We start from the raw sequence: 144,179 nt of genomic DNA on the forward strand, positions 1-144,179 counted from the left end.
TGATTATCCATCTTCCTCTTGAATACATTACAGAGGTTTTCAATGGGGTTCAGGTCTGGAGATTGGGCTGGCCATGACAGGGTTTTGATGTGGTGGTCCTTCATCCACACATTAATTGACCTAGCTGTGTGGCATGGTGCATTGTCCTGCTGGAAAAACCAGTCCTCAGAGTTGGGGAACATTGCCTGAGCAGAAGGAACCAACTCTTTTTCCAGAATAACCTTGTATGCGGCTTGATTCATACGTCCTTCGCAAAGATGTTTGTTGAATTTTCTTTACCTAATTTTCAGCTTTGCCCAACACCTGGTCGTCTATTGGTTAGACAGAGACCTGGAGAGGTGTACAAGCAACAGTGTCTTACACACGCTTTGAAATTCAGTACAGGATCGGTGATGATCTGGGGATGCTTCAGCAAGGCTGGAATTGGGCAGATAAAATTTTGTGAAGGACGTATGAATCAAGCCACATACAAAATTATCCTGGAAAAACAGTTGCTTCCTTCTGCTCAGGCAATCATGGGTATTGCACAAAATATTGATTTCTGAATTCTTCCTGAGGTAAAAAATTAGTATTAGTACTATTGTTTCTAAATGATTATGAACTTGTTTTCTTTACATTATTTGAGGTCTGAAAGCAATGTGCATTTTTTTGTTATTTTGACCAATTCTCATCTTCAGAAAATAAATACAAAATTTATTTCTTGGAAATTCGGAGACACGTTGTCAGTAGTTTATAGAATAAAAGAACAATTTACATTTTACTCAAAAAATATACCTATAAAGAGAAAAATCAGAAAAACTGACAATTTTGCAGTAGTCTCTTATTTTTTGCCAGAGCTGTATATTGTAAATTTAAATGAGTGCTTTTCCAAACATATATAGTAATAATAAATGTACAAAGTTGGAGGGAATCTAAATTCTTCTTGGTTTCTCAGAATATTGCTACTATTTATGGCAAACTGTAGTTTTGATATCAGGCAGCTGACACAATATGGTGAAATTGAGTTTGTCTTTTTTAAAAGGAGAGGAATATTTTTATTTCAGTCTCCTTATGATACAAATTATATTGTATAGAAAATAAACAATTTGAAAGAAGGCCAGTATTTCTTTACATCATTCTTGATGCTATAGATGTGCTAGAGTCAGACACTCCTGATTCATTAGGAAACGCATGCATCCTAATTAATCTGGTGCATCTGAAAATTTCCATGGTCCTCCATGTATGCCTTACTCTAGTCAGGGACTGGAATAAGATTTGTGGAGTAAAAAATGCTGCACTAGTCATGACTTTAGTGAGTGGGGGTTGCCATTCCTCAGTAGTGCCCCAGCTCGAAAATGGCAAAAATAGCGTGAGACCAACAAGTGACAAAGTTTTAGCGCAGCCTCAAGTGTCACCAAAATTTTGAAACTTTTCAAAGCTTTTTACACCAGAATTCTGGAGTAAAAGCTTCACTGAATCAGGGTCTTTGAGTTAAGCAGGGAGCTTAGTATGACTCTGGTCCAGCAGGCAAGGACAGTAGTCTTTGGCTTCCTACAACCTTTGAGTTTCTCAGCTACATTTTTGCTTAGTAGGTTCCTGCATCATCATTTGTGCTACAATTTATTGATGTTACAAGGCCTACTAATCAGAAGAGATGCTAAGAGCACTGGAGGTAGTAAGATGGTTGCAGTGCTCTGGATCAGTGGCCACAGATGACCAGTGTGATCCTGGATATTTTTTACTTCTGACCAGTCTTACCTTTATACCATGAAAGATCTTTGAATAAATTACACAGATCTACAAAAAAATATTTTTTGTAATCGCAGATGACTTTGTACTTTCCTGAATCATCTTTTTGTCCTGATTTCAGAATGTATATAGTTTTTCTGTAGCACGTATAGTTTCCATGGAGCAGCATCATTATTATAAGGTACAGGAAATATACTGGCGACATTAAGAAAACAGTAATCTACATCAGAAAAAAATGGTTCGCCTTACAAAACAGTTTTTATTGAACCAAAATCATTTCACATGCAAAATAGAAACCAAAATATGAGCAGAAATTAAATGTGCTGAAATTAGACTGTCGTTGATACGATTTTTCAGGGTTGTTCCTATATAACATCCAACAGTAACCTGCCATCATTCCAAAAACCCTGGTAGCTGGGTTCCATTACTTTAATGTCCTGGTGACACCGCTCACCTTGTTCAACGCTTACATCCCCAAGATTTTGAGGGAAGAAATCTAAATGTGAATCCAAAATTGCATTTTCATAGATATGCGACATTCAAGACACTGGTAAGCATTTAGCAGTGCCTCAACACCTTCAACATATTCTGGAGATTTATTTTTTCTTAAGACGTTTTCACAGATCCACTTCAAGCTTTTCCAAGATCTCGATTCCTTATTATTTAGAGTTCCTTCAAACACATCATCTCTCATAAGCTCTCTGATCTGAAGACCAACAAATACTCCTTCCTTCAGTTTTGCTGGTGAAAGCCTGTGAAATGTACTGGAACTCTTGTGAATTTGTCTTTGGCTGTCACAAAGTTTTTAATCAATCTCAACTTTATATGTAGTGGAGGAAGAAAGATTTTTGTTGGAGCAACTAAAGGATTTTGCTGAACATTGTCTCTGGAGAACATAATACTCTACTGTATTTCTACTGTTCCAGAAGCAAAAGAAGCAACAATATTTTGTGAAACCTTGCATTCCCATTAGCAGACCAATCACTTTCAAATCTCCACAGATATTCCATTGATCATGCTTATATTGTATAACATTCAAAACAACTGACAGATTTTCATAACTGTCCTTTAGATGACATGAGTGAGCAATAGGGATTGATGGTTTCATATTACCATTGTGAAGCAATACTGCTTTCAAACATCTCTGGGATGAGTCAACAAAAAATGTGTCAATCTGCAACAAAATACTCTTGATTCAGTTCTTCAAAAAGGAAATTCACATTGTTACATTGGTCCATCAATTGTGAACAATTGTGTTAAAGTGTTACTTCTGTTTCGGTAATGACACACTTTGACATCATCATGAAGAAGATTCTTCTGTCAGATCTGAGCCCCCACCTCCGTGCTACCATGTCGGAGCAATGTCCTCCTTACTGACACATTTTTGCCATCAACTCTATGCTGTCACGTCTGAGCCATCACCTCCATGCTGTCACATTTGAGCCACCACCTCCATGCTGTCACGTCTGAGCGCCCACCTCTGTGCTGCCAAGGCCGAGTTACCATTTCCGTGCTGCCACATCCAGAAATGCCAAGCACCGGACATTAAGAAACTCCATCTGTTGATAAGAGCTGATCAACACTGGTTCCTGGCAGTTGTGCATTTATTCCCCCTGTTGCTGCACCAGACAGTCCCTGTATGGGGGTTTGCTACTGGTTGCTCCTTCAAGGGAGTCTGGTGTACAGCCCAGTGGATCCACTCCCGGACCCTCACTTTCCCTTGGTGACCATAACACTTTCACCTTCCTTTTCAGCTTTACCTTTAAATTTTCGATAGGATTGAGATCAGGGCTTTGCGATGGCCACTCTAAAACATTGACTTTGTTATCCTTAAGCCACTTTGTAACCAGTTTGGCAGTAGGCTTTTGGTCATTATCCATTTGCATGACCTATTTCCACCAAAGCTTTATGTTCCTGGCTGAAGTCTTGAGATGTTGCTTCGATATTGCCACATAATCTTCTTTCCTCATGATGCCATCTATTTTGTGAAGTGCACCCGTCCTTACTGCAGCAAAACAACCACACAACATGATGCTGCCACCCCCGTGTTTCACAGTGGGGATGGTGTTCTTAGGCTTAAAGGTTTCTCCCTTTTTTCTCCAAATGTAACGATGATCATCATGGCCAAACAGTTAAATTATTGTTTTGTTGGACCACAGAACATGTCTCTAAAAATTAAGATCTTTGTTCCTGTGTGCATTTGCAAACATTTATCTGGATTTTTATGTTTCTTTTGGATTAATGACTTCTACCTGGAAGAGTGGCCTTTCAGCCCATGCTGATGCAGTAGTCATTTCACTGTGGATAATGACACAATCTTACCAGCTTTCACCAGCATCTTCACAAGGTCTTTTGCTTTTGCTCTTGGGTTGATATGCACGTTTGACAAAAGCACATTCATCTCTGTTATACAGAACCCATCTCCTTCCTGAGTGGTATGATGGCTGAACATTCCCATCTTGTTGTACTTGTGTATAATTGTTTATACAGATGAACGAGGCACCTTCAGGTATCTGAAAATTGCACTCAAGGATGAACCAGACTTGTGCAAGTCCACAATTCTCTTCCTGAGGTCTTGACTGATTTCTTTTGACTTTACCATGACACTACACAAATAAGCAGTGTGTTTCAGGAGTGCATTAAAATACATCCACAAGGGGGTTTCTAATTAACTCAGATGTTGCCAATTAATCAGAAGCTTCCAAAGACATATCATCATATGGGCTGTCCCATATTGTTTAAAGGCATAAAACTCTAAAGGGGGCTTTACACGCTAGCGATATCAGTACCGATATCGCTAGCGTGTGTACCCACCCCCATCGTTTGTGCAACATGGGCTTATCGCTGCCCGTCGTGCACAAAATCGCGCACCCCCGTCACACGGTTTACCTGCCCTGCAACGTCACTCTGGACGGCGATCCGCCTCCTTTCTAAGGGGGCTGGTCGTGCGGCATTACAGCGACGTCACACGGCAGGTGTCCAATAAAAGCGGAGGGGCGGAGATGAGCGGGACGTAACATGCCGTCCACCTCCTTCCTTCCGCATAGCCAGTGGAGGCAGGTAAGGAGATGTTCCTCGCTCCTGCGGTGTCACACACAGCGATGTGTGCTGCCGCAGGAATGAGGAACAACATCGCTAATGAGAGGTAAACAATTTTTTGTTTTAGGACGACCTCTCCACGGTTAAACGATTTTGGCCGCTTTTGCGATCGTTTTAGATCGCACATAAGTGTCACACGCTGCGATATCGTTAATGACGTCGGATGTGCGTCACTAACGACGTGACCCCGACGATAAAACATTAACGATATTGTAGCGTGTAAAGCCCCCTTTAGTGTATGTAAACTTTAGTCTTTGTAAAATGTAGTAAAAATTCCTTAATACAGTATATCTCTTCTTTTTTCCGTAACCGAATTAGTAATAGGGGTGTCTTTTAGACCCCTATCCATTACGAATACCAGAACGTGAAGCCAGCTGGCAATTCACAGATGGCATCAATCCCATTTAATATCCCATTTGCCACCACACCAGCGCAACTAGATAAGCCAAGGTGAAGTGCCACTTCTGGGGCAGCTGCAGGCTACTATTTTTAGGCTGGGGAAGACTGAATAACCATGGGCCTCCCCAGTCGTAGAATACCTGACCCTAGTTTTTCACTTTACCTTATCTGGTGATCGTGTGGCGCCCCAGGACCTGGTCGCCACAACAGCATTGCCCCTCCAAAGGGTTAATGCTGAGCCTGGAGGTAATTGGGGGAATCATTTGCCAGTAAGTTTAACATCCAACGTAGTTTCTCCCTCAGGCCAGCAGGGGGAGCTCTGAACCTGGAGTTCCAAAGAGTATTCCTTAAGTCTGACCTGAGGGAGGAGTTACAGTTCAGTCTGTAGAGAGAAAGCAGAGAAAGCAGACGCAGAGTGTGCTGTCTTGTGGAACTGGGGCCGGGAGCTGGAATAGCTTGGCCCAGTGAAGCAAGATTTGCAGAGAGGACCAGAAGAGACTCAGACATCGGAGTCTGTGGTTGCCAGGGTATAAAATCCTTCCCTGGTGGCCAAATCCGGAGGGCAGGAGAGCTGCAAGCCCCCTGGCCCATCAGCAATCTGAAGGTACAGCCGCATTCCAAGGGCCCGGTGTGGACTCCAGCAGAGAAACACCTGAGAGGGCCTGCGCAGCCTACCACACAGAAAAAGGGACGAACCACCGGTCCCAGCAGCAAAAGGGCCATTGCTAAATTCAGAGTGCAGGGTCCTGTAGAAGAAAAGAAAGATCAGGGAGTAGGCCTCATACTCAACTGGCCAAAGAGATCACCCCCAGGCACTTCCAGGCCGGCCGGATCATGTTTACCACCTGTGACGGTCTCCCTGGACTAAACTGTTGCCAAGTAAAAGAGGAGAAGGTAAAGAGACTACTGTTTGTGCCTGTTTCTTTCACTGCCTGTCGGCCCTGCACCGTATTATTCACACAACATCACACCATAGACTCTCACGAGCACCAACTGTTGCCCCGGGGTACCGCTCCACCTATGGGGAGCAGGACCATCCAAGCTGCCATACCATCAGCCCCGGAGGCCCCATACAGCAGCGGCGGCTTAATAGCCGCAAACCACAGGTGGCGTCACGACAACCATAAACTTTATTCACCAGCCATATTTAACTGACACCCACCAGGGCCACGGAGTCGGGCCCCGCCACCACTGACGACCCCCGGACTAGGCCGGGTGTCCCATAGCCCTGGGGTGGGCGAGTCAATCGAATTTGGGAGGGACTCCAAGTTTTTGTTTTTAAATTATTTATTTCATTTTAAATAAATAATTTAAAGCAACAGTGTGAAGTATCCTCTATTTTGGATTACCAGCCAAGGTAAAGCTGCAAGTTGTGGCCTGCAGGCTGCAGCTGTCTGCTCTACCTTAGCTCATTACCAAAAATAAGGGGGACCCCATGTAGTTTTGTTTTATTTAAGATTGAGTTTGAGGCTAAAAGCAAAGCTAAACACTCTTTTGTGCCACATGAAAGATACTAAAGGATGCAAGCTTAAAATATGCAGGGGTCGGGACATTATACATGTGTTACATAACTATCTATCTATCTATCTATCTATCTATGTAAAATTGGTTCCATTTACTATAATGATATGATATTTGTTAAAAAAGTTATCTGTTTGTACAGTTAATTAAAGGATCCGTTGTTTTACATCCGTCGGATCCATTACAAATGGATCATTAGAGAACACGGGAATGTGTAGCCCAATGTTATGGGGTACTCAGTCCCGGGCGGTGTACAACTGGGAAATGTCACTTGGTGTCCGTTGCCCAGTTCCGTGCCCTTGGTGCTTTTTAAAACGGGAATATTTACAGGGGAAAATTAAAAATTAAATGAAAGTTTATATGTGACGCCACCTGTGGTGTGCAGCCAGCTAAGGGGGCTGCCGCTGCAGGGTTCTTCTCACCGGGGGTGGATGTTGATTGCAACCAAGATGGAGTCACTCTCCACAGGTGGAGTTGGTGCCCCGGGAAGATGGCCGGCTAGCTGGAAGTAGGCCGTGGGCGCCGGAGCGCGGGATAGTGTCATCGGTAAATAATGGAAACGAGGCAAGAGCTCCGGTTCAGGTGTTTACTCACTGTTTAGGAGATTGCCTGAGAGTGTCCTGGTTCCCTACTGATAAGCCTCTGGTTATCCGTTGCAAGTTCCAGGCGGTTACCAGTGTCAGTGTAAATGTCCTGTTTCTCCTCGCTAGTGTGGCGCCCCTGAGGCTTCCATCGCCACAGAGGTATTGCACCTCAATCAGATGTGTGGTATCCCATTCTGGGTAAGAAAGGGGTCATCTACCAGTTCACAGACAAAACCTGCACACACCAATTGTTAGGTCACACACCGGGTCAGGGTTTAAGGCAGGTACTCCATTAATGCTGAGAAGCAGCAATCAGTATACCTGGTTATGGAGCCTTAAGTCCTATTCGCTGTCCTGGAAGGGTGGAGCCTAGCAAAGGGAGTGTGGGAGGAGTCAGCGAGGTAATTGGAGAACCGGTTAGAACCAGCCAGGACTGGTCAGAGTGAGTTTTTCAGTCAGAGTGAGTGACAGTTGGAGAGTTGACAGGAGTCCAGTCAGAAGGAGGGAGAGACTATAGTTCAAGGTGAAGACCCTGGGGTCCTGCTAGACCCAGGTCACACCGAGGGAAGGGGTCCAGAGTGTCACGAATGTGCAAGAGGCCTCTGTGGGCTTGTTCCACCAAGAATTTCGGGGTGAAGAAATCTGGCCACAATAACGGGGACGGTCCCCAGGAAAAAGGAGGAGAGATACTTCTTCTAGCAATCCAATGGCCTGGGTGATTGCTGTAGGCACCCGAGGCCACAACTTGCCACCCATCCTCTGCAAGGGAGGCTTCAAAAGGACCACGGTCAGCCACCCTTTAGTCAGGGCATTGTGGTGGAGATGCAGGACAGTCCATTGGAGGTCAGCGCTAGAGAGATGGCCAGGAGAGACACATTGAGGGGTGCACCGGTACTGACCCTTGACCTGTTCAGGATCAGCGGAGGCCCGCAACAGTGAATCCTGACACACCACGGGGAAACCGGTCAGCTGCAGTTTTTGTAACAGACTGTGAGTAAACATCTTGACCGCAAAGCCTCGTCTCGTCTGCATCTTCCTGCGCCCTATCCACTTCCATCATAGACTTTCCCAACGGTTGCCCCAGGGTCCCACTCCACCTGTGGAGAGCAAAAATACCTCAGCTGCAATAACACCATCCCCGGAGGTCCCGTTTAGCAGCTGCAGGCTCATAGTTGCAAAAACCACAGGTGGCGTCACGAACTTCATCTTATTCAAAAGTACAACTCCCATCATCATCCTCCCTTTATTATTGAGACACTGCCAGGGTCACGGAGCCGAGCACCGCCACCGCTGACATCCCTGGACTAGTCCGGCACGGTTCCGAGTGCCCCCGACCTTGGGACGGGCGAGTCACTATCAAGCGACTGGCAGAAGGAACCTGGGCTGAGCCCCTGCTCACAAGCCCCAGGTTCTGCAGCAGAAAGGTGAGCTTTGTCTCGTCCCTCCAGCACTGGTGTTTTCCTGCACCCAATATGGTCTCAGGGGACGTCCCTCTAGAAAGCTCTCTATGTGCAATGGCTCCCTATACCCCATGTTTCACCCGCCCCCCAGTGGCTGTCCTGGTGACCGGGAAGTCCCATGCTACTAGATGGCTGACTCTCCCTGCCTACCCAAGTCATTCCCCCCTGTGGGGAAGGCACCAAACTGCATGTGAAATGTGTGTCTGGTGTGGTCACCGGCAATCCACCTGTCATTTACCCCAGATAGATACTGCTCCTTAACTTAGTTGCAGTACCCTGTAGTGACCAGAGCTTTAGGGGTGCTACATTCCCCGACAGCAAACAGCAGCACTCTCGGGCTGCAAATACAAAAACTCAGTGCATACCGGAGAATTTTTCATATGCTTAATAACTGTGAAAACTCTTCCCTTTCAGGAGGCAATATCAGCACTTTAACATTTCAACACTGGTATTCAAGTCCGATTGCAACCCGCAAAACAAAATCATTTTTGCAGCATGCATGACTTTAATTTTTCTTGCCAACTGGAAGTGCTAAAGGCGATGCAGCCAGGTCTGTCGCCAATGGGTCAGGAGGCGGTGCAGCTTGGTCCTTCTCTACCAGAAAAGGTGATGCGGCTGGGTCTGATCTGGCTGAGGAAGTCTGTGCCACTTGGTCCTTCTCCTCTGGAAAAGGTGTTGGGATTGGTTCAGGTCTCACTGGATCTGTCAGTGATGCAGCCTGGTCAAGGGTGGACTCCAGCATCCTGGTTGTCGCAGCCTGGACAAGCAGTGCCCGGGTCTCATGGGTCCGCATGGTGGACACCAACCCAATCATTTCTGTTCGACACTCCTCGATTTGCTGAAGTTGCTGCACTTGCATGGTCCAGCACAGCCGCTGGACCTCCACTTCCTGCTTCTCCGCCGTCCGGTGGGTGACCAGGTGCACTTGCACTTTATCTATGTGTCATGACTACCTCCTCTTATACCCCATGTGGCACCCGCCCCCCAGTGGTTGTGTCGCGGGCGGGGAGGAGGGTGCCGGCACCTCGCTCACCCCTCTGCTCGGGTCCGGCTGCTGCTGCTCAGTGGTGGCTCGAGCGGTGGGCCGGATCCCGAGGGTTCTCGAGCGGCGCTCCTCACCCGTGAGTGAAAGGGGATTGGGTTTTGGGATATAGTCTATTGTCCGTGACGCCACCCACGGTTGTGGTGATTTGTAGCACCACCGCTGCTCAATATGGGGATCCCGGGAGTGGTGATGCGGAGCAGCCAGTTGTTGTGTTGCCCCTCCGTGGGTAGGGGTTGGTGATCCCGGGGCCCAGTGATGGTGTGGAAGGTGCAGGGCCTGGTGGGTGCAGGGACGCGGGGGCAGCGCTGTGCCTTGCGGCACTGTGGTACTCACTCAGCCTGATACGTTGACACAGTTTTACGGTAAACCACACGGCTGGAAAGACGTTTCCCACGGACGGCTGCACTTGCTCTCCCAGCAGGTAACGGTGATGTCCCTCTGACCTGCACCTAGTGTTTCTGTGTTGGTAGCGATGGGTTCCCACCGGTAACCCGCTCCCCGGCTTGGATATGGGCCGGAGGAGCCCTGCTTTGCCCGCAGACGCTGGCCCCGAGGAACTGGTGCCCTGGCGGTGGCGGTGCTCCTCCTTAATGGTTGGACTTTTGCCTTCAGTCAGGACTTGGTTGTTGGGGGATCGACGTCCCCTTCACTGACGGATTTGGCAAATTATGGCGACTCCTAGCCTTGCCGGCGTCTGAGAGGCCCCTGCCCTGGTGCTGACTGTCCTTCGTATACTGCTCCAGACCGCCGGGCCACTACCTGTCCGTGGTCCTTCCAGCAACCTCCGAGCAGTCCCCCTCCAGACAATCACCGCTGTTGCTGACCTTGCTGACACTGTCCTGCTCTTAGCCGGACCAACTTCAGGTCTTTCTACGCTCACTTCTACTCCTTTCTTCTTTGCTCCACTACCACTTCCTTCTACTTTGAACTTCCACTTCTATCCGCCTGGTTCCTCCCGCCTCCAGAGCTGTGAACTCCTCGGTGGGCGGAGCCAACCGCCTGGCCCACCCCCTGGTGTGAACACCAGCCCCTGGAGGAAGGCAACAAGGATTTTAGTAGCTTTGGTGTTCCTAACTGGGATTTAGGGTGTGGTGGTGTGATGACCTGTGACCCCTGGCTTGCCCAGGGCGTCACATTCCCCCTTAGCAAAATGCAGACCATCCGCGGGCTGCCCGTCCAACACTGGTTTTATTTTCTGTAAAAGGTAAACGGTAACATATAAAGCATAACATCATCCCACAACGGGAGGCACATTTCTTAAACGTTACTAAACGGTTTTATGGGTACGGTTTCCGCTCTCTCCCACCCAAGCAACCTGGCCCTGATGCTGCCCCTAAAGCCCAGGCAGCACCCCTTTACCCAAGTCCAGCATAAGTCACCCGAGCGGGATCTGTCCTTCCCCTCCAGAGGGTAGCGACCGGTTCCTTTGGTGGCTGGGCCCCAGCCTGCTCTGCTGAGGGCCCTCCCTCCAACCTGCCTCTCTGGAGGCGGCAACTGCGGAAAACGGTACGGTAAAACAACTTATTTACAAGCCACTTAATGTTTGTGGTTGCCCTGCAAGTTAACGGGCTTGTCCATGGATAGTTCCCATGCAAACTTTTTAAACGGTCCCCACGGGGACAACGGTGCCGGCTCCGGCCGGTTCAATCACTGTTAATCAGGTGAAGTACACGGTAATCATCATTTTTCATCATTCTCAAAACTTTGTAAACTTTTTCCAAACATTCAACAACACTCTGGTGGTCCCAACGGGGACTGTGCAGCGGCACTCCGCTGCCTTTTGCGGCTCAACAGTCCATTCTCACTCGTGGGGCTCTAGTGCCACCTTCACATGGTGCACCGCTCTGGACCCCAATGGTAGCTCGCTGCAGGCGATCTTCTTCCATATACATGCGGGCATGCACATCCGCTCAATACCCCTCTCGGGCATCGATCTCCCTGCGCAACTGCTGTTGCCGCCGCTCCCAGCCGGGAGCATGTTCTGTTTGCTCCGGTTCAGTGTGTGCAGGGGACGGACCCAGCCAGAGTCCCTCCGTGTCGGCTACGACCGGCACCTTCAGTAATAAGGGACCCCGCTGTGACATGGCCTGCTCTGCCTCCTGGCAGCTGCATCCCCGCCTTGCCTCTGGTGCATCTTTGCTGACGGCCTCAGCCTCCGGCTTGTTCCATTGAAGCGGATCAGGGTGGTTACGATCTTCTGCTGCAGGTCTGTCCGCCGGGGCGGATTGGCAGGGTACCGCTACCGGTGGTGGTGGTAGCGGGCCTAGTGGCGGGGCAGCAGCAGCCAACACGGGTAGCGGGGGAGGTAGCAGGGCGAGCGGATATGGACCGGGTCCCTCAGCCGCGATGACCGACCCACTAGGGGCACAGGGGCGTGGGTCACTTACCCTCCCTTCCAAGACTCCCTCCGTCTCGAGTCTCCATATGGCCGCCACCACTTCCGCCATGTCGGCCTCCCACTCCTCCATGAGGAGCTGCATGCGGACCTGCAGACGGCTGCTTAGCTGGACGGTCCGGACTTCCACCCACACTGCGGGGCCAGGCGCGGGGACCACGGTGTTGTCGGTCGGACTCAGCATCTTTAGCAGCGGCCCCTTCCAGGAACCAGTCAATGCCCGCAGGGTCCTGGCGTCCCTGCTTCTATAGCTGCGTTCACATGCAGCCAGCCGCCATCGCGTCCCCCTTAGCTTCTTTCCGTCCCCTCCTTTATTGGGGCGGAGTTTTGGCCTTCGTGCCTCTGCTACTCGAGAAGACGCTCGAGCGGGAACTTTTCGCGCCAAAGATGGTGGCTTCTGGAAATTTTCAGCCGGATACCTCCGGCGGTTACAAGGCGCACCTCTACCCAATGGCAGAGCGGTAAGATCCTGTTCGTGACGCCAAGTTGTCGCGGGTGGGGAGGAGGGTGCCGGCACCTCGCTCACCCCTCTGCTCGGGTCCGGCTGCTGCTGCTCAGTGGTGGCTCGAGCGATGGGCCGGATCCCGGGGGTTCTCGAGCGGCGCTCCTCGCCCGTGAGTGAAAGGGGATTGGGTTTTGGGATATAGTCTATTGTCCGTGACGCCACCCACGGTTGTGGTGATTTGTAGCACCACCGCTGATCAATATGGGGATCCCGGGAGTGGTGATGCGGAGCATCCAGTTGTTGTGTTGCCCCTCCGTGGGTAGGGGTTGGTGATACCGGGGCCCAGTGATGGTGTGGAAGGTGCAGGGCCTGGTGGGCGCAGGGACGCGGGGGCAGCGCTGTGCCTTGCGGCACTGTGGTACTCACTCAGCCTGATACGTTGACACAGTTTTACGGTAAACCACACGGCTGGAAAGACAGTTCCCACGGACGGCTGCACTTGCTCTCCCAGCAGGTAACGGTGATGTCCCTCTGACCTGCACCCAGTGTTTCTGTGTTGGTAGCGATGGGTTCCCACCGGTAACCCGCTCCCCGGCTTGGATATGGGCCGGAGGAGCCCTGCTTTGCCCGCAGATGCTGACCCCGAGGAACTGGTGCCCTGGCGGTGGCGGTGTTCCTCCTTAATGGTTGGACTTTTGCCTTCAGTCGGGACTTGGTTGTTGGGGGATCGACGTCCCCTTCACTGACGGATTTGGCAAATTATGGCGACTCCTAGCCTTGCCGGGGTCCGAGAGGCCCCTGCCCTGGTGCTGACTGTCCTTCGTATACTGCTCCAGACCGCCGGGCCACTACCCGTCCGCGGTCCTTCCAGCAACCTCCGAGCAGTCCCCCTCCAGACAATCACCGCTGTTGCTGACCTTGCTGACACTGTCCTGCACTTAGCCGGACCAACTTCAGGTCTTTCTACGCTCACTTCTACTCCTTTCTTCTTTGCTCCACTACCACTTCCTTCTACTTTGAACTTCCACTTCTATCCGCCTGGTTCCTCCCACCTCCAGAGCTGTGAACTCCTCAGTGGGCGGAGCCAACCGCCTGGCCCACCCCCTGGTGTGAACACCAGCCCCTGGAGGAAGGAAACAAGGATTTTAGTAGCTTTGGTGTTCCTAACTGGGATTTAGGGTGTGGTGGTGTGATGACCTGTGACCCCTGGCTTTCCCAGGGCGTCACAGTTGTCCTGGTGACTGGGAAGTCCCATGCTACTGGATGGCTGACTCTCCCTGCCCACCCCAGTCCACTATCACCTGTGGGGAAGGCACCTAACTGCATGTGAAATGTGTGTGTCTGGTGTGAGCACCGGCAATCCACCTGTCAATTACCCCAGATAGATCCTGCTCCTTAACTCATTTACAGTACCCTGTAGCGACTAGAGCCTCAGGGGCGCTACATGAACACAGCCTAACTTTGCATAAGCATTGAGTTTTTAAAATTATTTTATATTTTGTATTCCTATAAATGGTAGATTCATTTATTTATATATATATATATATATATATATATATATATATATATATATATATATATATATATATATATATATATATATATATCAAGAAATACTGTTATCTAGCAGTTGATCATCTCAGTCTATAATGTGCAGATCCCGTCTTAAATTTTAGTTCTGTGCACTGAATCCTTTGTGAAGCCTATCCAATTATTAGAAATGCCGAATCAGTTTAATTAATAACAAAATATAAAGATACAGTAGAATCCGGGCAGAGGGATGTCCTTGTACCTTTATTACTGAAATAGGATCTATTAAACAGAAGGCAACACCAGACTTATATAACTACATCTTGCTGCGCACAGGACTAAAAATTACACTGTAAGCGCTTTTAGGCGAGCATTGATTGCACCTGACTTCTGTTATTATGTATAGGGCACCTTACACACATAAAGGCAAAAAACAAAAGCAATGCTAAAAATGTTCATAATAGCAATGTGCCTTTTAAAAAAAAATGTGTTTTTAATGGATTGAACTTATGCATGACTCCTGCTGAGGCAGCTTTTGTTGGTGGCGCTAAGTCCTCTGTTCAATGTGCTGTACTCTAAATATATATTTGCAATGTCAGAACAGATTGGAGTTTTATTTCATTTAATGAAACTCAGAGCTTCATTGAGTTAGGAATCTGAATTCTGCTGATATATTTTCCAATGGAATTATAAAGTCTCAAGTATCGTGTGTTTAAATGAGATTAACACTTAGGCGTAAAGAGAGAAATATATGTTAACTTAAATATGTTCTAACCAGATATTAATGTATCAGGGGCCAACATATCATTGGTGCAACCTGTGTGACCATATAGGAGCCCAAAGGGCACTTTAGACGCTGCGATATCGCTATCGATATCGCTAGCGAGCATACCCGCCTCCGTTGGTTGTGCATCACGGGCAAATCGCTGCCTGTGGTGCACAACATCGCTAACACCCGTCACACATTCTTGCTTGCCTAGTGACGTCACTGTGGCTGGGGAACCGCCTCCTTTCTAAGGGGGCGGTTCATTCGGCGTCACTAAGCGGCCGCCCAATAGAAGCGGAGGAGCGGAGATGAGCGGGACGAAGATCCCGCCCACCTCCTTCCTTCCTCATTGCAGGCAGTCGCAGGTACGAGGTTGTTCTTCGTTCCTACGGTGTCACACATACTGATGTGTGCTTCCGCAGGGACGACGAACAACCTGCGTCCTGCAACAGCAACGATATTTTGGAATGGAACGACGCTTCAATGATCAAAGATAAGGTAAGTAATTTTGATTGTTAACAGTCGTTCCGCATTTCACACGCAACAACGTTGCTAACGAGGCCAGATGTGCGTCACGAATTCCGTGACCCCAACGACATCTCGTTAGTGATGTCGTTGTGTGTAAAGCAGCCTTAAGAGGTAAGGGGGCTCATTTCTACCCCCAAAGCTCATGGAATTGTACATTTTGATGAATTATCAGAAACTTTTTTTGCGCAAGGACCCATTTCTCTCTGTGTCCGCCAGTGTAATTGATGCAGATATGTATGGCATACCCACTTAGGCTACATATTCCATTCTGTACTATCCTTCCAGAATTCTGCATATAAGAGCCCAGGCCACTCTTTTTAAAGGGGTGGTTCACCCCTTTTCATAACTGGCCACATCGATATTATATTGAAAAACCATGTTTCTCTCAAATACCTTGTATTGTCAATAGTGCCTGTGAGCGATGCTATTGCGGTCTGCACGCCCTGCTCGCATGACCCCCAGGCTCTGTGACCTCTGACGTCCGGTGATGTCACATCAGCTGAGGCAGTTCGAAGTCTTCCTGAGTCACTGGGCTGTGGGCGGTGTTTCACCGCTTATCACAGTCCAGCATCTCAGCCCATTATCTCCCTGCTCTCTCCTCCTTCACTGTACATCACACGCAGGAAAATGCCTGGCTATAATGTAACGAGAAGTGAAGATCCATCCACAGCCCAGTGACTCTCGGAGACTAGGCTGGCTGCGGTGAGGAAGTTAACCTTACATCACTAGACATCAGAGGTCATGGAGCCCAGGGGGTCCTGTGATCTGGATGAGTGGTCTGCAATAGCGCCGCTCACAGGCACTATTGGCAACACAAGGTATTTGAGAGAAATCTTGTTTGTCAGCATAATATCGATGTGGCCAGTAATGAAAAGGGGTGAACCACGTCTTTAATATAAAAAATCCATTTATAATACTCAGTTAGGGAGCGGTCCGGTCCGATGAGTGTCACTGGGTTCGGTTTGGTATCTCCTCCATCTTGTGGCCCTGTCCTCCTGCCCAGCCCCCATCGGCATAATTCATTTTGTGTCATTCACAGAGCAGGCTCAATTGTGCTCTTGCACATGCGCACTTTCATCTGCCCAGCTGAGGGCAGAACAAAGTACTGTAGTGCAGATGGCCGAGCAGTCTTTGACCTTTTCATGCCCCTGTGCATTGCAGTACTTTGCAGATCAAAGTGTGCATGCGCAGGACCACAATGGAGGCCTCTGTGTGACTGATCCAGGACACATCAAGCACAGGCATGGGCTGGGCAGGAGGACCGCAATTGCAAGAAGAGTGGAGGCGCTGGACCAAAAGCAGCAACACCCATCGGACCGGACCACCCCCTAGGTGAGTATTAAAAAGGTGTGGACTAATGTACAAGGTGGGCCATTTATATGGATACACCTAAATAAAATGGGAATAGTTGGAGATACCAACTTCCTGTTTGTGTCTCATTAGTATATGAGAGGGGGGAACTTTTCAAGGTGGGTGGTAACCATGGTGGCCATTTTGAAGTCGGCCATTTTGGATCCAACTTTATTTTTTCCAATGGGATGAGGGTCATGTAATACATCAAACTTACAGGAAGTTGATATCACCAACCATTCCCATTTTATTTAGGTGTATTCAAATAAATGGCCCACCTTGTACAGTATTCTAGAATGCTGTATATAAGGGCTCACTGGTGGTGGCCGCAGCTAATAAGGGAAAAACCTGGTGACAGGTTTCCTTTAAATATCTCAGCAAAAATATATAATCTTAACTTCTTCTTTTATGTATTGAATAAAGACTTCAGAAGACATTAAAAAAGTATTATTTTACTCCTATACAAGAATATGTTTTCTGGAATTCTAATGAAGAGCCCTGTAAGAAGCCCTTCAAGAGTTTTACAATTGCAGTGGAACTTAATAATTGTACGTATAATTTCCGACTTCTACTCTAGATCTCATTCTACTTTAACATACACAAAAATAGACGTCCTGCAAATGAAATCTCCGTATCTACATATTGCAATCTGTTCTTTTTCTTCTTTACTCTCCGGATGGTTGAAATCAACATAATCAAATCTGATTAGGTTATGGCTTCTTTAAATGCTGATTGCACTATGCTGTGTATGACAAGGACAGGCAGCGACGCAACGAAGGAGAGCACTGGAAAATATTGGAAAATATCGACTGCATGTCGAAATATCTTGTTGGAAAGGAACACAAGGACCACAGAAGGCGGATATGTAGACATTTGGAAAGATCCCTTAGGACTCCCACTACAAATGGCACACGAAAAACTGAGCTACAGAACAGATGGTTGATAGAAAAATGTAAAAACAATAAAAAAAATAATAATGAAAGATACAAAAATAACAGGAAAATTAAAGCAAATGTGTCAGGGGAATATTTACATAATAGCCATCATCGATGTTTGATAAAATAACGAAGAAGAAGCAGACGAAGAAGATCAAAACATAAAAATATGGAATTTTTTGGCTGTAATGCCATGTCGTCTTCTCTAGAGAGTATATGAACTATCAATAGACTTGATAGTAAGCGTGACAATATCAATAGAATATTTTGCTAGCCATGAATGTATGTCATTTACCCGGGATTCTAGAAGAGATCATCTTTGTTTTTGTTTATGTATGTATTTATGTATATGTTTGTTTGTTTTTGGTCACCGGATTCTTTTTTACTATTCTGCATTCTTTTCCTTCCGTTTATTCTTCAACACAATCTCCTAAACCTACCGGAAAATCTTCATCAAAACATATCTCATATTGGCATGTTTTGAACTATTTGTAATTTATTCACTTGACGTGACATTTTATCATGTGGAGGTAAACTGAAAAGATCCAAATATGTTGCTGATAAAAATACGATACAGAAATGTATGCAATGTAAGAAGCTTTTAGCGAAATGTCAGCTATGATCAAGTAGTGTTGCTGCCTTTATGTGAATAGGCTTTTGTTATTTATCTGCCTGCTTGTATAAGAAAAAAAATGGAAGGATTATTATACGCGGTGGTAACCCTATTTGATATTGAAGTCAAAAGGTAATCATTGCAACGCCAGCATAAAAGACCAAATGCAAATGTGTAATGGTGGTAACTTGCATCCTCAATGACTTGACTGTTTTCTTTAAAGAGGTTGTTCTTAATCATTATGGTTTCCCCTAGTAAAATATTAACACTTCTACTCACCTCCGGGGCTGGTGGATTCCGGTGGTGTCAGCACTAGTTCTCCCGGGGATCGCATGTGTGGCGCCCCTGGGCTTCAGGCGACACAAGGTATTACACCACTTTTATGGGGTAATATGTATCCCGTGTCAGGAGGGGGTTAACCTGTCGGTGCCTTGGCAAAACACACACATACAACAGTAAGGTTCTTACTCACAGGGAGTTGGACTAGGGCAGACGGGATAGTTAGCCATCACGAAGCATGGGACTTTCCCAGTCGCTAGGACAATCACCGGGGGCGGGCACCACATGGGGTAGAAGTAGGCGCAACCATCACACTTACAGCAAAACCTTCCCGGGCACAGCTTGGGATAACACCTAGCACTGACAACACGAGTTAGTGTTTCTCTCTCATCGTGGGCCTGTGGCTTGGAGTAGGAGGCTCGGACCGGGTTCCGGATAGCAACCGAGGGACACTCCACTGAAAGACTTTCACGGGCACCGGCATTGACCGCTGACTATCCGGGATCGGCTGGAGCCCATTGTCGCAGAGCCCGGTACTCTGTTGCAGCGCCTGAACTACTTGTGAGTAAAACACCTGGAACCACAGCCCTTGACTCTGCCTCTCCTTTACCGGCGCTGTCACCAAGTGGCCCGGTAATGAGTAGGTTAAAACACCTGCCCTGTGGGGTGCTACAAATGACTTTATTGTGTCACACAAACTATGAGGCCATTCAGTGGCCATTTTACTGTCTTGTCCCCTGCTTTGGACAAATTGGACTTATTATTATTATTATTATTATTATTATTATTATTATTTATAGCGCTATTTATTCCATGGTGCTTTACAAGTGAAAAGGAAATACATACAGTAAAAAACAAGTACAACAATCATGAACATTACAAAAACAAAGGGTACAGAAGGAGAAAGGACCCTGCCCGTGAGGGCTCACAGTCTACCGGGAATGGGTGAGGGTACAATAGGTGAGTACAGAGCTGGTTGCACAGTGGTGTACTGGTCTGAGGATTACTGCAGGTTGTAAGCTTGTCGGAAGAGGTGGGTCTTCAGGTTCCTTTTGAAGCTTTCCACAGTAGGCGAGAGTCTGATATGCTGCGGCAGAGTGTTCCAAAGTATGGGGAGGCATGGGAGAAATCTTGTATGCGATTGTGGAAAGAGGAGATAAGAGAGGAGTAGAGAAGATCTTGTGAGGATCTGAGGTTGCGTACAGGTAGGTACCGGCAGACTAGGCCACATATGTAAGGAGGAAACAGGTTGTGGATAACTTTGTATGTCATGGTTAGTGTTTTGAATTGGAGTCTTTGGGCAATGGGAATCCAGTGAAGGGATTAGCAGAGTGGCGAGGCCAGGGAAGGAAGTGAGCAAGCTCTTGGTCACAGGTGTGTCACAGGAGACAGACATATGTAGGAACTTGGCACTCAAGATCAATGTGAATGGTGTTTTTTTTATTGTGATGAACTTGTAGGACCAGCACAAGCACAGATGTTTCGGTCAAAGACCTTCATACTTGATTGCCCCATAGACAGTGGTGGACACAGCATCATACCCAGCTACGTTGTTTGCCAAGTTGCTATACTTTCTGAGGACCCTCTGCACGCACACTGATCCTACACTGGTCCTACAAGTTCTTCACAATAAAAACCCCTATTCACATTGATCTTGAGTGCCAGGTTTTTACTTCTACTTGCAATGGTTTTGGACCCTACTTGAGCACCACCCCAGAAGGGCCATATGTATCAACTCACAAAAACGTTCAAAATCGCTAATCGGTGACATGCCCCCCTATTCCCAATTATCGTTGCTGCTGCGTGTACGATGTAGTTCGTCGTTCCTGCGGCAGCACACATCGCTTTGTGTGACACCGCAGGAAGGAGGAACCTCACCTTACCTGCGGCCGTCGGCAATGCGGAAGGAAGGAGGTGGGCGGGATGTTACATCCCGCTCATCTCCACCTCTTCGCTTCTATTGGGCGCCCGCTTAGTGACGTCGCTGTGACATCGAATGAACCGCCCCCTTAGAAAGGAGGCGGTTCGCCAGTCACATCGATGTCGCTAGGTAGGTAAGTAGTGTGACGGGTCTAAGCGATGTTGTGCGCCACGGGCAGCGAATTGCCCGTGTCGCACAACCGATGGGGGCGGGTACGCACGCTAGCGATATCGGTAACGATATCACAGCGTGTAAAGTGGCCTTAACTCCGTCTGAATGCCAAGTATGTCCAAAGGAGGGGATAGTGAACTGGCTACTTATTTGTGACATAACATTCGTGTTCCTCTAGTATTCCTCCTGGAAACATTTGAAAACATCAAAGGCATTGTCCACTACTGGATAACCTCTTATTAATGCTGAATAAATATAAGAAAAAAATCTATACTTAAAGGAGTTTTCTCAATAACAAAGTTCACTTTGAAGAGCATTTTGATCATTAGATCTTTGAATAATAATAATAATAATAATAATAATAATAATGATAATAATGATAATAATAATAAAAATAATATCATGAGTTATGAGGGGATCACTAGGATTAGGGGAGCCTAAACTAGCCCTCACGCTAGGGGAATCTTGGCTGACCTTGATCCCAAAGATACACCTGAAGGTGACAATGTTTGGGCCGGCTTTCTTACCCTAGCTCCTGAATATCCCTGGTCTAGTGGCCCCCATCTCTCCACCCAGGAGATGGCTCGGACAGGAGTGATTAATCCCACACAAACAATCAAACAAGGGGAAATCCAAAACTCAAACTCACAGCAATCACTCTCAGAGGTATAGACAGTACAAGCTCAAGAGGAAACTAAAGGAAGGGAGGGAATAATCAGACAAAAGTATTTCTACAACACACCAAACAACACACAGAAGTTCACCAGCAACAGCATATCAAAGCACAAGAGATCACATAAGCTATCATCAGCATGGGAGACCAGGCTCCACCATCTTAACAAGGGCAGAGGCGACTGTGATAGGTCTCCCGCAACATGGGACTCAAGCAGTAATCCACAAGCTAGCAGAAATTAACTCCTGGAAGCCCAATTACTAACAAGAGCACAGCTGGTTGATTCCAGAGCCTGTCTGTGCAACTCAAAAAGCAGCATCATGTAGAGTGGCTGACTCTGTTGTGTGAACAGGATCAAAAGTAGTCCTGACACTCAGGCAAATTTACAGCCAAACACAATGTGACAAATAAGGTCCAAAATTGGATGTGTTTAGAAAGAATGTTCCTGTGCTGAGATAATCTTATATATGTGTCCCTGCTATGTACTGTGTAATGGCTGTGTCTGACCATACAGGGACATGGTCTGGTCATACCAGAGCTCCTGGGCCGGGAAGAACGTAAAAGAGAGTACATACATTACAGGACTTGATCACAGCTGATTCAACAGGAACCTCAAGACCAATCTCTTCCAACAAGCCTACAACCTACAATAACCCTCGGTCCAGTACACCACTGCGCAACCAGCTCTTTCCTTACCTATTGTACCATCACCCATTCCCTATAGACTGTGAGCCCTCGCGGGCAGGGTCCTCTCTCCTCCTATACCAGTCTGTTATGTACTGTTAATGATTGTTATATGTATACCCTCTTTCACTGTAAAGTGCCATGGAATAAATGGCGCTATAAAAATAAATAATAATAATAATAATAATAATTCTGTTTGTGAGGTAAAACATTTCCATATCTGTTTGAAATAAATGTTTTATCTCAAAGAAAGAATAATTTGTTATCCCATTCTGAGGTCCACCTGTGCCTGTTAACCCCTTATATCATGCTGTTAAACTCTTAAAACATGATTTTAGTTGCTCCAGTGAAGATCTTGATGTTCCCCTCAGCCACCAGTGGCCTTGTTCCATGATGATGGGGCACCATTGGGTTGCCATGACAGTGTCGGGTCAGATGATGACTTGTGTTGAAGTTATGACTCACTTTCTGTGAATGCCAGCAGAGCACCGGCATTCACATGAGATTGCATTTTTGGTGTTCAGAGGAATGCTGAAGCATCGATTGGACAGTACAGGCATAAAGTCTCCTAAGAGGAAGAGTAAAATCAATATCAAATGCAAAAAAAAGGGTTTCAACATATGAAAAAAAAAATAAAATCACCCCCCTTTGCCCCATTCAAAATAAACAATAATTTATGCATTTAACAATGCCCAATCTATAAACATCAATCTGATTGGTAAACGGTGTGGCGAGAAAAAAATAAAACCACCAGAATTACGTTTTTTTGGTTGCCACAACGGTGCAATAAAATGTAGTAACAGATGATCAAAACATCGCATCTACTCAAATATGGCAAGATTAAAAACACCAGCTCAAGATGCAAAAAAAAAGCAATCAGTGAGCCCCAGATCCCGAAAAATGAGAACGCAGTGGATGCGAAATTCCACTTTTTTTGCAGTTCCACTGCACCTGGAATTTTTTTTCCATTTTTCAGTAAAATATGGGGCAGAATGAATAGTTTCATTCAAAAGTACAACTCGTCCTGCAAAACAAAGGACATGATACGACTAAATTGATGGAAAACTAAAAAAGTTATGGCTCTTGAAAGAAAGGGAGGAAAAAATGAAAACGAAAAATGGAAAATTGCCCTTCAGTCATAGGGTTAAAAAAACATAAAAAAAGAGGGTATTTTATGACATTATTAAAAGAGCCGAGAAACATTGGGTGCGAGGATCTGAGCATGGCGCTCGAGCACTCGCCATACTCAATTGAGTAAAGATCTTCTAGAGCAGAGGTCCCCGACCTTTCTGTCCTTGAGAATAATAGTCAGCTCTGAGAGAGGGTCGTGTACCAAATTTGGCTCTGAGAGAGGGTCGTGAGCCACATTCAGCTGTGAGAGAAGGTCGCGAGCCATATCCAGCTGCCGCCCCTCACAGCAGTGACATCCAGAGACCGCATTGCCGTTATAATGACAGCCAAAGCTTTTCCACAGAAATCCAACCAAGGCAGTACACTAAAGGCCACTTTACATGCTGCAACATCACTAGCGATGTTGCTAGCAATCGCCCCCGTCGTGCGTGCGTCACGGGCAAATCGCTGCCCGTGGCAACCAATATCATAGGTACACGTCACACGCACATACCTTCCTAACAACGTCATTGAGGTTGGCAAACAAACTCTTTTTTAAGGGGGCGGTTCATGCGGCGTCACAGCGACGTTACACAGCAGGCAACCAATAGAAGCGGAGGGGCGGAGAGCAGCCGCATTAACGTCACTCCCACCTCATTGCCAAAGGACACAGGAACGCTGTTGTTTGTTGTTCCCGGGGTGTCACACGTAGCAATGTGCGCTGCCTCAGGAATGACGAACAACCTGCGTCCAGAATGAGCAACGATATTTGGGAAAGGAACGACGTGTCAACAATCAACGATTTTTGCCGTTTTTGGGATCGTTAGCGGTCACTCGTAGGTGTCACATGCAACGACGTCGCTAACAACGCCGGATGTGTGTCACGAATTCTGTGACCCCAGCGATATCTCGTTAGCGATGTCATTGCTTGTAACGGGGCCTTAAGACCAAAGGGATTCTACCTTACCATAATTTAGATCTTCTCTTCTATGTGTGGCTACTCACAAAAGTCACCATCTGGAGACCTGCTCTTCTTAGCTGTTTGCTAGACCTAGTGCTTATGCACTAAGTTGGAAGACAGCCGCAAGCCACAAACTACAGGTCCATGAGCCACATGTGGCTCCCGAGCCACAGGCTGGGGACCCCTGTTTTAGAGCATGACATCAGAAGGGGTGCCGGACAGATATACATATGGTTCCCCCCAATTATCGGGTGCTAAAACTCTCAAAATCAGTAGAAAACTAAAAAATGTTGAGCGCTGGCACCAGATTTATTCAAAATGTTTGCAATTTGGATGGTCATTGGAATTTAACTCATGTCTACCAAATGACAGCAGTTACCCGACCTCATGACTCAAATACTATTTAATGACTAATTTAAATACATGGCATAAAACCAGAAAGCAAAGAAAATAATCTCGAGAGATTGAAACAATTCTCTTCTCTTAAGAAACCCAAACTATTTAATCCCTAAATAATGAGTTCCCATGAGAAGGAATAAATGAAATATCCCTAACCAAGCACGAATACGTTGTATAATTTTTTTTTTAAATATTGATCTTAGTGTTCAGTGCTGATAAAATAGCAAATAATCATGTTAATTTAGGCAAGACGACACTAGGCTAGATGATTTTTCTCCATCCATGAATATTCTGTGATCACTGGTCACTGCATAAATTCTTCTTCTAGTCTAAAACTCTTGAAGCTAAAAATTTTCTTAAAGGGAACTTTTTTAATGTATTCTGAAGTCTTTATTTAATACATAAAAGAACTTAAGATTGTATTTCTTTGCTAATATATTTAAAGAGAACCTGTGACCAGGATTTTCCCTTATCAGCTGCGGCCACCACCAGTGAGCCCTTATGTAAAGCATCTTAGAATGCTGTATATAAGTGGGCAAGCTGCTATATATAATGTAAGAAATACCTTTATAATACTTTATAATACCCTAGGGGTGGTCCGGTCCAATGGGTGTCGCTCGTCCGGTGCCTCCTCTCTGCGGCGATCGTGGTTCTCCTTCTTCTGAGGCCCATGTGAGTTGGGCATCCTATGTCATCTACACAGGCCAACATTGCGGTACTGCGCAGGTGCACTTTAATCTGCTCGTCTGAGGTCAGATCAAAGAATGCACAAAGTCCGATCACGCATGCGCACTACTATATTTTTATCTGCCCTCAGCCGGACAGATCAAAGTGTACCTGCACAGAAGCGCAATGGAGGCCTATGTGTTATGTGTGGATGATGTAGGACACATTATGCACACGATCCTCAGAAGAAGAAGGACAAGATGGGGGAAGTACCAGACCGTGACCTGCGACATCCATTGGACCAAACCGCTCCCTAGGTGAGTACTGAAATGCACAGGCACGAGGAAAGGTCAAAAAGTGCCTGCACATGCGCACTTCAATATTTTGATTTTCCCTCAGCTGGGCAGATCAAAGTGCACCTGCGCAGAACCACAATGCCGACCTGTGTGGATGACGTAGGACGCATCATCTAGATGGGCCTCAGAAGAACTAAGATGGTGATTGGAAAAGATGGAGGAGTTGCCAGATCGAGACCAGTGAAACTAGCGACACCCATCGGACCAAACCGCCCCGCAGGTGATATTTTACTTTATGCAGAGCGACCTGGGCTCTAATATACAGTATTGTAGAATGCCGTATATAAGAGCTCAATGGTGGTGGCCACAGCTCAAAAGGAAAAACCTGGTGACAGCTTCCCTTCAAAAAGGAAATAGTAATGTAATAAAACTTGGCAATTGCATATTGTAATTAAACAAATCTTCTCCCCGGTGCCAGGCATATTCCAGATAAGACATGGTTATAATAGAGAACAAAATGCTGGGTAATTTATAATATCGATGTACGGCTTTTATTGTTGAGACATGTACAGGGCGGCCTGATGGGGGAGAGCTGTAAAGTGGGAGTAATGCTATACGCCATAGATCTCTGTGAGTCATGACCTGACCTTGCTCCGTCTCTCCTCTGTTTGCTTGTATGAATCTTAGATATTTTATTTATACTCAGATGATTCAGGCTCTGATTGAATAACTATGGCAATTCGATTGAAACAATTCGAGGGAGCGTGAATCCCGGTGGGATGTATTTATTATACACAGTAGATTACAGAAATGTTTTACACACAGTAATGTCATAACTAAAGCCAAATGTCTGCTTGCCAATAAACTTCTCACGTCAATGATTAAAGCCCTCCGTAAAATGAACACCGCACTTTATGGTTCCCGTTCTCCTCCAGAACTAGTGCATGCTATGATAATTCTCTCATCATTCTTTCCTATTTTCTATCCATTTTATGGCGGCTCCGGAGATTGAACAGGTACTAATAATGGCAAATAATATCTCCTCCAACATAAATAATCTAAATCTCCTAATGCCGTACAGCGTGGCCGTATAAATACTATTCCGTTGCGATGTTTCATCTCTATCTATGGCAATGCAAGGGCATTTTGTAATTTTCACTTTATTTCATGGTGATCATTTGTCTGCTTAATTTCCTGTTTATCTGTTGACTTGAAATTTCTTGTTATTTACTTTTGTTTTATGCTCCGAGAAAGCTGTAAATGATTCATGGTGTAGTCAGTGTTGCTTACAGCGCACCGGTGTTCAGATATCAGTGAGTGACATATTGCGTAGCCCACAGAGGAGGTTGAAATACTATTTCATCATGAATTCATGAGGGGTTAGGAAAGAGAACTTCTAGGGTATTGAATATTTAAGCAGTTCATGACTGTGACCTAGAGCATTCTTACATTGATAAAATAACTGAACTAGCCCTTGTTCCTTGCTCAACCGGCTTCACTAGAGATAAAAAGGTAACATTTAAACTTTAGGTACACCTGTATTTATAAATAGTTTGGTTTTGAACCTTGGCTTCCTACATCATATTCCCCCCCCTGAGTAGAGATGGCCCCAAACATTGAGGATCCATTTGTAGTTATGCAGATGTCTTGAGAAATAATTGGAATTTCCGCATATTTTTTAAACCAGGGGTCCCCAACTCAAGGCTCTTGGTTGTCCTCCAGCTTGGTGCTTTAGCACTAAGTTTGGCAAAAAGCTATGAGGAGCAGGTGTCTCGATGATGACTTGTCCTCATAGAAGAGCAGATCTAAATGATGGTAACAAAGTATCTTGGAGAATGCCTCAGTGTGATCTCTGTAGAGGCTCTGGGTCTAACTCCTGTGAGTAGAGTTGGAGCTTCATGTTGCTCGCGACCCTTTCTTAGAGCTGAATGTAGATCTTAAAGAGGTGGTGCGCTACTTATTTTTCCGCGTCAATATAATGTTGAGAAACAAAGGTTTCTCTCAAATACCTTGTGTTGCCAATAGTGCCTGTGAGTGGCACTATTGCAGTCCGTTCATCCCCATCGAGTGATCCCCGGGCTCCGTTACCTCTGATGTCCGGTATGTAACGTCAACTTCCAGTTGACCCGATATCACTGCAGCTGGCCCCAATCTTCCTGAGTAACTGATCTCTCCTTCACTGCAGTGTGCTGCCAGCAGGAGCGATACTGGGCTGTGACAAGTAGTGAAACGTTGCCCACAGCCCAGTCACTCATGGAAACTGGGGCCGGCCACGGTGATGACGGGTCAACTGGAAGGTGCAGTTATTTATTTCAAAGATTGTGCAACCAAATATTAAGATGAAAGTGCCAACAATTTTGTTCTGCCCATTTTTAGAGTTTTGACATTTTTTTTCCGTGTGTCAGCCCCCAACTGTCTGCTGTTCCCTGGCTGGTTTTGAAAAAAAAATGGGGGTACTATATATATCTGTATCTATTAGTGATGAGTGAGTATGCTTGTTACTACTCGGTACTCGCACGAGTATCACTGTACTCGGGCTACTCGGCGGGTACCGAGTAATTTCGCGATACTCGTGCTGTACTCGTGGTCTTCATCCCTGCATGTTGGCCCTCATGCAGGGATTGGCTGGCAGACCACTGCAATGCCACAGCCCTGTTAGTTGTGGAATTGCAGTGATTGGCCGGCCTGCACAGCGTGACCGAGCCTTTATACCGGCGGGCGCGCTGTGCTCTGCACACAGCCATCTCATATTCCCTGCTTTCCCCGCCCACAGGCGCCTATGATTGGTTGCAGTGAGACACGCCCCCACGCTGGGTGACAGGTGTCTCACTGCACCCAATCACAGCAGCCGGTGGGCGTGTCTATACTGTGCAGTAAAATAAATAAATAAATAATTAAAAAAACGGCGTGCGGTCCCCCCCAATTTTAATACCAGCCAGATAAAGCCATACAGCTGAAGGCTGGTATTCTCAGGATGGGGAGCCCCACGTTATGGGGAGCCCCCCAGCCTAACAATATCAGTCAGCAGCCGCCCAGAATTGCCGCATACCTTATATGCGACAGTTCTGGGACTGTACCCGGCTCTTCCCGATTTACCCTAGTGCGTTGGCAAATCGGGGTAATAAGGAGTTAATGGCAGCCCATAGCTGCCACTAAATCCTAGATTAATCATGTCAGGCGTCTCCCCGAGATACCTTTCATGATTAATCTGTAAATTACAGTTAAAAAACACACACACCCGAAAAATCCTTTATTAGAAATAAAAAACAATAACAAAGTCCCTCCTCACCAATTTATTAACCCCAACAAACCCTCCATGTCCGGCGTAATCCACGGACTTCCAGCGTCGCGTCCAGCTCTGCTGCATGCAGGTGACAGGAGCTGCAGAATACACCGCCGCTCCGGTCAGCTTCACACAACAACTGAGGTGAGTAGCGCGATCAGCTGCTGTCAGTCAGGTAACTCACGGCCACCGCTGGATCCAACGGTGGCCGCGATTAAACTCAGTGACAACTCAGCTGATCGCGATACTCACCTCAGTTGCTGCGTGGAGCTGACCGGAGCGGCGGTGAGTAGTGCGATCAGCTGAGCTGTCACTGAGGTTACCCGCGGCCACTGCTGCATCCACCGCTGGATCCAGGTAACCTCAGTGACAGCTCAGCTGATCGCGCAGCTGTCTTCAGTTGCTGTGTGAAGCTGACAGGAGCGGCGGTTTCTTCTGCAGCTCCTGTCACCTTCATGCAGCACAGCTGGATGCGACACTGGAGGACTGTGGAGTACGCTGGACATGGAGGGTTTGTCGGGGTTAATAAATTGGTGATGAGGGACTTTGTTATTGTTTTTTATTTCTAATAAAGGATTTTTCGGGTGTGTGTGTTTTTTAACTGTAATTTACAGATTAATCATGGAAGGAATCTCGGGGAGACGCCTGACATGATTAATCTAGGATTTAGTGGCAGCTATGGGCTGCCAATAACTCCTTATTACCCTGATTTGCCAACACGCTAGGGTAAATCGGGAAGAGCCGGGTACAGTCCCAGATCTGTCGCATATAATGTATGCGGCAATTCTGGGCGGCTGCTTACTGATATTGTTAGGCTGGGGGGCTCCCCATGACGTGGAGCTCCCCATCCTGAGAATACCAGCCTTCAGCCGTATGGCTTTATCTGGCTGGTATTAAAATTGGGGGGACCGCATGCCGTTTTTTTTAATTATTTAATTATTTATTTCACTGCACAGTATACACACATCCACCGGCTGCTGTGTTTGGGTGCAGTGAGACACCTGTCACTCAGCGTTTGGGCGTGTCTCACTGCAACCAATCATAGGCGCCGAAAAGCAGGAAAGCAGGGAATACGAGATTGTTTAATGAGCGGCCGGCTTTTTCAAAAGAGGAAAAGCCGCCGGAGTTTAGTGAACAGCAGTGCAGCGCCGCGGCAGTGATCAGGGAACGGTAAGTAAGGCTACTTTCACACATCCGGATTTTTGCTCTGCGGCACAATACGGCGTTCTGCAGAAAAACCGCAACTGGCTTTTGTAACGCCGGTTGCGTTTTTTTTTGCATAGACTTACATTAGTGCCGTATTGTGCCGCAGGGGCTTGCGTTCGGTCCGGTTTTTGCCGCATGCGGCAGATTTAGCTGATGCCGCGGCCGGATCGAACGTTCCCTGCAACGTTTTTTGCTCCGGCAAAAAACACCGCATCACGCCGCATCCGGCCGCTGCGGCGCATTTTTCAATGCATACCTATGGAGGCCGGATGCGGCGCGATGCGGAAAAAAACGCATCCAGTCGCCGCATGCGGTTTTTTCCACTGCGCATGCTCAGTAGCATGTCGCAACTGGAAAAAACCGGACGGGCCGCATGTAAAAACTTATGCAACGGATGCGGTGTTTTCGCCGCATCCGTTGCATAGTTTTCACAGCCGGATTGAGCCGCAGTGCTCAAACCGGATGTGTGAAAGTAGCCTAAGAGAGAGGGGGGAGAATGACCGACAGACTGTGAGAGGGGGACAGACAAGACAGAGAGAGACAGACAGAGCGAGACCGACCGACGGGAGATAGAATGAAAAAACAAATGACCGACATCGCTAGTAAAAAGCACAAAACGTGCGTTTTGTACATCGGAGTGCCACACAATGTTTTACGTAAAATCTTTCATGTATTAATCTCAAAAAGTAACATACACCAGCTCTATCTCACTATTGGGTATGTGCCCTTAACATTTCCGCCATGAAAATTCATTTTGGTGTCATTTTGGAAGGTTTTCTGGTGAGTCCGTAAAAATGGCGTAAAACTCGGACAAAATTGTTCACAGCTGTGACTTTTGAGTGATAAATGCTTCAAGGGGTCTTCCCCATGCTGTTGCCATGTCATTTGAGCACTCTTCTGAGACTTTTGTGGCATTTTTAGGGTTTCTACATGCTGCCGGGGGTCATTTCATAAAAATACTCGGGTCTCCCATAGGATAACATTGGGCTCGGTGCTCGGGCCGAGTACACGAGTATCTTGGGATGCTCGGCCCGAGCCTCGAGCACCCGAGCTTTTTAGTACTCGCTCATCACTAGTATCTATCTATCACTTTGCAAACTTAGCACATCTTTTACACATAAAAAAATTTGTTTCAGTTACATCCATTTTTAACAGTAGATGCCTCATGGATGCCATCTGTGTGATGTCCGTATTTGACGCATGCTGCCGAAAAAAACTGACTTGCCTCCAAGGGAATCACCCGGACATGTGTAAAAATGTACACTACATGAACCGAAGACTCGGAGGTATTAAGGCCAAACAGAAATTGGCCTCTTTTGTCTGTTTTTGCGACTAAAATAGGCAACTCCCCCCCTACAACACCCATATGTGTTCCCCCACCAATGAGCCCTTGGCCCACAAGTAATACAATGAGACTAATAGAATGAGACTAAAGGCCGCATTACACGCTGAGACATCGCTCAAGCGATCTCGTTGGGGTCACGGAATTTGTGACGCACATCCGGTCGCTTTAGCGATGCCGTTGCATGTGACACCTTTGAGCGATTTTGCATCGCTGCAAAAATGTGCAAAATCGCTCATCGGTGACATGGGGGGTCCATTCTCTAATATCGTTGCTGCAGCAGTAATGCAGTTGTTCCTCGTTCCTGTGGCAGCACACATCGCTATGTGTGACACCGCAGGAACGAGGAACCTCTCCTTACCTTCCTCCCGCCCGCAATGCGGAAGGAAGAAGGTGGGCGGGATGTTCGTCCCGCTCATCTCCGCCTCTCCGCTTCTATTGGGCGGCGGTTCAGTGACGCAGCTGTGACATTGCTGTGACGCTGAACGAACCACCCCCTTAGAAAGGAGGCGTTTCACCGGTCACAGCGACGTCGCAGGGCAGGTAAGTAGTGTGACGGGTCTGGGCAATGTTGTGCGCCATGGGCAGCGATTTGCCCATGTTGCACAACCGATGGGGGCGGGTACCCACGCTAGTGATATCGGTCCGATATCGCAGCGTGTGAAGCGGCCTTTAGTTCAAAAAATCCTTTACGTGCCCCCTCCACTTCAATGGATTAGCTAAGAAGCTCGGAGGACCACTTGCACAAAAATTGTTGTTTTAAAAAAAAAACCAACAGTTAAAGTAAACAAAAGTGATGTACTTTAGCAGTCAGGCTCAGCAAGAGGTGTATTTTTCAAAGTTATATTTATATATATATGGAATTATTCATTGTTTGGCAATCATTTACACAATACAGGGGACAAATAGAGATATCCATCCCTGACATCCTATATTTTAATGGCACACCTTAGGTCAGTCATGTAAACTTATGTAACTTAACTATAATTAGAGCCAATTGGTTTCACATCAGGTATTCAGCATTTAGTAGATACCCTAATGGAAACTAAATAGATCCAATTATAGATAAAAGGATACATATTTTGTTTTTTAAGTCTATCATGCCACAAATACAGTTTGCGACAAAACTGATGGTGGTTCTGGTGCCATATTCCTGTACTGATGGTGGTTCTGGTGATGTTTTCCTGTACTGATGGTGGGTTTTGTGTCATAATCCCGTACTAATGGTGGTTCTGATTATGTTATGTTATTATATTTATGCAGTGATGGTTGTTCTGGTGCTGTCTTCATGTAGTGTGTTAATGACTCTGGAGATGTATTCATCTCCAGAACATCATCAGTACAAGAATACAAACACAAAATCATCATCAGTACATAAAAAGAACAACATAGCCATAAACAGTACATACATACAGCACTAGAAACGTAATCAGTAAATAAATAGTTAAAAAAAACCAGGAATACAGCACCAAAATCACTACCAGTATAATAATATATCACAAGAGCCACCATCAGTAAATAAATACAACAGTACCATCATCAGTACATGAATACGTCACCAGAACCATGATCAATACTTGAAAAGATCACAAGAACCACTGTATGTATATAAATACAACAACAGTACTATTATCAGTACATGTTCATGTCACCAGAACCACCATCTGTACATGAATCTATGGCCAAATTTAGTACAGTAATCAATTGTAATATCAAATCAGACACATATACATTTGTATCTCATGAACCTATAACTCCCAGTATGTCTTTATTAGTGATAAGGAGACGCTGGGAGTTATCAGTAATTATCAGACCACAGACCATGCAGGAACCCCAGTACTGATGAGACATAGTCAGTATCAACAAGTAAACATTTACATCCAGGTACCTTATACCAGACAGCTTATCTGATTGAGTCATTCCTTGTTTTTCATCTCCATCTTGTCCAGATGGCATTTCACATGCACAGCATTTTTCCAGATTCCCTCTTCTTTAGTCTTCTGCAGTACATCCCCACACAGTGCTCTTAACAAATAAGAGTGTTATTAAAGTGCTCCAAGCATAACAATATCTGTCCATATTAAAACCTTAACAGGCCTTCTATGGCATATGGCCTCTACACACCACTTAATGATTAATATCCATCCCACTGTCTGATATTATCAGCTATAATAGCCACACCATCCTCCCTTATGAACCACAGAATATACCTTGACTGTCCCTCCTCCATTGTTTTCCATTACTCTTTTTACATCTACACACTGTCCACCTTCTATGCTTGGCTCTCTCCATACCGTGCCCCCCATTTCACACTGTCCCCTCTTCATATCCATTCTGTGCCCCCTTTTCACACTATGCCCTCAAACTGCCACCATGTTGTCCTCTCAATACTGTATCCCCCTCCTCTCACTATCCCCTTACACAGTATGATGGTCACGACAGCTGCCCATACAGTATGATATCCTCAACAGTCCCCAATATACACTATGATGGCCACTATAGCCCTATATTATGTCCACCACAGCAATCCAATATACAGTATGTATACCACTGTGGAGGCAGCTGGCATGGGGCAGACAGTGGTAGTCATTTGTGCAGGGGTCAACAGGCCGCAGCACAGCCGCTCGTTAACCCCATGCCTCCCCATCGCCAGAGCACACAGAGGAAGACTCTGCAACAGTCCAGGCGACACTGCATTCTTGTTCACAGTCAATAAAGCCGAGGCGTGAATTTTTCTTTTAAAAAAAACCTGTCTTTATTCTTCAACTCCTGCATTACTTCAGTCCGCATCACACTGGCACCGTTACATGTCCCATTAAGGTTCCTTCTACACTTCATTCTGGTATTAAATTTAACAGCTGTCCGTCCTTCTGGCACCTGGGTTCCATAAGACACCGCTAGGTCCCTCATCCCTCTTCTCAACGTCACTCTAGCACCGACCGGATCATAAAGTCTTTTGAGCAACTTCACCCCACCCACAGGGACTGCTTGTGCACATGAAGTACCACACATAATGGCGCTCCCCTGTCCGTGCTCAGGCCAGGAACCAGACATATCCTTTCGAGCCAGGAAGAATCAAACGCCAATCCCCTGACCAACTGGAGTTAGCCAATCCCTTTCAGGATCCCGCATGTCTGCAATAGTAGGGTCAGAATTTACATGGGGGCTTCTGTATACCACTGTTACTGGAAAACTCTCCTCCCATCTACTTCCTATCTCACCCTCTAATTCTGTATATCTTGCTGTCCTCCTCTTAACTCTTTCCCTGCTCATCCAGGTGCTAGGACAGCCATGCTACCACATTACCACCTGGTGGCCATGTACACAATACACATACATATTATTACATTAGACATAGGCCACCAGTGTGTCAGCTACTTCTGCAGGGATTGGGCATAACTCTGACGCCCCTACACCACATGCCTCCTATACAATATGATCACCACATCCCCAAGATGGACACCATAACCCCCTTTACAGTTTTATGTCTCCACAACTCCCAGTATATTGTCCTCCACAGTCCCCTATACATTATAATGTCCCCGACAGACCCCTATCGGGTATAATGTCTGCACAGCCAGGGTATAATGTCCACCACAGTCCCCTATACATTATGATGTCCCCTACAGAAGACCCCTATACAGTATGATGTACCCCACAGCTCCCAGTATAATGTTCCTCACAATTTGCCATGTAATATGATGTTCCCACAGCCAAACCCTCTTGTAATGTCCCCATAGCCTGCCCAAGTATATGTCCCCACAGACAATCCCATGTAAGTCCCCAGTGTCAGCCCTTCTTATGGCTAGCTCCTCTTATGTCCACACAACAATCCCCTCATATGCCCCACAGCCAGCCCCTCATATGTCTCACATCAAGCCCCTCATAGTATAGGTCTCCACAGCTAGCCCCTCATATCCTAAAACTAGCCCATCATATGCCCAACAGCCAGCTCCTCATGTCCCACAGCCAGCCCTCATATGTCTCACAGCCAGCCCCTCATATGTCTTACAGCCAGCCTCTCATGTCCCTACAGTCATCTTACCATATGTCTTCATAGCCAGCCCCTCTTATGTTCCATAGCTAGCCCCTCAAAATTCCAAACAGCCAGCCTCTCTTATGTCCTCGCAATCAGCCCCTCATATGTCCCAACAGCTAGCCCCTCATGTCTCACAGCCAACGCCTTATTTCTCACAGCCAGCCCCTCATGTCGCACAGCCAGTCCCTTTTATGTCTCACAGCCAGCCCCTCATGTCCCACAGCCAGCCCCTCAAGTCCCACAGCCAGCCCATCATATGCCCCACAGCCAGCCTCTATGTCTCACAGACAATGTCTCATATGTCTCACAGCCAGCCCCTTATGTCCCACAGCCAGCCCCTCATATGCCCCACAACAAGTCCCTCAAGTCCCACAGACACCCACTATTGTAATGTCCCCAATGATTGGTAAATTAATATAAGAAAAGAAAAAATGTATACTCACCTAATCCAAGCGCCCAATCCAGCACACTCTCCGTGACATCACACAATGACATCACTACATTGCGTCATCCGATGTCCACTGTGTGCACTGTGTTCAGCAGGGCTCAAGCTGCAAGTAGTCTATGATCTTCTGGAGTTCCTGGCGGGGCAGGGAGCTAATTGCAGCTCCTCTTTCCTGTGCCAGCAGCATTCACAGCAACTATTTGCTCAAATACAATTGATTGCCAGGAGGGAGTGACAGTCGTGGGGTGAAGAGAGAGAGAGCTGGTTGAGCTGGGTCACTGAACTGAATGCCTACAGCCATAGGAAGGTGCTGAGTGGCCGCAGGCATTCAGCAATGCTTATTTTTCCCCCTCAAAGTGTGCCCCCTAGGAGGTAGCGCTCCAGGCAGGTGCCTATGTCACGGGCGGAGGGGACGCGCTCGCCACGCTCGGGTCCGGGGCTTCTGCTGCTGCTCGGTGGCTCGAGCGGTGGGCCGGACCCGGGGACTCGAGCAGCACTCTTCGTCCACGAGTGAAAAGGGGGTGGTTGGTTTAGGGAGATAGTTTGTGACGCCACCCACGGGTCATGGTGATAAAGGGCACCACTGCTGCTGGTGACGGGGATCCCGGGAGCGATGGTAGGGAGCAGCTAGGATGTTGTCCCCTCCGTGGGTAGGGGTTGGTGATCCCGGGGCCCGGTGGTGTAACGGGGAGCCTGGCTGGCTGGGGTGCAGGGTTGCAGGGGCAGCACGGCGCGGTGCCGGATGGCACTGGTGTGCTCACTCAGGCAGTCAATGACAGAGTCTCTGGTAAACCAAACGGCTGGATGGGCGGGTCCCGCAGCCGGCTGCAGTGTTTGTGCTCTCCCCGGACGGCTGATGGTGGCTGTCTTTCCCTGTGTGATGCCCTGGACTAGCCAGGCAGTAACAGACATAACAACAAACACACCCCCTTCCCTAGACAGTTACAACAGTCAGACAAAAACCCTTGTTGCCTCCCTCCAGGGTCTGATGTCCACACCAGGTGGGGCGGAGCCAGGCGATTGGCCCCACCCACCGAGGAGTTCACAGGCCTGGAGGCGGGAAAAGTTTTGAGTTTTCAGTTGAGTGTGGAGTCGAGAGGTGAGAGCAGAAGGACTGCAAGTGTCTGGGTCGGAGCCCAGACACTGACAGCAAGGTTGGCAGACGGTGGTGGCCGTCTGCAGGAGGTAGCGGACCTCTGCAGAACCGTAGGACAGGGGTCGGGCGGTGGCCCGCCGGTACCGAACCGGGGAGTGGAGTGAAGCTAAGCACACAGGCAGGGCCATCGGACCCCAACCAGGCTTGGAGCCGCTGACAATAGTCAATCCGAGTGTGACAGGGACCCCAGGGGTTTCCCAACAACCAAGACAGAAGGCAACAGTCCACACCGAGAGGATATACAGCCACCCCCATAGGCTAGAGATCCAAGGGCCAGCGCCTGCGGGCAAAGCGGGCTCCTACGGCACCTATACGCTGGGGAGCAGACTGCCGGTGGGCAACCACAGGAGTCAGAACATTCTAACAGGTGCACGGAAAGACAGCCACCATCAGCCGTCCAGGAAGAGCACAACAACACTGCAGCCGGCTGCGGAACCCGTCCATCCGGCCATTTGGTTTACCAGAGACTCTGTCATTGATTGCCTGAGTGAGTACACCAGTGCCGTCCGGCACCCCGCCGCGCTGTCCCTGCAACCCTGCACCCCAGCCATCCAGCCTCCCCGTTACACCACCGGGCCCCGGGACCACCAACCCCTACCCACGGAGGGGACAACATCCTAGCTGCTTCCTACCATCTCTCCTGGGATCCCCGTCACCAGCAGTGGTGGTGCCCTCATCACCACGTCCCGTGGGTCGCGTCACGAACTCTCTCCCCAAACAAACCCTCCCTTTTCACTCACGGGTGAAGAGCGCTGCTCGAGTCCCTGGGTCCGGCCCACCGCTTGAGCAGCCGAGCAGCAGCAGCAGAAGCCCCGTACCCGAGCGTGGTGAGCGCGTCCCCTCCGACCGCGAAACCTGCACCTTGTTAGAATGTTCTGACTCCTGTGGTTGCCCACCGGTAGTCCGCTCCCCGGCGTATAGGTACCAAAGGAGCCCGTTTTGCCTGCAGGCGCTGGCCCTTGGATCTCTAGCCTATGGCGGTGGCTGTATATCCTCACGGTGTGGACTGTTGCCTTCTGTCGGGTCTTGGTTGTTGGGAAACCCCTGGGGTCCCTGTCACACTCGGATTGACTATTGTCAGCGGCTCCAAGCCTGGTTGGGGTCCGATGGCCCTGCCTGTGTGCTTAGCTTCACTCCACTCCCCGGTTCGGTACCGGCGGGCCAGCGCCCGACTTCGGTCCTACGGTTCTGCAGAGGTCCACTAACTCCTGCAGACGGCCACCACCGTCTGCCAACCTTGCTGTCAGTGTCTGGGCTCCGACCCAGACACTTGCAGTCCTTCTGCTCTCACCTCTCGACTCCACACTCAACTGAAAACTCAAAATTTTTCCCGCCTCCAGGCCTGTGAACTCCTCGGTGGGTGGGGCCAACCGCCTGGCTCCGCCCCACCTGATGTGGACATCAGACCCTGGAGGGAGGCAACAAGGGTTTTTGTCTGACTGGTGTTACTGTCCAGGGGAAAGGGTGTGTAAGGTGTTATGTCTGTGACTACTTGGCTAGTCCAGGGTGTCACACCTACCTTGCCTACCCCTTACCCTTACAGTACATACTACACTATAACATTCATTGACTGATAAAAGCTTGACTCACTATTTTAGTGTTTACAATTTTTCAGTTTAGAACTTCTCTTTACCTTTTAGTTCTTGGATTTATCCTGAAGTCTAACCAATAGCCATAAATAATACGTTGTCAAGGTATAAAAATTATATATTTTATGATCCTAAAATGCACTGTAAAATTATTTTAAAAAGTAGCCCTTGGTTATAGAGCATTTTCAATTTATGTCTTGTATGTTGGATATTACACTTCTGGGTCCACATGGAGCTAGCAACTTTATCTGCTGTTATATATTTACAGCTCATCAATAGTGTAAAATGCCTGCATAATGTTAGATCATGATGTTAGATATTCAAATAATATATATTGTAGATTGCACATTCTGTACATTTTAATTATTCTTCTCACAGCTGTCACGTAAAATATTAAGGCAAACTTCTACTTTGTTATAGTGATTAATTGTGGAAAAAATACTCTAATAAAATGCTGAAAATGCTCCTCTTTTAAAAAGCTATACTTAAGGCTATGTGCCCACGCTGCGTAAAATTTGCAGAATTTGCCGCAATTTTTTTGCGGAAATTCCGCGGATTTCTCAAAAATCCGCAGTACAGCAAGTCCCCAGCCATTTCTATGGCATTTTGGAACTGCTGTGTCCATGCTGTGGTTTTTTCCGCATAGGAAATAATGTGCATTTCCCTGCGGAAAAATCTGCAGCATGTCAATTAGTCCTGTGGATTTTTCCGCACGATCCTATACTTACCTGCCTTGATTGAAGACACTGGAGTCACTTCCTCCGATGCGGAGGAGTGCGGTGGAGCCCGGATTAGGCAGCAGGAGGTGGGCGGGGCCTGCACGAGCTCCGGTCATGTGACAGCCGGAGCTAGTTCAGGCCTGCCCACCTTCTCCTGCAGAGTGCAGACAGACATGAAAGAAAAGTGAAGTGCTGCGTGATGGAGGTTTGAACTCCCTGATCACTCCAGCACTTGTTCTGCATTGAGGATGCAGTGCCGAAGCCATGGTACTGTATCCTCAATGCAGAATACCGCAGCATATCCGCAGGACATTCCGCAATACAACAGCAGCCAGGGCCAGATTAAGGTTGGTGGGGGGCCCCGGGCAGAAAATCTGGTGGGGGCCCCATAACGTTAACATTTTTAGCCATAACAGTACAGCGCGAACTGTAGCATTTAGATATAAATCCAATGAGCATGGATCTTATCCTGTTCTGCCACATTCAGATTTACAGCACTACTATACAGATACAGTCCAGGATAACTCACAGCAGTCACCTAAACACAGAAAGTAGAGTTACTCATATATTTTTTATTGATCCCAATGTTAAGGCAGCCAGGACCGGATCCAGGTTTTTGTGGCCTCCGGGTGAAAGTCTCAGGGGACCCCATCGACACACAGACACGCACACTACACATACAGGCATACGTACATATACATATTTGAAGACAAATTCAGAAAAATACATATAAACAAACAAATATATGCACAGTCATATACACTGACATACATGCAGACACAGATGCATTAGAGCTCGTGCGCACGTTGCGTAATTCCATGCATTTACGCTGTGTATAGCACTGCAGTGTAAATGCATGCGTCTTGCGTCCCCAGCACAATCTATGAAGATTGTGCATGATACATGCGCACATTGCTTTTATGAACGTAGCGATTTGGGTGCTAAAATGTTAACCCAAATCTGTGCGTTCATAAAAGGAGCATGTCAATTATTCCGTGCGCTATGGATGTAGCTCCCACTCTGTCTACGGTGGGGGCAGCAGCCAGAGCGCATGAAATCGGCTTTTTTTGTACAGAAAAACTGCATCCATTATGCAGTGTTTCTGCAGCGATTTGATGCGCACATGTGCAGTCAAATCGCTGCAGAATATTCAGCAGTTACGTGCGCATGAGCCCTTACAGGTATTAATATGGGGAAGTCGCCAACAGCCTCACTCACCTCTCCCGCTTGTTTCTGTCCAGCTCCTTCAGGACATGTGGCTGTGTTTCACGATGGCTGTCACTAACAGACATGACTGCACACTGACACTACTGTATATACATCACAGGAGGGGCTGGGGGCTACAATATATACATTACAGGAAGGGCAGGGGGCATAGACATTACTGGAGTGGCAAACAGCTCTGGTGGTGTACTCATTACTGGGATGGGTGACATAGCGCTCTGGGGGACCCATATAGTTCTGGGGGGGGGCCACACAGACTGCTCTAATTCATATATACACACACACAGTACTGCTTCTTACACACACAGCTCTGACACACACACACACACACACAGCTCTGACACACACACACACACACAAATACAATCCACCCCCCATTACTCCATACACACACACATAATACAATGCACCCCCCATCACCCCCTACACATACACACACAATGAACCCCCCATCACCCCCTACGCACACACACACACACTCACAATATAATACACCCCCCATCACCCCCTACACACACACACACACAATGCACCCCCATCACCCCCTACACGCACACACACAAAATACAATGCACCCCCAATCACCACCCCCCCACACACACACACACACACAATGCAGCCCCCATCACCTCCTACACACACACACACACACACACACACACAATGCACCCACCTATCACCCCCTACACACACACACACACACTCACAATACAATGTACCCCCCCATCACCCCCTACACACACACACAATACATTGCACCCCCATCACCCCTACAAACACACACACAATTCACCCCCTACACACACACACACACACACACAGTGCACCCCCCATCACCCCCTACACACACACACACACACACAATGCACCCCCATCACTCCCTACACACACACACACAAAATACACCCCCCATTACCTCCTCCCCACACTCAATACAATGCACCCTCCATTAACCCTCCCCCCACACACAATACAATGCACCCCCATTACCCCTCCCCCTACACACAATACAATGCACCCTCCATTACCCCTCCCCCCACACACAATATAATGCACCCCCATTACCCCTCCCCCCACACACAATACAATGCACCCTCCATTACTCCTCCCCCCACACACAATATAATGCACCCCCCATTACCCCTCCCCCCACACACAATACAATGCAACCCTCATCACCCCATACACACACAAATTACACTGCGCCATCCCTACACACTCCTGCCTCCCCCCCTCCCTCGGAATACAGTACTCCTCCTCTTCCTGTCACAAAGTTGTGTTCCTTCACAAATGTTCCATGTTATATGTGTGATGCCCTGGACTGGCCAGGTAGTCACAGGTAGGCCCTTACACAAACACCTCCCCCCCCTTAATAGGGTGACAGCAGCCAACCTACAAAAACCCTTGTCACCTCTCTCAGTGTTCAATGGTCACACCAGGGGGCGGAGCCAGGCAGTTGGCCATGCCCACCTAGGAGTTCAGAGGGCCTGAGACAGGAAAGAGTAGTCAGTTTGGTGCGAGAGTTCAAGTTCAAGTGCAGCAGGCCTGAGGTGTCAGGTCTGCAGCATTAACACTGACCGGTGTCAGGGTTGTAGCCCTGGTACCGTGGCAAGGAGGCAGATGGTGGTGGCCTTCTGCAGCAGCTGGGATTACAGCCGGTGGAACCATAAGGGACCGGGACCAGGTAGTGGCCCGCCGGTACCGAACCGGGGAACCGATTGGAAACCGGAGCACCAGGAGGGGTACTCAGACCCAGTACGAGACCCAGAAACAACTGGACCGAGTCAAATCAACTGATTGAGGACTAGACTTTAGGCCCTTTTCCACCTAAGACCCGACTGAAGACAACAGCCCAACAATAGGGGTAGAAAGCTACTGTCCAGGCATCGAGACCGCACGGGCCAGCGTCTGCGGGCAAACGGGCTCTACCGGCACACACAAGGCTGAGGAGCGGACTACCATTGCTCAGGCATAGGAGTCATCATTTCTACCAAAAGTCAGGTGCCGGAGAAAGGCAGAAACCACCAACCTGAAAAGGGAAGAAGCGCAGCCGGCTGCGGGCACCGTCCACCATCTTGTTTGGTTTACCAGAGACTCCAGCATGTTTGTAATAGTGAGTACAACATTGCTTTCGGGCCGCGCACCGCGTCGCACTGCACCGACACGCTAGCACGCATCCATTCCCCCGCCTCAGCACCTCCCTCGGGCCCACGGGACCATCATTCCACCTACTCATGGAGGGGTCAACACCAAGCTGCGCAACACCGCCCCCGGGAGCCTATTCAATGGCAGCGGTGGTGTCCATCCATTCACCACAACCCGTGGGTGGCGTCACGAACTTAAATCCTCAAAAACAACCGCGGCCCCAGCCGTGGACCTCCCCATCGAAGTCCTTACACTTAGCGCCAGCTACTCCCTTTCAGAGCGACGTGATCCCCGGGGCCGTGAGGAGCTCGAGCCACCCACCGATGAGCATGGATCCGAGCGGCTCGGCAGCTGGCCGAGCCCCGGGGCGGTACACATTGGCTCTTCTGGCGTCACGAACAGGATTGAACCCATCCACTTACCTGTGGAAGTGCGCCTTGAAGTTATCGTCAGCGGAGTCCCGTTGAAAAATTTCAAAATCCACCATCTTGTCACTGTCCTGTGGCGCGAAGTTTCCCGTCCAAGCCATCTTCGCCAAGGAAAAGGGCGCGAAAGTGAATCCCCACCCCCTGAGAACAGATCGGTGCAGAAAGAAAGCACAGTGCTCCGAAAAGATCAAGGGGGAACGGGTGAATTGGCAGGTGCTCATGACTGCGGGGGACGGCAAGGATGTCGGCGTTCCGGGAGGCGAGCAAAGCGGTACCCGTCACCGGAGTGGCGGGACCCAGAAGCAGCAGAGGTGGAGTAGCCTTAGACGATGAAGACCGTGGCCCGGGTGAGCTCCCTGCAGGAACCGCTGCCTGTTTGGAGCAGGAGCTGGGTCGATTCTGCGTGAAGGTGAGGGCGCAAAGTTTGCCGCAGGTGCTTGACTGGAAGGTGGAGGTCCAAAGGATGGTTGCCGTGGTGTGGGCCCGTGAGCAGAGGACCGCCGCACGGCTGAGATAAAGCCACACAGACTCCCATGTCGTCCCTTTTCAGCTGGGAGCTAGAGCCCGCCAGTACCGTGACCAGTGAGCCCAGAGTAGTGCAGCTCATGGAGGAAGAGGTGCCGTGTACGCTGCCCCCGCCACCATTCCCGCTGGAAGTTTACAGTCCAGGGAAATACTGCACCTGGAAGGGGAGCCCAATAACTCATCCGACGATGGCGCAGTGCGGTCCCCTGCAATGGTGAGAACCGCCGCAAGTTAACCCCTTCAGTTCTGACATTTTAAAGTTACAAGTATTAAAAGACCTGCTTCTGCAAAAAACGCCTGCCTTTGTTGAACATTCCCATATTCCCGGGAGACGCCATCCAGCACACGGGTGGAAGGAGGAGGACCCTGCCCGACTTGTTGAACGCCACTGCGGTTGGAGTTCCAATGGGCGCCATCAGGGGTCGGAGCCCCTGGTGGAGGATGGCAGGGAGTTAAAGGAGTGAGGACAGTTCCTGTATCAGAGTCCGGTTCACCGTACCCGCACTGTAGACAGTGGAAGACGGGGTCTTTATGGACAGTGTCACCCGTGAGTGAAGTGGCATTGGGGACCCGTGCTGCCCTGTGGTGGAAAGGGGAAAGTGGCTGGAGGAGGCTGGAGGAGGCTGCGTCGGCAGCAAAGTCCCGTTTATAAATAATTCCTGGACTGACCTACCCCATTTCACAACCTCCGGAGAGGCAGACTGGAGGATGGGCCTGCGGGAAAGTGATGGCCAAGGCCCCATCACCAATGCAACCGGTGGCGATCCTCCGGGTCCGGCGGTCCCCTGGATGTGGGTCCCCTGAGAGACAACCGGGTGTGGAACCCTGTACCCGTCCCGTAAAACAACACCTGGGCCCGTTCCTGGACTGGGGAAAAGGGGTGCTGCCCATTTCTTAGGGGCAGCATCAAGGCTAGGTTTGTTTGGGTGGGCAAACAGAAGGACCCGGTCCCGTTCCCGTTATAAATAAAAATGTTTTGATGTTTGCAACGTTTAAGAATATGCCTCCCGTAAGGGAAGTTTTCAAAATATGCTTGAAATTGTACAAAGTTTATTATGCTTGTAAATATGTTTTATTCTTTTTCAGTTAAAAGCAACAAAATAAACTGGTGGTGGACGGGCAGCCCACGGACGGTCTGCATTAAACCATAGGGGAATATGATGCCCTGGACTAGCCAGGTAGTCACAGATAGGCCCTACACAAACACCTCCCCCCCTTAATAAGGTGACAGCAGCCAACCTACAAAAACCGTTGTCACCTCTCTCAGTGTTCAATGGTCACACTAGGGGGCGGAACCAGGCAGTTGGCCACGCCCACCTAGGAGTCCAGAGGGCCTGAGACAGGAAAGAGTAGTCAGTTTGGTTTGGTGCGAGAGTTCAAGTTCAAGTGCAGCAGGCCTGAGGTGTCAGGTCTGCAGCATAAACACTGACCGGTGTCAGGGTTGTAGCCCTGGTACCGTGGCAAGGAGGCAGACGGTGGTGGCCGCCTACAGGAGCTGGGATTACAGCTGGTGGAACCGTTTGGGATCGATTGGAAACCGAAGCACTAGGAGGGGTACTCAGACCCAGTACGAGGCCCAGAAACAACTGGACCGAGTCAAATCAATTGATTGAGGACTAGACTTTAGGCCCTTTCCCACCTAAGACCCGACTGAAGACAACAGCCCAACAATAGGGGTAGAAAGCCATCGCTCAGGCATCAAGACCCCACGGGCCAGTGTCTGCGGGCAAAGGGACTCTACCGGCACACACAAGGCTGGGGAGCGGACTACTGTTGCTCAGGCATAGGAGTCATCATTTCTACCAAAAGTCAGGTGCAGGAGAAAGGCGGAAACCACCAACCTGAAAAGGGGAGAAGCGCAGCCGGCTGCGGGCACCATCCACCATCTTGTTTGGTTTACCAGAGACTCTAGCATGTTTGTAATAGTGAGTACAACAGTGCCTTCAGGCTGCGCACTGCGCCGCACCGCACTGACACGCCAGCACGCATCCATTCCCCTGCCTCAGCACCTCCCTCGGGCCCCCGGGACCATCATTCCCCCTACCCACGGAGGGGTCAACACCAAGCTGTGCAACACCGTCACCGGGAGCCTAGTCAACGGCAGCGGTGCTGTCCATCCATTCACCACAACCCGTGGGTGGCGTCACAAACTTAAATCCTCAAAAACAACCACGGCCCCGGCTGTGGAACTCCCCATCGAAGTCCCTACATGTAGCGCCAGCTACTCCCTTTCAGAGCGACGTGACCCCCGGGTCCGTGAGGAGCTCGAGCCACCCACCGTCGAACACGGATCCGAGAGGCTCGGCGTCCGGCCGAGCCCCGGGGCGGTACATATGTCCTCAGCCCCTCCCCACTCATCCCCATTAATTAAACCTGTCTCTTCAGCTGCTTCATGGAGCACTTACCGCTTCCTGATGTCCACTGTGTGGCACCCGCAGCACTGTGATGATGTCAGCAAGGTGTTGATCTCATCACGTTGCTGCACGTCGGGGGCGGGTCCCAGTCCCGGCGCGCTGTTCAAATGTATTTACGTCTGAAAGAAGCAAATACATTTGAATAGGAAGGAGGAAGCTGTGGTCACGGGCACCAGGTGCTGCGCTCCTCTGCAGTGTGTACATGCCGGGCACACAGCAGAGCCGGGACAGCACAGCACGCTGCCTCCTGCTCCTGCTGCAGCTAGTGTGCCCAGCATGTACACACTGCTGAGGAGCGCGGCGGGGACAGCAGATACAGTGGCCACTTCACCGTGCCCCTGCTTCTAGGGCGGGGCAGTTGCCACCCCCGCCCCTCGCTGGGTACGCCCATGATGGCCGCAGCACATAGCAGGGAGCTCATTGGCACATCTCTGACCCCGGAAGTGCAAGTGCTTGGTCAATCAGCGTCCTGTGCCCGCAGGTTGTTTTTGCGTCTTAATGACCCAGATACAAATAAATGGCGATGTGCCACCCTCCCCCCCCCTGAAAACACAGCTGATCTATTAGACTGTCTTTACGGAGGAGGAGAGGATGTGAAGGAAAAAAAAATGCTGACTGGTGCCTAGTGGCAAGTATGGCCCTGGTGGTGGGGGCCCCCTTAGAAGATCTTTTGGTGGGGGCCCCGAGGCTGGAGCCCCTCCTGCCCCACCTATAATCCGGCGCTGACCGCAGCATTAAAACAGACAACGTTGTGCTGCGGTTTTCTGGGAGCTCCTGCGGATATATCCGCAGGACACTAACTCCGTGTGCACATAGCCTAAGTTTCTTGAGCAACCTACAGCTCTGCAGTCTCCTTGCAGTCTCCTCACTTCCTTGTTTCTGGCAGGGTGGACTCTCCTCCTTGAGTGACAGCTCTGGTGAGGGAACTATAAATCTCAGGACAAGTTCTGCTGTAAAACATTCAGCAATCAGTGGTTTGTTCTTGCGTGTTCACTGATATCGGTGTATTTACACATTGAGATTACAGGGCATTTGAAAAAGCACTTGGCTCTTTACAGGAGTGAGAATGGAGATCACAAAATCTGTGATAAATTCTGTTTAACCCCTTAGCGACTTATGACATACTATGTATGTGAAAATTACGTTTCCCTTCCTTTGATATGGGCCCGCATGCCAAGCACGCATCTTTCTCTTCCCATGTCGGCTGACAACAGCATGTAGCGAGCGCTGGCAGAGTGCCTGCTCTTCTGAGCCCTCATCGGCATGCCTGCTATATGATTATGGAATGTCGATGGTTCGTAATAGTAAATTAGGTAGAAGATGAAGGGGTTAAAATACAGCGCTGCTGTTGACAGATGCGATCAAACTGGATGGCTTGATCATGATTTATTCAACGCGTTTCAGAGTACACTATCTCGTTCTTCAGGAAAGTCACATATGTATACAATCTACCTCTGCTCTTGCCCCACCAGTAGGTGGCGCCGGCTGCTACATGATCCCGGCTCTCCAATATCAGGGACCCGCACTTCACTAGCAGCAGTAATTTTATCAAATACATTAACAGCATATTTGTTTCCTAAAACAGATTATCTTCACAGCACAGACAAATAGCATAAAACAGTAGGGAATGGGGGGAGCGCAACCACCTCCTGCGCTAGTAGCAAAGTTAAAAAAAACATCTGATAGAACAATCATCTGTCATCATATCATAAGTTGCAATGGGTAATAGGAAATCTGAAAGTGACCTTAACATATTTGTGTACAGGAAAGAGATTTTAATTGGCAGCCAAAAGACAGCCTAATCAAAAACACATTGCACTAATAAAGCTTTTAAGCTTCTTAAATTGTAAAAATGGAAAAAAAATTACGTTTCAGGGGCAAATACTTGCCTTGATGATTTTTTTTTATACACACGTAATCATGCCTATTTCACAATGGTTTGTACAAATCATATTCCTTCTTTTGTAATTATCAAAAGATTTGTTCTTTGCTCAATGAAAAAGTGATAGCTTTTTCACAAGTTGTCCATAAATAATCCTTTTATTTAGAGAGAAGAAACAGTTGTGCTGTTTTGAAAGTGAAGAAGCAATGGCTTCTCAACAACTAGTGAAAAAGGGATCTCTATTTATGGAGTAGAAATAGTTGTGCTGTTTTGAAAGTGAAGAAGCAATGGCATCTCAACAACTAGTGAAAAAAAGGATCTCTATTTATGGAGCAGAAATAGTTGTGCTGTTTTGAAAGTGATAAAGCAATGGCATCTCAACAACTAGTGAAAAAAAGGATCTCTATTTATGGAGCAGAAATAGTTGTGCTGTTTTGAAAGTGAAGAAGAAATGGCTTCTTAACAACTAGTGAAGAAAAGGATCTCTATTTATGGAGCAGAAATATTTGTGCTGTTTTGAAAGTGAAGAAGCAATGGCTTCTCAACAACTAGTGAAAAAAGGATCTCTATTTATGGAGTAGAAATAGTTGTGCTGTTTTGAAAGTGAAAAAGCAATGGCATCTCAACAACTAGTGAAAAAAAGGATCTCTATTTATGGAGCAGAAATATTTGTGCTGTTTTGAAAGTGAAGAAGCAATGGCATCTCAACAACTAGTGAAAAAAAGGATCTCTATTTATGGAGCAGAAATAGTTGTGCTGTTTTGAAAGTGAAGAAGCAATGGCTTCTCAACAACTAGTGAAAAAAGGATCTCTATTTATTGAACAGAAAGATTTGTGCTGTTCTGAAAGTGAAGAAACAATGGCTTCTCAAGAACTAGTGAAAAAAAGATCTCTATTTATGGAGCAGAAACATTTGTGCGGTTTTGAAAGTAATGAAGCAATGGCTTCTCAACAGTGGAAAAAAAAATGATCAACAAGCCCTGAAAATAATTTCACTATTTTTGGAGCAGTTTCATATTTGTGGACCATGAAGAGTTTATGATTGCTAGCAACAACACAATATAGATATGCAATACACTGGACAAGGGCAGGAGATGTACACTATATAGACATCAAGTGGCAGTGACTGTTGAAGTGGCAGCAACCAAAACTGAATAGAATGTGGCAGGAAAGGACTGTCTAGCAAAATAACTCCAGCTGTGTGAGTCCCAGGAGTAGAGTATAGCACTATAAAACTCATTTGGTAGGCAGGAGATGTGTGGCTGGCATAGCTATCTATTGCCAGACGCCAGCTGAAAGAAAATGTCTGTCAGTGTAGGACCAGCAAAAGGAACATTGTATAGATCAGGGGTTTCAAACTTAGCTTGGTATACGGGCCTCACATTAAAATAATAAATAAATAAATAAAAAGTGGGGTGCCGCATAGTTTGTAAAACAATGTGACATTTTTAGTGATACAATATTTTTTTCTATACACGTTTGGATAACTTTTTTTTTAACATTTTTAACTATTTTATTTTATTTCTTTAAATGGCAGTCACCATGTGGGTTATGGTATGATTTTATAGCTTGAATTGTTATGAATGTGGAGATAACAAACTCTTACTTTTTTTGCTTATTTTGGCTTATATACCATATTTTCCGGACTATAAGACGCACAATGGTTTTAGAGGAGGAAAATAGGAAAATAAAATTTTAAGCAAAAAATGTGATCATGACACACTGTTATGGGGCAAGGATCTGCTGCTGACACTGTTATGGGGGTAATGTCCCCAAATTCTCTACTAAGGTACCCCATCCTGGTAATGATCCTCCTGCCTTGTATATGATCCCCATCCTTGCATATATATCTTTCATCCTGGTATAGCCCCCTGCTAAATACCCCCATCCTGATAAATACCCCCATCTTGATAAACACCCCCATCTTGCTATATACTGTAGTTGCCAAGGATGATCACGCGGGCTGGCTGCTAATTATGCGCACATACCATACCCATCATCCCGCCCACCTGTCAGCGCCAGCTTTAGTGCTGAGAGATGATGGGCGGGAGGATGCATGCATATGAAATTAGTGGGCCCACGTGGTCACGGTAGGCGTTGCTATAGCCTGCGCATGCCGTCGATGACCCGCTCCATTGCAGCACCCTCATTCCCACAGCCATGCCCGACATTCAGACTATAAGACGCACCCCCCACTTTCCTCCAACATTTGGGGGGAAAAAAGTGAGTCTTATAGTCCTAAAAATACGGTATTAAAAAGCATTTTTAATAATAAAAAAACACATTTTTTATTTAGAATATTTTTTACCTTTTATATCCTTTTTGTCATTAATATCATTTTACAATTAGCACCATATACTAATTTTGGTCAACATCTTGTAGTAATGTGCTCCATCCTGGTCCCCATTCCCCCTGAGGAAGCCGCCGTTGTGCGTGGCGATACGTGTGGGGACTTTTTCCTTCCCTCCTCCTACATGGTTGTATAGCTGCATTCTTTGGGTCTGGTCCCAGGCGCTTATTACACTTTTTTCTACAAGGAAAGTATTTTATGCTTTTCCTTTCTATTGTGACACACAGTGTTTTATTTTTTTTTTTATTACACTAATCGATTTTCCCTTGTTACTTCCCCTGCATTTTCTATTACAGTGTTTAACTAGTACTTTTTGCCTGTTTTATGTGACCACCCTTGTATAGCTTTTACTTGTACCTTTAGAGGTTGGATTAGGGGTCATCATGTCTTTATTATTTGTAACCCTTGTATATAATTTTTACATTGGTTTGAGTTTGTTTTTTAAATGTTTTTAATTGTGTGTCTTAGTGTTTTTTTGCTGTCTTTAATCTTGCATTTAATATTTAAATGGATCCCTTTCCTTTGTGGAGGAGAGGGTTAATTTCTGTTTACCTTCCCGCAGCTCCCGACTTCTGGTCAGGTGTTTATGGTTTGGACCACTCCGAGGTCCTATATATACCCTATACTTCAAGCAGAGGGTGCCAGTTATTTTCAATCATTTGGAAGCTTGGCCATGAGGTGTAAAGAGCTGGAGAAACTCTCTCTCTGTTGTGCTTTTTGGCTGCAGCATTGGTGCAGGCTGCAGCAGTTCATGGTGTGCTTGTTACAGTATAGACGCTACCTAGTAGTTTATTTACTTCCCCTCTACTATGTTGTGCCCCCTTGTGCACTTTTAGTGGCTTCTTTATGTGAGGTTTCTGTGTGTACAAGGAGTTGTCTTTGTTACTGTCATGATGGATGTGCTTTTCTCCATCCCATATTTTTTGTATAAGATGCCATGTGATGTATTTTACCTTCTCACTGTATTTGCTGTAATACTATGTCAGGATGTGATGTAACTTTCCTTTGGTTGTACTTACTGAACACTTTGAAATGTCTTGGGATGTAAGTAACCATACCTTCCCCCCATCTCCTGTGTCTCTGGGCCCATAATGCAATTATCTCTTGTCCACACAGCCAGGGGAACGTCCCATTGTTTCGTAAGCAGTGGATAACGCCAACTACACAAACCTGTAGACATCTCGGAGCCAACCTTTTAGAATCTTCTACTGGGCCCAACCATTGCATAGACCCCTACCTTTGAGGGGCGGGCCCACGAGCTCAGACAATATACTCCTGTTTCTAAGTGCAGTTGGGAGCTGAGTTTTGAAGAGGAAAGGAGTGAGATCTGATTCTGCAAACAGATCTCGCCATCCAGTGGATTGTGTGGGATTTCTGGGACTCTGAAAAGGACTATTACGTTGTGATCTGGCACTTTGGATTATCGGGAGGTGCCCCCAAATCTGTTTTATTTGGACTTGTCGTGTGCTGTTCCTGTATTCCTGTTAGTAAACCTGTTGGATCATCCTCGGCCTGTTGTCTCTCCTTGCTCTGCTGTACACCTCGTCACAGTTACCCTTGTTAGTGTTTGTCAGTGAGCTTGTTGACTTCAGTTCATATCCCTTTCCACAGGACAGGAAGACAGGAGATAGGGCCAGGTTGGGGGCCTAAACCTCCCTACCTTCAAAGGTACCTCTGGGTGTGAGGGTGAGCGCAGGGCTCCAGCCTTAAGGCCAGTATAGGTTTCCCTGTGTTCCACAGTCACCCATGACAATATCCTTCAAAGCTTTAGGAAATTACATATGTAAAGTTTTATCAACTCCTTTATGGATAAGCCAATCCAAGACATCTAGTGCCCAGCCCTAAGATACCTAAGTATACAGTAACACAAAGTGCTAAACTAGGAAATGTCTGAATGCATCATATTTGTTGTCTTCGCAAAGATATATTTAGAAATTAATATGGTCTTTGCAAATAAATCAATTCTCTGGTGGACACGTCCTCGCAAAGGGTTTTCTATCTCATCTAAATCAAGTTATAAGTCTTGTATAAATATAGTTTAACTTTATTGTAAGCTTAAAATGAATTAAAGGCTTAAACAGTACTTAATATAATGTGGTTGAACTATGCTCCTCAAAGACTTCAAACATTCATGGTTTCAGCAGATAGCCGTAGAAAACCTATTTACATAGTTTAGTTCTAATTATCTTTAATTGCTAAAATCTGCGTGTGGTTTCTAGCCATGAATCGTCTGCTTTCGTGGCCTGTGAAAATTAAGGTACGGAAAAAAACAGTGAATGTGTATTTTTCGTGCATGGAATAGAATAATAGAAGAGTCAAGATTAATAAAGCTGAATCCACATTGAATAATAAATCTATTGGTTCAGTCTTTATAAAAAAACCAAGATTGTGTAGATATATGATAATACAATTTTCCTTATAGTAAATCCCATCAATACTGTAGGAAAATGTAACTATTACACTGATCTTGAAGAATCTTACCATTATGACGATCAGAGTTGAGAGTTACAGCCCAGAACCAGACAGCATGAAATGCCTTTTTGGAGAAACAAAGGAGATATCTTCAGGTTTTCAAAAATTATTATTAATGTGTAATGTAGAACAGGGATGGGCAAAGTCCGGCCAGCGAGCTACATCTAGTGGATCGAGACAGCCAAAAGGCTGAAAACAGTAGACCATGAGCTACACCATACCCTCCCCAACCGCTACTGTTGCCCGAGACCCGATATCACCGCTATTTGCACCCTGAGGATGCAGACAGCATTGAATAAATTGGTGGAGGATGGTGCTACTGGATCCATCTCCCACACTACAATTTCATGTGTATGGGATGGTTGCATGTATGTAGCAGGCTGTGTGGGGCTCATAAATGTATACAAGAGGTTATATGGGGGTTCTGAAATGTACAAAGAAGGCTATGTGGGGGCTCACAAGTATATATAGGAGGTTATGTGGTGGTTCAGAAATGTATACGGAAGGCTATGTGAGGGCTCATAAAGTATATATGAGGCTATGTGGGGGCTCATGCTGTATATATTAGGCTAAGTGGGACTCAAGCTGTATATGGAAAGCTATGTGGGGACTCAAAAAGTATCTAGCAGGCTACATGGGGCTTATAAAGTATATTTGCAGCCAACTGGTGCTCAGCATATATATAGGAAGCTACATGAGGACTCATAATGTATTTATGGCGTTTTAAGAAAATGTATATAGGAGGCTTTGTGCAGGCACACACTATATATATATATATATATATATATACGTATATATATATATATATATATATATATATACATATATATATATATATATATATATATACATATATATATATATATATATATATATATATATATACATATATATATATGTATATATAAAAGCCTAAGTGGGGCTCATAATATATATAGAAGGCTATGGTGGGGCTCATAATATACAGGAGGCTATGTGGGGCTCACAGTGTATATAGGTAGCTATTTGGGGCTCATTATGTATTTAGGAGGCTATATGAGGCTCATGCTGTATATATAAAGCTATGTGAGGCTGAAACTGTATACAGGGGGCTCATAATGTATGTAGGAGGCTATTTGGGGCTCATAATGTATATAAAAGATTATATGAGGGCTCATACTGTATATACTCTGATGTGCAAAAGTAAAATAATATTTTGAACTTTTGACTTTCAGGCTCCATTTCTCACCATCCACGACAGTTTTGAATGTGAGACTACCATAATTTTATAGACAATCATCTTGGCTATCTCTTAGATAAATTTGACTTGCAACTATTTAGCATATGATTAATTATGCAGATTCTTGGCATGTCATTGCATTGTTACCGTTTTACACCTGGTGGTGGAAAAATCTTTTTCTTCCTATATGCTACAAATTTCAACCTCTCACATTCCCTAATAGTTCAGTGTTTTATTAGGTTGATACCCAAGCAAAAGTCACAGGTTTCATGGAGAAACCTTTAAGACGATTTCTTAAGAAAAAGAGAAACAGCATCATCCAGCTCATCAATAGTCATCTCTCTGCCAAAAATATTGCCAAACTGCATCATGTGAGTGCCATGACAATTGAAAGAATACGAAATGAAGCCTGTCTATCCATTCAAAAGCCCAGGAAACATATAGAAGTCAACAAGTTGGCTCATTACAAGGTCTAATGTAGTGCCCTGTGCCTAGTCGCCCCAAATAATATCACACAATTACATGTGTATTGCAATCTGTATAACATGTATTGTAAGCCTTGATGAGAATATGGTTATTTTTGCTACTCCCAAAAAAACATACATTTGTATACACTCCCTTATTGGGGTTATTCTCTTGAGAGAAAACCAACTCTTGACTGATGAGCCATAAAGGAAAAAGGGGAAGAGCTTAGTTGTGAGGTAAATTTCAATTTGTGTCAGTTGGTCGCCGTGTGAGGTGAAGTGAACAGCGTATTGAGGAGAGGTCCTAAGGTGATTTTGGAAACCTCTGGAGGGGCCAGCTACAGTTGTCAGGGTATCAGTCTCTAGGTCATCGGTGCCTTCAAGGTCAGTTACAAAACTTAGATTGCAGCCTTTTAATAAGGGGCAGTGACATTTGCCTGGGAGCACAGTGGCACGTGTGAGTCAGGAAGCTTCTAGAAGAAATAGAGAGTTTTCCTTCAGGATGTTACGAAGTAAGGTGGCTACCCACGGACAGGGGACTACTCTTAACCTGTACGCTACGCTTCCCTGACTTGCCCTCAAGCCACGGGTATGCTTGGAGGTAGCGAGGCATGATCCTCCGATCTGTCCTTGGCTCCTACCTGGACCCTAGTCTAGAGACACCCTACCTGTTCAGCGGGACGCCTCCAGGAGACAACACCAAAAGCAAAATAGAAATAACAAAAACTACAACCGCTTCTGCAAACTACTCCTTGTTTGCAGAAGGCTAATGGAACTGCGATATGGTATGACCACGCACACAGGCTGTCTCTGAAACTGAGGAGAGAAAATAACCGGCACTGTGTGAAGGATGCTGGGACCTTTTAAAGGCCCAGCCTAATTAGTAACTTAGAGCACCTGAGGGAATGCCTCCAAGCAAACTTGCAAAGGAAGCATTAACCCCTCAGATGCTAAAAGGAAAAAAAAGGCCGTTTAAATGAGGACGAGTCTCACTGGAAAGACCAGCGTGGCACAGGATTCCAGTCACCTGCTACCATGATATTATTTCCCAGGTAGGGAAATAGTGGCAGGGAGAGTACACTACCACCACACAGCAGAGAAGCCAAACTCCCATTGAGGCAGAGAAAACCCACCATCATTGTGAAGGCTGTAAAGAGTGTACAGGACTGTATGCAGAGCTCTAGTAAAAGGTAAAAGCTGCCTGTCCTGTCTGATTTATTCCCTGCTGTGCCATCCCTACCTTAACACATCCCCCAGGAGCCAGCCATAGTTGGGGGGCGAGAAGACAACTCTCTGGCACTGCGCTTCACCCCCTAACTCCTAGGGCCCAACAGCAGTGCCCGGCTATACCACAGCTAAACATCCCAACTGGCTTCACAAACTCTTTATTTATTTTATTTTTCTTTCTCACCTTTTTTAAATATTATTTGTACTCCCCATTACAAAAAGCCAGTCGCCCGCGCCCGGTATGGCCACATCACCGCTCGGAGCCACCACCGCGACATCAGAGGCTTCTGGGGCGGCCACATATACCATGGAGGGATGCGGGAGACACAGCTTTATAAAGATATACTGTAGGAAAAGAAAGATTGATGAGTGACAAATTTGAAAAAAGTCAGTAAAAAGGTCAAGAATGGTTAAAGGCTGCAAATAGGGAAAGTGAAGGAGAAGAGAACAGTGGACATTATTTTAGGTAATTTTCATTTTTTGGGTATAAGTGTATTTACTTTCTTCAGTATTTTTACATTCTTTAGCTTATCGCTTTGACCTGTTTTCTTTGCTCAACTTCATCCTTTGGCAATTCTCATTCTTCACTGTCGCCTGCTATGTCTTATCTTGCTTTTTTCTGTCCAAACTCCTTTCTCTTTTTAATTCTTGTTGAATTCTCTATGAAAGTCACTCACCAAATAGTGACCCTTATCTTTAACTCAAATTCAATTCTTCTGGAATTCTAAGATGACACAATTAATTTTATTTATTTTTTGCTCATTTCTCTGCTATTTCATAAGCCGATCTTTACATAGTCTTGAATATGTATAGGAAATCTTCCAAGTTTAGAGTTCTCGAGTTGCCCATCTTTTGCTAATTAGAGGAACACAAAAAAAATAAACTAATAAATAAAGATCCAGAATTTCCTTCCTTTATCCCTTCTCGACTAGCCTATTATTCAGGATAAAACTTTACTTTCTTATTTTTTAATTATTGCATTCCAAGAAGCCATAGCATTTTTTGTTTTCTCATCAATATACAGTAACCTTATAGACACTGCCTGTTTACTAGGCATGTTCCATTTTTCTGTGGCAATATTTTATAGTTTTTATAACTGATTAATTAATTTTAATTATTTTTTTATCAGGTAAATGGGAAAATAAGAGTTTTTGTGCATTGTAAGTTTAATTCTGTTCACTAAGCAGGCAAACAATGTTTAAAGGGAACCGGTCATGTGGAAAAATGCTATTAACCTTCAGATATTGCGTTAATCTGCAGGTTAATAGCATTCTAATCCTGCCCGGTTGCCTGCACATTAAACCCCGCTGCCAGGAGGAAATTAACTTTAATCCTCCCAGCAGTGTTCTAGTTTCAGTCACTGGGGCGCCGCCAGCGTGGGTTCAGTCACCGCTCTGTGTATAATAATAATATTTATTCAATTATATAGGGCCATTAATTTCACAGCACTTTACATACATTGGCAACACTGTCCCCATTGGGGCTCACAATCTAAGGTCCCTATCAGTATGTTTTTGGAGTGTGGGACGAAACCTGAGGAAACCCACGCAAACACAGGGAGAACATACAAACTCCATGCAGATGTTGTCCTTTGTGGGATTTGAACCCAGGATCCCAGCACTGTAAGAGTGCAGTGCTAACCACTGAGCCACTGAGACACCTGCATAGAGAGTGAATGCTGTAGCCAACCCCCCTGCACTGACAGACAGCCACTCAGCATTAGAGGAAGCTGTTAGGCAGTGTGGAGGTAGCGGTTACAGCTGTCCCTCTCCATATACAGAGCAGTGACTGAACCCACACTGGTACCGCCCGCATGACTGAAAACAGAATGCTGCTGCGAGGATTAAAATTAATTTCCTCCCAGCAGCGGAGCTTAATGTGCAGGTGCCGGGCAGGTTCAGAACACTATTAACCTGCAGATTAACCCTATATCTGCAAGTTTATAGCATTTTTCCACTTGAGAGATTCCCTTTAAGTTTAGGCTCTGGGTCAGTGTGATCACACTGACACTAATGTATATAGACTTTTATACGTTTTACTATATTTGCCTAATAAATACACTTAAAACAAATTTTTGTTTTTGTTGTAATATTCCAAGAGACATATCTTTTTACATTTATGATTGGTGGAGCTATGTGACTTGCTTTTTGCTAAAAAAAACCCCTGTCATTTTAACTGTGACAAATTGAGAGTACATACAACATTTTTATAATTTTTTTCTATATTGTTTAAGCGGTTGTCCACTCCTAGGATAACCCCTTTTCAATTAAAATGTTTTTCCCAATAGAAGAAACGCACTTATGCTCACTTCCACTGCCGGTGCCATTCCCGTCGTATATAAGGAAAATGTTAGTTAGGAAGAGTTAGGATAAAAGAAAGGGGATCACATTAGTAGTGGAAAACATCTTTAAGGATCAAAGCATCTGATGGGTAAAGTAAAGAGAATGAAGCTAGCTCTGGTCTTATCAGATACAGCAAGAGATACAATATATTTTACTGCTAGATCCCACTGTGGATCACAATGGCATAACTCCTGTGCCCATGCTATCTCTAGGACACACATGTACCACCTGATTCAGTAAGTTCATCCACATCAGAAGGTACTTATATATTAATTTGCAGTAAATGTTTAAAGTAATAAAATAAAAAAATACTCAACTTACTCAATCCCCATATCCTATTCCAGCTCTCATTTTGGTACGACTGTTCTCTGCTTAAAGGGAACCTGTCAGGTCCAATATGCACGCAGAATTGCACCTGACAGGTTCCCTTTAATAGTCCTCTACACCAGATATATCAACTCTGCCAAGCACTAGCTGCAGTGGTGACATCAACCATTTACAGACAAGTATTTCCTCTTTTCACATTTATCTACACTGTGTGCAGAATTATTAGGCAAATGAGTATTTTGATCACATGATACCTTTTATACATGTTGTCCTACTCCAAGCTGTATAGGCTTGAGAGCCAAATACCAACTAAGTAAATCAGGTGATGTGCCTCTGTGTAATGAGGAGGCTGTGGTGTAATGACATCAACACCCCATATAAGGTGTGCTTAATTATTAGGCAACTTCCTTTTATTTGGCAAAATGGGTCAGAAGAGAGATTTGACGGACACTGAAAAGTCCCAAATTGTGAGATTTCTTGCAGAGGGATGCAGAAGTCTTGAAATTGCCAAACTTTTGAAGCGTGGTCACTGAACAATCACGCGTTCCATGGCAAATAGCCAACAGGGTGGCAAGAAGGGTGTTGAGCAAAAAAGGCGCGAAAATAACTGCCCATGAATTGAGTAAAATCAAGCGTGAAGCTGCCAAGATGCCATTTGCCACCAGTTTGGCCATATTTAAGAGCTGCAACGTTGCTGGAGTATCAAAAAGCACAAGGTGTGCCATACTCAGGTACATGGCCAAGGTAAAGAAGGCTGAAAAAAGACCACCTTTGAACAAGAAACATAAGATAAAACGTCAAGACTGGGCCAAGAAATATCTTAACACTGATTTTTCAAAGGTTTTATGGACTGATGAAATGAGAGTGACTCTTGATGGGCCAGATGGATGGGCCAGAGGCTGCATCAGTAAAAGGCAGAGAGCTCCTCTCCGACTCAGATGCCAGCAAGGTAGAGGTGGGGTACTGGTATGGGCTGGTATCATCAAAGATTAATTTGTGGGACCTTTTTGGGTTGAGGATGGAGTGAATCTCAACTCTCAGACCTACTGTGAGTTTCTGGAAGACAACTTCTTCAAGCAGTGGTACAGGAAGAAGTTGGTATCGTTCAAGAAAAACATGATTTTTATCCAGGACAATGCTACATCACATGCATTCAGCTACTCCACAGCGTGGCTGGCCAGTAAAGGTCTAAAAGATGAAAAATAATGACATGGGCCCTTTGTGCACCTGATCTGAACCCTATAGAGAACCTGTGGTCCCTCATAAAATGTAAGATCTACAGGGAAGGAAAACAGTACACCTCTCGGAACAGTGTCTGGAGGCTGTGGTGGCTGCTGCACAAAATGTTGATCATAAACAAATCAAGCAACTGACAGAATCTGTGGCTGGTAGGCTGTTGAGTGTCATCATTAAGAAAGGTGGCTCTATTGGTCACTAATTTTTTGGGGTTTTGTTTCTGCATGTCAGAAATGTTTATTTCTACATTTTGTGCAGTTATATTGGTTTACCTGGTGAAAATAAACAAGTGAGATGGGAATATATTTGGTTTTTATTAAGTTGACTAATAATTCTGCACAGTAATAGTTACCTGCACAAACAGATATCTTCCTACGATAGCTAAATCTAACACCCCCCCCCCCACCTCCAACTTCCAAGAATATTAAGCTATGATATTTATAAGTCTTTTGGGTTGATTGAGAACATAGTTGATGATCAATAATAAAAAAATCCACTAAAATACAACTTGCCTAATAATTCTGCACACGGTGTATTTATCAATATGCAAATAATCATGGTTTTTTTTTATCAAAATATTACTTATTTTCTATCCACAAGCTTCATTATTCAACATTTCTCTTCCCCTTCTTGCATCCATGCATTCAACATTTTCCCATTTATCAGATTTCCATTTTAATCAGTTAACTACCAATTAGAACATGAACACATGCTAAGGTATTCTTTCTTAAATCTTTTCCATTTGAAAAAAAAAAAATAATTCTGTTCTGCTTTTTGGTATATCAGTCTATTTTTCCAGTTAAACGCTTTGTCATCTGAAGATTTTGTCACACTGTGCTTTAAATGCTGACATTTTAAAGTATTGATTTGGGATGTTGGACGCTAATTGACATTGGTAGGGATCAATTTGATGTTGTCAAGATGCACTTGAGTCTATATGTGTTTCAGAAAACTCTTCAAGGCTGCCATTTCTTTCAGATTATGTTTCAAAGAACAGACTCCTGTCTATCACATTGAGCTGCTTACCTACTTTAGACTCATGATAGTTTTATATCCATACAATTAAACCTGTGGTTGTGTTCAATGCAGGTAAAAAAAAATATTGCGGAGACTAGTGTAGTATTCTAATGAGCAGATTATATTGAGATTTATATTTTAGAATAATTGTATGTTTGTTTATATTTTTAAGGTTACAAACACTTAAAACATTTCACTAAAAGAACACAAAATGAAAAAAAATCTTAGAAAAAAAGTCAACGGAATTTGCCATCACCTCATCATAACATTAATGTAGTGCGGGATGTAGAAGACCCCCATGATAAAGGCAGAGACAGAATGTGTAAAATATTGATTAACCCTTGTCTGGTACCATGGGGTCAATATGACCCCATGCAGGTTGGTACAACTAGTGATTTTTTTATGGTTCCAGACAAGGGTTAGGCTATGTGCGCTATGTGCGCACATAGCGTTTGTCCCTGCAGAAATTTCTGCAGCGATTTGAAGCGCACGTGAGTCTGTAATGAAAAAAAAAAGCCGATTCCATGCACTCTGAGTGCAGCCCCTCCCATAGACAGAGCGGGGACTGCATGCAGAGCGCAGGAAGGAAGTGACATGTCAGTTCTTAGAACGCGCGCTTCGGGCAGCAGCCGAAGCGCTGTGCTCTAGAACGCCACGTTCGCACGTCTCCTGCACAATCTTCATAGATTATGCTGGGGACGCAGGACGCATGCAGTTACGCTGCGGTGCAGATCGCGGCGTAACTGCATGCAAATACGCAACGTGCGCACATAGCCTAAAACTACCGCTTACACACTTACTACGGATGGAATGGTTAGTTGCCTAGTGTTGTAAATGCAAATAAATAAGGCTACACATATCGTATTTTCTGGATTATAAGACACACTTTTTTTCCCCAAAAATTGAGGGTGAAATGGGGGTGTATCGTCTTATAATCCTGGTATGGCTTACTGAAGCGGTGGTGGTGGTGCGGGGTTAGGCCGGCGTCACACGGGGCGATCTATCGTGCGATCGCACGAGCGATCACACCCACCCCGACGTTTGTGCGTCACGGGCAATTAGTTGTACCACTGCTTTTAACATTAAAAATATTTTTTTCCTATATATGTTCCATCTCTAAATTTGGGGTGCGTGTTATAAACTGAAAAATATGATATATCTGTAGTGCACAGCATCTGTCTACCACCCTAATAGTATTGCTACTCGATCAGCATCATATAAGTACATCCCATAGAATCCAGCATACAAACCTGCCTCAATTAACACTAAAGGGCCTAGGTGCATCCTACACGAAAATGAAGGAAAAAATGCTGACGTTATACATTCATTCGAATGTTAGCACACCTACAGGGGCGTACTTACATGCTAAGTGGGCTGACTAGCGAAGGGAACTAACGCCCTTGCGATTAGTTGATGGACTCATTAGCATATGATAAAAGATCTTTAGAAATACATTTTCTACAGATCTCTTTATCTATGCTACTAGATACAGGGACAGTTAGGCAGGGACTAGTAATGTGCATCCAGAACTGATTGTGGTTCTGGTTGGATATTGCACCTGACAGTTTCACTTTAAGCACCTGTTTTCAAAATGTGTGGCTGAAATCTCTAAACCTAATAATTTGGTAGTTGTCAACAAACTATTGATCATTTAGTGTAGCTTTCATTATTTTAAAAGCTAGATCTATGATTAGAACCAGACAAAATTGGTATATTTTCTCATAAATAGCTTAATGGTTTTCTTTAGACTTTGCTGGATCCATTAGGGATCTGTTTTAAACAGAGCAAAGCATACCTATACTAAATGTGATGCTCAACACTATGGGGCATAGTGTGATACTAGTCACTAGATGGCGCTAGATATTACTTGTGTGCAGTGTGAACGGAGAGGTAGTCAAACAAGACGGGATCAGGAAACATGAGGACACGACAAGACACAAGTTGCAGGCAGAGATGAGATAAAGATACAGGCAAAGGGTCAGAATTCCAGGAGAGTACATATAGGATACAGGGAGCAGGAGGAGGAGACGTGGTCAGGAGAAGGTGTGAGCTCAGAAGCCAGAAGGTAACGACAAGTCAGCGAGATGGGCATAGCAAAGTCAACTACAGCCCAGGGTCAAGAAGCCAAGATGAGATAACTATACAAACGGGAGCTAAGAGCACTTACTGCTGAACCAGGAAATATGACTGGCGACATTCCGGGTGAGCATGCTCCCTAATGAAGTAGAACAATCAACTGGAATGAGGAACATCTCAGAAGGCCCCTCCAGCACCAGCGTAAGATGCAGTGCTGAGAAACAACCCATCCACAGGAGCTCAAGACAAACAGCAGAGCATCTAAACCTGCAAAATGCTCTAGGCGACACTAGAGGCAAGTACCGACTCTGAAGGAGAGCATGGCTGAACATAACATAGCACAAGATGCTCCGCACACCAGAACCGTGACATCGGATCTAAACAGCGATAGACTAATTTCTTATGTAATAGAATGATTGATTGCATTTGTCAGAAGAAAATCACAACTCCTTTAATAGAATTTTCAATGCAGTCATTGGTTCCTTGTTACATTTATAACGATCAGAACAGATCTTTTTTTAGCATATTGCTTAATGACCGGATTTAGAAATCATATTATTTTACACAAGCTTATTTGCACTATGATACAGCTTCTTTTATGTATTTAGTATCAATGTTTTTAATCATTGACCTCACTTTACGGTATAGCTACAACACCCATCTTTGTAATTGCATGAAGGACATATCTGTTGGTTGCTCCTAAAGAAAGTCATTGTGCTTCCACTGGCATAATAAAAAGAAAAAAAAGTGTTTCAAGCATAGGAAAATGTTCTCAGCAGCGCACAGCAAGCTACTCATTAGGCGCTTTCTCCTTTTACTTGTCTTGAATTACCTGCGAGACATGGATCAGACAGACATGTGCTTAGAGAAGACTTCCTCTTTTCAAAGGTGTTTTTATCATTGATGGGACATTTCTAATGGTAGAGGATCTCACGTCTTCCCCTTTGTCTACTCCACCTGACAGCCTGCAAATATTTTTAACATGAAAGACTTATTCTGTGCAACCGGGGAGTTGAATCCCTATTGGGCAACTCCAAAGCATATGTAAAACATAAGGAAATTTCTCAGATTATTCTGAAAATAGATATAAACATAATGTTCTTTAAAGAGGTGGTTCACTACTTAGCATTAGTGGACAAATAAATGGACCAGGAGAGTTGAGGGCAAAGTGGATTGTCCACTGTGGGTTTGAGCAACCCAGCCGCCAGGGAATCTGATCAGATGACCAGTCTAGGATTACCTACCTTTATAATAAAAAAAACTACTTAGGGGTGGTTCACTTCTCAGCACTATTGGCCACATTGCTGTAAAACTCATAGGGAAGGCTTTTGTCAAATACTTTGTGTGGTATATTCTGCCTATGAGCGGTGCTATTGCGGTCCGTTTACCCCCATCAAGTGACCGCTGGGCTCCGTACCTCTGAGATCTGGTGATGTCACATCAACTTCCAGTTGACCTGACATCCTGAGTGACTGGGCGTTGAGCAGAGTTTTACCGCTCGTCACAGCCCAGCATCGCTCCTGCTGTAGGCACTCTGCAGCAAAGCAGACACTGCGTGAGATGCTGGGCTTTAAAGAGTGGTGAATCTGGGGCCTGCCTCAGTGATGTCGGGTTAACTGGAAGTTGATGTGACATCACCGGATTTTAGGGGTACGGAGCGGAACTGAACGGATCAACTGCTCCAGGGCCTAGAGGAAGGGCCTTCAAAAAAATAATTTCTAGAAAAAAACACTTGTAGCATAACAGATTTAGGCAGAGCTTATGGTAGACAATTGGTGCAACTAGGGCAAGGCTTTCCATTTGAGGGAAGAACTTGTTGGTGTTCAGCATTGGACAAAGTAGCAATGAAATGCCTTCTTGCAACCTGCGTTATGGCATTCATTTACAATCCAGTGTATTGTAGCAGAAGCATAACATGATCTTTGGATGTGTCACACCTGCTATGGTAAAGTCCTTCTGTAGTTCGCAGCATTGGCAGCTTGCAGTCATCGAAACAAATACCATGATTTCTGGTACTTTTTGGCATGGCCTTTTGTCTTTGCTTAGCCATAAATGCTGTAGCCAGATATTTGTTCTAATGAATTTCTCAGGTTTAAAAATGTTACGATGGACTATGGAGATAGCGGGAAACTGGGGCCCAGAAGCTGAACCTCAGACTAGGATGCATCATTGTGCTATCCCTATTTTCAGAGACACCCCAAATGGTAGGAATGTGTAATTTTCAAATGTGCCAACACTTTCAGCCTTTACTGTGTATCCTTTAGTAAGACAGAGGCATGAATTGCAGCAGTAATTTTGGGGTGAATGAGGATAGTGAGTAAAGTTGAGCGGAGCCAAAGCTTAAAGTTCATTGTTCGTACCAAACACAGACTTTACAAAAACAAATCCAAAGTATGAGTTTGGAGTATGCAAACCACTCAAGCGAGCATTGCTGTATTCGGGTACGCTCAATGCTCAGCCCAGTGTGAGCTACTTAGTGTTTAAATGGCTCGCACTGGGAGTAACAATAGCGTTATCGCATGTAGGGTGCACAAAAAAAATCTGCCCACCTCGAAAGTGTTGTATTTATGGCTGGCTGCATGTGGGCAGAGAGCCGAGCTGCCCAATCAGTGACTTCCATTTGGGTTCAGGTCAAGTCCGGATCCAGAGTAAACCTTTATCTAAAGTCCAGATGAACCTGCAGAACCTGAGCTACCATGGGTCCGCTCATCTCTAATAGTGAGAGGACATCAGTTATCAAAGCTAATAATAATAGAGATTGAGGGAGAAAGCCATAAAACACTAATTAAACTATACAAACTGTGTGTGATAGTGTCGCGGGCGGAGGAGGGGACGCCGCGCTCTCCCACTGCTCGGGTCCGGCTGGCACTGCGGCCTGCTGCTGCTGCTCGGTGGCTCGAGCGATGGGCCGGATCCCAGGGACTGTTTTGGGATAGTTTATTGTCCGTGACGCCACCCACGGTTGTGGTGATTAAGTGGACACCACCGCTGCTCTTTCTGGGGAGCCCGGGAGTGATGGTACGGAGCAGCCAGTTGTTGTGTTGCCCCTCCGTGGGTAGGGGTTGGTGATCCCGGGGCCCAGTGATGGGGTTGGGATGGTGGACAGGCGGGGATGGGGCCTGTGGAGGTGCAGGGGCGCAGGGACAGCGCTGTGCCGCACGGCACGGAGGTACTCACTCAGCCAGTAAACACGACACAGTTCTCGGTAAACAAACGGCTGGTTGGACGGGTCCCTCGGACGGCTCACAGTGCTGACTTCCCCTGCAGTTGACGGTGACGGTCTCTTCCCTGCACCTATGTGTTGTTGTTTGGTAGCGATGGGTTCCCACCGGTAACCCGCTCCCCAGCTTGGATATGAGCCGGAGGAGCTCCACTCTTGCCCGCAGGCGCTGGCCCTGGGAAACTGGTGCCTTGGCGGTGGCGGTGTCTCCCCTTAACGGTTGGACTGTTGCCTTCAACGGGACTTGGTTGTTGGGAGACAGTCGTCCCCTTTACTGACGGATTTGGCAAATTCGGCGACTCCAAGCCTTGCCGGCATCCGAAAGGCCCCTGCCCTGGTGCTGACTAATCTTCGTATACCGCTCCGGTACCGCCGGGTCACCACCCGTCCACGGTCCTTTCGGCAACCTCCAATCAGTCTCGCCTGCAGACGGTCACCGCCGTCTGCCAACCTTGCTGTCTCAGTCCGGGGCACACACCCGGACCAACTTAAGGCTTGCTTAACTGTTTCTTTTTACTTCTTTACTCCTCTTACAAGCTCCTTTCCTTTGCTCCACTACCACTTCACTTCCTTCTACTTCTTCCTCCTAAACTGCACTCCACTCTAGCCCTCAGCTAGACTTCAACTCCTGGTTCTCCCGCCTCCAGGGCTGTGAACTCCTTGGTGGGTGGAGCCAACTGCCTGGCCCACCCCCTGGTGTGAACACCAGCCCCTGGAGGAAGGCAACAAGGATTTTAGTTTTGATCTTGTGTGTACCTGCAGGGAATGTGGGGTGCGTGTGGTGTTGTGACCTGTGACCCCTGGCTTGCCCAGGGCGTCACATTAGCACAGCAGTTAGCAGATTACAATTCATTTACTCATAACCATGTATGTTGAGGTTTTTTGCCTTTACTAAGCATGTGTTTGTGTTAAAATGTTTGAAAGGGGTTGAGTACAGCCCTTAAGGTGGTGTCACACACAGCGATGACGACAACGACGTCGCTGCTACGTCACCATTTTCTGTGACGTTGCAGTGACGTCCCGTCGCTGTCGCTGTGTCTGACATCCAGCAGCGAGCTGGCCCCTGCTGTGAGGTCGTTGCTCGTTGCTGAATGTCCTGCTTCATTTTTTCGTCGTCGCTCTCCCGCTGTGAAGCACACATCACTGTGTGTGACAGCGAGAGAGTGACGAAATGAAGCGAGCAGGGAGCAGGAGCCGGCATCTGGCAGCTGCGGAAAGCTGTAACCACTGTAAACATCGGATAACCAAGGGAAGACCTTTCCCTGGTTACCCGATATTTACCTTCGTTACCAGCATCCGCCGCTCTTGCTGCTAGTGCCGGCTCCCGCTCTGTGCACATGTAGCTGCAGTACACATCGGGTAATTAACCCTATGTATACTGTAGCTAGGAGAGCAAGGAGCCAGCGCTAAGCAGTGTGCGCGGCTCCCTGCTCTCTGCACTGTGACATGTAGCTGCAGTACACATCGGGTTAATTAACCCGATGTGTACTGTAGCTAGGAGAGCAAGGAGCCAGCGCTAAGCAGTGTGCGCGGCTCCCTGCTCTCTGCACTGTGACATGTAGCTGCAGTACACATCGGGTTAATTAACCCGATGTGTACTGTAGCTAGGAGAGCAAGGAGCCAGCGCTAAGCAGTGTGCGCGGCTCCCTGCTCTCTGCACTGTGACATGTAGCTGCAGTACACATCGGGTTAATTAACCCGATGTGTACTGTAGCTAGGAGAGCAAGGAGCCAGCGCTAAGCAGTGTGCGCGGCTCCCTGCTCTCTGCACATGTAGCGACGTTATGATCGCTGCTGCGTCGCTGTGTTTGACAGCTAAGCAGCGATCATAACAGTGACTTACAAGGTTGCTGTTATGTCACAGAAAATGGTGACGTAACAGCGATGTCGTTGTCGCTGTCGCTATGTGTGAACCCAGCTTTAGAAACCATGTCTTTTCACAGCAAGTGGTTACTTGTGAATCGTGATAAATTGCCAATTTTGTGCCCGACTGTGATCCATTGGGAATACAGATCACTAAAAGATCCTTGTACAAGGTATGATGACATGTTAGATACCAAGCTGCAAGGCACTATGTGTAAGCCAACATGGTCATGTAAAACAATATCAGCCTGCAAAATAATAATTATTCATCTGTGTGGGAAATGGTTCAGGGCAAGTTTTTTGTTTCCGAATTGTGATTTGAATCCTAAAATGTTTGAATTTCCTGACATTTGACTCAATCCTGGTTCTCCATGGATCAATCTGCTCACCTCTAGTCATAAGTTCGTGAAATTCTCATATAGAGAATGTTAACCAGTTCTGATGAAGATCTTGTGGGCTCATTGACTGCAAATATAAACTGAATTGAAAGTAGAGTTGAGTTGAGTAGAATCACAGCCGTGTACAGTATGAAGAAGGCATGGATGCTAAAGAGGTTATCCACTACTTTTATATTGATGGCCTATTCTTAAGATAGGCCATCAATCTCTGATCGACAGGGATCCGACACCTGGCACAACCGCCGAACAGCTGTTCTTGGTGCCAGCAGCAGCAGGTGGCTGGAAATACTCATGTTACGTCACCACCGGAGTCCACTCCAGCGACCTCTGCTCCGATCGCCAGGCGACGCCGTGTTACTGCCATGGATGGTGCTGGTGATGGGAGAGAAGTCGATGCCAGCGGCACCGGTGGGCGCAGGCTCCGATCCTTCACTGGGCTGGGTTATGTTGGGATCTGCAGTACCACTGGCTGACTGTGGGTGGCGTGTGTCTTCCAGCTGAAGTTGCCAGCATTCAGCTACAGCCAATGGGAAGACACCACACCCTTCTTAGTTCCCCTCCTGTCTGCTGACCTCTGCCAGAGATAGTTCTGATTTCCTGTCTCCTGATCCGCCCTATTCTGTTTTGTGATTTCTGTGTGCTGACTTCTGCATGTTTTCTGACTACCCTCCTGCCTGCTGTTTTTGTACCTCGCTGCCCGATCCGGATTTGACCTCTGCTACGTTTTCTGATTACGTCCTTGCCTGCCGATACTGTCCCGGTTCTGCTATTCCTGGTTTGAACCTGCCTGACGACTACTCTCATCGGACTGTAGCCTTCCACAGGTAGTGATCTCCAGGGCCCTGTGTAATTCCAAATCCCTGTATAGGGGTTAAAGGGTTTCAGGGTTCTGGGTGTCCTGCTTGGTGAGTGGCTTCCCTCTAGCCTGTCCATTACATCCCATCTGAGTCTGTTGATCCAGGCAGGCGTTACAGCTCAGTTCCAGAGCATATTGGCCGCGACCGGGTACTGCACATTTGCCTCCTATTGTTTTGAGTAGGAGGCCGATGTGCAGTACCTGGCTATGTTCGCTATCAGAAGACAAGGCAGCTCCATAACTTAACATTTTAGGCTGCCTGCTGCCACTGTCGGCAACAAAAACAGCTGAACAGCAGGAGTTCTGGTTGTTAGACCCCGGCCGATCAGACATTAATGTCCCATCCTAAGAATAGACCATCAATGCAAAAGTAGTGGACAACCTCTTTAAGAAATCCAAATAAATAACTAAACTATAGATATCCATTATTAATGGGCCATTGTAAAATTTAACGGTTAGAAATTCTGGAAGAGACAGTAAGCGCAAATAGGGTCTTATCCTAAAACACTTTCAGCAAAGGTGAAGCAAAGGTAGATTAACCTGGTGTGGTTATGAGAGTCATAACCACTGTTATGGCGTAAATACGGCTGCAGCAGAACCCAATTCAATTCAAATTTGGAGAGAAAAGTGTTAATAGACCGCACTGTCATAGAAAAGAAGATCCATTTAGAAGGAATGATTTTATTTCTCTACGCCTTTCAAAGCCTTATGGCTTCTTCCTCAGGACAAATCATATACCTATAACATACATGATTTGTCCTGAGGAAGAAGCCATAAGGCTTTGAAACACGTAGACAAATAAAATCATTCCTTCTGCATGGATCTTCTTTTCACAGCGCGGTCTAATAACCCTTTTCTCTCCAAATTTGAATTGTAAACTTTAAAAACTCAAAAATATACAAAAATTTTTCTATTATTGAGATTTTTAATGGTCATTGGTCTTTCTACCTTTGTTATGTGAAATTTGCGAAAGGAAGAAATTTGTCATTCTAAATGTGATATTTTAGCCATAAAGAGGGAACAAAGCATAAAGGAGCGTGATAGCAATTGTTAATTAATAAGTCCAACAAACCCCGAGGAATGTTCGGTCTGTTAACAGAGCTGTAAGGCTTCCATTGACCCGCAGCAGTTGAAGCGTTCACAACTTCCCTCTCGTTTGCATCTGCCAGTTTGTGAATTCTAACTTTATGATAACTGATATTAAACTTGTTTTGGTTTTCTTTGCCAAAAATATATTCTTGAGGCAGGTTTGCTAGCTAAACAACATGTTCATTTTTACCAGACAGCAGGCTTTGCCGCATCTCTTGTCAATATTTCTGAAAGTTAGCAAATAAAATATTTTCTATATATTTGTGTTCCATTTAGGTTTCTTTCATCGTTTTATCTAAGTTTTAATAAAGAGAAAAAATGGACAAACTTGGCTCGAATTGTACTGTGAACTGAAAAGAACACAATGCAGAAAGTTTTCTTAATTTCGCTCCATATGGTGTGTGGTATAATTTACTTAGGTATATTTAACTATTGACGCTCCTTAGCAATAAGAAGTTGCTTCTATTAAAACTTTAGGAAGAGAATTTGATATGGATTTGAAGAAAAAAAAAATTTTTGTTTGTTTTCAAAATAACCATAAAAATAATGGTTTGGTTCAAACTAAAGTATCTAGATGAATTCACATTGAGATCCATGTTGTACAGCAGAGTCAGTTTCCATATCTGGATTTCAGTGGGTACGGCCCCCTTCACATATCCATATCTCCGGTACGTGTGGCGTCCATTTCCAAATGTAGTAGAGCTACAGACACACATAGACCCATTAATTTCAAAGGGTTTATTCACACATCCGTGTTTTTATGATGACTGTCACAGGGTGGTGCTAGACTTTACTAGTATGCAGTAAATGGAGAGGTAGGCATACAGGTCAAGATCATAAACCAGGAGGGCATGACAGTACATGGAGGCATATTGAGACGAGGTCGATATACAAGCCGAAGGTCAAGGTTCCAGGAGAGTACCTAGAAGATACAGGGGGCAGGCGAAGATGCAGTCAGGAGGAAGTCTGAGGTCATAAGCCAGGAAGTCACAGCAGAAACAGTGGAGGACAGACAGACCAAAATCTGAATACTGAGCACCATTAGAACCAACAGCATAACTGTAAACAGGAAGTACAACTGGCGGCGTCCTGAGCTAACACGCTCCCTAATGAAAAAGAGCAATCACCGTAAATGAGAAGCATCTGCGAGAGCACTTCAGAGGATAGCATGAAACCCAGTACTGTGAAACAATCAGCAGAGCTTTCATCCTGCAAAACACTATGCACCATAGGCAACATATACCGGCTCTGCAGGTGAGCATGGCAGAACAATGCAGAATGTTCTGCAAAAAAGAATCATGACAGTTTTGACACAGACCATGTGTCCGTGTGCTCCACACAGTAACAAGTCTGTTTTTTGCCAGCAGCACTGATGTCGCACAGACCACACACTAATATGAATTATCACTTATCTGTCTCCAGGGCTGCTGTTGCTCATTATGCCTCATGAATTTTCACTGCACTGACTGCGGTCCCGAAAGCAAGTGTGACGACAGCACTGCAGGCAGCGGCGCCGGTGATCGGTAAGTATACAAGCTCATGCTGTTCGAGTGCTATCCGGATGTCACATAGATAGCAAAAGGACAGCACACTGATAACACACACACTGACACATGGATGGCCCATGGAACTCCACAATGGACCATATAAAATGTTCGCTTTTTGCACTTAAGTGGAATAAACATAGCATATGGAAAATATTCTCTCTCTATCATTCGCTCATATTTCTTTCCAACAAATCAATTTTTTTACCAATATTTTGCAAAGGTTCTGAATTAAAATTCCAAATGATTTGCTTGTCTCTAATTATGACATTTATACTAAAACAAACAAATGTTTTCCAAATGTTTTCTGGATGCCTTTAGGAGAATAGCTTGGTGGCCTAATATTGAAATCTTTTCTGTCATCTATTTATTTATTATTTAATGGCCTTCAGCTTGATTTCGAGCCATGGTGACTTGATGGATGAGTGCCCTGTAGGAAGATCGATATTCTGCAGCCTAGATAGGACCATCAGGGTCTTCTCCAATGTTTTCGTGATTGTATCAAACCATCAGTTTGTTGGTCTTACTCTTTGTCTTGTTGCTTCTATTTTTCCAATCATGATGTACTTCTCCAGTGATTGCTCTCTTTGTATGATGTATTATGTATTATGATTCAGGGTCCGAGGAGGATCAAAAAACGCAGAATCTCAAATAGTAACAGAGTGGCTGTAACCTTAACGGATTGCAGACCTAATCCTGACACACAACTAGAAGTAGCCGTGGGATGAGCCTACGATGAACTAGTTGTCTCAACACAGCCGGTGAACTAAATATTCTCACAGATAGAAATATAAGAACGCTAATCTGCCCCAGAGCAGTCCCCAAAGATAGATAGAAAGCCCCCCACATGTAAAGGCTACGGTGATATATAAAAACACAATACAAAGCCAGAAAACACAGATTCAGCAAAGGTAAGGCCCAAAATATCTTTATAGAAAAGGATAGAAAGGAGCACTGTCTGCAACCGTAAAAAAAACCCCCAAATAAATACCAGCACTACTGATATGGAAAAATCCTGAGGTCACACAACCTTTCCCCCACTGAATCAGCACTCAAATGTTACTGGGATCCAAAAATACTAATACAGATGAGGGACTGACTGAATTAATACCAAGCATGATAAACACAATACCTTGCAGAATCATGGAGCTAAGTTTACAGACACTCCCAGCAGGGAATGATCCCATTCCAGCAAGAACTCCACACAGACAAGAAAGGAATCAAGCATTAGTGTTAAGCAGAAAAAAACAACTAGAAAGTGGAAAACAAACAGCAGAGGTCCAAATACCACATATCTGATAGAAGTTCTGGTAGTGAGCAGGGCTGGTTAGAGAATGTCCTTAACACAAATGAGACCATTGAGCACCGGCAAGTAACAAGAGAAAACTACTCGGTTATGCAGTCCCAGTCTGACCCTGATTGCCAGTCCTCTGCAGGTGTGTGGATCTCATTCCACAAATCAACTGCACCGCCAGCACTGACCACAAGAGGGAGCCCCAACTGGAAAATGTATTCACAACAATGATGTGTACAAAGTAGGTTGTAACTTGGCGATACTTTCTTTGTTCCAAAATTGATTTGTTTGCTCTTCTTGCTTTTTCCTATGCTAGGTTAAAATAACTTCCCATTATTTGGCAGTTCAAAAAAGTTCTCAATCTTAAATTTTAGATTCTGATAGTCAGACTTGGATTGGCCTGTAGGGGAGCAGATACATTTTCTGGTGAACCCCTGTGTGGTAATTTTGTCCACATCCCCCTTATGAGCAGCATTTGGCACAATATATTTCATTCTCTATGTACAGACGTATAATGCACAACATCTACTCATTCAACAAAATAACATAATAAGTTATGTTTATATAGAAGCAGAGATACATTTGTGAATACTGGGTAATATAATATTGGGCATATAGCTGAAAAGTGGACCCCAAAGTCAGTATTACTGGTGGACCTTTAGCACCCCTATCCAATGCTGCTGATAGTGGGAATATGATCTTCACATAGAATATCATCCTTATTGATCATATAGAATATTATTGTTCTTGGTAGCACATTTCATGTTTATACTCTATGCTGCTGATAGCCATGATTATGATGGTGGCATGAATGAGCCAAGCACCCGATAAATGTGCATTTTGGTTGTTCATCAGGTGGTTTCTACCATGTGTACACCTGCCGATAATCGCTCTAACAATTACTGGTTCCCAATTAAGGGTTTTTCTAAATGGGCCTTTATGCCGGATCCACCATTCACCATGGTTCTGCTCACCTTCCCTCCCTCCACCATAACTATTGTACAGATCTCAGAACATGAAGACAATATTATTTAATAGAGGTCATTGAACATCCTCATCTCTGAATACTGCTAGTAATAGCCCAGATAAGATGATTGCCCACAGTCTAGAACTAATTGTTAAAATATAATATTGGTAAAACTTTCAATAGAACCATAGCTACAACCTGATAGCCATTTCCAAGATTTCAAACATCTCAGACACGATTCATTATATCTCAACAGGATCAGGTAGATCTGAGATGTCACCATCACAGGCCAAATGAAAACAACATTTTCAAATCTTTTCAATTTGTTATGACCAAGTATAAGGGCTATTTACATAAATACGCACACTTATATGCCTGCTATCATTGAGGTTATGAATAGTTGTCTAAGAAATGTTTGGCCACACTGAATGCATTCGGGTATACAAATTATCACGATCCAGCTTCACTGATACTTGCAATTCCACTTTCAATCCTGCCTATCCAACACTTTTTCTGATGCGCCCCCTCATCTACCTCTAAGCAAATCCATCTCAACTGCTGAGTTATGACAGCCTGACACTAACTAACTCTTATTACAGCCCATATATTATGTAAATCTCTAAGACTGTGTTCACATGTTGTGGCCTTGGTGTATTTCTTAGCTACAACCATTGTGTTTTTACCTCAATCGTGGCAATATGTGAACATAGCCTAATGAAATGGTTGAGTTCAACCATATTGAACACTAGGTAGCTGGTTTAGTGAAACCAACCATCATTTATATTGACCTAGCAATGGACTGAAAAATGTTCACAACCATTCAAAACACTAGTGAGGTGTATAATGATCCTTGACCAAAAAAAATCCAGCTTGTGCTGAAATACTTATACGGCTGTAGTCACAATTGTTTGTGACTCGCGTGAAGATCGCATCACACTCAGTGTCAGACTGACTACCGGAGAAACCACCAGTAGTACCAGTCATGCAGTTACCTGCATTGCACTCCGGAGCTCTCACCTGCAGCCTCTCACTCAAGGTTTGCAGGACTGAATCGCGAGCGCCGACTGATTCCCTGGTGATTGTGACTCAGTTCATGACAGTTGCGGACAGGCCCGGCTGAACTCCGGAGCTCAGGTGAGCGCTCCGGAGTTCAATGCAGGTAGCCGCAGCCAGGCCTGGTATTATTGGTAGTTTCTCTGGTAGCTAGTCCGACACTGATCATACTGCTCTTCTAACAGGAGCATATTTTCACAGTGTTTAAGGTTGAAGGTAGACTTAAGTCCATCGAGTTCAACCTATTACCTAACATGCTGATCCAGAGGAAGGCAAAAAAAACCCCATGACAGTAAGTGCCACATTAGGGGAAAAAATGCCCTTCCCGAAATCACATACGGCAATCAGACTAAAGCATGTCAGCTTCATGTATTTCTAAGTAGCTACTGCTACTGTCCTGAGAGGGGGTGATCGGTCTGGCGATGCGACCCTTGCATGAGTAACATGCAAGTATGATTCCAGCCTTCATCTCACATTGAGCAAGGATATCTTGCCCTAATGAGGCTCGATGCGGTTCTATGCATGCACACACAAGGTCATGGCACATGTCGTAACATCAAAATTTTGTGACCTTTAAGGGGTTTGAGCAAAACCCTCCTGAGCTCCATCAGAGCTGATTATTGCAATGTGAGAAACATGGGTATTTCAGCATAAGTGGCGAGGACCAGAAGATGTGACGTAGATTGGGATAGGTGACGTTTAGGAGTGGAGGAGCCAGAGAGATGAATGGTAATGTAAGTATGAGGGGTTGCTGATAAGTTTTGGCCTTTGTGATCTTTTTTGTTTCTATGCTAATGAATGTTACATCACATGAAAGCCTTATGTGTCTAATATACAGTATGTTTTCAAAATTTTGTGTTTGTTGCTTATGGCAACAGTGTTCTATGCATGTGGGAAAACAAAATGGTGGAGTCTAATCCGATTTTCACAGCAAGTGAGAGCAGAGGAGTGATACAATTCTTTTTTCTGCAAGGAAAGTCCACGAAGGATATTCGTGGTGATATGTCAAAGACATTGGGGGGATCAATGTCCTTCATATTGCATAGTTAAAAACTTAGTTGCCAAATTTAAAATGACCCACTTCAGCACCAATGATGAGGAACGTCCTGAATGACCGAGGGTGGTTGTTGTTCTGTAGATCGTCGATGCTGTGCACAACCTCATACTGGAGAATCGACGAATTTCAGCTAAAGCAATAGTAGACATCATGGGAATTTCCCCGTGAACTTGTTTGTGCCATTATCCATGAACATTTGGACATGAGGAAGCGATCTGCAAAGTGGGTCACCAAATGTTTGACAACAGATCAGAGAAGCATGCAAGTGAAAACTTCCTGGTCCATTTGTCAGCATTTCCCAGACTGATAAGAACTTCCTGGATCAACTGTTCACTATGGATAAGACCTGTATTTATTTTTATGACCCTGAAAACAAGAAGCAGTCAAAAGAATGGAGGCACAGTGGTCATCCAAAAAATTTCAGGGTGCAAAAAGCAGCCACTAAGGTGATGGTGTCTGTGTTCTGGGATAAAGAGGGCGAGCTGCTAGTGGACTACCTTCAAAAGGGTTCCACCATCAATGCAAGGTATTACATTGAACTTTTGGACTAATTGAAGGCAGCTCTGAAGGCCAAAAGGCACGGCAAGCTGTCCAAAGGAGTCTTGTTTCTGCAAGACAATGCCTCTGCTCAAACTGCACAAGCGACCATGGCAAAACAGGCAGAGCTGGGCTTCCAGTTGGTTGACCACCAACCTTATTCACCAGATCTAGCTCCCTCCAACTATCATCTGTTTCCAAACCTGAAGAAATACCTCAAGGGTACCAAATTTCACACTGCTTCTGATGCCTCGGCTGCTAAGGATGCCTGGTTTGTGGCACAACCAACATCCTTCTTTTTGCTAGGCTTACAGAACTTGGAATACCGATGTAAGAAGTGTGGTGGGTGACATCAGTGGAGTGTATGTGGGATAAATGTAAAGTTTCATCATCTTATCTCGTTTCTTTCTGGGTAAAGCCAAGGACTTATCAGCAGCCCATCGTATAAGGATTTTTTAATGTTTCTTACATATTTTGGTTCTAATGCTCTGGGGTCTAGAGTGACCTCAGAGCATAATAAGGGACATTAAAATTCTCAAATACTAATTTGCAAACATCAAAATTTTGCCTCATTAGCTCATGTTTTATTTTCGTAATGGAATTTGTTACCTAATATTCTGGCTAGATCTAGAACATCATTATTTGGGAAAGAAAAGGCCACGGTAAAATGAAATATCATGGTAGTTATGTGCTTTTATGAAAAATTTGGGGTGATTATAGCTTTGGGGTTACTTAGCAAAAATTGTGTTTACCAGAAGGTTCTTCGCTTTGTGTAAACTATGGGTTTAATTCCTTTTGAGCTAATTTTCTGTCTCGTTCTATTTTGCAGCTTTTATCTGCTTTTGTAGCCATTCGGCTGCACATTTAATTGGTACAGTGTTCTGGGGTTATCCACAGTTTCCAGGGATTTTTTATACATATGAGTTTGCTTTTGTTTAGCTGAAACAAATTGCACTTGAACAATATACCGTCCTCGTGGGAAATATATGGTGTTCTAAATTCTTTGTTAATTTAAACACTTTTGAGTTGACTTTGCTTTTTGAATTGAAAGCTATTATGAATTAGCATCAGTTAATATGTTTTTTCCTTGCGATGTCTTCAACTAAGCTCTATTTATGTATAAAGGCCACACATCAATTCTGCCACAGAATATGCTGGGTTCTGAATATAACATGCTCATGAGTCATGGGAGTTCAGATTTGTAGACAAAAAGCTATGTATTACTTTCTTCTTGATAACCTTTAAATTAAGAATTGATTGTTATAAAGCAGATTTATGTTTTGGCATCCATCAGTCCAACAATCGGCTTACTGCAAAATCATATTTGTTCCAAGGCGGCACGCTGCTAAAAGATTGGCTTTTAGTCAGTGGCTAAGTATATCTACATAGTACTGACACATCTGTGTCTGAACATGCCCCAACCCCTGCCCTGATCACTAGGAGGCACCACTCGAACACCGATTACTGCTGGATGGATTCCCCTTTGTAATTCTCTTGGTTTAGCTTCAGTGAGATTCTACGTAATACTAATTACCTCTCTACTGGAATCCATTGGTAGTGTTCCCTTTTATATTAACCACAGCAGACGAGAACTAGCTGCCAGTTATTTAGTTAAGGCTACTTTACACACAACAATATCGCTAGTGATCTCGTTAGCAGGTTGTTTTGTAGCGGTCACACGTACACATCTCACAAACGACGCGACATCGTTCAGTGATATATTGTTTGACGAAGGCGGTCGTGTGGATGTTGTTCGTCGTTGGCAGGGTGTCAAACGAAGCAATATGTCTGCTACGTTCCAAACGACGAACAATATTCTGAAACTGAACGACATGTCAAGGATCAATGATTTTCACCCTATTTGCGATCGTTTGGAGTCGCACGTAGGTGTCACACGCAACGACAACGCTAACGATGACGTAAGTGCGTCACGAAAACCATGACCCCGACGACATATCATCAGATAAATTGTAGCGTGTAAAGTGGCCTTAACTCTTGGCTCTTTGACATGACTCTGATTTGAACTCGTATCTGTTTTGTTTTCCTGTGCATTGACTCCGGCTGGAAATCTGACTCCTGCTTGTCTCCTGATTTTGTCCTTGAAGTTACTTCTCAGGTTTGACCCAGCTTGGCAACCATTTCTGCCTCTGGTTTGCACTTATGGAGTGCAGACCTTCCAAGATAGCAATCCACTGGACCCCATTGTAAGTCCTCTCTAGGGATTATATGGTGTAGGGGTTCTCTGGAATCTACCAGACAGAGTGGCTTGTGCCATACTGTATCTGTCCAAAGTAGCTGTCACTGACTGTGTGATGGACTCATGGACACTGTGAGTTAGAGCTCAGCCTCCCTGTAGATTCAAGTGTATTCTGAGCTGTCAATATTGTGAGTAAAAGTCTAGTCACCCAATTAGGGTAGGGACATAATAAGATTCTTCCAAGTGTCTCGGAATGATTACCTGGCTATTACCTGGCTATTTAGCTGGGTGACTGTGGCCTGACTATTGCCAGTCATAGCTTTAGCTCAGTGGTGTTTGTACCTTGTATATACTGCTCTGATTTTCTGATGTTTTGCTGCCCAACCTTGGACTTTGCCTTTTACTATCCATTTTGCCTATCCCCTTTGTCTTGATCTGCTGCCTTCCTGTAATTATGACCTCAGACTGTGACCTTATGGCTGGAATCACATTTATGCGTATAAAATCGGTCCAAGTAGCAGGAAAAAAAGTCGACCGATTTTAGTTCACTTTATGATCAGTGTGCAATGTAACTGCACTGCGATCCTGGGATTTTTCTCCTGATTGCAGTGCGTGTGCAATGCGTGTTTGATGCGTATGGGATCCTTTTTTACTGTCATCTGCCATTCAGCTCTGCTACATGGCCGCTGACAGCAGACACAGACAGAGCCATGTAGCAGAGCTGAATGGCCGCTGACAGCAGACAGACAGAGCCGCACGATCAGAATGAAGTCGGATGAACTTCACCCCACTTCATTGTCATCCCGCGGCTCTGTCTGTGTGGCATGGCCCCTGATTTTCGGTCACCGGTGAAGGTCTCGCCAGTGAACGCAAATCCCCTGAGTGACCGCAGTGAGCCACGCGATCAGCGGTGCCATCACTGAGGTTACCCACAGCCACAGCTGAAATCCTCCCGCTGAGATCTGTGGCCGCAGGTAACCTGAGTAACGTCATCGCTGATAGCGCGATTCGCTTCAGTCACTGCGGGGAGCTCACAGAGAGCGGTCGTGGTCTGTGACTGCTCTCTGTCAGCTTCCGATGTAGCAGAGCTGACAGCGTCGAGGGACCTCTGTGGATTATGTCGGACATGGAAGGGTATTTGGGGACTTGAATAAAGTGGTGAAAGAGGGTTGTTTTTTTTTGTTATTTATTTCAAATAAAGGATTTTTGGTGTATGTCTTCATTTTCTTAAAATTACAGGTTAATCATGGAAGGTATCTTGGGGAGACGCCAGCCATGATTAATCTAGGACTTAGTGGCAGCTATGGGCTGCTGCCATTAACTCCTTATTACCTCGATTGCCACCGCACCAGGGCAATTCGGGATGTCCGGGTACAGTCCCGGGACTGTCGCATCTAATGGATGCGGTTATTCCGGGTGGCTGCTGGATGATATTGTTAGGGTGGTTGGCTCCCCATAACGTGGGGCACCCCATCCTGACAATATTAGCCTTCAGCCTTGTGACTTTACCCTGGCTGGTATTAAAATTGGGGGGAATCGCACGCCGTTTTTTTTAAATTATATATTTATTTATTTTACTCCATGATATAGACCCGCCCACTGGCAGCTGTGATTGGTTGCAGTGAGACAGCTGTCACTTATCGTTGGGGCGTGTCTGACTGCAACCAATCATAGGCGCCGGTGGGCGGGTAAAGCAGGGAATATGAGATTGAATAATGAGCGGCCAGCTTTTTCAAAAGAGGAGAAGCCACCAGAGCAGTGTGAACACCGTGCAGCGCCGCGCTGGTGATCGGGGATGAGTGAGTATGAAAGAGGGGGTGGGAGGGAGAGACCGACATGGACAGAGAGAGAGACCGACCGACAGACCGACCGACAGAGAGAGAATAGAGACCGAGAGCGTGAGACCGACTGACAGAGATAGAGATTGACCGACATTGTGAGGCCTCACTCATTTCCAGTGTTTTGTGAAACATGCGATAAATGTATTTAGAAAAACGGATGTCCCTAGGATGGTGTGTGTGCTGGTCCATGTGACATCCGTTCATTTACCCTCTCCCATAGAGTTGCATTGGAGAGAATCCCGCAAAAAACTCTCCAAAACGCAGTGTGCTGCGATTTTTTTTCTCAGATCGATTTGGACTGAGAAAAAAATAGCAGATGGGAGCTGCCTCATTGATTAACATGTGTCCGAGTGCAATGCAAGAATTTCTCACATTGCACTACTGCGAGAAAATCGCAAGTGAGAAGCCGGCCTATTACTCCTCTATCTTATCCCTCTCTTGGTATCTGGCCCCAGACCTCTTGACTCTCCTGCCTCACAGTTTCTCCATAAATAGTGACACAGTATCAAAGTAATCTTTCAGAGCCTGTGGCCTCAAATAGGAGTGACAAGTACCCAGTGAAATGTATAACTAAAGTATTAGGATATCAATCTAGACATTGACCGTATACTGATGTTGGCTAGTGTGAAGCAAAAATATTTTCAGGACTCTTGTCTACTGGCTATGTCAGCAGTAAAATCAGAAGAGGCACTGATGGTCCAGTGGCAACTATTGACCTGCAAATCTTTTTGCTCAATGTTAGCAGGAAATGTAGTGGTCATTTGAGGGTGATTAATGGATAATGATACAAGTAAAATATATCTTTGTACCGTGTTAGCCAGTAGAGATAAAAAAATTTGTTTAAAAGAACAGAGAGTCCTCAGTGGTTGATACCTTTTAATGGCTAACTGAAAAGATGGTAATAATAGCAAGCTTTCGAGACTACTCAGGTCTCTTCATCAGGCATGGTATAACACAAAATCTGAAGAGTCACGTATTTATACACAACAGGACTTAGAATAGTGCAGTAAAAAAAAAAAAAAAAAAAAAAAGAACAAGTTATATGAAACAGAACTTGTTTCATATAACTTGTTCTTTTTTTTTTTTTTTTTTTTTTTTTTACTGCACTATTCTAAGTCCTGTTGTGTATAAATACGTGACTCTTCAGATTTTGTGTTATACCATGCCTGATGAAGAGACCTGAGTAGTCTCGAAAGCTTGCAATTATTACCATCTTTTCAGTTAGCCATTAAAAGGTATCAACCACTGAGGACTCTCTGTTCTTTTAAACAAATTTTTTTAATGGATAATGTGAAGTTAGAGCTCATCCATCAAGACAGGGGGCAATCTATAAATCAGTAGAAAAGGACTTTACACTTCCCCACCCTTATAAACATTAAGTGGTTGATATTGTCAGTGGTTTTGACCAATTTTTATCTTATTGGTATGTGGTCCTTAACTCTGGAAGGACTGAGTATAAGGAGAAGGAAAGCTATTCCTAGAGTCTTTTTGCGGTGTACAGAGACTTTACTATATTGGTGTATTCAATATTTGTAAATTCCAAGTGGAAAATATCTACTGTAAATTAGCAGAAATCCACAGGATAGTCCACAGCAGCAACTCTGCACCAAATCTTGTGGATTTCACAGTGAAGCTTGCTGCTAATTTCAGTTTGAAAAACAGTAATGAGTAAAACAAAAATAAAGTTGTATTTTTCTCCCCATTGGGGGACACAGCCACCTAATAGAGAGCCTCTTCACAAGATCAGAAACTGGACCCTTTGCAGTACAATAGTTTATCATAATGGATAATTCTACCTACATTGGGGATGGTAGTGGGACGCATAACTTTTGGGCCCTTGAGTTGCAAAGATTGCACCAATCATATGTCCGCAATTAGTTTTCTTCCTTCATATATTCATAACTGATGAATGCCTGTCATGAGGTATGAAATAACAGAACAGAGGCTCCTAGGTGGGCCCTCAGACTTGACACCCTGCGCTGTTCCTTATCTCAGAGGTAAGGTTGATGGTTGGCAGGTGTGAACTCCCAGCATGACCCTGACTCCTATCTGAGTCCTGATCATACTCCTCCTCTCCCCCACCCTTGGGGCAGATCGGAAACACAGTAAGGAAAACTCTATATAAATGACACACAAAGGAGAACAAAAACTCCTACACACTGCAGTCAAACACAAAGGAGAGACTATACATGTACAGCGGAATAAAGAAAAAGGAAGGAAGCAAACACACAACAGGAATATCCACAACAATCAAAATTACAACTACAGATCACCACGAACTGGATCACCACAAAGATCTGAATTGCTGGAGGTAAGTTGAAGCTATAAACAATACTGTGTACCAAGGTCCAGGATCTTATATAGGTAGGAGACGGCAGTGATAGGTAATTAGCAACGTGAGCTCCTAGCAGATTTACCCAGGTATTAACTCCTGCAGGACTGAGAAACAGACCACATGAAATAGCCGACGCCCAGCTCTGGCTGAACAACTAAGAGACATGAGGTTGCTTGTCAGGTTCTGCTGTGTGAAAAGAGGCTAACGCCGCAGTGACACCTAATGAGTGTGGACAAGAATTTCATGTCAATGTGTGACACCACTGACCTAATCAGGGTGTCACAGGGAACTGCACTCCTTTCTCTTATGGTGCAGAACTCACCCTCCATGGTTCTGGGATCCTAACCTTTGGCATTGCTCCATAAGCATTCAAATCCTAACCACACCTTACACCACACCCTGTCAGGCACACCAGAGGGTGGTCTATCTGGAAAAGGGTCAACCACCTAGAGGTCAGGCAGACTGGTGGGAGGGACAAAGTCAGTTGAGTGGTAGCCCTCAGAGAGTGAGGAGCTGAGGGAGATGTAGCTCCCTGGGAGACTTTGGTTAGGTTGCAGATGGTGGTCTGGGACCGGAGGAGTCGGAGACCCGGTCACAGGGTATTGAAGAAGGGTGCCCAGACTTAGTTTTGGAGAACAGTTGGCACCGGACAATCTAGTAACCAAACTGGTACCGAGCACAGTGGGGTACTGGACCGTAGATCCGGGAGTAGTTTCACGCAACCTGATAATTGACCGGTGGAGGTTAGTCTCTTTATTAACTTTCTTCAAGACCTCACAGTTTGAAGGCACCAACACAACGAGGGGGATAGGGCTTTCCAGCTTATGCGGCCCATTGAATTCCTAAGTGTCAGCCATCGAGAGCACAGCTCCTTTATTGAATCATAGGGAGTGGGACTCCGAAAGCTTCAGGCCAAGGGGTCACTCAGAAACATCTAAACATAGTGCATGGAGGCAGGTCCAGAACCATCAGCAATACTAACAGGGACGGATTCCCGGACGAGCTCCCCTGAGTGGCAGCGGCACCCAGAGACTTGGTTTACTCCTGTGTCAGAGTCTACTTAATGGTTGCACTAACATCCACACGGCCTGTGTGAATACGCTGCCCTCCCCCGAATCTGCCCGCCTGGCCTGCACCACCCTCCCCTACATTTCCACCATCCAGAGTCCCGGGGCCTACCCTACCTGTGGAGGGAACGTCATCTGGCTGTCCCGCTCCATCATCTCTCCCGGGTACTTCCATTGGCAGCGGTGGTACTCCCCTGACCGCGAACCACGGGTGGCGTCATGAGCACTAACCCCCTGTAAATAGTTCCCTTTTTTAATTTTCGAGTGGCCATAAGACCACGGGTCCGGAGACCCTCGAGCCATAGCAACCCCAGATCCGAGCAGTCTGATAGCTGCAGGGGTGGTACAAATGCCCCAGGGAAGTTCAGTTCTGGTCTCTGTACAACTAGATCTCTTGTTATGAAGTCTTATGCAACATGAGCATAGATGTCATAATAGGAGGTCGGGATACACAAAGACGAGCATTGGACAAGTGAAGAGAACCATAAAAGTACCAGAGAAAAGGTATAAAGTTAATTTCTTACATTAAATATATGTAAAATGTAATTTCAGATGGTGCTGCAGAAAAAGCTGCAGTGATTCCAATGTGTTGAACACAATAGAGAAAAGGTCCATTTACACTGTACTTTCATCATGAAATAATAATTTCTAGAAATGCTCAATTCACGACAATCATGCAGTCTAAACAGGCTACCAATCTCATGACAAATGAGCATTAGTTTGTTGAGTGAAATTATTTTCTGGGCTTTGCATTGTATACGGCAGTGCATTATCTTTATCTAAACAGGACCTGCATTGCTGAGAATAATGGCAGTCTATTTGCACTGAACGAGGTATTACATACCATTCCCTGTATATCCGCAGTGGGTTGGCAGGCTATTAAATGACCACTGAACAGCAAATAATAATATGTTTCAACAAATATAAGACCTGCTGTAATGCCTGCCTGGATCAACAGACTCCAGGGGCTGACTGGCCCACCAGGAGGTCGGGAGAACCCCTGGTGGGCCCCTGCTATTGATGGCCACGCTCCCTAGGCCCCGCCCCCTACCCCCCCCTGGGCCCCTATGGATATGTGTGAGAGGACACCCCCCGGTCGGTAATTTCACTAATCATATCGGCATATTGCCAATATGATTAGTGACAATCCCATTTCCTCTGCAGCGGCAAGCAGGGAGAGCGATCTCCCTGCTCTGCCTGCTTTCACTGTCAGTGCCGTGCGGCTCTGACTCATCTGCAGCCAGCGACACTGCAGGAGGAGGCAGTCTCAGAGTGAGCGTCGCCCCAGGCCAGGCTGCAGGAGCAGCAGCGCGACGCGCGTGAGTATAGAAGGCGGGGGTGTGTGCGGGGGCCCAGGGGAGCAAGCCGGGGCCCCGGGGGTATGTGCGGGGGGCTCTTCTTCTTACCAGTCACCTGCCTGTATCTGCAGCCACCGGCGCATTCCTCATCAGTGTGTGCATGCCTGGCACACTAGCAGGAGCAGGAGGCAGCGCGCTGTGCTGTGCCGGCCCTGCTGTGTGCTGTGTGCCCGACATGCACACAGTGCAGAGGAGCGCGTCGATGCCGGTGACCGCAGCTTCTTCCTATTCAAATGTATTTGCGTCTTTCAGACGTAAATACATTTGAACAGCGCGCCGGGATTGGGCCCCGCCCCCGACGTGCAGCAACGGGATGAGATCAGCACATTGCCACACTGGATTCATCAGGAAGTGAGCGCTCCATGGAGGAGCCAAAGAGACAGGTGTAATTAATGGGGATGAGTGGGGAGGGGCTGAGGACACATAACGAGGAACATTTGTGAAGGAGACACAGCTTTGTGACAGGCAGAGGGGGAGTGCTGTATTCCAAGGGAGGGGGGGAGGCAGGAGTGTGTAGTGATGGGGTAGTGTAATTTGTGTCTGCAGGGGGTGATGTGGGGTGCAATGTATTATGTCTGGGGAGGGGGTAATGGAGGGTGCATAGTATTATATGTGGGGGAGGGGTAATGGAGGGTGCACTGTATTGTGTGTGTGTGTGGGGAGTGATGGGGGTACATTGTAGTGTGTGCGTGGGGAGATGGTAATGGGGGGTGCATGGTATTTGTGTGTGTGTGTGTGTGTGTGTATGTAGTGGGTGATGGGGGGATGTATTGTATTGTGTGTGTGTGTTTGGAGATGGTAATGCGGGGTGCATGGTATTTGTGTGTGTGCGTGTGTGTGTGTGTGTGTGTGTGTGTAGAGGGGCGCGGAGTCATTAATCGAGCTATAATTACATTTAATTCTCAAAATTTCCGTTTCATTCACCTTTTCCGTTCTAATATTTTACAACGGGGACGACCATGGCTTGCCCCTACCTAGTTTTGATCCTGGGTACGCCCATGCACAGGCCTGAGTGTGCCCCGGCACCCAGCCTTTCAATCGTAAACTTCAGTGATCGTACAAGTTCTGTACGATCACTGAAGTTTTCGCAGTTGCAGGACCTTTAGTGACATCACATGTGTCATGTGACTCACCAAAGGTCCTAGCGGTGCACTGCGGGAGTCCCCAGGCCTGCACCGACCGCCCCGGTATTCAGATGTATGCGCATCTTTCAGGTGCGTAATACATTTGTACAGTGCGGCCGATGACAGGAGGGAGAGCAGCTCTGCTCAGCCCTGCAACGTACCATCATCGCCAGGGCTGCAGAGGAGCGTGCCTCACTCCTGCACCAATATCATCATCACCGGGGCCGCAGCTGCAGGAATGAAGAGGAGGACGCGCAGGCACAGGTAAGCGCTCCAGAGGAGCCGAAGATGTACTTTTATATGAGGGGCTGCGGGTGGGGGAGGAGCAGTGTTATTTTACAAGTGGCATTAAGAAGCGGTGGGGGACTTTATGGAGCATATTATGGGTCAGTGGGGGACATAATAGGGCAGTGGGGGGCATAATAGGGCAGTGGGGGACATTATAGGGCAGTGGGGACATTATAGGGCAGTGGGGGACACTATAAGGCAGTGGGGGACATAATAGGGCAGTGGGGGACATAATAGGGCAGTGTGGGACATAATAGGGCAGTGGGGGACATAATAGGGCAGTGGGGGACATAATAGGGCAGTGGGGGACATAATAGGGCAGTGGGGACACTATAGAGCAGTGGGGAACATAATAGGCCAATAGGGGACATTATAGGGCAGTGGGGGACATTATAGGGCAGTGGGGGACATTATAGGGCAGTGGGGGACATCATAGGGCAGCAAGGGACATTATAAGGCAGTGGAGGACATAAGGCAGTGGGGGACATTATAGGGCAGTGGAAGGACATTAGGTAATGGGGGCCATTATGAAGCAAATTGGGGCATTATAGGTCAGTGGGGGACGTTATGAAAGAAATTGGAACATTATAGGGCAATGGGGGACATTATGAGGCATCAAAGATTTTGGAAGGCAGCATAGTATAATGAGGAGGGGGGATTTATACAGGGATGTAGTTGGGGGAGATATTATAGAAAGGGCAATTTTTGGGGGACATTTTGGAAAGGGGCACTTTGTGGGGCTATTTTGGAGAGCAGGATTGTGGGGTGATATTTTGTGCAGGAAGCAATTAACAACTAGAGATGAGCGAACCAGCCGTGGTTCGGCTCGAGTTCGGTTCGTCGAACGGAGGTCTCGTTCGAGTTCAGTTCGGCGAACGTTCGACGAACCGAACTCGAACCAATAGGAAATAATGGGAGGCAATCACAAACACATAAAAACGCATTATAAATGTACACATACAGTTAATAAACATTGCCATAACACTTACCGGTCCCCGCGATCCCTCCTGCACTCTGTCTCCTGCCGCTATTCCATCCGATGATCGCTGAATCCTCCCGGTAACCAGCACTGCCAGCAGTGATGCAGGACCTATCGTGACGTCAAAATAGCCATGTGACCAGTCACGTGGCTATTATCTCATTGGCTACAGACTGGTCACATGACTATGACGCGTCATGTAGGACCTGTCATTGCACTCTCCGGTACACGGTGCACATTTGTGTATCGCCGTGTACCAGCGACATGCTCTAGCACACGGTCGACTCCCCGTTCTGTTAGGGACCGGCTGACACAGCCGGTCATTAACGGAGATCACCGTTGCCATAGCAACGCAGTTAGAGGTGACGTCACCGCTAACCGTGGCTCCGGAATCACATGATCGGAGCCCTGTTGCTATGGTAACGCGTCTGTCAGCGCTACCGCTGTTACCGCTAGCAGCACTGATCTCTCACGGAGTGAAGGCTGCACGGGAAGCAGCGTCTTCCCCCATGCAGCAGTGATGTAGCAGAGCTGCATTTGTTGACCGAGAAAGACAGAAGACCAAGAAGACCATGGATCGTGGAGGGCTGACAGGGGGTAATAAAGATGGAGTCTCTAATGTGTCTGTGTATTTATTTCTATTAAAGTATTTTTTCTCTGTGTGGTGTTTTTTTTTAACCCTTTATTGGAGATTCTTAATGGCCGGGTCAAACGTGCCTGACATTAAGGATCTCTGGCTTAATACTGGCTAGTAAAACAAAGCCAGTATTAACTCATGATTACCCAAAAAGTCACCCGGCTCCAGGGCTGTTGGAAGAGTTGGATACAGTGCCAGATGATGGCGCTTCTATGAGAGCGCCATTTTCTGGGGCGGCTGCGGACTGAAATTCGCAGCAGAGGCGCCCAGAAACCTCGGGCTAACCTGTGCTGTGGATTCCAATCCCCAGCTGCCTAGTTGTACCTGGCTGGACACAAAAATGGGGCGAAGCCCACGTCATTTGTTTTTTAATTATTTAATGAAATAAGTGAAATAATTAAAAAAAACGGGCTTCCCTATATTTTTGGTTCCCAGCCGGGTACAAATAGGCAACTGGGGGTTGGAGGCAGCCCGTGGCTGCCTGCTGTACCTGGCTAGCATACAAAAATATGGCGAAGCCCACATCATTTTTTTGGTGGGCAAAAAACTTCTGCATACAGTCCTGGATGGAGTATGCTGAGCTTTGTAGTTCTGCAGCTGCTGTCTGCTCTTCTCCATACAGACAGACAGCAGCACAAGTTGGCCTGAGCTTTCTGGGCCCCACTGCTGCGAATTGCAGTCTGCAGCCGCCTCAGAAAATGGCACTTTCATAGAAGCGCCATCTTCTGGCGCTGTATCCAACTCTTCCAGCAACTGCCTGCTATACCTGGCTAGCATACAAAAATATGGCGAAGCTCACGTCCTTTTTTTGTAGTTTTTTGGCAAAAAAATAAAAAATGCTTCCCTGGATTTTCCATTGCCAGTGAAGGTAACACCAAGCAGTGGGGGTTAGCAGCCAGTAGCTGCTTGGATTACCCTTAGCTAGCAATACAAAAAATGCAGCGGGAGCCCATATATATTTTTTTTAATTACTTATTTAAATAACTAAAAACAAAATGGGCTTCCCTGTATTTTGATTGCTGGACATCACAGTGCTGTAAAAATAAAATAAATCTTTAGAAAAAATGACGTAGCGCTCCGCGGTATTTTTGATTCTCAGCGCAGATAAAGCAGACAGCTATGGGTTGCCACCCCCATCTGCCTGCCGTTACCTTGGTTGGCAATCAAAATACAGGGAAGCCCATTAATTTTTTCTATTTAAAAAATAGTTAAAAATAAAATGACGTTGGGTCCCCCCATTTTTGATAGCCAGCTAGGGTAAAGCAGACGGCTGTAGCCTGAAAACAACAGCTGGCAGCTTTACCGTGGTTGGGGATCCAATGTGGAGGTCCCCCCAGGCTTTTTTTTTATAATTATTTTATAAATATTAATAATTACACAAAAAAAGTAGGGTCCCCCCCAAATTGGATCACCAGCCAAGGTAAAGCGGACAGCTGTGGTCTGGTATTCTCAGGGTGGGAAGGTCCATAGTTATTGGGCCTTCACAGCCTAAAAATAGCAGACCGCAGGCACCCCAGACGTGGCGCATCCACTAGATGCGCCAATCCTGGCGCTTCACCCCAGCTCATCCCGTGCCCTGGTGCAGTGGCAAACGGGGTAATAAATCGGGTTGATACTAGCTGTAAAGTCACCTGAGATCAAGCCCAGCAGTTTGTGATGTCATGGCGTCTATTAGATACCCAACATCATAAACTGTCAGTACTAGCAAAAAAAAATCGACAAAAGAAATTTATTTGAAAAAACAGCCCCCAAAACATTTCCTCTTTCACCAATTTATTGTAAGAAAAAAAATAAAGGGGTCCCACGACGACTCTGGATCGTCTAGAATAGGGGGGGGAGACACTCAGGGAATGTATCCCCCATTTTCTAGGAGTGCGGACCCTTCATGTGAGGACTGTGGGTGCAATGAATCTGCACTCACTCTCCCCGGGTCCACAGCAGCAGCGTCCATGTCGTAATGGTTCCTTCCAAAGCTGGAATGCCCTGCTCATGAGGTAAGGGCATGCCTAATCAGGAGAACTATTCTACATTTCCAAATATTGGTATTTGCTGATATTATTGCTATTCCACCTACTATATATTGGGGATAGGATCTTGGAGATGGAATACCCCTTTAAGTCCAGTTATCCAGCTGAATGAATACTTAACAACAGAGCTTGCTATTTAGATGTGTTTTCTTGTGGCGTATAACGGACTCTCATGTTTGGTAGTCGTTCAGCAGGGAAACTATAAAAGCAAATCCCTCCATTTGGAAATGTAGTATAGCTCTCCTGATCAATTATGTTCCTTACCTCATGAGCAGGGCATTGCAGTAATAATTAAAAGTTATTCATTTATATAGCGTTATTAATTCCATAGTGCTATATGTCTTTGGAGTGTGGGAGGAAACCGGAGTACCCGGAGAAAACCCACGCTAACACGGGGAGAACATACAAACTCCTTGCAGATGGTGCCCATGGTGAGAATTGAACCCAGGACCTCAGCGCTGCAAGACTGCAGTGCTAACCACTGAGCCACCGTGCCGCCCATTTAGCTTACAGATGCATAACCACCACTCACTGTGTCTGAACACAGGAATCTGAGCTGACAGACGCTCTGTGCATGCGGCAGCGTCTATTGTGAAGGAGAGGGCCGTGGGGGGATCAACACTGCACAGGTACCGTGGGACACCGGGGAACACCGGTGTGGTTATAGGGGGTGACCTGGCAGGGCCTGGGGAGGAGTTTGGTACATGGCACATGCGACAGAAATCAGAGGAGTAGGGTGAATGCGGCCGGCGCGCTGCTGTGCGCGCGGCCATCTTGGATTTCTGGGAGGGCATCAGGGGGGCACTTTGGCGACACCGGGGGACCGGAGGGGACCGGGTAGGAGATTTATCATGTTTGTTCATGCCAGATGGGAGATAAATAATTTTTTACCGGCGCTGTCATTTACTGTAACGTGATCATCGGTGTACGGTGTATACCTGTGATCACGTGAGCGGGGACCGGAAAACCCGTCCTGAATCATGATCTCCAGGGTCTCAGCTAGCCCTGAAACCCCGGAGATTTTCTGATGCTGGGGGGCGTTATTAACTTATTTCTGCCTGCTGTTTATAAACGGCAGATCAGAATAAGGCTACATTAACACGACCGATTTATTATTGTGGTCTGCAAAAAACAGTCCGTTTTTTTTCACGGGTGCATCCGTGTGGCATCCGTTTCCGTTCCGTAGACGGTCCGTATGTCATCTGTTTGTCATCCGTGTGCCTTCTGTTTTTTTTGTGTACTGCAAAAAAACTGAAGAAGGGTAAATGCATAAATTTACCCAGGATCCATAGCTTCATCCTACATGAGGCGGTCACATGTTCACTCCAGTGCCATTTTCTACTGCTTTTCACAGCGTAGAGCGCTCTGGTGATTTTCTTTTGCTTGTACACTTCATATCAGTGTCATTATAATGGCAGAAAGACACATAATGTCCCACTCTCCTGCATTTTGTAATTTTGCACCCTTTGGTGCCTTTCATGTGGCACTAAGGGGTGCTTAGCTTTGTATTTAGCCAAAAACATGAAAAAAAAAATGACGTAGGGTTCCCCCTATTTTTGTAGCCAGCTAGGGTAAAGCAGACGGCTGCAGCCTGCAGACCACAGCTGGCAGCCTCACCTTGGCTGGTAATCCAAAACTGAGGGCACCCCACGCTGTTATTTTAATTTAAATAAATAATTAAAAAAAAAAAACACGTAGGGGTCCCCCCAAAATTGGATCACCAGCCAAGGTAAAGCAGACAACTGTGGTCTGATATTCTCAGACTAGGGAGGTCCATGGTTATTGGACTCTCCCCAGCCTAAAAATAGCAGGCTGCAGCCGCCCCAGAAGTGGCGCATCCATTAGATGCGCCACTCCTGGTGCTTCGCCCCAGCTCAACCCGTGCCCTGGTGCGGTGGCAAGCGGGGTAATATATGGGGTTAATACCAGATGTGTAATGTCACCTGGCACCAAGCCCTGGGGTTGGTGAGGTCAGGCGTCTATCAGATACCCGACATCACCAACCCAGTCAGTAATAAAAAAAAAATAGACGACAAAAACATTTTTATTTGAAAAAACACTCCCCAATACATTCCCTCTTTAACCAATTTATTAGAAAGAAAAACAAATCCAGGTCTGCTGTAATCCAAGGGGTTGCCATGACGATCCACACTGTCCCAGTCAATGAAGAGCAGGATGTTCCCCATTGGCTGGGAGAGCAGTGCAGTGACCTGAGCTAACATCAATGGGTCAGCCCAGGTCACTGCAGGGGATGACAAGTGCTGCTGTCAGCGAGGTACATTACCTGAGCTGATCTCCTGCACTGCTGACAGTACCTGTCACTGAGTTCAATGACCGCCGCCTTCACACCCAAGTATCACGAGAGGCCCGTGATGTCACCGCTAGTCAGTCTCGGGTCGGAAGCGAGAGAAGGTGATGTGACAAGCGGCGGCCATGGAGGACAGTGACAGCGCTGAGTTCGGGACATCATCACCGCAGGTAAGCTGAGCGGGACCATGTGTGCAGAGTGCCAGGTGGGCGGAGCCTAGCGGGGCAATGTGTGCAGAGTGCCAGGTGGGCGGAGCATACCGGGACCATGTGTGCAGAGTGACAGGTGGGCGGAGCCTAGTGGGGTAATGTGTGCAGAGTGTCAGGTGGGTGGAGCCTAGCGGGACCATGTGTGCAGAGTACCAGGTGGGCGGAGCCTAGCGGGACCATGTGTGCAGAGTGACAGGTGGGCAGAGCCTAGTGGGGTAATGTGTGCAGAGTGACAGGTGGGCAGAGCCTAGCGGGACCATGTGTGCAGAGTGCCAGGTGGGCGGAGCCTAGCGGGACCATGTGTGCAGAGTGCCAGGTGGGCGGAGCCTAGCGGGGTAATGTGTGCAGAGTGACAGGTGGGCGGAGCCTAGTGGGGTAATGTGTGCAGAGTGTCAGGTGGGTGGAGCCTAGCGGGACCATGTGTGCAGAGTGACAGGTGGGCGGAGCCTAGCGGGACCATGTGTGCAGAGTGACAGGTGGGTGGAGCCTAGTGGGGTAATGTGTGCAGAGTGACAGGTGGGCGGAACCCAGCGGGATCATGTGTGCAGAGTGCCAGGTGGGCGGAGCCTAGCGGGACCATGTGTGCAGAGTGACAGGTGGGCAGAGCCTAGCGGGGTAATGTGTGCAGAGTGACAGGTGGGCGGAGCCTAGCGGGGCAATGTGTGCAAAATGTCAGGTGGACAGAAAAAGAATAAATCTGTACAACGACTTAGATGCAAAACACTTAAATTTTATTGATATAAAAAGATGATAACACGTAGACAATGTGTAAAAAGTAGAGACAGATGGTATATGCCAACAGGTGGCGCTCTCACCACATACACGGTAGATAGGAGCACGTGTTCAATAAATATATCTAAGTGTGCACAGCCAGGGCTTACTCATAAATCAGGTAGCTCAAGGCTGGACACATTACAAACAAACCAGCAGTGCTCTTTGCAGCTGATCCAGAACATAATAAAGACAGCGTATACAATAAATAGAGATATATTCCTGAATCAACTGCAGTACTTAAACCATACCTATGAGTGTGGTGGGAGCCCAGAACCCCGACCTATAGGTTTCGATGTCAATCCTTCTTCCTTGACCCCCGGAAGAAGGATTGACATCGAAACCTATAGGTCGGGGTTCTGGGCTCCCACCACACTCATAGGTATGGTTTAAGTACTGCAGTTGATTCAGGAATATATCTCTATTTATTGTATACGCTGTCTTTATTATGTTCTGGATCAGCTGCAAAGAGCACTGCTGGTTTGTTTGTAATGTGTCCAGCCTTGAGCTACCTGATTTATGAGTAAGCCCTGGCTGTGCACACTTAGATATATTTATTGAACACGTGCTCCTATCTACCGTGTATGTGGTGAGAGCGCCACCTGTTGGCATATACCATCTGTCTCTACTTTTTACACATTGTCTACTTGTTATCATCTTTTTATATCAATAAAATTTAAGTGTTTTGCATCTAAGTCGTTGTACAGATTTGTTCTTTTTCTGTCTAGTAAATATTCTGTATATGGCTGTATCCATATTTAAAACATGGCACGGGATTGGTCGTGTCTTTTGGTATTGTGTATTTAAAATGTCAGGTGGGTGGAGCCTAGCGGGACCATGTGTGCAGAGTGACAGGTGGGCGGAGCCTAGCGGGGTAATGTGTGCAGAGTGACAGGTGGGCGGAGCCTAGCGGGGCAATGCGTGCAGAGTGACAGGTGGGCGGAGCCTAGCGGGACCATGTGTGCAGAGTGCCAGGTGGGCGGAGCCATGTGTCCTGGCGGCGGAGTGCGAAGTGGGTGGAGCCTTGCGGGGTCATGTGGCGCTGAGGACGTCAGTGTTGTGGACTGCTTGGCTGGGGACAGGTGAGTGTGTGTGTGTACATGCCGTGTGCAGGAGGGGGCGGAGTGAGCTGAGCGGGGAAGTGTGGGCTTCCTGCACGTAACTAAGATAAATATCGGGTTACTAACCAAAGCGCTTTGCTTGGATACCCGATGTTTATCTTGGTTACCAGCTTGTGGCAGGCTGCCAGCGATGGCTCCTGCACACTGTAGCTGTAAAAAGCGCTGCTTTTTGCTGCTAGAACCGTTCTCGAACGTAACTAGAACTATCGAGCTTTAGCAAAAAGCTCGAGTTCTAGTTCGATCTAGAACACCCCCCAAAATCACTCGAACCACGAACTGGAGAATCGCGAACCGCGAACCGCGCTCAACTCTGTTAACAACCCCTTCTCATTCCACTTGTTTCCCCAGACATTATTAAATAAAAGGGGCCAGGATGAGGGACATAATTACTATATGGGGCCAGAATGAGGGACATACATGACTGGTTTATGGTGGCACGTGGGGCATAATTACTGTAGGGGCAAATTAGGGGACATTATTACTGATGAAATATAAGTTAATTTTGAGGATACTGTCTCCAATGGGGGAACAAGAGTCTGACGTGGTGTAGAAATTGAGGAAATAGTGAGGAATGTGCTCTGGGAGTGATCAGCTATAGGTGACTGTTATTTTCTGCAGAGTCGCGTCATGGCAGGAAGAAGTGATGACGGTCAGCGCCTGATGAAGAGAAAAAGCGAAGATGAATAAAGTCAGCTAGAGACGTCACTGGTAAGTCAGTCACGGTATTTCTCCCTTGTATGTGGATGTATTCAGTCACTATGTGGTCTGATTATGGTGTGGCGGTATTACTTTCTTGTATGTAGTTATAGTCGGTCATTATGTTGTGTGGTTATAGTGTTGCGGTATTTCTCCCTTGTATGTGGTAATATTCGGTTACTGTGTGGTCTAATTATGATGTGGTGGTATTACTCTCTGGTATGTGGTTGCTTTTGATCACTATGTGTTGGTAGTATGTTATCTGGTCATAGTGTCACGGTATTTCTCCCTTGTATGTGGTATTATTCGGTCACTTTGTGGTCTGGTCACGGTGTGGTGGTATTTCTCCCTTGTATGTGGCTGTATTTGTTCACTGTTTAGTGGTAATATGTGGTCTGGTCACGGTGTGGTGGTATTTCTCCCTTGTATGTGGCTGTATTTGGTCACTGTTTGGTGGTAATATGTTGTCTGATCACTGTGTGGCGGTATTTATCCCTTGTATGTGGTTGTATTTGGTCACTATGTGGTCTGGTCACGGTGTGGTGGTATTTCTCCCTTGTATGTGGCTGTATTTGTTCACTGTTTGGTGGTAATATGTGGTCTGGTCACGGTGTGGTGGTATTTCTCCCTTGTATGTGGCTGTATTTGGTCACTGTTTGGTGGTAATATGTTGTCTGATCACTGTGTGGCGGTATTTATCCCTTGTATGTGGTTGTATTTGGTCACTATGTGGTGGTAATATGTCTGGTCGCGGTGTGGCGGTATTTCACCCTTGTATATGGTATTATTGGTTTTGGTATAGTGGATTGTGTTGTGTATGGAGGTCACTTTTTCTCTCTATAAGGGGGAGATTATTTACAGTAGAAATTAAATACTTAAACATTTACCCCTCCCCTCCCTGTCCTGCCCTGTCCTGTGACTATTACACTGCAGTAAATATGCACTTACAGAGATTCTCCAGTGAAAACAAATAATCACCTTTACTAAGGCCACGTTCACACACTGAGTATTCAGTGAGTTTTATACCTCAGTATTTGAAGCCAAAACCAGGAACAGTAAAATCAGAGAAAAAGTGTGTGAACTAAAGAGAAGTGATAACTTATTCATCTGTGTGGACCAATTGCTGGGACCTGCACCGATCGTGCAACTTTTATCCCCCATTACACTGGAGCTCGTGTCCGACTCGACCCCTGATCCATTCATTCCCTCAGTGGCTGCGAGCGCTGCGCTTGTTATTATCTGCCTGCTCCACAGAGGATGAATGGAGCTGCGGTCACACACCCCACCCCACAGAGGATGAATGGAGCTGCTGTTACACAACCCACCCCACAGAGGATGAATGGAACTGTGGTCACACATCCCACCCCACAGAGGATGAATGGAGCTGCGGTCACACACCCCACCTGCTGCAAAACGTTCCCCAATCTTCCGATCGCTGCGGTTTCCATTGGTCTGGTTCCACCGATCAATAACTTATCACCAACCTATCCTGTGGATCGGTGATAACTTGTTTTCACCAAAGACCCCATTACTGCAAACGACTATAATTGCACATCCCAGATATGGTGCACAATATAGATGTGCAGGAGCCGCCTGTGTATACAGTCAAAGCAACACAATAATGGGGATAACGCTAATGGGTGTTTATATTTAGCTGTAGGATTGGCCCCTGGAGTCAATTCTCCTGGTGGGCCCCAGACAGCCCAGTCCGACCCTGACAGACTCAGATGGGATGTAATGGACAGGCTAGAGGGAAGCCACTCACCAAGCAAGACCCCCAGAACCCTGAAACCCTTAAACCCCTATACAGGGATTTGGAATTACACAGGGCCCTGGAGATCACTACCTGTGGAAGGCTGCAGTCCAATGAGAGTAGTCGTCAGGCAGGGTCAAACCAGGAATAGCAGAACAGGGACAGAATCGGCAGGCAAGGACGTAATCAGAAAACGTAGCAGAGGTCAAATCCGGATCATGCAGCGAGGTACAAAAACAGCAGGCAGAAGGGTAGTCAGAAAACACGCAGAAGTCAGCACACAGGAATCACAAAACAGAATAGGACGTAACAGGAGCCAGGAAAATCAGAACTATCTCTGGCAGAGGACAGCAGACAAGAGGGGAACTAAGAAGGGTGTGGTGTCTTCCCATTGGCTGTAGCTGAATGCTGGCAACTTCAGCTGGAAGACACACACCACCCACAGTCAGCCAGTGGTACTGCAGATCTCAAAACAACCCAGCCCAGTGGATGATCGGACCCTGCGCCCACTGGTGCCACTGGCTTTGACTCCTCTCCCATCACCAGCACCATCCATGGCTGGAACACGGCGTCGCCTTTGGATCGGAGCAGAAGTCACTGGAGCGGACTCCGTGGTGACCTAACACCTACCCTGAAAATAATCCCTAGCAGGATTATTGGGGCTTTTTTGAATATACCTAAAATATAAGCCCTACTCCAATAATAAACCCTAGTTGTGTATACCCACAACTATAGGAGTTGTTCTGCACCACGAGAATAGCAGATCAGATAAGTAAATGAGCATCTGAACCAGTAACAGGATTAATACAAAATGATGATGTTCCAGAATATGATGGCATGAACATATTGGAATAAATGTTAATTTGTTGTTCTAGAATAAATGTGTATTGTTGTTCGTTGGAAAATATAAGAACTAAGCCCTAGAGCATCTTTTGGAGCAAAAAATAATATAAGACCCGTCTTATTTTGGGGGAAACACAGTATATCCAGCATGGATCATGTGCAAGTGTATGGAGCAGGCTCAGTATTAAGCCTGACAGCTGCCATTTACCAGACATGATTGTGGTGTGGAGTCCATTTGGGCATCTATGAAGAACTACTTGATTATGTCTTTAGAGTTTGTCTGTTACACTCTATGTTACATGATAAGGCTATATTGTAAAATAAATAAAATGTGATTTATACTGCAGTATATACCAGAATAGAGAGTGCTGCAGTGATGAAACAATCACCAGCTCAAGTCCCTTAGGAAGACTAAAAAATAAAGTGAAAAAAAAAAAATATTCATAAACATTCCCATTTGCCTCAACTGAAAATTGGTTATTTTTGTATTGTAAGCTGATATTATTTAATTTTCAATAATATTCTAAGTTACATAAGACATTCTGATTGCTTCAAATGCATTTTTTTGGAGGTACGGTAAAATGATAAATGGCAAATATGGTGTTACATACATATAAACCCAACATAAGATGCACTGCTACATACTACTTTGGATGGCTTGGTGTTGTACAGGGAAGATGGTACCTTAAGGGTTTTCTTTAGATAGCTGTACCTCACCAGGTTATTGACAGAAGTGGCCATGTATAACAATGGTATGCCAATAACGTAACCAGGGGACAGCATGGCTATGATACTTGTCAAGAGATAAGAAGTTAGAGTAATTTTGAGAAATCTCGAGTTGTTGGGGGGTATTGGGAGCATGAGACAACAACCATGCTAAGAATAGGCTAGGAGCACACAGGAACTTTTTCAGGAAGTCTCCAGGAAGCAACGTAAAAGCACCACATAAAATGAACATAATACCAAGATTGCCGTGTACATGTTTAGTTTTATGTCAGGTCCTTTGACTACTGTAGGCTTCACAAATACTTAAGAAGTAACATACTCAGTCTTCTGGTGTCTTTTGCTTGGAAGTCAAGTGCTCTCTACTGTAACCATGGAATTCCTGCAGGGACGCCAACATACTCACCACGACGGCCCGACTACATCCTCCCCCTCTTCTCTGTGGCCGTCCACGTGCTTGCCTGCTGCCTTCTGCTCACGGGCCTATGCACACCAGACAGGTTCACCCTGTGGTCCAGTGGGTCCACTCCCAATTGCCCTCCAGGCGAGCGTAACACCTGTACTTGACTGTATAGCGTGAAAGACGTCAGTGATGGAAGAACCAACGTGACTTCGCCTGGAAAACTCGGTGGCTAAGCCAATGCCTAAATAACACTGAGTTCATATAGCAGGTAGAAAACCAGCACATTACCGATTGAGACATTACCAATCACAGATGGTTGGGATTTCATTTCAACAATTTAAGCAAGAGACAGTTCAGCTTTATTACAAAGAAATCTTCCAAAGAAACAGAATGAAGCCATAAAATATAATAAAGACAGAGTAGTAGAAAAGATCAATGAAAGTTATAGCAATGACAATGCATCTAAAAATATTACTGCTCATATTATTGCTACAAATTATCTTCGGGGGCAAATTTGTCTTAATATAGAATTTAACGATAGTTGTATTTGCAGTATTTGGTGGTAAAGTGTCCCTGTACAAATATAATAACCTTGACGATATACTAGGATCAGGCCTTCTGGTTGCCGTAAATAAAAAAGTTTCAATACAAATTGTCTATTTTATGTATTCTTAGGGGTTGTATTATGTTACACGCTGTAATGGCTTTTAAAGTTCTAGGTGAATGTTTTAAAAAAAGAGATTGCCAAGGATATTTTTAACAAGCTAACCTTGGAATATAAATGGAAGGTCATGGGAATTAAACGCTTAAAATCTTACAATAGTTGATAAATAAGTCATCTTAAAGTTATACAGCATTACAATAGAAACAGTGAACTACATAAATGTACTTTGTTGGGTTCTCGGAATAAACACATTACTTCACTTTCTAAAAATTATTTTTCCATGAAATAAAGAAGTAACATTAGACAACCCACATTTTATGTTAGATACAAGGTTGGGCTCATATATTTTATTTGCGTCAAACACACATCCATTGTTAAACTTGCTTACACAAGATAAGCGGATCTAACAACATTTGCGTTTGCCAAATTGCGCAAATTAACCTGGGAAATTTAAGTTGTTGTCAAGTTATTGTCTGCGAATTGAATGCTCCTTGTTATGCTCTGAGGTCTCTCCAGACTCTAGAATATAATTCACTGCCTGCAGTCGGGTCCTCAGAGCCACCTCTTTTTTCCCTGCTCATCTTAGGCATAGACTTATGGCCATAACCAGACCTCAGAAGTGACTACGTGTCACATGGCAGAAAGGCGAGACCCTTAAGACCGGACGATGGGCAGCAATCAACATTGTCTTTCATCTGGTCCTCTTCTTTCCTATGTCGCATCTTTGACCTATTTACACTTGGTCAGTACTTCTTGCCATGACTAGGTCACCCCCATAGTGATCTCCTAAGCCTTGTTACACCCAAAAGTCCTGGTCTAGAGTGAGCCGAATAGATGTGGTTCGTATTGGGGAAAAGAAGAGGCAGCTCTGAGGACCAGATGGCGATTAGCCAAGAGAATGGGCAGGTTTCTAGTAGGGTGAGTATAAGCTTTAAAACTTTTGATGTCTGTCTACATTTCAGGAAAATGATTGCCATCCAGAAGTCACTATGTGTTGCATGATAGAAAGAGGAGACCCTTAGGACCAGATCATGGGTTGCTAGCAGCACTTTATGCCATCTTGTCCTCTACTTTCCACTGTCACATCTTTGACCTGTTTACACTAGGCCAGTACTTCTTGCCATGACTAGGTCACCTCATATCGTACACGTCTGTGATAACATAATGTGCAAAGCACAGTGATCTCCTAGGCCTTTTTGCAGCTGAAAGCCCTACTCTAGACTGAGCTGGATAGTAGATGTGGTTTGTATTGGGGAAAAGAAAAGGCAGCTCTTAGGACCGGATGGCAATTAGTCGAGAGGATGGGTAGGTTTCTGGTGATGTGAATATAAGCTTTTTAACTTTTGACGCCTGCCTGCGTTTCAGAAATATAGTGTCCAGCCAGCCACCATTCTGCTAAATACGTGTAAAGTCAATTTTACAAAATCTGTATTCTCTAAAATGCTAATTTTTTTTGTATTTTTTTTTGAGCAGAGTTAATTCCAGCTGAATAAATTTGCTCATTTGTACTGCTTAGTGTATCTCTCTTGAAAACAAAGGATCGTGCGTGTTGAGATAAATCTTTGGCAGATCTGTGGTTGCAGTGAAATCATGGACATATTGTTCCATTTGTACACAGCCACAAACCTGCCACTGATTGTCCACAATTTCACTGCAACCACAGATCTGCCACAGATTTATCTCTGTGTGTAAAGTGGACTTAAGTCTATGAGTGCGAGGAAATCATATGGCTTCACTCGGATGAGAGAATATGCTGTATGTGTGAGCGAGCCCTAAAGGAGGAAGTATTGGGATTTATCTTTTCATTTTTTGTGTCTTTTCAGTTATTTTTATGTTCCTCTTAGACAGGGGTACACAATAATTTTTGGTCAAAGGGCCACATTGTCGTACTGAACCAATCCAGGAGCAGCACAATAAATTAATGGTGTATTACCTTCTGTTACATTTGTGGCATAACAAAAGTACAGTATATACCAGAAAAGTCTGATTGGTTGGTGCAACAAAAGTGACGGGTGCCCTGCATGTGATGCGACAGGAAATTTGAAGGGGGTTGACATAGCAGACATTATGTACTAAAAACAAGATCCCTGGGTCTCAACAAGTTTCCCAAAAAGGTACACATTCAAAAATAGCCAAAAAAAACCTGATTAGAGAAGGTTTTTATAGTTGAGGCCTTGCCTTCAGAAAGCAAATCTCAGAAAAAACAACAGCAAAAATGACACAAATGACATCACTACAAAATGATTGTGAAAAATGCTTCAGGTTATACCACAAAACACAAAGGAAAAAATATAACAAAAAAAACCCTGAGAACATCAGGGTTTCTGGCAGCAAAAATTCCGTCCTCCTGAAAAAGGTAATGTAGTCACATTCAGGTTTTTTTTAGGAGTTTTAGATCAGATAATATCTCGGGGGGGGGGGGTATGCAGAGTTATCCCCTTCCCCTGTTAGAATTAGCATAAGTATTATACAATCGATTCACTTAGTCTCTTGCAGGACCTGTGGTGAGGTCATACCCATGGGACCAGAAGGGGCAGGGCCTCAGCCAACAGAAAAATGTTGCTTTGTGGTGTCAGCTTTGTTGGCTGAGGCCAAACTCCTTCTGGTCACATGAGTATGACCTTATCACAGGTCCTGCAAGAGACAAAGTTTATCATTTGTACAATACTTATGCTAATTCTACTAGGCAGAAGGGATAACTCTGCATACCCCCCCAGATGTTATCTGATCCTCAGCTGCTGTCACTCAAGAAGCTGCCAATTTTATAAACTTTACTTTCTTGGGTTTCAAAACCTATACATCCGAGCTGACCACTACACGTATGCATAGAATCAGCCTGATAGTGCCAGTATAGCACTGGCTTTAGATTATATGCAAAAATCCTGGTGATTGGTGCACTTTAATCCTTAATTGTGAGCAAAATTGAGTAAACATGTCTGATATTGAAAAAAATGGCAATACAAGTCAATTGGTGTGGGAAAAAATTGGACAGCACTTGGATGCCATCTGTGTGCTGTCCGTTTTTCATGGACTGATAAAAAAGGTGAGAAACTTAATATTTCTCATCAGTGAAACTCTCACCAAACTCTGATGAAACGCTGATTCAAATCACTGATGAAACTCAGGTTTTCTAGTATGACAAAATGTCTCATGTTGGAATGAGATTGTTGAGTGCATATACGCTAAAGACAGCACAAAATAAAAGAACATTGCATGCAAGGTTGACATCAACATCCGCCACACCAGGACCCTGGACAAGTGGGGGGACCCCCTGATGCCGAGGACACTGTCCGTGCCGCTTGCTGGATGGTGTCCCCAGAACTTACTGATGTATGGGGCCCGAGGTAACTGCTTTCCTTTTGCATTATCTCCCTCCATGCCCTGTACGATGAGCATAGTGTCCAGACTGTTGGTGGTGTATGAATAGTAATAAGCCAGCAGCAGGTCTGCGTCAAAACATATGGCGTTGCAGGAGATTTGCTCCTCCCCAGAGGTGACATCACTGGTCTCTGCCAGGGATAGTGACAACGCTTGGCTACAGGCTTATTCAAATTCAGAAGCCACCAACAGTACAGATGTGACGCCCTGGACTAGCCAGGTAGTCACAGGTAGACCCCCTGCACAAACACCAGCCCCTAAAAAGGTGTAACCAGCCAACCTAAAAACCCTGAGTCACCCCTCTCAGGTCTTGATGTTCACACCTGGGGGCGAAGCCAGGTGGTTGGCCACTCCCTCCGAGGAGTTCAGAGAGCCTGAGGCGGGAAAAAACACAAACAGATTAGTTTTGGAGGTGAAGGAGAGCAGTAGCAAAGTGTTAATGTCTGTCAGGGATCTGGGTAGGACCCCAGATTCCCTGTGACCAGGAGGCAGATGGTGGTTGCTGCCTGCAGGAGCCGGGAAGACGGCTGGTGGAACCGTAAGGGACCGGGACAGGGTAGTGGCCCGCCGGTACTGAACCAGGGAGCCAACTGGAAACCAGAGCACCAGGAGGGGTACTCAGACCCAAACAAGGTCCAGAAGCCACTGGACCACGTTGAATTTACTGATTGAGGTCTGGACCTTAGGTCCTTTCCTGTCCCAAGAGTCAAAAGATGGCAACAGCCCACCGAGGGGGATAGAAAGCCACCGCACAGGCAAACGGGTTCCCCAACACACATAAAGCCGGGGAGCGGACTACCGTTGCTGATGCATAGGCAGTCAAGTTCTACCACAGAGGTGTAGGAGAAAGGTGGGAACCACCAACCTGAGAAAGGAGCAAAGCACAGCCGGCTGTGGGCACCGACCACCATCCTTTTTGGTTTACCAGAGACTCCGGTGTATCTGTCATAGTGAGTACAACAGTGCCCTCGGGCCACGCACCGCACCGCACCATACCGTCCGCACCTCGCAACCACCGGGCCCATCACCCCCTGCCCACGGAGGGGTCAAAACCAGGCTGCATAACACTGTCTCCGGGAGCCTAGTTAACGGCAGCGGTGGTGTCCACATTCACCACAACCCGTGGGTGGCGTCACGAACTTACATCCCTAAACACCACGGCCTCGGCCGTGAACCTTCCCCCACCGAAATCCCTACCCGTAGCGCCAGCTTCCCTTTAGAGCGACGTGACCCCCGGGTCCGGGAGGAGCTCGAGCCACCCACCGACAAAAAAGGATCTGAGCGGGGCGGTACACAGACACAGAACACATTCCATAAGGCATGGAGGGAAATAATGCAAAAGGAAGGCAATGTACAGGGGGGAGACAGCGCACTGGTGGGAGGCACTGCATAAGGAAAACAGTGCACAGTGGGTGAACAGTTCATGGGGGTCAACGCAGGGGGGAGACTCTGCACAAAGAACACAGCGCAGAGGGGGAGACCGAGCAAGGAGGGGGACACTGCACAAATTAAGACAGTGCACAGGGGGAAGGCAGTGCATCGGTGATACAGTGCAGGAGAGGAGACACTCTACACAAGGAAGACAATGTAGAAGTGGTGACAGTGCATATAACAGGGGAAATAACGCATGGTGGTGGGGGCAGCGATTTGAGCACTACATTTCCAAGATACTCAGGGATGCAGCCCTTACAGCAATGCTTCTGAAACGAGTATCACTGAGGATGCTTTGTTTCAGTTTGTGGAATTGACCGCAGCCTCTGCCCCCTGATGTCACTTTGAATATCCCAGCATGCACTGGGTACATAAATGAATCATCACGAAACAGAAATTCCTCTTTAGCTGTGCACTTTTATAAGGATTTTGGATTGATTGATATAGGTCACAAAACCTAAATACCTACCTGTTAATACAGAATTAAAGATCATATGAAATGTTCAAAATTGAGTTACTCAGTCTTTACCATCTTGCCACATCTTTATTTTTTGAGGCAATGTCACTGTTAAAAATATCATAAAAATATTGCATTTTTAGAAAAATACTAATTCATTAAGACTGGAGTTTTGTATAGTATATATTTCTGCTGCAATTTATGTCTCACTGGGCAGAGGCAGGGACTCGAGATAAGCAACCCCAAAAAGTAAAGTTCGGTGTTCGTACAAAACATAGACTTTACAAAAACACCAGCTTATGACAAAATTGCAAGCATGGAACATGTTAAAGGAGATGGAAGAAAAGGGTTAATCTGCCAGAGGAAGATCACTGAAGATCGATGGGAATTAAAACATTGATTTTATTGTTCTACACGTTTCGGAGCTGTATAACCCCTTCTTCAGGAACAAAATCAATAATGTACATGTTACCAAAATCTATAATGTTGGTAATGTACATTATTCATTTTGATCCTAAAGAAGGGGTTATACAGCTCCGAAATGCGTAGAACAATACAATCAGATGTTTTAATCCGCATCGCTCTTCCTCTGGCAGCGTGGATTAACCCTTTTCTTCCATCTCCTTCAACGCTATCCTCCTGGGTTCTGCATCAGCCATCCTTATCACGTGGTTTTAGTGTTGGTGTCTATAACACAACCACACCAGGTTAATGTACCTATTTAAATTCTTAGTAGTACCACCAGATAAGACACCATTTGTGCCACCTCCTTCCTTGTCATTTCAGTTTTTACTACGTAAACATGGAACATGGGTAGTCGCTCATGGACCCTCAGCGAGTCGAGAGGGCTATTGTCAGGTAGCCTATAGTCTTGTAAAGGCAATATACATAATATCATAGTATGATCAATGTGAGTATATGGCAAGCTATATTACTGATATATGGACACGTACAATATGCCTTCCTTAATATGTCTGTGCATGAGCTTTTTACGTTCCAAAGCTATCATAGAAGCTAGACTAGATTCTTACAAACCATCCATGAAGTCAACAGCTTCTACGTTTCACATGAAGAGGTTCATAAAGCTCTATAAACAATGAAGAGTGGATACAGCTGCCATACACCTTGTTCTTTGACTCATTTTTCTGCATGTACAGCTCCACCGAGACATTTTCTCAGCCAAAATGTGACATCCAGAAGACCTTCTTTTTATAACTGACCCTCACCGTCTGTTCATTTACAATTGTCCGCTAACATTTTTATTGTCTTCTCATTCTAGGTAAACATATTTCTAGTTCTGTAATCGGCTGATTCCATTTGTCTGTAATGACAGCCTACAAAGAAATGTCCACAAAACCCATTTGCCACCCCCAAGGTTACAGTGGTAATTGTTCCCCACAGCAGAGCTGACTTTATTTTCTCAATTTGTCACTTTAGCTATAAACTCACACAGTCGGCGTTGGTCATGTGGGAGTGAAAGGGCCAGGTAGAGGCCATTCAATGTTGAGTCTAACTGGTAACACAAACACATTTCTCTGAAAGCAAGCACAGCTGCCTCCCAATACAGAAAGAGTCGTTTTCGCAGGTTGTAGATTATCTATTGTCATAAAGCAAAGAAAATAAAAAATGAATTTCGTTTTCAAAATTTCAATTCATTTTTGTCATTTACCCACATCTGAGCCACTAATTATCTTCGGCTTCACGTTTTGTTCACAAGATGATTTTTTTTTTACACTTGCATACCTGTTGAGTTTCTTCAAACAGAAGACGCATCAAGAAAATGACGACAGTACTTGTCCTAAAGAATCTTTTTTGGCATCTATCCCAACATTTTATGTAGCAGCTATGTTACAATTTTATTTTTTTTAATGCTTCTGCATTCTGAGAAGGCGGGTTGCGATGTCCTAGAAGCTACATGCTGTGAGCATATGTTAGTTTCCTATTGCTTCCGCAGTCTGAGAACAGGGGGCCACGCTTCCTGTTCTCTGTATAGAGGCAGATACTCACAGCATGGAGCTTATGGGTGGACACACCTCCTCCTCTCAGAATGCAGAAGCATCAGGAGATTGACAGATACTCATGGCATGGAGATTCTGGCGCAACACTCCCCCTCTTCTCAGAATGCAGAAGCATCAGGAGATTGACAGATACTCATGGCATGGAGCATCTGGGGTGATACTTCCCCTCTTTTTATGATGCAGAAGCATCAGGAGACTCACAGATACTCACAATATGGAGCTTCAGGGACATCACGTCCCCTGTTCTTGAACTGCAGAAGCATCATGACACTGACACATACTCACAGCATGGAACTTCTTGGACAACATGCCCCCTCTTTTCAGTATGCAGAAGCATCAGGAGGCTGACAGATACTCACGGCATGGAGCTTCTGGAGTGACAATCCCCATCTTCTCAGAATGTGGAAGCAACAGAAGACTGATAAATGCTCACAATATGGAACTTTTGGGACATTACGCCCCCTGTTTTGAGCTGCAGAAGCATCATGAGACTGAGAGATACTCGCAGCATGGAGCTTCTTGGAAAACATGCCCCCTCTTCTCAGAATGTAGAAGCATCAGGAGATCGACATATATTCACAGCATTGACCTTCTGGGACAACACTCCCCCTCTTCTTAGAATGCGGAAGCATAAGCATAGAGATTCTTGGACAACATGTCCCATCTTCTTAGAATGAAGAAGCATCAAGAGATTGACAGATACTCACAGCATGGAGATTCTGGGGCAACACTCCCCCTGTTCTTGAACTGTGGAAGTGTAACGCCCTGGACTAGCCAGGTAGTCACAGACATACCAACATACACCCCCCCCACCCTAGACAGTTACAACAGTCAGACAAAAACCCTTGTTGCCTCCCTCCAGAGCCTGATATCCACACCAGGTGGGGCGGAGCCAGGTGGTTGACCCCACCCACCGAGGAGTTCACAGGCCTGGAGGCGGGAAAAGGAGGGAGATGAGTTTTGGAGGTGAAAGTGAGAGGAGTAAAACGTCTGCGTGTGCCTGGGTAGGAGCCCAGGCACTGACAGCAAGGTTGGCAGACGGTGGTGGCCGTCTGCAGGAGTTGGTGGAACTCTGCAAAGCCGTAAGGACCGGGGCTGGGCGGTGGCCCACCGGTACCAAACCGGGGAGCGAAGTGAAGCTAAGCACATAGGCAGGGCCATCGGACCCCGACCAGGCTTGGAGCCGCCGTCAATAGTCAAATCCGAGTGTGACAGGAACCCCAGTTGTTCCCCAACAACCAGGTCCCGACAGAAGGCAACAGTCCACACCGTGAGGATATTCAGCCACCGCCACAGGCTAGAGATCCAAGGGCCAGCGCATGTGGGCAAAACGGGCTCCTATGGCACCTATACACCGGGGAGCGGACTACCAGTGGGCAACCACAGGAGTCAGAACACTTCTAACAGGTGCAGGGAAAGACAGCCACCATCAGCCGTCCGGGGAGAGCACAACAACACTGCAGCCGGCTGCGGGATCCGTCCATCCGGCCGTTTTGGTTTACCAGAGACTCTGTCAGTGATTGTCTAAGTGAGTACACCAGTGCCGTCTGGCACCGCGCCGCGCTGTCCCTGCAACCCTGCACCCCAGTCATCCAGCCTCCCTGTTACACCACCGGGCCCCGGGATCACCAACCCCCTACCCACGGAGGGGACAACATCCTAGCTGCTCCCTACCATCTCTTCCGGGATCCCCGTCACCAGCAGCGGTGGTGCCATCATCACCACGTCCCGTGGGGGGCGTCACGAACAATCTCCCCCACCCAAACTATCCCTTTTCACTCACGGGTGAGGAGAGCTGCTCGAGTCCCCGGGTCCGGCCCACCGCTCGAGCCACCGAGCAGCAGCAGCAGAAGCCCCGGACTTGAGCGTGGCGAGCGCGTTCCCTCCGCCCGCGACAGAAGCATAATGAGACTGACGCATACTCACAGCATGGAGCTTCTTGGACAACACACCCCTTCTCAGAATGCAGAAGCATCAGGAGTCTGACAGATACTCATGTCACAGTGCCGCCCCCGTGCCAGCAGCCGAGCTGCTCGGATCCGGGTTCTCAGTGGCTCGAGGGTCTCCGGACACGGGGGTCGTCCGGCCACTCAAATGAAGGGGGTTACTTACAAGGGATTTTATAGAGTTCATGATGCCACCCATGGTTTGTGCTAATTAGGATTACCACCGCTGCAGTTGGGAGTACCCGGGGGGTGATGGAATGGGGCAGCCAGGTGTTAGACCCCTCCACGGGTAGGGGGGAATTCCCCGGAGAACCCCTTTAATGGTGTCTTAAATATATAATTCACGATAATGCATAACTCTTCTTGAGAACTTAATTAAACACTAAGAGAAAAGTAGATATGTATCTCATAAAGAAGAGAACTATTATAGGGTAATGTAAAAATATAGTTTGTTTAAATAATCAAAAAAAATAAAATACATTGACAATGAGGTAATGGGTGCCTCACAGTAAGGGACACAGTCAATGTGATAACATATCCTCTATCCTATAATTATTAAGTTCTGTGAATTGCACAATGCTAGATTAAAAAGTCTCACTGCTATAATAGTATCCCTGGTGCTGCGGACCACCACCCCAATGCTTGTTTCACTAGTCTGCTTCTACCAATGGCCATGGGATACTAGTCTTTTTATTTTAGCATTCTGCAATTCACCGAACTTAATAATTATAGAATAGCTCATTACTCTTGTTCTAAATTGGTCAGCAAAATTGTGTTAAGGGAACAAGGGATATGTTTAATATGTATGTAGCCAAGTTACCATTTGCTTCTGCATGGCTGTTATTAATATTGATATTATCCATGCCATTATTTTTTTTCCTTTATCCTACAATTCATGTTATTGTTAGTTTGCATCTATGTACCTAGGTTGACTGTGTTCATTACTAACTAATATTAAATTAGAATATCATCAAAAGGTTAATTTATTTTAGTTATTCAATACAAAAAAGGAAACAGAGTGATCTATTTCAAGTGTTTATTTCTGTTAATGTTATTGATTATGGGTGATGAAAACACAAAACAAGTCATTATCTCAGAAAATTAGAATAATTACCACAAAGCACCTGCAAAGGCTTCCTAACCATTTAAAATTGTGCTTTAGTCTGGTTCAGTAGGCTACACAATCATGAGGAAGACTGCTGACTTGACAGACATCCAGAAGGCAGTCATTGACACACTTCACAAGGAGGGTAAGCCACAAAAGGTCATTGCTAAAGAAGCTTGGCTATTCAGAGTGCTGTATCCAAGCATATTAATGGAAAGTTGAGTGGAAGGAAAAAGTGTGGAAGAAAAAGGAGCACAAGCAACCGGGATGTAGAAATGCTGATTTCTAAAGGTTGCTGTGCGTGCATACCCTTATGGTATGTGCATTCAAAGTATTTTCCCAGTAGACTCCACTTGGAATCAACTGAACAATTCATCCTATCTGGTTAGAGAAAACAGATGGTAACTAGTGTAACCAACAGCTTTTATTAAATTAATGCACAGCACTTTAAGATTTTGGAAGCAGCTAAAAATGCAAAAAATATCCAAAAATTATACCTTGTTGGAGGCAGATATATGCATCGCAATGGGTAACACACAGGTAGTGCAAATAGAAGAAGCTGTTTTTTTTGCTACATGAGGAATATCAAAAGATTTTTCGTATGATAAATGAAGCTTTTGAAGCGTATGATAAATGATAGCTTTTCATAAGTTGTCCAAAAATTATCCCTTTATTTAAACAACAAAAACAAGTGTGCTGTTTTGAAAGTGCACAAGAAATGGTTTTGTAACTAAGAGCGAATTAAACATTCCTTTGTTTTATCAGTAACAGGTTTCCTATTATGAAAATAATTAGAACATTACAAAAGCGTTTTATCAAGGCATCCAAAAATTATCCCCTTTATTAGGAAGGAGGAATAGGCTTTCTATTTTGAAAGTGAAGTAATGGCTTGTCAACAAGTCATTCATAAAAATTGCACTATATTGTTGTATGTTTGTGAACCTCAAGAGGGTATAATGGTACAAAAATTACTATAGATAACATGATGGACAGGGATTAGATGTGCAGCTGAGCATAACACATCAGCACTTTTGGCTGCAGAACTGTGTAAAAGATAGGCAATGGACAGGCAGGTAGCTTATACATCTGATGTACCATATTTTCTGGTGTATAAGATGACTTTTTAACCCCTGAAAATCTTCTCAAAAGTTGGGGGTCGTTTTATACGCCGGGTGTCATCCTATAGGGCGTATAATTATCCCTCCCTGTCTCCAAGACTATAACAGTGGTAGTGTATCCCTCTGGCTCACCCTTGTATCCTATTACCGCCTTCCCTGCCTCTTAGGCACATAGACCCCTCCGTGATCCCATCTGGTGCACAGGGCTGCTGTCTGCCCTCATGGCTTTACTGCAGTTGAATGTTTTACGGTGTCAGCACAAAGCATTTAACTGCAGTAAAGTGCTGACAGCAGGGGCAGCCCTGTGTATTGGACATGATCATGGAGGGGTCTATATTCCTGCGGTCCACAAAAAGCACCCCTTGATGATCACATTGGTGCACGGAGCCACTGCTGCTGTCAGTGCTTTACAGCACTTGAATACTTTGTGGCACCACCACTGTAAAGCATTCAACTGCAGTAAAGCCAGGATGGCAGCCTGCAGCGGCGGCTCCGTGCACTGGACGAGATCACAGAGAGGTCAAAGTGTCTGCGGTCTGCAAGAAGAAGCTGAGGGCACAGCAGGAATGGAGGACAGGTGAAATAATTGTTATAGTGTGTACACAACGGCATAATAAGGGACAAGAAGGGGAACAGTATGAAGTCAATATTAAACAATGGGCACATTACTGCAGGGCACATTACTAAACAATGGGCACATTACTGCAGGGGACATTGCTAAACAATGGGCACATTACTAAACAATGGGCACATTATTGCATGGGATATTACTAAACAATGGGCACATTACTGCAGGGGGTATTACTAAGCAATGGGCACATTCCTGCAGGGGGTATTACTAAGCAATGGGCACATTACTGCAGGGGACATTACTAAACAATAGGCACATTACTTAAATTGTTACATAGTTACTTAGGTTGAAAAAAAGACCTAGGTCCATCTAGTTCAACCTTCCTCCACCAGTTCTACATTTGGTCACTAAGTCATTTATAACCAACAATGTTTTGTGTACTGAGGAAATCATCCAGCCTTTTTTTAAAAGCTGTTATAGTATCTGCCATTACTACCTCTTGTGGCCGGCATTCCACAGTCTGACTGCTCTAACTGTAAAGAACCCTTTCCTATTAAGCTGCCGGAATCGCTTTTCTTCCACTCGCAGTGAGTGCCCCATTGTCCTTAGTATTGTCTTTGGAAAAAATAAGTCATGTGCCAATCCTTTATATTGACCACCCATGTATTTATACATATAAATGAGATCTCCTCTGAGACGTCTTTTTTCTAAGCTAAACATATCTAACTTTTTCAACCTGTCATCATATGCAAGGCCTTCCATTCCTTGTAGTAGTCTAGTTGCCGCCTTTGAACTGACTCTAACTTCTGAATGTCCTTTTTAAATTTCTGAAAGGAATATTACTAAACAATGGGCACATTACTGCAGGGGGTATTACTAAACAATGGTCACATTATTGCAGGGGATATTACTAAACAATGGTCACATTATTGCAGGGGATATTACTAAACAATGGTCACATTATTGCAGGGGATATTACTAAACAATGGTCACATTATTTGCAGGGGATATTACTAAACAATGGGCACATTACTAGAGGGCCCAAGGAAGGGGTAGAAGGATGGGCACATTACTACATGGGAGACAAGGATGGGCACGTTACATTTTATTGGGATCTATTTTTATTTTAGAAGTTTCTTTAGTCCCAGATGCATTTCCCACCCTAGGTTTATACTTGAGTCAATAAGGTTTCCCAGTTTTTTGTGGTAACATAGGGAAATCAGCTTATACTCAAGTAAATACGGTATATCCCAAACTCTATATTTTAACTGGAAAAGTTGGGGGTCCTCTTATATGTCCAGTCGTCTTATATGCTGGAAAATACGGTAATCATTGGCATCAACCATAGGGTACTATAAGTTGACACTGAATCAAGTCTGATTTAGTTTAACAAATGTAACGTTTTCCATGACTGTAGAGGATAACATGGTCCCCTTGGGTGTGAGAAAGCTGTTTGCTGGATTCTCTTTCACCGAAGGTTGGACATGACAGTACACTTGTAGCAAACTGGGCCAGTGCTTACCACTGGTCTAATCTGCCAAGCTCAAGGTATCTGCTTCAGAAAGGACAAAGTGTAGGTACAATTCTTTGTTTTGTATTTTTATGTTTATAGTTAAGGGAAGTACCGCGCCTCCTAGTGAAGTACAAAAAAACTCATTGTATGTAGATAAATACATCAATAAATAGAGAAAGAAAGAAAGAAAGAAAGAGAAAGAAAGACTTACCTGATGTATTGCAATCATGATGTTACTAGGCTGCTAGGTATCAGTTGAAAGCAGAAGGGGGGAATACACTGGCGCAGTAGAAAGGGGAATTAAAAAACTATTTATGCTTTTTAAAAGGAATCTGGCAAGAAAGAAAAAGACATATAAGCTCGCCTTAGATTAGGAGGTCCCATTGAATGATAAGAGTAAGGGGTACTTTACCCGCTGCGACATCATTGCCGAAATATCATCGGGGTCATGTCGTTAGTGACGCACATCCGGCGCCGGTAGCGAAATCGCAGCATGTAAAACAATTGAGCGACGATCAACGAGCACAAAAACGTGCAAAATCGTTGCTCGTTGACACAACGTTCATTTCCATAATATCGGTGCTGCTGCAGGTACGATGTTCTTTGTTGTTCCTGCAGCAGCAAACATCGCAATGTGTGACGCTGCTGGAACGGCAAACATCTCCTTACCTCCGTCCACCGGAAAAGGAGGAAGGAAGGAGGTGGGCAGGATGTTCCGGCCGTTCCTCTCCTCCCCTCCTTTTCTATTGGGCGGCGGTTCAGTGACGCTGCTGTGACGTCGCTGTGACGCTAAACGAACCGCCCCCTTAGCAAGGAGGCGGTTTGCCGGTCACAGCGACATCACAGAACAGGTATGTGCGTGTGACGCTGCCGTAGCGATAATGTTCGCTAGGGCAGCGATCACCACATATTGGCCGTGCAATGGGGGAGGGTGCTATCGCGCTCGACATTGCTAGCAAATGCTAGCGATGTCGCAACGTGTAAAGCCCGCCTTAGTGAACGAAGAAGCTCCGGATATTAAATTTATTAGTAAAAAAAAAACTACTGCAAAAACTACAAAGTATTTATTAAAAAAATTAGAATCCCAAAACCAGAGAATTGACTCAAAAAAAACCCACATGCCTCAAAAAACATGCAGTACTGGTATAAATCAGTACAAATCAGTAGAAATAGATGAACAGATAATGTAGGATGTAGACACAGGCATGGAAAGTAAGCTGCGGAAAAAGTTGTGCTGACTAAACTTGTTAAATTGGATTAGTAAAATAGTTGTGCAAAACAAATCTTTTTGTTAGTTTTTACATTTCCTCCCCATTCAACAAAAAATCGGTAATTTAAAACATGATGTTGTTAGCCAGGTAAACACATAGAAATTGTTGTAGCACGATTGTTAAATTTAACTAGTAAAACAGCTACAAAAACAAATCTTATGGTATTTTTTTTTATTTATTTTTTTTAATTCTTTGACCCTTAAACAAAAATGCAACACAACCCTAAAATATTAGTAGTGTGATACTAGTCACTAGGTAGCGCTGGATGGGAAGCTAGAAACTATGTGACATGGTATGAAGTTAGTAACTAGATGGTGCTGGAAGCACTAAAGTACTGAGAGAGCAGAGGGAAAGTCAAGGCCCCGTCACACGCAGCGACGATATATCACCGATTTCATGGATTCCGTGACGCATATCCGGCATCGTTAGCGATGTCATTGCGTGTGACACCAACGAGCGTCTGTTAACGATAGAAAATACTCACCATATCGTCGTTAATTTTCCAAAAATCGTTGATTGTTGAGGACACAGGTTGTTCGTCATTCCCGAGGCAGCACACATCGCTATGTGTGACACCTCGGGAATGACGAACTACAGCTTACCTGCGGCCGCCAGCAATGAGGAAGGAAGGAGGTGAGCGGGATATTACGCTCGCTCATCTCTGCCCTTCTGCTTCTATTGGGCGGCTGCTTAGTGATGCTGCTGTGACACTGCACGAACCGCCCCCTTATAAAGGAGGCGGTTCGCCGGCAACAGCGACGTCGCTAGGCAGGTAAGTCCGTGTGATGGCTCCTAACGATATTGTACGCCACGGGCATCGATTTGCCCATGACGCACAAACGACGGGGGCGAGTACGCTCGCTAGTGATATCGCTAGCGAAATCGCTGCGTGTGACGGGGCCTTCAGACAAGCAGCGATCAGTAACAAAAAGCACACGACAGAACACAGATAGCAGGTAGAAACGAGTTCAAGATACAGGCTGAAGGTCAGGACACCAGAAGAGTACGTATGGGATGCAAGGAGCAGGCAAGGACGTGGTCAGGAGGAGGTCTAAGTTCAGAAGCCACGGGAGCGACAAACAACCGGCGCGCAGAGGAAAGAACGAGATTATGAAAATGAATGACGTGTCAACGAGCAACGATAAGGTGAGTATTTTTGCTCGTTCACATTCGTTCGGAGGTGTCACACGGTATGATATCTCTGACGATGCCGGATGTGCGTCACTAACGACGTGACCCCGACGACATATCGCCAGATATATCGTACCGTGTGATGCCCGCATAAGAGAGTAAATTTATTAAGGTTAGGGGATTCCCCAAAAACTCCACAACAAAATCCAGTTACTTGAGAATAGTGAATATATTTTGTCTTCTTTTCACCCACGACATTTGTAAAAATCATCCCTTAAATTCTCTCTTACATCTTACAGTTCTCTAGGAGTCAAGACAAATGTTTTAATAAAGATGATAATAATATTATTAAAATGAAAAATGACTGCAAGAAGTGACATTTCCCCCATTCTAGTGATTGAGACACCTTGTTAACATCAATGAGAAAGTTACCTATCTGTCCCGCCGTCTATTTATTTAACCCATTATGCGCCTGGCCTCCTGAGTAACAAAAGTGAGATAGACTCGATTTATTTCTGCAGGCAGCCAATATCAAAAGTACAGTATGTCCTTAACCCATAGGGACCGAATTTCTTACTCAGCCGGTGGCGGCACATACATGAAAACTGATATCTGGCAGAAGGAACAGACAAGAATCTCTCCCTGGTTCCTAATTACTTGTCAAACAGAGTGTGCTGCCTGCAGACAGCCGGGCAAAAATTATGTCTGGTAAATTATTCAGTTAATATTTACATACCGAGATCTTTAAACAAGTGTAAAAGTAACAGATCTAGTGCACTTCTTCAAAAAGATACTTTTTAGTTTGCTGTATAATGAATGCCGGGGCCGAGACGCGACATTCTTCTGTGCGACTGAGAGAAATAAATTATTATTCTGCGCTGATACATTTACATTTATACTTGCCAACTGTTCCAAATTTCCAGAGACTCCGGCTTCTAAGAGTTGTCTGGAGAAGTTTTTTGAAAGTATACCTGGATGTTCTGTTATATAACGAGCAGAAGGATCAATTGTTGATAATATTAGTATTAAAATGATAATAGTATCACCTACAAAAAAATTTGTAAAAACTAATAAAAGTCAATATAGAATATACTAAGCAACTAAACATAAAATGATTTAATCGTTATCGAAATCCTCAATTTCTTAAAACTAAACCAATTCTAGAAACTTCTTAATTCCCTTCTAAACATTTAACTCATCCAGTTACTCTAAATTCTCCAAAGCACTTCTCTTTTATCCAGTCTGATGGTCTAAATTTTATAAAGTACTATCTATGAGATTAACAGAATGTTTTCTATTGGTGATCCTCAGTTTTGATTTTATTTTATCTCTCACATTGCCAAAGTGGAGACCACAAGAAATGACCCGATCAGTCAAAATTTGAGTTCACCCGAATAGCGCGGATTTTCCAGATTCATGGATTTGTTTTATGAAAATTAAATGTCAGCAAATAAATGTAAATTGTAAAAAAAGAAAAAAACAAATCTATCCTTACTTTACCACTCAACTCTCAGCTACTCACCATCACCTGTCTGGTCTTTGGAATGTCTTCTTATCACTGCCGCTGGTGCCGAAATCCCTGGGCATCTTTATGATAGGAAAGGATCTCCATCTCTGATGAAGCCGAGGAGAGTTCTGCGCAAGTGTGCATAACGTGCAACATCATGATGTCATGAAGTGCACCATGCTGAGACATGGGAATGTGCAGAACTCTCAAGGTGATCATTATTATGGAATAAAGAAGCGCAATAGCGTCTTACCAGGTAGGGGATTATTAGGAAAAAGTAAGGTGCACTCACCTATTGCGGTTGTGACAGTCACAACCCCTTTAAAGCACGTGTAAAGATGGTAACAGCCACAACCCTGAGGTTTAGACGTAGCAATCAGTAGAAGAAATGGGGTATACGCTGCGATATCACAACAGAATCTGAAATTAATATTATTTATTTATTATTCATACAGGTCGACGCGTTCCAGAAACATCCGTCTCCTTCATCAGGACATCAAAGGAATAGTATCAACTCTCAAGAAATAGATCAGAGCCAGATGTCGTGACGTAGCTTTGAAATGTTCAAGGATTTCAGATTTTGCACCAGTAATAAAATTATGCATCGAGGAGTAGACTGGTGACAGTGAGGAATGAAAGGGTCAATGAGGTGACTATCAGCATTTTTTTCATATTTATACCTTTTGATGACTCTTTAACCCAACACAACATCCACCATACATGTATAGTGCAAGTGGGTCTATGGAGTGGGGTTAGTCCGCCCCATACTCATCAGGTGATAGATGTGCATTAAAGCCAGGACTTACGTTTAATCTGTTTACCTGTCAACCCCTTCACAACATTTAGTACCCATATGTCATGGTGATCATGCAGGGTGCAGGAGCTGTGCCAGTGCGATCGCTGTCAAGAACTCAGCTTAGATGTTAGTCAAGACACTGCTTTAACAGCCAGGAGTAGTACCTGAACCGCCCTAGGCTGTTTACCCCCTAAATGCAGCAATTGATATACATCGCAACAGTTAGTGGGAAGGGAAGGAGTGACAACCTCCAGGTCAGCCAGCAATGGCAAGCCTGTTAGACCACGTCGGGAGCATGGTCTAAAGGCTGCTTTACATGGTTCGACCGATTGTGCAATTTCACAATCGATTGTACCCGCCCCCGTCCTTTTTGCGTCACGGGCAAATCGCTGCCCGTGGCGCACAAAGTCGGTAACCCCCGTCACACATACTTACCCCTCATGCGACCACGCTGTGGGTGGCGAACGTCCACTTCCTGGAGTGGGAGGGATGTTCGGCGTCACATCGACGTCACACGGCCGCCGGCCAATAGAAGCGGAGGGGCGGAGATGAGCAGGATGTAAACATCCCGCCCACCTCCTTCCTTCCACATAGAGCCGGCGGCGGCCGCGGGAGGCAGGTGAGCTACTCATCGTTCCCGTGGTGTTACACGGAGCGGCGTGTGCTACCACTGAAATGATGAACAACTAAATTAAACGATATTATGGAACCTAGCGAGCAGTACACGACTCACGATTTGTGAGCGATACTGCGTCGCTAGGAGGTGTCACACAGGCCGGCATCACCAGCGATGCCGCATGTGCGTCACAAAAACCGTGACCCCGACGATCTATCGCACAATAGATTGTCTGGTGTAAAGCAGCCTTAAGAGACTTTTGTCAGGGCAGCACAAACAGGTGTAATTCATTGCCATGCATATTCATTGTAATACATTCTGAAAAAAGTTAAAGTTCCATAGAGTGACTAAGTAAAAAAGTAAAAAAATAACCTTTAAAAAAAGGAAGAAAAGGAAATGAAAAATAATATAGAATAAATAAATAGGTATTTTTATGCAAAAACAAAAATAAAAAAAAGTAACCATATTTGGTATTGTTACATCCGGAACAACCCCTTCAGTGAACACAGTACACAAATAAACAAAAACAAGTCAAAAATCTATGTTTTTTCATAAAACCACAGAACAAAAAAATAAAAAAAAACACGGTAAATAAAACTAATGTATATAAAAATGGTTTATCTGGGAAAGTCATCTTGCGTTACAAAAAAGAAGCTGCCATCTGAAGAAAAAAATAAAAAAAGTTTTAGCTCTCAGAATACAGCAATGAAAAAACAATATTTTATTCCATAAAATAGTTTTTATTGTGCAAAACCAGCAAAACATAAAAAAAAATTAATTTGCTATCGCTGTAATCGTACTAACCTTATAATAAAGCTGCTTAATTACTTATACCACACGCAGAATGGTATTAAAGAAAAACAATTCCTGAATTGTTGTATTTTGTTCTTTCTGCCTGCTAAAAGTCGGATCAAAATTGGTATGTTCCTGAAAATGGTACTAATAAAAACGTCAAATTGACATGCAAAAAACAAGCCTTCACATGGCTCTTTCAGCAGAAATACCGAAGAATTATAACTCTTTAAATATGGCAATGAAAAACATGAAAAACAGTATAAATCTGGTATCGCTGCAATCACACTGACCTGAAGAATAAAGCCATCCAATCACTTATATTACAGAGTGATCAGTGCAAAAAAGAAATAAAACTAATTCTTGACCTGCTGTTGATTTGTTTATTCTACCTCACAAAGGTCACAGTTAGGCGGGCTTTACACGTTGCAACATCGGTAACGATATATCGTTGGGGTCACGTCGTTAGTGACGCACATCCGGCACCGTTACCGTCATCGCAGCGTGTAAACTCACCAGTCGCTTCTTTTCATAATATCGCTGCTGCTGCCGGTACAATGTTGTTTATCGTTCCTGCAGCACCACACATCGCTGTGTGTGACACCGCAGGAACGACAAACATCTCCTTACCTGCCTCCACCGACAATGCGGAATGAAGGAGGTGGGTGGGATGTTATGTCCCGCTCATCTCCGCCCCTCCGCTTATATTGGCCGGCCGATTAGTGACGTCGCGGTGACGTCGCTGTGACGCCGAATGCACCTCCCCCTTGAAGGAGATATTGTTCGGCGGTCACAACAACGTCGCCGACCAGGTATGTGCGTGTGAAGCTGCCGTAGCGATAATGTTTGCTACGGCAGCAATCACCACATATCACATGTGCGATGGGGGCGGGTGCTATCGCGCTCGACATCGCTAGCAATTGTTAGTGATGTCGCAGCGTGTAAACCCCGCCTAAGACTCGGCTCACATTTATCTTGCATTCTGCACTGAGCGCGTCAATTGGGTTTCTGTGTAAATCTCATGAGTATGGAGGCCTCCATGTATATTGTTACCGTGTTTACCTGAAAATAATAAATCTGTTGTCTTATATTTTTTTTCCCCGAAAAAAGCACTAGGTATTATTTTTGGGGCAGGGCTTATTTTCGGGCAAACATGGTTTGGGGTAAGTTTACCCCCCAAAAAATGCAGATTCCCCTTCCCAGGATTGTCATACTTACCAGGGCCCAGACGTTTTGGCTCCCAGTTGCTTCTGTGTCCTCTGGCAGGCGCTCCCAAAAGGTATGCTGCACACCGTCCTTCCATGCTTCTGGCCGACCCACACATCAGATCACACACGCACGCATGCAAACTCACACTCACACATGAGATTGCATACACACACACAACACATATCGCACATACAATCGCATGTGCACACATATCCGGTGATACCACTTGCTTCTGACCAGCAGGGGACTTTCTTCTCTCCTGTCTCTATGATTTCTTCCTCCACTGGGTCCTCCTTGCATTCCACCTACAGGTCCTGGAAGGTCCACTGCACAGTGCACAGCGTCACAGGTCCTTAAGCCGCCGAGAAGCAATTGATATTGCTGGAGGTGGTGATTGTGTGTGTGTGTGTGCAATCTGATGTGTGATTGTGTGTTTGCGATCTGATGTGCGTGTGTGATCTGATGTGTGATTATGTGTGTGCGATCTGATGTGGGTCGGTGTTCGTTCCACCGCAGGTCCTTGATGCATTCCACTGCTCCCGGTCGGCATCTGGTGAGTATATTCGCGAGGTCTTCTCTCTTCTTTCTTTTCGGGATGTCTTCTTTCTATAATGAAGTGTCCTACAGTATTCTTTAACTTTTTTAGCTGCATGGACACTTCAATATTGAACCGTGACTAGGGATTATTTTCAGAGGATGTCTTATATTTAGGCCTTGCAGAAAACTCCTGCTAGGTCTATTTTCGGGGGAAACACGATATGTGTATGTCTAGTTTTGTTATTTTTCAGTAGATATAACAGAATTTTAAGGTATAGACAAAACCTTCAATAAGAGAAATAACAATAAAGAAGAAAGGACATTGAGTCTCCTGATCCATTTTACACCATGATAATAGGCAATATTATGAATTACTTTTCTTAAGCATTTGCATTAGCTGTCATTTAAAAGGAACACAAGAAAAAAAGGGAGGCATGTGTATTTAAAGATTCTTTGTATCCGGTCAGTTGTGACGGAGTACCAGGACTCTGTATCATTTTTCTTCGATATATTGCAGAATAGTATTAGCTACAGCTGTCCTTTCAATTTTCGGTTCTTCATGTCTCATTTTAGGTGGAATTGTTAGTAATATCATCACCTTTGGAACAAGAGCACCTTAGATCTCAGCCCTCTAACACTTGTTAATATCCACATCAATTCATCACTATGTCAGATCTTGGTCACTCACTCATTTAAATCCCTGAACCTTGACAGCCTTGCAATTCTATAGAACTACAAGCTCCTACTAATGTCAAAGTGAGAGTCATAAATTATTAGCTTCTTCAATTATAAATTATACTGGAAACCTGGTCATTTTTTACTATGACATATCATGTAACAGAATATTTCCAATCCATCAGGCAATTATGGTTGGTGGAACAATGCTGTGTTTTTTTGTAATAGTTTGACGACATTTTATATGATTTATTGGTCACCTGATAAGTAGAAAAAATGATATATATTTTCTTTTTTTCCGCTAAATATTACACAGTAATATGTGGAATCATTAGGATTCATTACGGACCGTAATTTACGGTACTAAAATAAACCATATGTCTTTTATATTATTTAATACAGTTAATGGGGCTGCGGTGAAATCAATCTAATGGGTTGTTATTGTTCATAATTATTTTTTTTATCCTGTGCATATTTTATAAGACTTTTTATGGGTTTTTTTCTTGCTATTTAATTGTGTATGAATATAACTGTATTTTATCTTGCGTAAAGCTATCTTTACTAAAGCTCACAAATCAAATTCTATCATATAATATTGCTAAGTATGATATAATGTTAAGAATAACAACTCACAGCTCTAATATTTCATTTCTAAAAATAAAAAAATAAAAATAAAAAAAGTCTAAAATGTCCTCAAAATGTCTGATCTGTTTGATGAATATGATGGAAGTCTCTGAAGACATGGCTTTGGAAAATTTTACCCATGGCTATGGAGTCAGAGTCTGCTCTAGGTTTTGGTGGACATATTTCAATTCCGACTTAAGCCTTGAACAAAAACTTATTTGTTATTAATATTGTGTATAGTGATGTGCAGATCGATCCAAGGAGGATCAAATTTGAGAAATTCTTAAATTCGAATTTAATTTAATTTGAAATTTGAGAAATTCTTAAATTCAAATACAGTGATCCTTCACCTGTCACGGGAGTTACCTTCCAGAGACCCCCTTGATAAGTGAAAATCCACAACCTAGCCGAGTTGCATTTATTTTATTATTTACTGTATTTTTCGGATTACAAGACACACTATTCCTCCCTAAAATGTGGGAGGAAAATGAGGGGTGCGCCTAATAAGCAAAATGTAGCCTACGATGGTGTGGTGCAGAGGGATCACAGGAGGCAGGGGCAATGCTGCGTGCTGTGTGCTGTGCTGCTGCTACTTGCTGCGGAGCTGAGGCAGGGACTCTCCTGAAAATGTCAGTGGTGATATACTGATGGTCCGGAGTCAGCACATGCGCAGATTGAGCTCTCGGCTCCAGATCTCATCTGCACACGCTCATTGATCTCTCGGGAGCGGACATAAGGAAAATGGTACCCAGAGGTGTCGCGTTCAAAGATGAGATCTTGGCTCGTCATTAAGCTGATAGGTCAATCTGCACACGCGCCGAGTCCAGGCGCCACTTCTTTGAAGCCCGCACCGTCGACAGTTTCTGGATGTTTTTGTCTCATAGTACCTGCAACGAACATCTGGGACACCCGCCACACTGCCCACATCATCACCCTACTCCAATGCCGTCCCTGCCTCCTGTGACCTTGCCCCCCCACACCCCCCAGTAAGACACCACTGGATTAGAAGACGAACCCCATATTTTTTTCTTTACCCTGTTTCTCTAAATTTGGGGTGCGTCTTATCATCTGTTACGCCTTTTAAAAATGAAAAATACTATTTAGAAACCAGTGATACAGTGAAGCCGCAAAAAGTAAACTGTGATATAGCGAGGGACAACTATATTTTCTGATTCGATTTACCAAGATAGGTAAAAAAAATGCCGCGTACAATTTTACACATGCTGCACACCCAATGAGTAGGCTAATAGCGCCAGGCGAGGCACCATGAACTTCCTCAAAATGCTGTACAGCAATTTGATCATATATATAGCATATATATAACATATGATCCAGCCAAGGAATTACCATTTTTGCTTACAATGTATAAGGATAGAAGCTCAGCGCACACAGCATAATGATAGAAAAGGGCACTGAGATTGGGCATTAAGTTACTATGAAAAATTATTACACCTGTAACACCACATTAAGGTGCCTTCATGGGGAGGGTGACGGGTAGTTCTCACCTCACTATGGCGCAGTCCCTCCACCCAAATCTTGCTAGGAGCTCTAGGGAAATGAAGAAGGGTATTCCTCTTCTGCTAGAGGTAGACTCAGTGTATACGCCATACACACTCAAAAGAAATTAGGTTAAGACACTTAACAGGTTTATATACAGAAGGATGAAATGTGGCAATTGCAGGGTGAATGCCAAGGAACAGGGGTGTCACATCCCCTTTAAGTGACAGTAAACACATTCCTAACTAATAAGACATAACCCAGTAAAGTCTGCAGTAATGCGAAATGAATATGACAGTTGAAAATTGATGCCCAGTTGCCACGGATGTCGGCATGCATACAGGAACCATTGGTGCACTTTAAAGAGATGGCCCACTACAAGGCATACTGGCCACATCGATTTGAAGCTAAGACAGAAGGCTTTTTCCAAATAAATTCTGTTACCAATTCTGCCTGTGAGCAGCGCTATCTCTGTCCATTCAGTTTCCATCGTGTAACCAGGGCTGCAGTGACCTCTGATGTCCAGTGTTGTCACATCAACTTCTAGAATGGGAAGTTGACCCAACATCATCAAGGCAGGACCCAGTCTTCCTGAGTGGCAGGACGGTGAGTTTCATCGCACATCACAGCCCAGCATTGTGTTTGCTTGCAGCGCTCTGTTAATGAAAGCAGTGAAGGAAAGATGTGCACAATGCAAGGCTGTGACGTGTGAAGAAACTCCACTCACAGCCCAGTCATTCAGGCAGATTGGGTCCCTTCTGATGATGTTGGGTCAACTTCCATTTCCGAAGCTTGATGTGACATCACTGGACATCAGAGGCCGCTGTAGTCACTGGCAGAACTGGAAACAGAAGGTATTTGGAAAAATCCTTCTTTAAATCGACTATGCATTGTAGTGGACCACCTCTTTAATTTCACAATGGACGGAAGTCTCAACGATAGCTTCTCACTCATTGATTTAGCATCTTTAGGTCACACAGTGATCCAGCATGGGGCAGCAGAGTACAGATGCCTGAAACACAAGGGATATATTGTAGACTTGGTCTCCTCATTAAGCTAGACAGCAATGGACATCTCCTGGTAATCTGGCCTGAGCATACCCCCCAACTGTTGAAGAAAGGAATCCGGGACAAACTGTGCGGTGCGCTAAGTGCTCCATGGCAAATTTTAGCCATGCCTCTAGCCACACCCATTTGGCAGCAAAGGTCATTCAGTAGATGACCTGGACTGTTCATTCATAGTCATAGCAGCCAGAATTTTCTTATATTTATATAAGAACACTATATGACATGTTGCTTATTTGTACCCATAAAGCCGTGTTCACATGTTGCATAAATTCTGTGTTTTTAGTTTCTGCCGCTGTCTGCACCAAACTACACAATAACAATCTTCTCTGATTGTTCCATTTTTGCTGCATTTTTTCTGCCTTTTCTCCATTATTTAATGCTCTTTTGATGCAGATGTGAATCTTCGTTTTTAAGTGTTTTTATAGTACTGAGAAGCTTTTTCCTGCATATTTTTAAGCTCCGCATAGAAACTTCTAGAGAAAAAAAGCACCAAAACCTCAGAATTCAGCTGCGTCTTTTCATAGAATCACATCCACTTTGCTTGAACATTTAGGCTATGCGCCCACGGGACTCTGTACCCGCGGATTTTGCAGCGGAAAACCTGCGGATTTTTCTGTATTTTCCAGATAAATCCGCAGGTTCTAGCATGTACAGGCACTCCCCATGTTACCCTATGGGACATGGGGGGTGTCTGTGTCCACGCTGCAGAAAGTGCGGCTGCAGAATCTCCTGCGGAGATTCCTGAGCCGCACCTAACTGCATGTCAATTATTCATGCGGATTTACTTGCGGAGATCCCGGCCCTCCGCTATGGAGATAGAGGCTGACACGTCCGCAGGTAAATCGCGTGAATCTCCGCATGTTTCCCGCAGCTATTCCGCTGGAAACTCGCAGCTAAAAATAGCTGCGGCTGCCGGCGGGCAGCTGCGGGAAACATGCGGCCGTACCTGCGAATATATCCGCAGGTACGAGCGTCCCGTGGGCACATAGCCTTACACACAGCAGAATTTATGTGCAAAAAAACAGCAGAAAAAAAATGCAGCATTTACGATACATGCGAACACAGACTAATTGTCCAAGCAAAGGGGATGAGACGTCATGGAAATCTCCGCCCCTGGTGTATCTAAAGACGCCACTGATCTCGGCGGTTTTGGTGTTTTTTTTCCTTTATAAGCTTCAGAATTCACATCTGCAACAAAATGAATCAAATAAGGGGGACAATGCATAAAAATTACCGCAAACATGCAATAATCAGAGAAGACTGTTATTGTGATATGTGGTGTGAACACCAGCAGAAAATACTGCAGCATTTACGCTACGTGTGTGTGATGCCCTGACAAAACCACGTAGTCACAGACACATCTAATCCTCCGTGATGATGTCGGCTCCGGCAGTCCGCCCGGTCGCAACGGTGATGACGTCGGCTCCGGCAGTCCGACCGGCCGCAACGGTGATGACATTGGCTCCGGCAGTCTGCCCGGCTGCAACGGTGATGACGTTGGCTCCGGCAGTCCGTCCAGCCGCAACGGAAACAGCACCCGATTGGAAGTCTGCCCCAGATGTGGCGCCAGCCGCTCCCAGGTACCCCGTTCCGGCTGTGGAGCAGCCGGAGTGCACCTGTAGAGAGGAGGAGCAGGCCAGTGAGAGATGGAGCCCTTGGCAGTACGAGAGGCCGGTCGTAGCCGGTGCTGAGGGCATCCGAGTTGGCCTGGCTCTTAAGCAGGAGGCGGAGCACGGGAGCCGTGTTCCGTACTGGGAGCGGCGGCAGCAGCGGCGGTAGCGGAACACGGATGGCTACTCGCAAGTTTGAAAGTTTAAGGACAGTTTAGCAAAAATGCCTCCCCTTCGGGGGATGAATTGTTATGTTACTTATGTTCCCTTTTTTTTTTTTACCTTCCAGGAGCAGTTTAAAAAATATATATAATAAATAAAAGAAAAATGTCGGTGCTGTGTTTACCAAGGGGGTGTGTGACAGCCTGGCAAAACCAGGTAGTCACAGACACATCTAATCCTCCTTGGTAATCTGATCCCACACTAGTACAGTTCTGCAGACACACCCCTCCCCCCAGTGTAGAAGCTAAACAGAGCAGCAGGGGAGGGGCTGGAGTAGTGTGTGAGAGGAGAGTGAAAAAAGCAGACCGGGGTGTGGAAGCTCCCGGCTGCTGTGGAAGGGTGGAAGCGAGCTCCAGGATTGCTGGAAGGAGTAGAGCGGTGGGAAGGAGCCGAGGTGACTGGGGCAGGGTAGTGGCCCGCCGACATCATAATTGGGCTCCGGATTATCGCTGGGGAGTGGACCCCCCGTTATAAGCCGAGGAGTTGAGGAGGCTTCATATCATAGTGGACAGAGAGAGGGCCTGGCTGTACCGGGTGTGGGATCCGAACACCCCCCGTACCAAAGGCTACGGACACCGGCAGCTTCTGGTTAATTCCTGACTCTGTGTGAGTTTTCTTGCAAAACGAACTGTGAGTAACAACATCCCCTGGTCCAACTGGGCGCACAGCCCTCAATCAGCGTGGGGGCGTGTCTAACTGCAACCAATCATAGGCGCCGGTGGGCGGGGAAAGCAGGGAATACAAGATTGTTTAATGAGCGGCCAGCTTTTTCAAAAGAGGAAAAGCCTCCGGAGTTTAGTGAACAGCCGTGCAGCGCCGCGCCGGTGATCGGGGATCGGTAAGTCTGAGAGAGGGGGAGAATGACCGACAGACAGCGAGAGAGGGAAAGACAAGACAGAGAGAGACCGACAGACAGACAGAGAGACCGACCGACGGACTGAGGGAGATTGACCGACATAGACAGGAAAAGAAAGAATGACCGACATCACTAGAAAAAAGCACAAAACGTACACGGAGCATACAGAGATACATCCGTGTCACGTATTGTGCGCACATAACCATTGACTTTCATGGTGTCCGTGTGTGCGTGTTCCGTGCAGAAAATGGACATGCTTCTGTGCCAAACGGAAACACATACAGATCACGGACACGGACACACGGACATTATGAAATAACGCACGCGTGCCCTCAAACATAGATTAACATTGGTGCATGTTTGGCCGTGTCTCCGGTATATACGGAAACAGAACAAACACGCACGTGTTTCACGGATGTGTGAAGGGGGCCTAAAACAGACAAAAGGTTTGAAGCAGCAAAAAAACAAAAAACTTTTCTAGGGTGCAATGTTCCCACCTTACGGTTCATCAGGTAACCATCCATGAAAAAGACAAAAATAGGCAGGCAACACTCCACAGGTTTTTAAATTACCTGAACTTTATTGGTCACATAGGTGCATGGTGACGTTTCAGTTCACACTTGAACCTTCTTCTGATAGTATGGAGTGTGGCGCCCCTGAGGCTTCCGTCGCCAGAGGTCATTGCACCCCATCCAGCAGTGTGATGCCCCATTCTGAGAGAGGAAGAGAGTGAACTCCGGTCCCCTGGTAAATCCACACTACACCCATTGTTAGGTACATACTGGGACCAGGGAAAGTGGCAGTTACCCCCCCATGCTGCATGCTGGGAGGGGTCGTAAGACCCATCCCTGCTCCTATAGGGTGGTAGCTTAGCAACTGGGGAGGTGGGAGGAGCCACCAGAGAGCAGATAGAGAAAGGAAGGTCAAGTTTAGTCAGTCTACCTCAGGGAGGGAGAGTGTGAGGAGCCAGCATGTAGCTGGGGAAGAAGAACAAGAGAAAGGAGGGAGGAGGAGGCCTGCTGGAGGCAGGCAAGGAGGAGGAAAGAAAGAAAGAAGGAAAGAAAGCTTCAAGTCAGACAGGAGCAGAGAAACAGAAGGAGACGCTTCCTGGTGAAGATCCTGGGACCCAGAGGTCCAGGTGACACCACGTAGGAGACAGAAGGAGTCGCAGGGCCACGGGTAGTCTGTATAGCTGTCGGGGCAGTTTAGAGCTACGGTGGCCTGTTCCACAAGAACATCGGTGGAGGGATCAAGCTGCGACAGGGGACGGTCCCTAGAGACTGGAGGAGTGCAAAGATCATCTCCAAACAGTAAAAACCGAGGCCCAGGGAACGTTGTAGACTCCCCGGGCCAGAACCCATAGCAGAACTTCCAGAAAAGGGGTAATCAGCCGACAGGTGACCCCCCAGCCTGGAGGCTGTAGTGGAGGCCAAGCCAGGTTTATCCTATCAAAGGCAAGGCTAAGGAAGACAGCAGAAGAAAGAGACACTAAGAGAAGGGTACCGGCTTTCACTCTCAGAATCACCCAGAAACGGCGGAGGTCCCTGACAGTGGTCCCAGCAGTCCAAGGGTCCCTACAGCGCTGTGACAAGAAGTGTGAGTAAAGAACTTGAACTGCACCCTTGAAGTGGTCTCTGTTATTTCAGCTGCATAGACATTCACAAGCACCAACTGTGCCCCGGGCATTGCTCCACCTGTGGGGAGCAGTACCACCATTGCTGCCATAACATCATCCCGGAGGCCTCATACAGCAGCGGCGGCTTATTAGCCGCATACCACAGGTGGCGTCACGAACACAAACTTTATTCATCAAGCCACATATTCTACTGACACCCACCAGGGCCACGGAGCCGGGCCCAGCCACCACTGACTACCACCGGACTAGTCCGGCCCGGCACCGGGTGTCCCTTAGCCCTGGGGTGGGCGAGTCAACTTTTTGGCGTCACGAACAGGATTTCGTGCCCGGTTTCACCGGGTACTGTGCGCCTGAAGAATCGTGAAATAGCCTGTGTTTACTGTGAGAAACTGCCGCCATTGAAGACACTGAGCGCGGGAAGAAGGGGGGCGTGAAAGAAGAAAGGGCGCAAAGAGAAGCCCCGCCCCCTTGTCCAAGAAAAGAGCGTGAAGCGGTGCCCGCCATGGAAGGCGGAAGAAGAAGAAATGGCGCCTAGAAAAGCTGGCCGGCTGGCAGAACAAGTCAAAATGCCAGACCAGCAGAGAGAGAAAATGCCTCCTGTAAGCGGAGGCCAGGAAGAGCTCACCTGGGTCAGGCCTGTGACCGCCGCTGAGCTGAAGGCTGAGGTTGGGAGGATGGCTGACAGGATGAAGGAGCGGGAAGTTACCAGCCTGCTGCTGAGCAACATCAAAAGTCTGCTACTAGAAGAAGCGACGAGCCTGCTGCTGGGAGATCGTGCAGAAGGAGACGCAGAGAGAATGGCGTCCACACGCAGTGATCCAGAGCTAGACTCCGCTGACTGGTGGGGCTGGGAGATGGACCAGTGGTGTGAAAGGCTGCAGGCGGAGGTGATGCAGCAGATCCGGCAAGCGACGCGCGGAGCAGCGACCGCCAGAACACCGGAGATGCTACTGAGGGGTGAGTCATTTAATGCCCCTGCCGGCGCGAGTGCCCCAACCCCCGCTACCATTTCTGCGGTCCCTGGAGAAATGCCCGGCATGGCGACGCCGATCCGGGCCGCAGCCACGCCAGGTGCGGCCCGCCAAGATTTCGCCGCCGGAGCGACGCCCATCCACACCGCAGCAGCGACGCCAAGCCCGGCCCATCCAGCTCAGGCCCCAGCAGCGATACCCCGCTCGGACAAGCAAGATCCCGCCGCAGCGGCGACGTTAATCCACGCCGCAGATGCGGCCCGCCAAGCCCAGGCCGCAGCCATGCCAGGTGCAGCCCTTCAAGAATCGGTCACAGCAGCGACTCCAATACAGGCCGCCGCCATGCCAGGCGCGGCACGCCAAGACCAGCAGACGCAGACTGTGCTGACCGCTGTCTACCTGCTGCCAGGTGGGGAGGCGGAGAAGAATCCCTACATGTAAAGAAGTAAGAAGCAGCTGAACTGTATATAGCCCCTGTCTGCCCCTCATTCTTTGTGAAGATGTCCCTTGTGTTCTGCCCTAATGTTCTTTTCGAAGATGACACCCTTTCCTGCTGTACTGCCCCTCATGCTTTTCGAAGATGTCACCCCCATGTTTACGTGTACGGGCCACTAGACTGGAATGTGGTCCCTGGTGAATGTGATGTCTTAAGTGTTCTGTGTAACCAGACCACTGGACTTAGTGGCTGGTTGAGTATTTGCCCCATTGTTGTTTGAAAAGAAACGAACTGCCAGGCTACTGGACTTGTTGTAGCCAGAAATGTATATAGTTGCACCCGTTGTGCCCCCTACCAAAATTATGGGGGATGTGCCCAAACCTTGCAATAAACTGGAAGTGCACACATAGTTTCTTTATAAGAAGTTTGCAACGTTTAAGTACCTATGCCTCCCATAAAGGGAAGAAATGTTTTATTGTTTTATGTTATTCATACAAAAAATGTTTTGCAGTTCTTCCACATGTTTTTGTTGTTTTTCAGCCCGAGGATGTGCTGGGATTTGCTGTGGGGGAGTGTGGTGCCCTTGAGGCTTCCGTCACCACAGGTCATTGCACCCCATCCAGCGGTGTGATGCCCCATTCTGAGAGAGGAAGAGAGTGAACTCCGGTCCCCTGGTAAATCCACACTACACCCATTGTTAGGTACATACTGGGACCAGGGAAAGTGGCAGTTACCCCCTCCATGCTGCATGCTGGGAGGGGTCGTAAGACCCATCCCTGCTCCTATAGGGTGGTAGCTTAGCAACTGGGGAGGTGGGAGGAGCCACCAGAGAGCAGATAGAGAAAGGAAGGTCAAGTTTAGTCAGTCTACCTCAGGGAGGGAGAGTGTGAGGAGCCAGCATGTAGTTGGGGAAGAAGAACTAGAGAAAGGAGGGAGGAGGAGGCCTGCTGGAGGCAGGCAAGGAGGAGGAAAGAAAGAAAGAAGGAAAGAAAGCTCCAAGTCAGACAGGAGCAGAGAAACAGAAGGAGACGCTTCCTGGTGAAGATCCTGGGACCCAGAGGTCCAGGTGACACCACGTAGGAGACAGAAGGAGTCGCAGGGCCACGGGTAGTCTGTATAGCTGTCGGGGCAGTTTAGAGCTACGGTGGCCTGTTCCACAAGAACATCGGTGGAGGGATCAAGCTGCGACAGGGGACGGTCCCTAGAGACTGGAGGAGTGCAAAGATCATCTCCAAACAGTAAAAACCGAGGCCCAGGGAACGTTGTAGACTCCCCGGGCCAGAACCCATAGCAGAACTTCCAGAAAAGGGGTAATCAGCCGACAGGTGACCCCCCAGCCTGGAGGCTGTAGTGGAGGCCAAGCCAGGTTTATCCTATCAAAGGCAAGGCTAAGGAAGACAGCAGAAGAAAGAGACACTAAGAGAAGGGTACCGGCTTTCACTCTCAGAATCACCCAGAAACGGCGGAGGTCCCTGACAGTGGTCCCAGCAGTCCAAGGGTCCCTACAGCGCTGTGACAAGAAGTGTGAGTAAAGAACTTGAACTGCACCCTTGAAGTGGTCTCTGTTATTTCAGCTGCATAGACATTCACAAGCACCAACTGTGCCCCGGGCATTGCTCCACCTGTGGGGAGCAGTACCACCATTGCTGCCATAACATCATCCCGGAGGCCTCATACAGCAGCGGCGGCTTATTAGCCGCATACCACAGGTGGCGTCACGAACACAAACTTTATTCATCAAGCCACATATTCTACTGACACCCACCAGGGCCACGGAGCCGGGCCCAGCCACCACTGACTACCACCGGACTAGTCCGGCCCGGCACCGGGTGTCCCTTAGCCCTGGGGTGGGCGAGTCAACTTTTTGGCGTCACGAACAGGATTTCGTGCCCGGTTTCACCGGGTACTGTGCGCCTGAAGAATCGTGAAATAGCCTGTGTTTACTGTGAGAAACTGCCGCCATTGAAGACACTGAGCGCGGGAAGAAGGGGGGCGTGAAAGAAGAAAGGGCGCAAAGAGAAGCCCCGCCCCCTTGTCCAAGAAAAGAGCGTGAAGCGGTGCCCGCCATGGAAGGCGGAAGAAGAAGAAATGGCGCCTAGAAAAGCTGGCCGGCTGGCAGAACAAGTCAAAATGCCAGACCAGCAGAGAGAGAAAATGCCTCCTGTAAGCGGAGGCCAGGAAGAGCTCACCTGGGTCAGGCCTGTGACCGCCGCTGAGCTGAAGGCTGAGGTTGGGAGGATGGCTGACAGGATGAAGGAGCGGGAAGTTACCAGCCTGCTGCTGAGCAACATCAAAAGTCTGCTACTAGAAGAAGCGACGAGCCTGCTGCTGGGAGATCGTGCAGAAGGAGACGCAGAGAGAATGGCGTCCACACGCAGTGATCCAGAGCTAGACTCCGCTGACTGGTGGGGCTGGGAGATGGACCAGTGGTGTGAAAGGCTGCAGGCGGAGGTGATGCAGCAGATCCGGCAAGCGACGCGCGGAGCAGCGACCGCCAGAACACCGGAGATGCTACTGAGGGGTGAGTCATTTAATGCCCCTGCCGGCGCGAGTGCCCCAACCCCCGCTACCATTTCCGCGGTCCCTGGAGAAATGCCCGGCATGGCGACGCCGATCCGGGCCGCAGCCACGCCAGGTGCGGCCCGCCAAGATTTCGCCGCCGGAGCGACGCCCATCCACACCGCAGCAGCGACGCCAAGCCCGGCCCATCCAGCTCAGGCCCCAGCAGCGATACCCCGCTCGGACAAGCAAGATCCCGCCGCAGCGGCGACGTTAATCCACGCCGCAGATGCGGCCCGCCAAGCCCAGGCCGCAGCCATGCCAGGTGCAGCCCTTCAAGAATCGGTCACAGCAGCGACTCCAATACAGGCCGCCGCCATGCCAGGCGCGGCACGCCAAGACCAGCAGACGCAGACTGTGCTGACCGCTGTCTACCTGCTGCCAGGTGGGGAGGCGGAGAAGAATCCCTACATGTAAAGAAGTAAGAAGCAGCTGAACTGTATATAGCCCCTGTCTGCCCCTCATTCTTTGTGAAGATGTCCCTTGTGTTCTGCCCTAATGTTCTTTTCGAAGATGACACCCTTTCCTGCTGTACTGCCCCTCATGCTTTTCGAAGATGTCACCCCCATGTTTACGTGTACGGGCCACTAGACTGGAATGTGGTCCCTGGTGAATGTGATGTCTTAAGTGTTCTGTGTAACCAGACTACTGGACTTAGTGGCTGGTTGAGTATTTGCCCCATTGTTGTTTGAAAAGAAACGAACTGCCAGGCTACTGGACTTGTTGTAGCCAGAAATGTATATAGTTGCACCCGTTGTGCCCCCTACCAAAATTATGGGGGATGTGCCCAAACCTTGCAATAAACTGGAAGTGCACACATAGTTTCTTTATAAGAAGTTTGCAACGTTTAAGTACCTATGCCTCCCATAAAGGGAAGAAATGTTTTATTGTTTTATGTTATTCATACAAAAAATGTTTTGCAGTTCTTCCACATGTTTTTGTTGTTTTTCAGCCCGAGGATGTGCTGGGATTTGCTGTGGGGGAGTGTGGCGCCCTTGAGGCTTCCGTCACCACAGGTCATTGCACCCCATCCAGCGGTGTGATGCACCATTCTGAGAGAGGAAGAGAGTGAACTCCGGTCCCCTGGTAAATCCACACTACACCCATTGTTAGGTACATACTGGGACCAGGGAAAGTGGCAGTTACCCCCTCCATGCTGCATGCTGGGAGGGGTCGTAAGACCCATCCCTGCTCCTATAGGGTGGTAGCTTAGCAACTGGGGAGGTGGGAGGAGCCACCAGAGAGCAGATAGAGAAAGGAAGGTCAAGTTTAGTCAGTCTACCTCAGGGAGGGAGAGTGTGAGGAGCCAGCATGTAGTTGGGGAAGAAGAACTAGAGAAAGGAGGGAGGAGGAGGCCTGCTGGAGGCAGGCAAGGAGGAGGAAAGAAAGAAAGAAGGAAAGAAAGCTCCAAGTCAGACAGGAGCAGAGAAACAGAAGGAGACGCTTCCTGGTGAAGATCCTGGGACCCAGAGGTCCAGGTGACACCACGTAGGAGACAGAAGGAGTCGCAGGGCCACGGGTAGTCTGTATAGCTGTCGGGGCAGTTTAGAGCTACGGTGGCCTGTTCCACAAGAACATCGGTGGAGGGATCAAGCTGCGACAGGGGACGGTCCCTAGAGACTGGAGGAGTGCAAAGATCATCTCCAAACAGTAAAAACCGAGGCCCAGGGAACGTTGTAGACTCCCCGGGCCAGAACCCATAGCAGAACTTCCAGAAAAGGGGTAATCAGCCGACAGGTGACCCCCCAGCCTGGAGGCTGTAGTGGAGGCCAAGCCAGGTTTATCCTATCAAAGGCAAGGCTAAGGAAGACAGCAGAAGAAAGAGACACTAAGAGAAGGGTACCGGCTTTCACTCTCAGAAACACCCAGAAACGGCGGAGGTCCCTGACAGTGGTCCCAGCAGTCCAAGGGTCCCTACAGCTCTGTGACAAGAAGTGTGAGTAAAGAACTTGAACTGTACCCTTGAAGTGGTCTCTGTTATTTCAGCTGCATAGACATTCACAAGCACCAACTGTGCCCCGGGCATTGCTCCACCTGTGGGGAGCAGTACCACCATTGCTGCCATAACATCATCCCGGAGGCCTCATACAGCAGCGGCGGCTTATTAGCCGCATACCACAGGTGGCGTCACGAACACAAACTTTATTTATCAAGCCACATATTCTACTGACACCCACCAGGGCCACGGAGCCGGGCCCAGCCACCATTGACTACCACCGGACTAGTCCGGCCCGGCACCGGGTGTCCCATAGCCCTGGGGTGGGCGAGTCAGGAGCACTATGGGGCACATTATAGAGTAGACAGTATATGGGGCACATAATACGTACAGTGGATCACGATGAGGCACATTATAGAGTGCACACTTTGGGTCACATCATATAGTGAAGCACTATATGGGGCAAATTATACAGTTGACACTATATGGGGCACATTATACCGTTGACAGTATATGGGGCACAGTCTACAGTGGAGCAATATATGAGGCACATTATACCGTGTACACTATATGGGGCAGATTATACAGTGGAGCACTCTATGAGGCTCATTATACAGTGGAGCACTATATTGGATGCATTTTACAGTGGAGCATTATATGAGACATTATATAGTGGACACTGTGTGGCACATTATATAGTGGACACTATGGGGCACATTATAGACACTATATGGGGCACATAACACAGTGGATCACTATGGGGCACATTATAGAGTGCACACTATGGGTCACATCATACAGTGGAAAACTATATTGGGCACATTAGACAGTGGAACACTATATGGGATGCATTTTACAGTGGAGCATTATATGAGACACATTATATAGTGGAGACCATGGGGCACATTACAAAGTGGACACTATGGGGCACATTATACAGTGGACACTATGGAGCACATTATAAAGTGGACACTATGAGGTGAGCACATTATACAGTGGACACTATGAGGCACATTATACAGTGGACACTATGAGGCACATTATACAGTGGACACTATGGGACATATTAGACAATGGACACTATGGAGCACATTATACAGTGGACCAGTATAGAGGACACATTATACAGTTGAGCACTACATAGGGCACATCATACAATGGACAGTATGGGACATATTATGCGGTGGGCACTATGGGACATATTAGACAGTGGACACTATGGGACACATTATAAAATGGACGCTATGGGGCACATTAAAAAGTGGACACTATGGGGCACATTATACAGTGGACGCTATGGGGTACATTATACAGTGGCCATTATGGGATATATTAGACAGTGGACACTATGGGGCATATTATACAGTGGACACTATGGGGCACATTGTACAGTGGACACTATGGGACATATTGTACAGTGGACACTATATGGCACATTATACAGTGGATACTATGGGGCATATTATACAGTGGACACTATATGGCACACATATGGGGCATATTATAGAGTGGAGCACTGTATGCGATGCATAATACAGTTATAAACATTATACACTTTGCAGTTACCAATAAAATGGCTCTACTTTGTGATCCTAAATTTCGTCCTCACTTATCCTTTTGCAAACATCCAGAAGGGAAGGTGATCGGTGACATCAGACATATGTAAGCAGACCTCGTCCACCTTTACTGCAGTTGTGATGCACGCTAGTTGTACACTACGTTTTCATGTCAAATTTTAGCAGAAAATATCAAACTTTTTTAAATTATTTTTCACATTTTACTCCATTAAAAACAAATGAAAATATTTAAACAAGTAATTAAAACATTAATAGTTAACATTTTTCAATTGTTGATTTATTAAAATAATGTTATGGCACCTTCCCTTTAAGGAGAGTTAACTCTTTGGTTCACAGCTACTTTATTATATTTTTATGGCCAGTGTTAGTTTCAGGGATCCTTGTGAGAATGATAAGTTGGATATTGGGACTGTATGACAGTGGTGTGGTGACAGATGACTGTAATACATTATATATGAACTTTTAGCTCTAACGCTCCAACGATATGGCTTCAACTTCTGAACTCAATAGTGTTTAGCTATATTTTTTTTATAATTGATTGTGGCTGAGTCTATGTGAACTTAGTAAAGGAAAGCCCAAAAGAGCTCTGGCATAAAACTGTCAACATGCATGAACTTGCTCTATAAAAATAAAATATCTCAAGAGCAACAAACAACGTTCATGATAGATTTGCCTGGGAGGCAGCAACATTTTTGCTGAGAGATACTGGGCAAGAGACCTTTGTATCTGAAGCTGCTGCCGCGGAGTCCTGGCTGAGGGCCCCACGTCTCTAATAAGACTCTGTTCTGATTCATAGTGACAGCAGTGGTTCCTGTGGAGAAACAGTGGCTTGGTCTTATAGAACTAATTATGACCTAGGGAGACAGGGGAAAAATACTTTTTAGCCAGGTGTTACACAGCAGGACTCTCCAAGAGTCACACCATTTAATTAGAAACCCTGCCGCTTGATAATTAGAAGTAACTTGGGTATGAACATGTACAGACGGGTGACGTATTGTGAACACAGTCCCAGTATACTCGTGTAATTAAAATTGAGATGTAAAAGTAGACGTACAAAGAACGTGGTCTAAACGAGGATAGATTAGGGTAGAGGGAAAGTCAGGATTCGGGAGGGTGGGAAGTGCCTTCACAAAATCAAGCTCATTTAGGGCGAATCAAGGACCTTTGTGGATCATTAATTTGAAAGAAATGGTTTGTTAAATTATTTTCTGCTTGCCATCATTCAAAGAATGAAGAATAAGTTGTCTCATCAGTGGCTCCAAAGATTGCTCCCGGTACATGATAGAGACAGATGGTTATGATTTAACGTAAGTTTCATAGATATTGTGACAACGGCACTTGCGCTCTGCCTATTGATTTTAACTTATTGAATCAAGGAACACAATATCTCAGCTTCTTCATGCTGTCTCAGTACATAATGTAGTGTTTCTAATTCAAAATGTTCCACACATTATTTTTATTGGAAAAATAGTCTTCCACATTTCTAGTCTCTTATTGGTGCATGAATTAACTCTTTATCTTCTTCAGTTGTTTATTTCTTTGTGCTACTGCATTTTATGAATGCATATGGTTATGTCATTTATACAATGGGATGAGAGGCATGGTCAGAAAGTAAAAAGGGGCGCTTTAGTCGTGGTCAGTTTGTCATGCAACCCCCTGGCCCTGCTACAGGCACATTGAGGACTCAGTAGACGTCTGGAGTTCGTCCACTTACTTGCCACTTGGGGATCCTTTGGCTCCTTCTATCTTCTAATTCAGGGTCAATCAAGGAGATGACAACAATCCAATTTTCGTTTCTTTAGCACAACTTTACTGTTCTTTTGGCAGTTTCTCATACAAGATGCAGTCACTTTAAAATCCTTCCTCCTTATCCATTCCTATATATCAGGAGCCGTGAACGCCACATATTTTAAAATATAATTCCGTCAGAGCCACGCTCAACAGTAGATCTCGTCAACTGAGGGAGATTCAAAGCAGCTTACAGTCCACGGGAGTACTCGTCACTGCGACACCCCACGAGCCTAAAGTATCACCGACCCTGTACCACCACTGATGCCCTGGTAAGCCGTATGCGGTTTGTAAGACACACTTCCATTTTTCTCCCAGTTTTAAGGGAAAAAAGTGTGTCTTACAAACCGGAAAATACGGTATTTTTTTTATTAAAGATTTGTCTGCGAGCTAGATGCAGCCATCAATAGAGCCTCATCTAGCTTGCGAGCAATAGGTTCCCAACCCCTGCTATATTTTCCTTTAGCAGCTACTTTCAAGCTATGCCTTCCTTTTACTGTGCACTCCTGCACTGTACTATCATTTCTTCTATCTGGCTCCGATACTGTCACTTCTCTTGGTTGCATTCTCTTAACAGCAGACTGGTTTAACTCCGTCTGTTACATAGGCTTTCAGCTCTGCTCTGTCTTGTGTCCAGTGGGTCCCGCGAAACCCCTATGTTACTCAGCAGGCCGCCGACAACAGACCTGCTTATAGGGGGACCGTCTAAACCCAGCATCATGCACACCCTGCTCTTCAGGAAGCCATCTCCTCCCTGTACTTCCTCTCTGTCCCAGAGATCTAGTACCCAAGCTCAACCTTTCCTTAACCCCTGTTGTACTTGCTGTGAAAATGCTACCAAGCTACCTGACTATGGCACCTCACAGCACTCTCTGTCTCCCCTACACCTTACCAAATCTGCTACATCTTTTCGTATAGCCTTCTGACCCTTTCCACAAAATCATAAAAGGTACAAAACATATTACATTGTTAAAGTCATATCAACACACATTTACATTACTCAATATTAAATATGACACTGTAATCTCTTTGGCCATTAAATGGCACCAGCATAAAATATACTACAACATCGGTTAGAATATATCACAAAACATTTTGTTTGGGGTCTTCAGAGGGGAGTTCTTCACACACCGACCATTCCCTTACAAGAACATGGTTATTTTAATGACTTTGTGCGACAGTTACATGTGTCTTAAAGAGTGGGCCAAGATACAAAGTAATGTTCATCTTAGTGATATCATTTGTAGGAGAGGTGCTGGTCTCTGCATGCCAAGAGACCTTAAAACACTAGCAGTGCGCTCTACTCTGGTGCAGACTCGTTACTACTGATCTAAGCTCAACAGGGAGTGTGTTGTCATTGTGCACACTAAACAGTGCACATTGCACAGGGATTATCCCAGCCCCGGAAATGAGCTTCACTGATGACGCTTTGTTTTAGTGAAGAAGCCGAGGCTGTGGCAGTAACTGATGACCAAATGGATAAGAAGAAAAAAATCCAGCAATGCCACGAAAAATAAATGAAACCCACTTTATTTTAACATCTGGATAATTTGCCATAGGGCATAAAAATTGAAAACCAGAGCAGATGATGCATTTCGGATCGCACAGGATCCTTACTTATATCTCAAATGGATTTTTTCTTCTTATCCATTTGGATGACGCCCCTCCAAAGACCAGCTGGCTTTTCTTTCCGTGCATCCCTTGCCTTCTACCATGATTTGAAAACAAGTGGAGTGGAGATGTACCACCCCCGTGCCAGCGGCCGAGCCGCACAGATCGGGAGCCGCAGTGACTCGAGGGGTCTCCGGATCCGGGGGGTCCGCGCGGACACTCAAATTAAAAGGAAGGGGGGATAGCTATGTACAGGGTGGATTTGGAAAGTTTGTGACGCCACCCACAATGCGTGGTAAGATGGTGTACCACCGCTGCTGCTGGTGGGGGAGCCCGGTGGCGGTGATATAGCCTCAAGGTGTTTAACCCCTCCGTGGGTAGGGGGTTGGTGCCTGGGGCCCATTGGGGAGATAGTGATTGGGGTGCCGTTGGGTGAAGGAAAAGGCTTTCAGTGTACTCACTCAGTCCAGAAATAATGACACCGACAGCTTGTAAACCAAAAGCCTGAGCACCACTGCAGCCTAGAGGGAGCACGCTGTGATCCCTGCCCTTGGTGTTGATGTTAGCCTGTGGCCTTTTTCCTTGGCACCTTTGTCTCTATTTGGACCCTCAAGTGTGAAACTTTTCGGCTCCCGCTCACGCATATGGCTAACGGAGTGAGCTTGCTCTCAGGGTTCACGCGTAGGATTTCTTTGAACTGTATTGGGAAAGTCCTATCCCATCGGTGCGCTAGTACCACGATTTTGGAGCAGGTTGGGGATGAACCTTGAAGTCTTCACCCACGTTGGGTAAATTACCGGAACGCGTGAAGCTACTTTCTGGCCTAGGGTCCACGTACCCTGTCGTGCCCTGGCCCCTGCCCAGTGATAGCTCAAGGCCACCGGCTGCCCTCCTTGGCAGACCATGCCCCTTGACACAATCCCCTGCGACCAGGGTTCCAGCTCCTACCAGGCCCAGACCAACGTCTGCCACCTAGTAACTACAGGAGCCCTGCTCCAGGCCAGTGACCTCCCTCTCTCAAAGAGTCACTTTTCACCTCCTCCTTCCACTCCTGTTTCACTTTCTCACTTACCCCTTACTAACAACCATATGGGCGGCCCTATTCCCTTCAGGCCCCCCAATGGTACGTCTGGTGGGTTCGGTGTAAAGTGTTTCTAGGATTTTAACTAGCTAAGCTGTTAGCAACACCAAAGGACCGGGATCCGTAACCAAGGAGGAGTGGATACTGTGCAGAAGGGCAGATTGCACAATACCCTGTGACGACCTGATAGGCCAGGGCGTCACAGAGGATAAGTACTTTTTTCCTTTATAGTAACTAATGACGCTTCATTTTAGTGAAGAGGCAAAGGCTGTAGCAGTGACTGAAGCCTCTCCCCCGTGATGACACTTTGAGTATCCCAGCATTCACTGAGATTTTCAAACAAAGTGTGACGCCCCAGGGCAGTGGGGTACTCGGTCCCGGGCGCGTGGTGCGCAGAAGGGAACAGTCGTGGTCGCGGCTGATGCCCGGCTCCATAACTCTGCGGTTTGGTCCGATAAAAGGGGTGAAAAATTGTAAAATAAAAGAAAATAAATAAAAGAGTTTTCGACTATGCCACTTGCGGTGTGCAGCCAGGTTATTGAAGCCGCCGCTGCAGGGTCCTGCTGCGGCTGGAGGAGTAATGTAGCCTACGTATTTTGGGCCCTCCGCAAGCAATGCTGGGCCCCAGCAGTGAATGATGGGGGTTATGGTAAGAAACAGTCAGTGTATGTGTACGGAGGCGAGAAGGAAACAGTCCACACCGGTCTGCAGTTTCAACTTGCCTTTTTACTTTGGCTTGATACCTGGACCTACTGGTGTCGGTTTCAGGTTTTCCCGCTCCCCTTGTTCTCCATGCCAGCTGTGACCTGGGGTAGCTGTCCTTGATGCACTCTTATTTGGATTGGGCTCCCATGGCTTAGAGCTTCTGGGGGAGCCCCTCTGTTTCAGTCTTGGTCCTATTGCAGGTAGCCTGCACAATTTAATGGGTGAACTTCTGTCCCTGATCCCAGGTCCCCTCTTTGCTGCTGATGCTTCAGACTCTTTGATTGGTGAGGGACCTTGGAGATCCACTCACCTGGCAGATTTAACATTTAACTATAAAGTGTCCCGCTGTCCTAGGGTCTGCACCCCGCCTTGTGCTGAGTCCTGTGAGCCTAGGTTCCAGACTTCCACAGGCGCCCCACGGTTCTTGCAGTATTACAGTTCCACAGTTAACCCACGGTTCCTGGAGTCCCGGTCTTACTCCACAGTCCTTCTCTCCTTTACAGCGTCCCGTTCTTACTTCAGGTCTTTACACTTTTCTTTCTTTACTTCTCTCCTCACTCTCTCTCGAACTACTATTCTCAACTGCTCTCTTCTTCCTTCTTCCACACCTTACTTCCTCCCGCTAACTTCCCAATTGACCACTCGCCCCTCCCCTTGCTGGGTTTCTCCCTACAGATTGGATTGTAACTATCCAGTCAGTGCCCATCCCTTTTACCTGTTGCTAGGCAGTCTCACAGTCTGGAATTGGGGTTATGTGTGTGGCCTGAGGGTGCTGGTGTGTTGACTGGCACGGATATTCCGGGGTTTGGGTTTCCACATTTTACATTTTGTGGCACCTGATACCTCAGGGGTGCCACAAAAGCATCATCAGAAAGAGAAATAGTAAAAAAAACCATTCAGATGTCTATACTTTGACTTACTTCTGTAACTGCTGCCCAAGACATATCCAGAAGTGTCCCCAGAAGAAGCTGGGCAAAACGCGAATCATGGTATAAGAACACAGTGCTGGATATGTCTTGGGCAGCAATCACTGAAGATAATCAAGGTATAGACACCTGTATCTATGTATTACTGTAAGCTCTGAACACATTCTGCATTTTAGACTATGATCTATATATGTCTACATTAAGATGAATAGGATGATAGTACCCCTTGAATTTTCCTTATTTCACATTTATTCCATATGCTGCGCCCCCTTTTGAGGTATTTTTTCTTGTTCGGATTTACTCATTTTTTTAACTCAATAAACCTATTTTTATGAATAGCAGTCAGTGATTCTCCTCTTTTCACTGGAATTTTATTATTTTCAGGCTATGAAGGTTTAATGCTAAATTGAAAAGCAGTGTATTATATGTTAAAAATATTAAGACAGGCTTTTTGATGTATTGAAAATCTGTCTTTTGCCATAAATGTGTTTTTTTACTTGGCCAAAATGGCAGCGTAACTTGTAATCTGGCATTGTTTTTCCTCTCTTCCTGCATCTCTCCATTCCCGAGATTGACTTCCCCACTTTTGTATAAATCTATTGTTGCTAGCCAAAGGGACCTTGTCTTTAAGACACAGAGCAAAGTTGAAGATCCCACCCCCCTTGGCTAAGAAGACTAGAGTTATATACAGGGAAGGGGGGGGCATATTTCAGGATAAGGAAAATGTTGAGAACACATCAAAATTAGCCTCATATTTAGGAGAATAGCCAGATTATTTAAAGCAAGTGACAAGTCCTCTTTCATCAAGAAATAGACTTGCATCATAAATAAAATGAATCTATATTTTTCGATGACATTTTATGAATTTGGAACCAAATACTAGCTCTTTACACACAGTGAGGAAAATAAGTATATGCTGATTTTGCAAGTTTTCCCACCTACAAAGAATGGAGAGGTCTGTGAATTTTATCGTAAGTAACTTCAACTGTGACAGAATCCAAAAAAAAGAGAAAATCACATTGTCTGATTTTTAAAGAATTAATTTGCATTTTATTACATGAAATAAGTATTTGATACAATAGAGAAACAGAACTTAATAT

Source organism: Anomaloglossus baeobatrachus, chromosome 4 (genome assembly GCF_048569485.1).
Source record: "Anomaloglossus baeobatrachus isolate aAnoBae1 chromosome 4, aAnoBae1.hap1, whole genome shotgun sequence".
Classification (NCBI taxonomy): domain Eukaryota; kingdom Metazoa; phylum Chordata; class Amphibia; order Anura; family Aromobatidae; genus Anomaloglossus; species Anomaloglossus baeobatrachus.